Source organism: Panthera leo, chromosome E1 (assembly GCF_018350215.1).
Source record: "Panthera leo isolate Ple1 chromosome E1, P.leo_Ple1_pat1.1, whole genome shotgun sequence".
NCBI lineage: Eukaryota > Metazoa > Chordata > Mammalia > Carnivora > Felidae > Panthera > Panthera leo.
Genome location: NC_056692.1, coordinates 35,184,184 through 35,321,241, shown reverse-complemented (window position 1 = coordinate 35,321,241; position 137,058 = coordinate 35,184,184). Strand labels below are relative to the sequence as shown.

The 137,058-nt window shown below is 56.9% G+C and overlaps 5 protein-coding genes and 2 long non-coding RNA genes across 7 annotated transcripts; 3 read left to right on the top strand and 4 right to left on the bottom strand.

The window, feature by feature from the left end:
- Positions 1-20,830: 20,830 nt before the first annotated feature.
- LOC122206353 lies at positions 20,831-32,665 on the bottom strand. The gene is made up of 6 exons (XR_006196427.1): positions 32,536-32,665; positions 28,452-28,561; positions 22,198-22,392; positions 21,840-22,096; positions 21,507-21,664; positions 20,831-20,976 (listed from the first exon to the last, which is right to left on the bottom strand). It is a non-coding gene; the product is annotated as an uncharacterized LOC122206353 (long non-coding RNA).
- ITGA3 (integrin subunit alpha 3) lies at positions 26,328-56,456 on the top strand. Its single transcript, XM_042915432.1, has 27 exons — positions 26,328-26,499; positions 26,947-27,154; positions 34,458-34,585; positions 34,909-34,988; positions 36,531-36,780; positions 38,169-38,255; positions 38,646-38,853; positions 39,311-39,507; positions 41,867-41,955; positions 42,083-42,219; positions 42,391-42,477; positions 43,461-43,528; positions 43,602-43,738; positions 44,528-44,677; positions 44,775-44,872; positions 45,206-45,353; positions 45,594-45,662; positions 46,314-46,393; positions 46,502-46,579; positions 47,092-47,194; positions 47,345-47,527; positions 47,726-47,848; positions 48,460-48,573; positions 50,011-50,109; positions 53,674-53,799; positions 54,188-54,331; positions 55,054-56,456. The coding sequence occupies exons 1-26, from the start codon at positions 26,397-26,399 to the stop codon at positions 54,296-54,298; spliced, it is 3,261 nt and encodes a 1,086-aa protein (XP_042771366.1). The 5' UTR covers positions 26,328-26,396; the 3' UTR covers positions 54,299-54,331; positions 55,054-56,456.
- A 4,621-nt stretch (positions 56,457-61,077) lies between these two features.
- On the top strand, positions 61,078-77,123 carry PDK2 (pyruvate dehydrogenase kinase 2). Its single transcript, XM_042914545.1, has 11 exons — positions 61,078-61,303; positions 63,194-63,335; positions 70,240-70,311; positions 70,705-70,889; positions 71,410-71,499; positions 71,716-71,793; positions 74,180-74,256; positions 74,349-74,447; positions 74,612-74,719; positions 75,346-75,459; positions 76,039-77,123. The coding sequence occupies exons 1-11, from the start codon at positions 61,186-61,188 to the stop codon at positions 76,177-76,179; spliced, it is 1,224 nt and encodes a 407-aa protein (XP_042770479.1). The 5' UTR covers positions 61,078-61,185; the 3' UTR covers positions 76,180-77,123.
- A 234-nt stretch (positions 77,124-77,357) lies between these two features.
- On the bottom strand, positions 77,358-89,629 carry SAMD14 (sterile alpha motif domain containing 14). Its single transcript, XM_042914544.1, has 9 exons — positions 89,587-89,629; positions 83,627-83,793; positions 82,899-83,187; positions 82,028-82,115; positions 81,854-81,928; positions 81,589-81,748; positions 80,238-80,357; positions 79,997-80,152; positions 77,358-79,167 (listed from the first exon to the last, which is right to left on the bottom strand). The coding sequence occupies exons 1-9, from the start codon at positions 89,627-89,629 to the stop codon at positions 79,012-79,014; spliced, it is 1,254 nt and encodes a 417-aa protein (XP_042770478.1). The 3' UTR covers positions 77,358-79,011.
- Positions 89,630-97,248: 7,619 nt separating this feature from the next.
- On the bottom strand, positions 97,249-112,792 carry PPP1R9B (protein phosphatase 1 regulatory subunit 9B). The gene is made up of 10 exons (XM_042914543.1): positions 110,929-112,792; positions 107,022-107,154; positions 105,624-105,744; positions 103,607-103,711; positions 102,175-102,310; positions 101,397-101,549; positions 101,220-101,273; positions 99,514-99,743; positions 99,049-99,145; positions 97,249-98,861 (listed from the first exon to the last, which is right to left on the bottom strand). Exons 1-10 carry the CDS (start codon positions 112,309-112,311, stop codon positions 98,808-98,810), a joined length of 2,466 nt encoding a protein of 821 aa, XP_042770477.1. The 5' UTR covers positions 112,312-112,792; the 3' UTR covers positions 97,249-98,807.
- Positions 112,793-117,771: 4,979 nt separating this feature from the next.
- Positions 117,772-126,177, bottom strand: LOC122206751. The gene is made up of 3 exons (XR_006196570.1): positions 126,101-126,177; positions 125,063-125,238; positions 117,772-118,075 (listed from the first exon to the last, which is right to left on the bottom strand). It is a non-coding gene; the product is annotated as an uncharacterized LOC122206751 (long non-coding RNA).
- Positions 126,082-135,226, top strand: SGCA (sarcoglycan alpha). The gene is made up of 10 exons (XM_042916216.1): positions 126,082-126,162; positions 127,007-127,126; positions 127,224-127,378; positions 127,541-127,613; positions 127,955-128,153; positions 128,422-128,584; positions 129,489-129,697; positions 129,859-129,885; positions 134,575-134,767; positions 135,039-135,226. The coding sequence occupies exons 1-9, from the start codon at positions 126,126-126,128 to the stop codon at positions 134,753-134,755; spliced, it is 1,164 nt and encodes a 387-aa protein (XP_042772150.1). The 5' UTR covers positions 126,082-126,125; the 3' UTR covers positions 134,756-134,767; positions 135,039-135,226.
- The last annotated feature ends 1,832 nt before the right edge of the window (positions 135,227-137,058 follow it).

Genomic DNA, 137,058 nt, shown 5'->3' with positions numbered 1-137,058 from the left:
TTAAAGTAATTTTTTTTTAAGTAGACTCCACGTCCAGTGCAGGGAAGGGGCGGGGGGGGGGGCTTGAACTCACAACCCTGAGATTAAGAGTTGCATACTTCACTGGCTGAACCAGCCAGGCACCCCTGTAAAGTCTTTTTTAAAGGGTGAGAGAAGAGGAATGTCCTCCTCTAATTTGGACGTAGATGAAAGATAAAAATGGAGAAAGGGATCACAATAAACAGAAATTTATATGCTATTTCTCCAAAACTGTTTGGTGATCTTTGGAAAGGTCACAGGGAGCCGAGAGAAGAATAAACTGACTGCATTTGAGTTGTTCAGCATCACGTGTAGATTGTGAGAAAAGCTCACACAGGGGGGGAAAAAGACTCATATTTAGGAAATAAGACTGCCTCAGACTTAAAAAAAAAAAGGGGGGGGGGGAAGTCACCAGAAAATGGCAGTCAAGTTAAACAAGACTTTCTTAATTAAAAAAAAAGTTTATTTATTTTTTGGGGGGAAGGGGCAGAGAGAGAGAGAGGGAGAGAGAGAATCCCAAGCAGGCTTCATGCTGTCAGCACAGAGCCCCACACAGGGCTTGAACCCACACACCATAAGATTATGACCTGGGCTGAAATCAAGAGCCAGACACTGACCTGACTGAGCCACGCAGGTGCCCCAAAACTTTCTTAAAATTTTTTTAAAATAAAAATTGTAACTTATTGGAAATCTGCGTTAGTCTGGGTTCTCCGGAGAACAGAACCAATACGAGATATCTAGCTAGCGAGCTAACCTGTCTCTCTCTCATCTGTCATCTATTACAAGGAATTGGTTCATGTGGTTATGAAGGTTGGAGTCCCGAGATCTGCGGTTAGTAGGCTGAAAACCCATGAGAGCCGGTAGTACAGCTCCAGCCTGAGTTCCAAGGCCTGAGACTCGGGAGCACGGCTGATATAAGTTCCAGTGTGAAGGCAGACAAAGACTGGTGTCCCAGCATGAAGACAGCCAGAAGAGAATGTCTTCTCCCTTACTCGCCCTTTTATTCCATGTAGGACTTCAACAGATTGGATATCCACCCCACCCCACCCCCAAAACCACCACAATGGGGAGGGTGGTCTGCATTACTTAGTCTACTGATTCACACATTAGTCTCATTCAGAAACATCCTCAGGAACACACCAGAATAATGTTTAACCAAACACCTGAGCACCCCATGACCCAATTCAGCCGACATAAAATTAACCGTCACAGAATCCGACTTGGATTTCACAGTCTGGATCACCTCTGTGCCTTAAAACCATCTTTCCCGAGAAGGAAGTCAACCTTTTGCTGGCACCTGAGTATTTAAACACGATGGACGTTTTAGACACGGCTGGTCTGTGTGATAAATCCGTAGATGCGAAGGACCAACTGATGAACAATTGGTCTACCAAAACAAGCCTGTAAGATACAAAGCAAGGGACATTTTTGAGGAGCTGGGATGGGTTCCCAGAGGTCTAAAAACCTGCCGTGGCAAGGAGGTGAAATCCTAAGCATTCCGTGCCCACGGGTTTTGTTGAGGGGAGATTTAGTTGGATGTCGTCACACTGGACCGACACAGGGAACAGAGCTGTGGGGCCAAGTGAACTTGACATGTGACTCTCTGAAGTTTTGGCGCTGCATAAAAGAAGATGAAGCTCTCCTAAATAAAGGCTGCAGGCAGTTCAGAGAAGTATTATTGGAATAGAAAAACAAGACTCACATCATGCTACCATGTCACGGGTCAGACAGAAACATGCCATTGCTTTATTATTGTTATTATTATAACAATACGAGCAATATCGCCTCAATTTGTCCTATTATAGGTATCTTTTTCTTTTTGCCGTCTTACATTTATGTATCTTAAGAATACACAATCAGGGACACCTGGCTGGCTCAGTCGGAAGAGCATGTGGCTCTTGATCTTGGGGTTGTGAGTTCAAGCCCCACGTTGGGTGTAGATATTCTCTCTCTCTCTTTTTTTTTTTAACGTTTTATTTATTTTTGAGACAGAAAGTGACAGGGTGTGAGCAGGGGAGGGGCAGACAGAGAGGGAGACGCAGAATCCGAAGCAGGCTCCAGGCTCTGAGCTGTCAGCACAGAGCCCGACACGGGGCTCGAACTCACGGTCCGTGAGATCACGACCTGAGCCGAAGTCGGACGCTTCACCGACTGAACCACCCAGGCGCCCTGCGTGTAGAGATTCTTAAATACATAAATGAATAAACTTAAAAAATAAAAACAGAATATACAATCCTGTAGCTCACAGAATTTAAACGTCCAGCAAAGAGTTCTGAAGAGTTAAAATAAATTTTCCTACATCAGACGAAAAGAGATGACCTAAGAATATTGTTATATTTTTCTTACACATATTCCTTAATTGGCCCTGTTATCAATCAGTACTAATTACCTCTTTCAAGTAGTCTTGTTGTTTTGTTTAAATAACAGCACTTATGGACTAGGAAAGAAAATAATAAAAGAATCACACAATTTTGAGTAAATAACTACTTTCATGCTTTTATGTTAAGGTCATAAAACATGCTTAGGTTACAAATGGTATTATTGAGTTTTAATTTTTTGTCTGGTATGGCTGTGTCCCTCTAACAAGATTGGCTCTCTAAAAAGCTGGTCATTGGGGCGCCTGGGTGGCTCAGTCGGTTGGGCGTCCGGCTTTGGCTCGGGTCACGATCTCACGGTTTGTGAGTTCGAGCCCCGCATCAGGCTCTGTGCTGACAGCTCAGAGCCTGGAGCCTGCTTCGGATTCTGTATCTCCTTCTCTCTCTGCCCCCAACCCACTCGCATTCTGTCTCTGTCTCTCTCAAAAATAAATAAACATTAAAAAAATAATAATAATAAAAATAAAAAATAAAATAAAAATAAAAAGCTGGTCATTGTGGGTAAGGGACTTCTGAAAGCCTGGGCCCAGAGCTTCACAGACCTCAAAGGATGTCATCATGTCTACTTATCTATCTATCTGCTTTCCATGTGGCTGCCCTCCCTCCCCTCCCCAGCCTGTGCTTACATTACCTTCACCTAACGATCTTAGCCAGGAAAGCGCTTCCCCAGACACAGTCCTAGGATTGAGTCTCAGTGGGTGCCCTTAGTTCACACGCCTGTCCCCAAACCACTCACTGTGTCCAAAGGAAGCAGTGGAGCCTGGGTTATCAGCTCACCCCGGAGTGGGAGGGAAGCTGGAAGGAGCCAGTTCCCTCAAAAACAAATTGAGAGTGGAGAAGTGGTTCCCCTAAGGGAAGCCTGGGACTCTTCCCAGAAGAGGGAATAGATGCTGTGCCGGCGAAAGCGTCCTCAACCATCCATTACTCTGTCGGCGACCAGCCAAAGTGCTTTCCGCTAAGTCGTTTGGGGCCAGCTCCCTGGAGCCACACAAACATGCATCCATTTGATCACTTACCATATTATATTGAGATGATCTGTTGCTGTGTCTCTCTTACTGATCGGACAGCGTGTTTCTCGGGGACAGGGGCCATGACTGATTCCGGCTCCGTCCCCTGCACCTTGCGCTCGGCCAGGCACCTGAGAGATGCCCTGGGATTCTGTTCTTGCCTCTGTCCTCGGTTCACACGTTCCTTGCACACTCTCTTCCACTCCTATGACTTTCAACCACAGCTCTGGCACAGATCTCCCCCGAGTCCAGAGCCAGGCATCCCGTGGTCTTCCAGACGCTCTAACTTGGACGTTCCACAGGCAACTCGAACTATACTGGAAATTGAACTTGCTGTCTTCATCCCTAAACGCTCAAGATTCTCCTCCACTGCTCCCTTTCTCAGCGACCCCCCGTCATTCGATTTACTTTGCTCTCACCTGCCACCATCCGTCCATCCCCAAGTGTTATTGATTCTCCCTCCCAGATACCTCTCGGTGCCCCCGCTCTCCTCATCCCACTGGCGGGCGTCAGCACCCCTCCTTGATGATACAGCAGGCATCCGGTACCAGGCCTGCCTCAGGCTGTTCCTTGGTGTTTCCTGTCACTTTCACCTTCAAGCCTGCAGCTTGAAGCCTTCAACTCTGCAACCCCGGCCCTGCCCAAGCCTTTCGTGGTGTCCACTTCTCCTTGTCCTGGGAAACCAGCTTATCTCCAAGAAGAAGTTCTCCATGAGGACTCAGCCCTCATGTTTTTGCTCTTCCCTGCCTTCTAACACCTGTATTCATCCAGCCCCCTTTTCAGGGGTGCATTTAATTGTGCGACCGCTCTTGTACTTGAGGGTAATTTGGCTTCCTGTGGTAAAGCCTCTGCGGTTGACAGGTGGTCGCTTTACTTACTCATTTCTCCCTAGAGACTGCGAGTGACAAGGGAGCAGGCGCGATGTCCTTTATCTCTGTGACCCTGGCCAGAGGTCACCCCGGGGCTGGAATATAGTAGGTGCTCATCAATTGTTAAGTGAGCGAGTCAGCAGGGCAGCTACAACAGAGATTGGCAAACTTTGAAAAGGGCCGGATAGAGACTATTTTAGCTTTTGCAGGTAGCGTGGCCTCCGATAAAGAAAGCAACCACAGATGATATGTAAATAACACTGTAACTTACAAAATCAGGCTGACGCTCTCAGGCTGATCTTTCAGCCTGGGTGGGGGGTAGGGGGAGCCCTCTGATACTTTCTCTGCCTTGAGGACAAGAGGGAAAGGAGAAAAACATGAAGGTCAGACCATAGGTCGGATTTTCCAAGGAGAAGAGGTTAGGGAGGAATCTCTTTCCTTGGAGGTTTTAAAGATGAGAAACTGCCCAAGTGTGCCGGAACACAAGGTGGTGTGGCCTGGAGGTAGGAGGAGGGACAAGGCGGCCCCTGGATCAGTCATGATTGTTACAATCCGGGGTTCTTTCTGCCCTTTGGAGAGGGGCGCTGGGCACTGACCATGGGCTGCAGTTAGCTCAATCGCCACCAGGTGGCGGGCCTGCCCATTCCTAAATGCTGAGGACTCTGGCAGCTGGGGACTCAAATTGGTTGACAGATTTGTTTATTTATCCATCATTTATTCATTTATGATTTGTATTCCCCAAGCACTTTGGACTCCTCCTACAATGCCAGCAGGCATTGTGCTACGTGTGGGGAGGAAGCAAGTAGCCAAGACTAAGTCTGGGTTCTAGGCCCGTGGCCTACCTCCTCCCTACGCAGCAGCAGGGCAAACGCCCAGATAAGGGTCCACAGTGGTGACCAGGTGTCTGTGGGACAGGCCTGCTGCTTGGATCTGTTCCCACTGCAGCCTCGTGGAATGGTGCCCCTTGCCTTCTGTTCTCGTTCAGCGAGAGCCAACGGGCAGCGGGCCCTGAGCAAGGTTTGGATCGCCTCCCGCCCCGATCTCAGGTCGCCCACAACAGGTCTCAGGTGCAGCCGCACACTGGTCCCCAGGGCTGAGGTTTTCTCCATCTCTGATCCTCTTGCAACCAGGCCCAACCTCAAACCACCAGTCCCTCCCCTCCCCCGTTCCTCCCTTCCCTTTGCTCTGTTCTGATAGGTTTTCTCAGGCATGTCCATCCAGAATGTCCAGGAATGTCCACCCGCAGGAAGCAGGGGCCTGGAGCAGGACCAAGTCCTGCGGGTCTTGGGGCCACGGCACCCCTTCTGCCTTCCTCCACCCTTGCTCCTGCTTTCCGGGCCACACTCTCCCGCCCCCGCCCCCGGGGTTCCCAGTGCCAGTGTTAACACCAGTGCCTGTCTCCCATGGGCCGGAAGCACCCATGTCTTGGCTATTTACCCCAACCCCACCTGAAGTGTAGCCGCAGGAGGGCAGGGACCTCTTGTTCACTGTCAAAGCTCCAGGACCCACACAATGCCTGACACCTAGTAGGTTTGAACAAATGGCAGCTGAGTCACTCGGTGGAGGTGAGGGGATGCAGCTTTGCATAAGTTTTGAGGTCTTCAGAGGGAGACCCCGCAGATCCACAAAAAGGCAGGGTGGGCAGGGGTAAGCCTAGAGGCTAAGAACATGCCCGAGAGTAACTGCCCTGAATGGAATCAGAGGACCCCCTAGAACTGCTTCAATGAGGACCCAGGCTGCTCCTTATCCACGGTGACACCAGACCCAGCAGGGATGGGGCAGCACCTATTGGGGTCGCTCTTTGGACGGGGCCCCCAGATGGCTTCCTCAACCATCAGCCATAGGGCCCCATCCTGTGGAAGAGTGCCAGCCACTGTTCTGCCTTATTTCCTTCTCCTCTCTCCTCCTGCCCCGCTTCCCTGGCAACCGGGAACCCCCTCCCTCAACCCAGGCCCTGTGCCTTCTGACTCACTGTGCAGCTCAGCTGGAAAGCATCTGGCCATGCCCATGGCCTTGGCATCTGGCCCATTGGTCTTGCATGAGAGGCACCGTGTCCTCAGACCTTCCATGAAGTTCCTCCATCAGGATCATGTCCATTGATGTCCCACCCCATCCCTGGAAAAATCCCCTCGGAGAATTGGAGGTGGCAAAGCACCCCGCCCCCCGTGCCAGGTGGAGTGGGAGTCCCAATCTTAGCAGCTCATCACATTCCGGACATTCCCTGTGGGCGGGGGAGGGGGCGGCCAGAAGAGGAGAATGCTGCTTGACTTCAATATCCCAGGTCTTGGTTTGCTCCAGTTTCTGCCCCCTGCCCACCCCCCGCCGCGCCAGGGCTCAGGACCCCTCCCTGTGCCTCCCAGGCCCCTTGCATCTTGGTCACCATGTCTAACTTGGACAAAGTTGTCCAATTCCTAAAACCCTCACACACACATGCCTCTACCTTCTGGCCACCTCCCAACTCCTGACCACAGAGGTGGTTGAAACGGGGCTAGGATCTGGCAACCGTGGGTTCTAATTCTGGGTCTACCACTAACCTACCGTGAAGCCTTACTCTGAGCCCTAGGTTCCCTGAGAAATGACAAGACCAGACTGGTGGTCTCATGTTCTAAAGCCAAAGAGGAACAGTGAGAGACCTAGACTAGACTGAAGTTTCCATAGAGGACGGGAAGGGGAGTCATCATGGAGGTGTGTCCCTTTTGGAGACAACTCCTTTTTGGTTTTTGAGTGAGGAGCAGGCTATCCCTAGGGACTCCCCTCCTCGGTAGCTTTCCCTACCCCAAGCCCTTAGCCCATTCTCTTATCAGCAAAATGTCCAAAAGAGTAGTACTATGAAGAGTATCTCCAAACACACACAGCCACCGTCAAACTTCATGGTAAAATGTTGAAAGCCTTTCTACTGAAATGGATCTCACTATCCCCACTTCTGTCCAGCACTACACTTGGAAGTCCCAGACAGGACACTATGGCCAGAGAAAGAAGTTCTGAGAATTGTAAGGGAAAAATAAAACAGCCAATATTTAGATGACTTAATGGTATACAGAGAAAATCCAAAAAATGTACAGACTATTTGAATAAATAAGTGAATTTAGCAAGGTCACTGGATACAAGTTTGGGATAAGAAATCAAATGTTTTCCAATTTTTTAAAAATGTTTATTTATTTTTGAGAGAGCAAGCGAGACAGAGCGCAAGCAAGGGAGGGACAGCAAGAGAGGGACACACAAAATCCGAAGCAGGCTCCCAGCTCCGAGCTGTCAGCACAGAGCCTGACGTGGGGCTTGAACCCACAAACCATGAGATCATGACTTGAGCCAAAGTTGGATGCTTAACCGATTGAGCCACCCAGGCGCCCCCAAATTCTTTTCAATATACAATCAATGCACAATTAGCAAAAGGAATTCAAAAGACAACATCATTTTCATTCGTATATGGAACTTGAGAAACTTAACAGAAGACCATGGGGGAAGGGAAGGGGAAAAAATGGTTTCAAACAGAGGGGGAGGGAGGCAAACTATAAGAGACTCTTAAATACAGAGAACAAACTGAGGGTTGATGGGGTGGGGAGGGAAATGGGTGATGGGCACTAAAGAAGACACTTGTTGGGATGAGCACTGGGTGTTGTTTGTAAGTGATGAATCATGAGAATCTATCTCCCAAACCAAAAGCACACTGTATACACTGTATGTTAGCTAACTTGACAATAAATTATATTTGCAAATAAAAAATAAAATATATTAAAACAAAAATCAATCTAACAAACAAACAAAAACCCCAGAAGACAACATCATTGGGGCTCCTGGGTGTTTCAGTTGGTTAGCATCCGACTCTTGATTTAGGCTCAGGTCATGATCTCACAGTTCATGGGGTCAAGCCCCATGTCAGGCTCTGTACTGACAGTGTGGATCCTGCTTGGGATTCTTTCTTTCTTTCTTTCTTTCTTTCTTTCTTTCTTTCTCTCTCTCTCCCTCTGCCCCTTCCCCTGTTCACTTGCAAGTGCACTCTTTCAAAAAAAAAACTTAAAAAAAATCGCAACACCATTTATACACCTTAAAAACATCAATTTCTCATTGAGAAATAAATCTAACCAAAAAAGTACATGATTACTTAATACATAGAAAACCACAAAACATATTGCGAAATACCGTAAAATATCTACATTAACAGAGGGGTATACCATTTTCATGAATTGGAAGATTGTAAAGGTATTAATTCTCCACAAATCAATCTATAGAGTCAATGCAATCCCAATCAAAACCTAGCAGGAATGTGTGTGTGTGTGTGTGTGTGTGTGTGTGTGTGTGTATCAACAAGTTGACTCTAAAATTTATATGGAAATACAAAAGACGAAGAATAGCCAAGATACTCTTGAAGAAGAGAAAAGTTGGAGGACTTCTAGCACCAGATATTAAGACAGTGTTGTTTTAGTACAAGGGTGGACCAATAGAATAAAATAAAGATCCCTGAAACAGGTCCACACAAAAATGGCCACTTGATTTTTGACACAGATATAGCTGCTTTGCTCTAAGGAGAAAAGCATGGTCTTCTCAATAAATGATGCTGGGTTGATTGGATGTTCACATGGAAAAAAGGTATCTTGATCCCTACTTCACATCACACACAGAAATAAGTTTCAGCTAGAATATAAATCTAAAAAGAAAAAGGTATAACAACTAGAAGGAAACATTGAGATATCTTCATAAGTTTGGGGTAGGCAAATTTCCTTAAACAGGACACAAAAATCACTAACCATAATGGAACAAACTTGATAAATTATTCTCCATTAAAATAAAGAACTTCAGTTTATCAAAAGTCACCATCAGGAAAGGGAAAAGCAAAGCTACAGAGTTGGAGCAGATATTTGCAATACATAGGGATGGCATCCATAATATATAAAGAACTCTTACAGATCAATACAAAAAAGATGGACAGTCCAATAGAAAATGGGCAAGAGACTTGAACAGGCACTTCACAAATAAGGCTTTCCACATGGCTGTGAACGTACGGGAAGGTGTTCAATATCTTGTCACTAGGAAAATGCAAAAGCTACTAGAAGCTAAAATGAAAAGGCCAACTAAATATGGTAGGGATATGAAGCACATAGCACTTTCATACCCAGCTGGTAAGAGTGTCCATTGGCAGAATCACTTTGGAAAATTTTATGACAGGATCAGTTAAAGCTGAACATATTCAGCCCCTATGGCCCAGCATTTCCATCTCTGGGCACGTGTCCAACACGAAAAGCATACATTATGTTCCAAAAGACACACACAAGGATTTTCACCACGGCACTATAGTCAGCAGCCCCAAACTGAGAGCCTCAGATGCCCATCAGCAACAAACTAGATCAATAAGGGATGGTCTATTCATATGATAGCGTACTACACAATGCAAAGGAACAAACCAAACTACAACTGTAAGAGACAACACAGATGAATCTTGGGCAGTGGGAGTGGGAGGAGACAGAGACAGACAAAGCAGAGAACAGAGAACCAAGGTCACAAGGCGCTGGGCAACCAGGGGGAGAAGGAGAACAGCCATGGGAGGAGAGGCGGCTGGGTGCTTGGAGCAGTGTCAGGTAGGTGGTGATGGATGGAAACAGGCCACCTCCCTCTTCCATCACCCCCACCTCTCAGGAGGAGTGACACCCCACTCACTGCTCGGTGAGCAGTATTTAGGGAGGAATTAAAGCACAGAGCCAACAGCCCACAGGTGAGGGGCAAAGAGGACATGGAGAATTTGGCAAAAGGCAGAAAGCAGAGGTAGGGGGGAGCAGCCGGGACTCTTGGGGTGAGGGCTAAAGCTTAAAACCCCAGTATGGGGGCGCCTGGGTGGCTCAGTCGGTTAAGCGGCCGACTTCGGCTCAGGTCATGATCTCGCGGTCCGTGGGTTCGTGCCCCGCGTCGGGCTCTGTGTTGACAGCTCAGAGCCTGGAGCCTGTTTCAGATTCTGTGTCTCCCTCTTTGTCTGACCCTCCCCTGTTCATGATCTCTCTCTCTCTCTGTCTCAAAAATAAATAAATGTTAAAAAAAAAAAAAAAAAACAAACCCAGTATGGTTTTTCACGTGGGAGGGGAAGACGGAGTCTGGAAGTCGGGAGAGCTCAAGACCCCAGGTGATCACCCTGGGGTTTCATGTGAAGCGAGCAGGGGGAGATTAGATGTGGTGTAGGGCCATCTGCTCCGCGGACTCCCCTCACCCCTTCCTGCGCTGGTGCAGGGCTGCTGGGCTGCCGAAAATCAGCCTCTCTCAGCCGGACACGACACAGACACGTGGAGAAGGTCAGTGGCCCAATGTGGAGATGGCTGGAGGAGGCCAAGAAGAATCACCCCACTGATATCCAGAGGCTTGAAGGAGAGACACCCCCCCCCCCACCTCCCTCCCAAGTCTTTGGGTGGAAGGACTGTGACCTTCAAAGAGCCAAGGGGTTAGACGCAGGCCACAGGCTCCAAGGAGAGTCAGCAAGCCCTGGGGAGCGGGGAACGAGGGACCGGCTGCCTTGCAAATCAGGGGCCGGCTCTGGGGAAGCCGACACTAAAGAACAGGGGGCTTCTGCTCCCCACTCCCCAGGGCTGGTGGAGGACAAGGACGACAGTGGTTCCTTTTGCCTCGCACAATTTGGAAATCCCGATCCTCTTGCAGCCTTTGCTTATGCTGTTTCCCTGTAGGTCTGGCCTGTCTGGAGGCACATGGTGCAAGACCGGACCTTTCACGGAGCTGTCACCAGCACGGCCCCAGTTGGTCAGCAGCAAAACCACAGGAGACAACGTCCTATTGCCTCAAGTACACGGATGAGCCTCTATCACAGGCCCAAGGCACACGGCTGGGAAGCCATGGGAGTGGGCGGCCTTGGGAGGGGGGGACGGGGCGGGGGGGGGGGCGGGGGGAGCTGTAGGGAAGAGGCAGCGTCCTAGGTGAGAGTAGGCAGGAGGGCCCAAAGCACGCTCTGCCCCTGCGGTTAGGGGGGAATCAGTTCGGTGTGGGGGTGAGGGGGGCGGCAGGGGTGGGCGCAGCCCCGAAGAGAGCAAGCCTTCCTGGATGCCTTCATCAGGCTGTCCCTAGTCTCATCCCTATCCCCCCACCCTCCCCAAATCTAGACCACACCAGCCCTCCAACCCGAGCGAGCGAGAGCGGGGCGCCTGCTCTGCCTGTACCCCATGCAGCTGGCTGACAACTAAGCGGCAGGGGTGGGGGCTCCTCTGGGTCTCTCCCAAGGAGTCCTGTGTGGGCTTCGCACAGGGGAGGCGAGGCGCTCACTAGCACTTTGTGAGTCAGCCTGAGAAGACCCCAATTGTAGGGCTGACCTATCCTGGCTGCCCTGGCCGGGAACCCCCAAAAGGAGTGGAATGGACAAGCCCACTTCCCTGACCGGTCCCAGCCAGGGAAGCCGGGGACTGGGGAAGGAGAGGCGGTGGCGGGGCAGAGGGCCCGTCCTTTACGGGAGTCCTGGCCCCCACGGGACCTGAGCCTGTCAGGACTGAAGGCTGACGCCCCTCTCAGCACTGACCTGAGCAGACACGGGCTCCTCAGGGGGGAGGTAGGAAGCCTCCCCCCCGTCTTCAGGCGTGTTTGTGGGGAAAGCGTGGCCTTGTGGGAAAGGGGAGCAGGTGTTTACCTGGTCAGGAGAAGCTTGGGTGAAGTTCAGATTTAGCTACTTAACGCACACCACGAGGGAGAGACACGCTGTTTATTCCTGTGCTGCAGCCCCAAACCTCCCGGGCATGGCAGAGCGGGGGGGTGGGGGGTGGTGGGGGTGGTGGCAGGCAGGGACAGAGAAGGCCGAGGGTCTGGGTCTTCAACTCCCCTGGAGAATCCGCAACCCCTCCTGGCCTCGCCCCACTCCTCCCATCAAGCCTTTTTCAGTGGGAGGCCCCTGGGTTCCTGTCCCAGCCTGTCTGTGCAGACAGGAGAGATGAGGGTTCAGAGGACAGAGACACGGAGGGAGACAGAGACGGGACAAGAGGGCGGAAGTAGGGTGATGGAGCCAGAGGAGGGGGCGAGGGAGAAGCTTCCAGAAGGGGCTTGGGCGGGGGCCTTGGGAGGGGGGGCAGAGCTCCTGGCCCCTGCACACGGCCCAGAACCAGCTACGGTGTACTCTGGGAGGTGGGGGCTTGTCGGCTCTCCCCCCCACCCCCCCACTCCTGTCAAGCTCCTTGATTATTTTTTCCTGTCAGCTCTGCCTCCCGGGGCTGCCTCCCGCCCAGGATGTAAGGCAGGCAGCAGCTTATCTGACCCAGCCTAGCCCTGGGGGAGCCCCTGCTCTTGGGGGGGGGGGGCCTGGATGATGGGAGCCAGAGAGACCAAAGAGACAGCTCCCACCCCCCATCCTAGGAGCCTGAGAGGCCCCCTTCCCGCCCCCAGTTTCCCAGCCTCTCCTCTGAGAGCAGGCCTGAGCCTTCTGGGATGCAGCCAGATCCCCGCCGGAGGGTGGGCTGTGGGAGGGATCAGTAGGCCGTATTCACTGTTCTACAGGTCCCATCCCCCATGCAGGGTGAGCCAGGCTCCTGCCTCCTCCGGCTTCCCCTCCCTGCGTCCAGGGTCTGCCTGCCCGAGGGAGACAAGAGTAATGGACACAGCCAGGGCCTGACCCAAGAGCCTTGGCTCTGGGCCCAGCACTAAGAACACTGTCCGTAAATATTTGGGGAGTGAACGGTACCCGCCCCTCCGCACACAGCCAACTCTTTTCCTGCAGCCACAGAAGGCTTACGGGAGCGGGAGGCCACGGTGTCCATCCCTCTGCCTCAGATCTGCCATCAGGGATCTGCTAGGCCCTCGAGCGGGTCTGGCCACAGACAGGAACCCCATCTTCTTCGTCACCCACGGTGGTACCATTTCAGCCACGCCCCTGCCTCTATGCTCACCAGAGTCTGGCCCAGCCGGGAAACCCCAAGCCTTTACTCTCTCGACTTCCAAAATCCTTTGCTGATGGGTGTTCTTTCTGAAATCTAGCTTCTGCCCTTCTGGGAGCCCTTGACTTGGTGTTGGGATGGAAGTGACTCCTGTTCTGGCCTTTGGAGAATAAACTTCGGTCCTCGCCCTGCTCTACCGTGTCTCTTTCTGGAAGAGCTGTCTACCGGCCGTCACCCTGGCTAGAAGGGCTGAGTGCTGCTGGGAGGATGCCCTGAGACTCCGTGGGGGGTCCCCTTCCCTGCCCCACTGGGAGCGGGAGCCTGGAGGGGGACACACAGCCCTCAACCTTCCCTGTGACCTTTCCACCCTCCCGTGGCCTCTGTCTTTTGAAGGACATCTCTGGACAACCCCCACACCAGGCAGCTGTGAATTTACCTGCTGTAGGGGGATGGCTGAAGAGTCTCAGGGGTGCTCCCTGTCCCAATTCCTAGGACCTCAGGAGAGGCCGTGGATGCAGGGCTGCTCTGGGCTGGGCTGGGGGACCGGAGCGCTGGAGTCAGGGCTGGGAAGAAGGCCTCCACGTGCACTTTTCCAACCTTGCTCCCGTGTCTATGGCTCGATATCTAACCTCGTTCCATGAGCCTGCCTTGGCCCACTGTCGCGTTGTGTAATATCAGGCAAGTCATTGCAGGGCTCTAGAGCTCAGTTTCCTCATCTGTAAAATGGAGGCAATAATATCACCTGCTTCATACGATTGCTTTAAGGATCAGATGAGATCATGCAGGCGGGGCACTTAGCACGGGCTAGAGACTAAGGACACAATAAACATGAACCATTATGACTGAGGCTTTTAAGACTTAAAGGCCAAGTTCTCCAAGTTCTCTCGGCCCTGAGCTCTGGGTGTGCTTCTCACGGCCTGGGGGAGGGAGGCTCTGTGGGAAATAATGTGTTCTGAGGCCACACAGACTCCCGCTCCAGCCTGGCTCTGATCAGGTCAACTTGCTCCTACCCACTATTTTTCTCCGCCCGCCAGGCTCTTGTGTGTCTCTAGATCTGGTGCCTTCCCCGGACCCCCTCCAGCCTTGCCAGGCTGGTGCCCATCCCCCTTCCAGGAAAAGGGACGTAAGCACAGCTGGGATGAATGACAGTCCCTAGCATCCTCTCCGGAAGCACCAGGGTGGTGGGGAGCTCCTGTCTGGGTCAGGGAGGGTCTGGGAATTCCTAGGGCTCGGGTGGGGGAGCCCAGGGAGGAGGGAAGCACCCCTTCCAGGAGCCAAAGAGAGGTAAGGCAGGATGGTGTTCCCCACCCCTTCCACAGTGAAGGCCACGTTCAGACCCCTGCCACCCTGCCTGCACACTTAGCGGGTGAGAAGTGGTATCTCATTGTGGGTTTGATTTGCATCTCCCTGATGACTACATCTCCTTAAGTGCTCATCTGGCCTTTTGTGTATCTTCTTTGCAGAAAAGTTTATTCACATGCGTTTTAACCACTTCGTTGGCCCCAGGTCACTAGGCTGTCCTTCCTCCTTCCCTTCTCCCCCCCACCGCAGCCTGTTCTCCCTCTAAGCCCAGCTCTAGCCAGGCCCTCCCCCCTGCTTGAAGCTTCAATGGCTCCCCATTGCTTATGGCCAAACTTGCCATACAGTGTTCTGTGAAAAGCATTTTGGGAAAAGCAAAGAGACGTTCCTCTGGAAATGGTTCTGTGGTTAAACTATGGCCATCATTTTGGGAGATGCCACAACACTCAGACGTGGTCCAAGCTTGCCAATCAATGCGTGTTAGCTCAGAGAATTCCCAAAGCTAAACCAACAAACAAACATAAACAATCCCCTCCCGGACCCAGAATTTCCCCCAATGAATATGATGTTAGATTCACACCCTGCCTGTGTTTCCTTTTTCTTTACAATTTATTGAGATACAATTCGTGTATCATAAAGGTTCAGTCATACTGTAATGTGTATTAACGCTTCATTCCTTTTTGTGGCCAAGTAATAGTCCCCTGTGTGGATGTGATCCATTTTATTTGTTCATCAGTTGGCGGACATTTGGGTGAGTTTTACTTTGGGGCTGTTACGAATAATGCTGCCACGAACAGTCACGTACAAGTTTTTGTGCAGACATATGTGTTCATCTCTCCTGGGTATATACCAGGGAGTGGAATTGCTGGGTCAAATGGTGAGTCTATGTTTAGCTCTTTGAGAAAATGCCAGACTATTTTTTGAAGCAATCACATCATTTAACGTTCCCACCAGCCATGCCCAAGGGCTCCGAATTCTCTGCGCCTTCACCGACACTTATTTATTTGACTTTTTGGTTCAAGCCATCCTCGGGAGTATAAAGTGATATCTCATTGTGGGTTTTTTTTTTTTTAAGTGTCTATTTATTTTTGAGAGAGAGGCAGACAGAATGCGAGTGGGGGAGGGCAGAGAGGGAGAGAGGGAGACACAGAATCCGAAGCAGGCTCCAGGCTCTGAGCTGTCAGCGCAGAGCCCAACACGGGGCTCGATCTCATGAACTGTGAGATCATGGCCTGAGCCAAAGTCAGACGCTTAAATGACTGAGCCACCCAGGTGCCCCTCACTGTGGTTTTGATTTGCATTTCCCTAATGATTAGTGATGTTGAGCATCTTTTTATAGGCTTGTGGGCCATCTGTATGTCTTGTTTAGAAAAATTTCTATTCAGATCCTTTGCCCATTAAAAAAATTTTGTTAAGTTTATTTATTTATTTTGAGAGAGAGAGAGAAAGAGGGAGAGAGAACATCCATGCACAGAGAGAGAGAGGGAGAGAGAGAGAATCCCAAGCAGCCTCTGCACCATCAGCACGGAGCCCAATGCCAGGCTCGAACTCACAAACTGAGATCATGACTTGAGCCGTAATCAAGAGTTGGCCACTTAACCAATGAGCCACCCAGGCGCCCCAATCCTTTGCCCATTTTTAAGCTTGCCTTTTTATTATTGGGTTGTAAGAGTTCTTTATATATTCTAGAAACCAATCTCTTATCAGATTTATGATTTAGAAATATTTTATTCCATTCTATGGTTTATCTTTTTGCTTTCGTGAAGGGGTCCTTTGAAGCACAGAAGTTTTAAATTGTGATGAAGTTCAGTGTCTTAGTCCGTTCGGGCTCCTGCGACAAAATACCACAGAGTGGGTAGATTATAAACAACAGACGTTTATTCTGGAGGCTGGAAGTCAAAGATCAGGGCACAACAACAGTCAGGTGAGGATGCTCTTCAGGTTGCAGACTTTTCCCTGTATCCTCACATGAGGCTGGGGGTTCTGGGGAGCTTCTTTTTATAAGGGCACTGATCCCAATCCGGAAGCTCTGACCTCCCGACCTAATCACCCCTCAAAGGCCCCACCTCCACCTTGGAGATCAGCACTGTCACATACAGATGTGGTGGGGAGGGGGACGGGCCTAAACATTGAGACCACGGCATTGGGTTTGCCTATATTTTCTTTTGCTGCTTCCCTTGGTCACATCTGAGAATCCATTGCCAAATCCAAGATCACGAAGATTTACCCCTCTGCTTTCTCCTAAGAGTTTTTGGTTTAGCTCTTGTATTTAGATCGTTGATCCGTTTTGAGTTAATTTTTGTACCTGATCTGAAGTAGGGGTCCAGCTTTATTCTTTTGCAGGTGGACATCCAGTCATCCTGTCCTCTCCCCCATCCCCCACCCCTTAAATATTTATATATATATATATATTTTTTTAATTTTTATTTTTTTAACGTTTATTTATTTTTGAGACAGAGAGAGACAGAGCATGAACGGGGGAGGGGCAGAGAGAGAGGGAGACACAGAATCGGAAGCAGGCTCCAGGCTCTGAGCCGTCAGCCCAGAGCCCAACGTGGGGCTCGAACTCACAGACCGCGAGATCGTGACCTGAGTTGAAGTCGGACGCCTAACCGACTGAGCCACCCAGGCGCCCCTATTTTTAAATTTTTAAATTTTATTTATTTTTGAGGGAGGGGGAGAGAGAGAGAGAGTGTGTGTGTGAGCGGAGGAGGGGCAGAGAGAGAGAGGGAGACACAGAATCCGAAGCAGGTTCCAGGCTCTGGGCTGTCAGCCCAGAGCCCACCTCGGGGCTCGAACTCGCGTACCACAAGATCATGACCTGAGCCGGAGTCGGACGCTTAATTGACTGAGCCACCCGGGTGCCCTGAAATATTTATAAAACATCCAGTAGCGGCTCATGGAATTCTGGGGAGCAGCAGTTGGGAAATGCCAACCTACAGGATCAGATCCAAGTTTCTTAGCCTGACCAAAGCCGCTCACCATCTGCACCCAACTTACCTCTTCCCGCTTAGTCTGGACGGGTCTCTTGGTGCTCCTCGGCAGTACTGGATTTTCCCGCCTCTGTATCTAAGCACACGCTGTTCTGATGCTTCCCCCCACCCCTACCCCTGCACCCACACAGCAGCCCCCTTTGTCTGCTGGAGTTCGCTCGCCTTCTAAGGAACGGGAAGAGCTAAGACTCGTTGGGCGCCTGCTGTGAACTATTTCCCTAAGCAACTTATTTGTATTATCCCATTTAAGTTTTACAATAACCCTATGAAGTATATCCTCCTATCATCTCCATCTTACAGATGAGGAAGTTCCAAGTTCAACGTGAGTAAGTCTCTTGCCCAGGGTTACTCAGTGAGCAGGTCATGGAGGGAGAATCTGAACCCAGGCCATCTGACCCCAGAGTCCCTGCTCAAGAGGGGGACCGTCACTATCCCCCCACAAGCTTTGCCGATTGCCGCCACTCTGCCCCCGGCCTCATTAGTACCAAAGTATATTTCTCGGGATCTACGATGTATTTCGCTGAGATAACAAATTAGCGAGTGAGTAAAAGAATGAATAGAACTGCATTGTCAGAGCTGGAAGGGACCCAAGCGATGGTGCACATTCCAGGATAACAGCTTGATCTGACGGATAGGGACGTTCTGAGACTCGTCCAGGGTCACGAGGCGGGGCAGAAACCGTGTCCGGACCCGGCCTCTTCACCTCCAGCCTCGCAGTTTGGACGGCACACCTGCTGTACCTCCTTTCGACACACATTTATTGAGCGCCTTCTCTGTGCGAGGCCCCAGTCTGAGCTCCATCCGAGACAAACAGGATGAGACCCCTGGGATCTCTATCTCTCCTCCCAGGACAGGGGGGCTTAGGCCTGGCAGGGCTCCTCCTGGGCTTCAAGACCCTCCTGGTCCACCCACCCTCCCCCCATGTAGGGCCATCCCTGGGCTCCGGCCCAGCTTTCTCTGTTCTCTTGCAGGGAGAAGCCTCAAAGGGAGGCGGCAGTTGGCTAGGGGCACAGGGCGGGCCGGGAGGAAGGACCCTGGGTCCGGTTCATTTCCTGGCACCCTTGTTTGCCGCGTGCCCCTGGCTTCTGGTGGCTGTTTCCACCCCACCCACAGCCTCCCTGGATGCAGGGGCAGCTGGCCAGAGTCTGGAATTCTCCCACCATCCTCGGCCCGGCCCTCCCCTCAGAGCCCAGCAGATCAGGACTAGAATCCTGCTCCCCTCTGGAATGGTGCGACCTTGGGCATGTCGCTTTGTCAGTCCGGGCCTTAGCTTCCTTCTGGAAAAGCAGATTACAGGACTGACCTCACAGGCTCCTCATGAAAAATAAAGGTCGCAATCTACATAAAGAGCTTGGCGCAATGAGACTCCCCATGAAACCTGTCACCCCTTTTCTCAGCCTAGCTCTCCCCATTTTCCTCCTCCAGGAAGAATTCCAGGATGCCCACTCTCCACCGGTCCCCATCTCTGTGTTGGAGTCCCACTCTGAGCCCTGGGGAAGGCCAGCCAGGCTCCTCTGTGATGGGGGTTCCCCAGGGGCTGATACCTCCACTAGCTCTTGGGGGTCCATTTCCCAGGCACAGAAACATCCACGCACCGCAATGAATGGAGCCGAAGGGAACCCACAAAGGAGCACTGCGATTTGTTTGATGGACCAGAGAAGCTTCAATCTGAGGCATATCACTGACCTCCACTCCCAGCAGAGCAGTGTCGTAGGAGCTATGGGCAGGGTGGAGAGAGAGGGGGGCGGTCTGGGCTTGCCTTCTCTGAGAGTCAGGGCTGTTGGGAGCCCTGTCATCACCCCCCCCCCCAACCATCTCAATAAAAAAAAATAACATTTATTGGCCTGTTTACTCTGCGGCAGGCCCTGTGCACGTTCTTATCTACTCTCCGCAACGACTCTAGGGTTAGAGTGCAGTTATTAGCTCCAGTGCGGACAGAGAGACTGAGTCACAGAGAGCTTAAGCAGCTTCGCCCCAGCTAATAAGTGACATATGGCCCAATATGGCGAGCACTCTATCCGAGGGAAAAACAGGGCTGTGCCAGAGCAGAAAGCATCCGTTGAGGCCCGGGTTGCTGGGAGAGGGCCTCGATTGGCCTTGATGGAAGGGGAGCTGTCGATGGGCAGGAAGATGCTGGCATGTTGCTTTCAGGCACTCTGGGCAAAGGTCTCAAGAAAGGGGCGAGCAGGATTTGGGGGATGATCTCCCTCCCCCACGGGCTGGAGCCAGGGGGAAAGGATGGGAGTGGAGGGTGCAAGGACCAAAGGGAAGCAGGTGGTCGTGGAGGAACCTCAAGCCCCGGGCTGAGCAGCGAGTCGTCTAAGGTTAGTTTTGAATAGGGTCAGGGTAGTAAAGCCCGGGGGCCAGGTAATGATTGTCCAAGGGAAGAGAAGGGAAGGGCACAGGGGGTGGTCCCATGCCAGGCGCCTCAGGTATGATCTCAGTTATGTCCCAACTATTCCCAGAGTTGGGCATGACCGTCACCTCTTTGCAAAGAAATGAGGGTCAGAGATGACTAAAGGTGAGTCAGAGGCTGATGCGCGTTGGGGTAGGGGCTCCACTGCCCGGCACACTGGCAGCAAGGACAGCTGTGCATTGTTCGGACGTCTAAGGGTGTGTGTGGGGGCAGAGAAGAGGGTAGGCAGGGAATGAATGAAGCGGGGGCCTCTGGGGTGGTAACCAAGAGAGTTAGAACAAGAAGGGGGCCAGAGGGAAGAAAGGACAGAGCTGAGGCTTGGAGTCCAGGGTGCAGGTAGTGAGAGACCCTGGGAACTATCTCAGGGGAGCCTGCTGCGGGCCAAGCCTGACCCCAAGGAGCCCGGTTGACATCCAAGCTGAGGCTAGTGCTTCTGGGGAAAGGCCTCTAGGATCTTCCCTCTGCCGGAAGGTTTGGAGCGCGCCACTTTGGGGGGCTCTCCCGGACTCTGGCCTTGTGTGCCTCCACCCCTGTCCCGGGGCCTCTGGCAGATCGCCGAACATACCTCCACCTAGGAGGCCCCGGAGGTCCCGCGGACTCGCCAGCTACTGGCTACTGACCTCTCCCCGCATCCCCTGCACCGACACGCCACCAGCTCCTGCCCCCGCCCCCATCCACGTATCTCTCACGTCCATGTACATCTCTGAAGCAGGGCAGGTCCTCATCCTTTCTCGGGTCCATCCCTGCATCCGCCCCGGATCGGTCTTTTGAAGCCGCAAAGGCTCTCGGCTCACTCCCAGGGGTGAGTGAACCCAGCTGTTGCCTTCAGTTCCAAGGCCGGCAAGCCGAAGACTTTCCTGAGCGTGTCCCTTGCAGCCTCTGTGATTGCTGCCCGGCTGCCCCGCCCGTGGCCCCTCGCTGGGCCCGTGTCCCTGTGCACATCTGGTTGTCTCCCCCCACCCCACCCCCCACACCGTACCCCTGAGTTCCATCTCATTCGGCAGTCCAGATGGGCTGTGCCTGCGTTCCGCCTCCGAGCCACGGTCAGGAGTGCTGCCCAGAGCAGTTCTGCCACCGAGGAGTGGCCGTGACGTCCCCCAAGCCCTTACAACTCTTCTTCCCATCAGAGGAGCCCAGGACAAGGCAGGGAAGGGACCTGCAGAGGGAAAAGCCCAAGACTCGGAGGCACTGTTTTGCAGGAAAGTGAAATCCCTTCTTCACTGCCCATCATGCTAACTGGGAACCAGTAAGGACAGTGCCAGGGGCCTGCCTGCCACCCCCCTCCATTAAATCATTCTCTGTCCCAGCCCTGGCCTCTTCCCTCCCTCCCCCTACCTTCCTGCTGCCTGAATCATTTATAACCCAGGGCCCTGGGCTCTGTGGGAGATGCGGTAACATCCTGCCCCATCCCTGCCAGGGAGCCCACGTGCTACCCTGCCAGGTGAGCTCCCTGCCTTTTAATAAGAACGTTCGGGAGACAAGGCCTTAGGGCAACAGGAAGGTTGCCTCATGGTGAGAATTTCTGTGATCCTGGCAGGAAAGGAGAGCGCCCGTTATGAGGAGGGGAATTTCTGGTGCCTCCCAGGTCAAACTCCAGAGGGGTGCTCTGCCTTGCACATCAGGCTCGGGGTCCTGAGAGCAGAATTTGTTCCCGTCCCCACCCCCACCCCGTGCCCCCTAGCTCACCAAAACTTGCAAGCGCATTTCAGATCAGGGGCAGCTGGCGTCACTGCCCTTCCACTCACGGGTGAGGTCCGCAGTGAGGGCTGGGGGGTGGAGTGCTTGGATGAGGGGCACAGGCAGGGAGAAGGCTGCAACCTGTGTTACTCAGGGCCCGGCTGGGTCTGCAGTGGGTGGGGAGGAGGAAGTGAGTCAGTGGGCACAGCAATTCATGCTTCAGAATTCTGACTTTCCTTTTCAACCCACTGAGCCAAGACATTTGTCCCAACAGGATCCCAGGGTGGGGGAGGGGACAGGAGCAAGAGGATATTTACGAGACCGAGCTGGCCTCTCACTCACCTCTACTGTGTTCTCTGATTTAGGCCCATACGGAGCATGTGGCCAACTGATTTCAGCTGGACACACGGTGGCTGAAGACGCACTACCGCGTGTGAGTGACCGTCACGGGTGCTGGGAATACAAGCGTAATCAACAAGGCAGCACAACTATCTCGTAGTGAGCGACTTCTGGGCCTCAGCTCTACTGTTTTCCACCAAACCTGTGCGTCGGGTTTCTATAATCACACTGCAAGCCCAGACTGGAAGTCACCGTAAGGCCTGGAAGATTCAAGAGTGACTGCGTGGCACCCCCATTGCCCGTCCACTCCCCCCCCTCCCCAGCCCTAAAATACAATATGGTACAGACTTAGGCTGTTTACATTTGAGAGCTCTCTGAATGTGGGGTCAAGGTGAAAGCTCGAATAGGGGGTCAAGGTGAAGGCCTCCCTGGAAGATGTTCTGGTTCGTCTCTGACACCCCTGGAGGTTCTCAGCTCTGTGCCAGGCCATCGTAGGTTGTCAACGAATGTTTGAGGCTGACAGATTCTGAGCCGGGGACCAGGCGCCTGCCGGTATCTAGGTCACAGGAGAAAGGAAATCTGATAAACCCATTCATGCTTCACGGCTCCTCCCTCCCTCCTCAGTAATTTGCATTTCCAATTCAGATCAGAGATAGAGACCTGAGTCTTAATTCAATAGCAGAGATCTCATCCACTTAGTTCAACAAATATTAGGAGCCTTAGGACACACGGGATGCCGGCGAGGGAATAATGAGAGATCTCCTCCAGCCCTTTCGTTGCACAGATGGGGAAATCGAGGCTCGGAGGAGGAAAGTAACTTGCCCAAGGTGAGAAGGCCGAAAAGAGCCTGCACTCAACACACACATACGGCACCCCAGTTCTGCTCCACCTCTCTCCCCAGCTGCCTGTGCACACCCCATCTGCGTGCTGACCTTCCTGTGAGGACTGAGCAAGCCTGGGGCTCTGGGCGAGCGAGATGGGGTCGGGGGCGGTCACCCAGAGGAAGGCTAGCGCAAACCCAGCAAGCGCTAAATAAACCGAGGCGCCTTTATAGAATCTTGACGTTGTCATTGTTGCGACTGAGGAAATTTCACCCCAAACCAGGCCCCGGCTCTTCTGCCCTCTTCTGTCCTGAGGCCCCCATCTTGCTAGTCCTTCCCTTCTCCCTTGTCCAGATACTCCTCCTCCAAGAAGCCTCCCTGCCTTTACAGCACAACCCAGAGTTGGCTTGTTGCCAGGCTCCCCCAGAGGCAGACGGACCCCACCCAAGGTTTTGCTTGATCTCAAGACCGATGACGCCACACACACGCCAAGAGGGCATGAAAAGGTTTGTTATTTACATAATTGAGGTCTCTGGGGGAGAGCAGGGCTGGCGTGTGGAGCAAGGTCTGAACCAGCCAGGGAGAGCAAGGAAAGGAGATTGCCTTCTTGTGGTTGGGGAGTGAGATCAAAGTGAGCGTTTGAGCAGAGAAGGCCTGACGGAGTTCGAATCCTCCATGGATGCCAAAGGAGGGAACACAGCCCCCCAGTTTTATTATCAGCTTGTCCAGGTGTGGGGCAAAGGGGAAGAGGGAGAGGGGGTGCTTGCAAGCTGTCAGCAGCCAATCAAAAACAGGACTCCGAGGGGAGCCTGGGGGGGGGGGGGGGGAGGGCTCCGTCGGTTAAGCATCCCACTTTGACTCAGGTCATGATCTCACTGTTTGTGAGTGTGAGCCCTGCCTCGGGCTCACTGCTTGTCAGTACAGAGCCTACTTCCGATCCTCTGTCTCCCGTTCTCTCTCTGTCCCTCCCCTGCTTGCTCTCTCTCTCTCTGTCTCAAAAATAAATAAACATTTAAAAAAGTTTAAAAAATGGACTCTGGGTCCTCCTGAGGCATGTCATTCATGTGTCTCTGTTTTTCTCTACCTTTGTAGCTACTAGGGCCCCTTCTCCACAGAGCAGAGCCGACACGATAAAGTCAACTGACGAATGAGACGAAGCCGTGGATGACACATCACTGGAACCAGAGGACTTCAGAACTTTGTCATGAACTTACGGTTTCCCTTTCTGCATCTCTCTAGCCCAGAGACCCTTCCAGTGTCCACGTCTCCCTCCATCCCTGCTCTGTCTCCCCCAGACCTATCTGACACTCCCCCACATTCCTTAGCTGGAGTTCCCCCCCTCCCAGGCGCCCTGCTCTGGCTCCCACATTCCCTCAGGATACTCCCCTAGAGTGGAAACACCATCCCTCCTCCCTTTCCTGCTCCCAGCCCTGGGATCGGACATGCTGGTCATTCCTGTTTGGGATGGCCAAAGAGATAATGCCTGGCATAGAGCCCATCTGTCATCACAGGACGCTCAAAGCTGTGTCAGGTGGGACCCCTGCCCACACTAAGCGGCCACCCTGGCCCCTGCTCTCCTGGCCCTGGACGTCTCCCCTCCTCCAGGAATGCAGTGGAGGACCCAGTAGCCAGCCCAAAGGGGAACAAGGTAACTGGTCAACTTCCATCCCGGTCAGCTTCTTGTTCCTTGACCTTAGATGGCCCTGTGGATGCTAGACTAGAAGGCAGACTACGGGGAGAGGCTGGGTGGCTCTGGGAGTCACAGCCCGGGAACAGATGCTGTCCTAAGGGCAGACAGGGATGGATGTCGTCTCGCAGAACATCACAGAGAATGCTGTTACTGCAGCTGCTTTCATTTAGATGCATCTGGCTGTCTGACCAACATCTGCCTGGGACTCGTCTCTTAAAGACATAGGTGTGGTCAGGGGCTTCCGGTCCTAGCTCCGACTCAAATGAGCTGTGTGACCTTGGACATCCAGACTCCCTCATAAGTCAAGTGAAGATGATAATCCTGATTTCACAGAGAGGCCAGGAGGGTGAAATAAAAGTCTGCATGTGAAATGATTCATAAACTATAACGTGCAAGCCCCTTTCCAGCCTCTGAATCTAATTTTGTACTCCGAGCTCTTTATTCCTCTCCTTAAAGAGGGGTCCAAATTGTACAGGCTTCAGGCTCCCCCCCCCCCCGGCCAAACCTAGAGCTGCCCCAAGTATTGTACAAATGTTAATGATTAGCATAAGTGGTCAAGGAGGACTCTGAGGCCAGATAATATAGGATTAAAATCCGAGCTGTGTGGTCTTCACCAAGTTGCTTAACCTCTCTGAGCCTCGGTTGCCTCATCTTAAAACAGATAATCTTAAAACAACAATCGAAGATTGTTGCGAAGCTTTAATCTAATAATCTTTGTAGGGGCACCTGGGTGGCTCAGTCGGTTAAACGTCCGACTTCAGCTCAGGTCACGATCTCTCGGTTCGTGAGTTCGAGCCCCGCGTCGGGCTCTGGGCTGATGGCTCGGAGCTTGGAGCCTGCTTCCGATTCTGTGTCTCCCTCTCTGTCTGCCCCTCCCCCGTTCATGCTCTGTCTCTCTCTGTCCCAAAAATAAATAAATGTTAAAAAAAAATTTAATAATCTTTGTAAAGCACTTAGCATAGTTCCTGCTGCATGAGCATTTGCTACATAGTAGTTTTCTTCTTACTATTATAAACTCTCAGAGATAGGCCCTCTAAGTCAAATTTCAAGAGAGCGAGTGCTGAGGCCTGAATTTCTGGGCCAAAATAAGAACGTTCCTTCAGCCTGGAGAAAAGAATGCTCAGCGGAAGTGGGTCTTTGTGCTTCAATATGAGAAATCTGAGTCAGATTCAAGAAAGTAGATAGTGACCTCTTGAAGTTCCCTTTCGGTTAGATTCTTCTGAGGATAACGAGACCTTTGGGCCCCGCCCACCTACCTCCACCTGGCACCACCCATCACGCACCTATGGGGGCTCCGTCCCCGCCCAGTCTCCAAACACTCCGTCTGAGCCCGGGTAGGAGAAGGAGACCTTTGGGATTCTGCTGGGCTGGGCCCTGAAGGCAGGAGTGGATGAGATACGTGTACGGTCTGGGCCCAGCTCCCTGGCCACACAGTGCGTTCTAAGGAGAAGGGACTCATTTCTACCCCGACGAGCTTATAAGGGAGACGAGAAGGCTCAGCCCTTTGGAGGAACTGCTGTCTTGTGGCTTTACTACAACTAGCAATGCTTGGTTATTACCACTGCTAAATATCCGTCTGGCTTTGCTGAGGGACCACTCCCACCCGGATCAGGGTGGGCGAGGGCGGGTAGGCAAGAGAACTCAATCTCGACAAGGACAGCGAAGGGCCTGGGTGCGAGGAAGAACGCCCAGAGACCGCCAGCCGCCTCTCGGGGACTCACAGCGCCGCGGAGGCGAGCCGGGCGCATTCCAGCCAGCGCGCGCGGACGTCGGTTCCCAGATACGCCAACGCCGGGGCTCTCCAGCCGGGCCCGCAGAGGTGGCCGCGCCTGGAACTGCCTTTCCAGCAGCAGTAGCAACCCGAGCAAAGCGGCCGGACAAATCCCACCCCCGGCCCCGCCCGTCCAATCCATCTTGCTCGGGCTTAGGGGTGGGGGGGGGGGGTGGGTGACGCTTCTTGGGAGAAGCATGGGGCGGGGAAGGGAAATCCAAGCCTTTGGGGGCTCCCGACAGGTGTTTGGGGCAGAAGGCGGAGCCTGGTGAGGGAGGATGAGGAGGGAGGGGCGATGCTGCCCCTTTAAGAGGCGGTGGCGGAGCCGGGACCTTTTCTCTTTCCCCGGAAGGAAAGCGGAGCCCCGGCTGGGCGCGCAAGGTGGGGAGGTGCGGGCTTGGGCGTGGGGAGGCGGGGCGCGCGCGGAGGGAACCCCTCCCTCCGGTCTTCCTTGCGGTCCACCGGTCTGCGTGCCCAGAGCCGCCGCCGAGCCGGGATCGAGGGCCACAGTGCGGCCAAGGGGGCGCGGCCAGGACCAGCTGGGGGCAGGGTGCCCGGGGCGGTGGGGGGTGGGGGGGCGGTGACCCGGCGGCCGGGCAGGCGGGAGAACCGACCCGCGAACCTCGGAGAGGAATCTGAGAGCGCAGACCCTGAGAGGACGTGAGACTGACCGGGGCCGGGGGCCAGAAACTTAGCGCGGCGCTGCGGCGCTCAACGACGCGGCCCGCGCGACTGTTCTGCGGTGGCGCGGGCAGCAGGTGAACAGGTCCTCACTCCCAGCTCCGCACCCTCACGCGCTGTCGCCCCGGCCCCCGCTCCCGCTCGCAGCCATGGGCCTCGGCCCCCGCCGCGCCGCCTGCGTCCCGCGCCCGATGCTCTGCGCGCTCGCCTTGATGGTGGCCGCCGGGGGCCGTGTCGCCTCCGCCTTCAACCTGGACACCCGATTCCTGGTGGTGAAGGAGGCCAGGAACCCGGGCAGCCTCTTCGGCTACTCGGTCGCCCTCCATCGGCAGACGGAGCGGCAGCAGCGCTACCTGTAAGTGAGGCTGGCGGGGGTGGGGTGGGAGGGAGGGTGTGCGCAGGGTGCGCGGATCCTTAGCCGAGGCGCAGCCGGGCTTCCAGGCCCGCGGGGCCGCCGCCGGCTCTAGGGAGCCGGGATTAAGGGGGCGGGGACCCGGGCAGCCCTTCTGTTGCCAAGGTCTGGCGGGAAGTGGAGGGGTTGGGTAGGGGATGGGGTCGGTAATCACTGGCAAGTGCTGACCGGGCCAGAACCTGCCTAAACTCAGCCCCTGGGCTCTTCACACCTCTCTTGATTAGAAGTGGGATCCCCCTTTCCTGGGCACCCTCCCATTCTGTAAACCGAGGACCTCATGTACCGAATATTTCTCTCCAGGGCTGGGACCTGGGGAAAATAAACACCTAGTGGATCCCTCTTCCCCTGTTCCTGGGAAGAACCCATGGGCGTATGTATTTAAGCCCTCCCGGGCCTTTACACCTCGCATTTTAGTCGGCCGGCCATGCCAGCCACACCCTCCCTCTGCAGAGCCGGACTGGAGGGCCTCCTCAGCTGCTGGGCAGTTGCTGGGTGAAGTGATGGGCCAGTGTGGGCGTTCGGAGCTGTCCAGGAGCTCCCTCTGACCCCTTGAGGATGGGGAAGTCGAGGGAGCTGTCCCACCTCCTGCTTGGTCTCCCGCTCCCCAAGCCACCCCCAGCAGGGACGCCCTCCCACCAGACATCTTCCCTGCATTCCACAGATTCATGTTGAATCTTCAACCCTGAGTGTGTTTGTTTTGGTTTGAAGAGGGAAAGAGTGTTTTTCTCTTCTGCTCGCCTTCCCCAACAGCTGTAAGGAGAAGGAGGGGGAACAGCTAGCCACAGGGGAGAGGAGAGAGGGAGATTGCATCCAGCTGTTTGTGTTTCCTCCCCCCATCCCCCCTGCCGTGGTGCACGCTCGCGTCTAGAGGGGCGTGTGCAGGTTTCGGAGGGTTCTCTGCCATGGGCTCCGGTGCTGGGGTTGGCGTTTGGGAGAGAAAGGCAGCTGGGGCAGGGGAGGCCACCCCAGGAGGGAAAGAGTTATGACAGGTGGGCAGGCCCCCCCCCCACCTCTTTGGGCTGGGGGACCTGCCAGACATCTACCCCCACCTGGTGTCCAACTCCAGCTGAGCGAGAGGACATAGGCACATACAGGGTGTTATTGAAGCCTTTCCCAACGCTGGCTGGGGCCTGCTACATAGTAGTAGAAACTTGAGGAAGCTTGGAATATCCAAAGTCCAAACTCTGCCCCGGCCTCAGCCTCTGCCCCTGCTGGCCCAGCCCCAGCCCAGTCTACCTACCTCCTTGGCCTCCAGGTCGCTTCTGCAGGGGCCCAGTCCACCACACCCTTCCCAGCACAGCGCCAGCAACTTCGGGCTGCTCGTGGCAAGCGCTTCGTCTTTTGGAGACCCTAAGTGACCATCGGCACAAGTTTCCATATTGGTGCTCTTTCCGCCCCAGCCCCAAAAAAGATTTTCGGATTTTTCAATCCTGAATCTGCATGATATAAGACAGCATAGTGTAAAGAGAAGATCAGGAAGGCAAGGTTAAATAATGAAAAGCTGGAGTAAATAATGGAATCTGTAAGCCCCACCCCCCCCCCCACCCCCATGTGGCCTTGGGCAAGATATTTCCCTTCTCTGGGCCAGTTTTCCCCAAAGAGGGGTTGGACCTGGATCTATATGCTCCTTCCTGCTTCTGTTGGCCTATAAGAGGCAACTTGGCATGGAGGAGAGAGAAAAGGTGCCAGAGTCCCACTGCCAGTTTCCAGTCTTGGATCTGTCACTAATATCTGAGTCTTAATTTCTCTGCATGTCAGGGGGAGAACAACATGACTTCTAGTTTGGCTTTCGTGAGATAGTGTGTATATCTCTGTGCTCTGTGAATGCCTACATCTCCAAGGAGCAGTTTAGGGCTCTTGTGCCAGAGCCGGGCCCTCACTGACCAAGACGGCTGAGCAGAGGACCTCTACTTTTCTTCCTGGGCAGCTGGAGATGGCATTAGGCGTGCCAGGAGCCCAGAAAGTTCTAAAACGACTGCACCTTGGAGAGGCAGGTAGTTCTAGATAGAGTTCTGGGCCAGTCTCTCGGATGTCCTGTCTTTCCCGGGGGTGGCTCTGTATCTTGGCTCATCTCTCCTCCTCTCGCTGAATTCTGCCCCTTGGCCCTTGGGGAGAGCCAGCCGGGCCAGCTGGGTTTAGCTGCAGCCAGCTGTGGAGCCAGATGAGAACAGCTGCTTGAGGGGAACCGACAAGTCAAGTCTTATATTCTGTTAGCAAAGCCCCTCAGAAAGGGGAGAGGTTTCATGGTCCTGAAAAAAGTCTTGGCCTGGGGTTCCTAGAAGGTTTCTGGGAGATGCAGGGGCCCCTGAAAATATCATGTGTCTGTGCATTGTTCTGGGGGCAGAAGGAGGGGAGGAGTGTGGTTTTCATCATATTCTCAAAGAAGGCCTTATTCCAGAAGCGGTTAAAAACCCAGGTGTGGACCTCTTTGTTCACCTTTATCTCTGGACCGGATTTCCCCGCCTGCAACATCAGAGCTCTCTCCAACCCAGCTTCCCAGTCTCTGGAAGTGAGGGGTGTGGAGCAGGGCCAAGGACTAAGGACTTTGGGCTTCTTGGCGAGACGCATGAGGAGCCTGGGGGAAGCAGAGGGACTATTCCTCTGGGAGATGGCCCCTGCCCCCAGCCCCCTGCACCTGCTCTGTACTTCCCTCCTGGGAATCCAGTTGTCCTGGTCTGGCCTGACCTTGTGGGCTATGGAAGATACCTCTGGGGCTCTCTCTCCCCTTTGCCCTTGCCTGGAAGTGAGGAGCCTGGGGCAGCGGAGGTGGTTGTGGCTCCCGGCAAATGAGGTCATATCTGAGGTAGGTAGGTAGGAACCAGGCTTGCCTGCTGTGCTCTCCTAAAACATGTGTCCCGGGGCAGGGCAGACGCCTGGCAGCTTCCAAGCCTCGTGCCAGAGGAAATGGGCAGAGCAGCCGTGGCTGCGGGAGAATTCCTACACGCGTGGTACCCTCTTCCTCTGGCTCTCTCCAGTGACCAGTCCAGGCCAAGGAGGTTTAAAATTGGGCAGGAGGCAGGGGAAGACTGATCTGGTACAAAAAGAAGTAGAAGGGATTTGGCCGGAGCTAAACAAAGGAGGAAGGGGATGTCTGACGCAGTGCGGGGGACTGAGGTTAGATGGCACAAAGAACGCCCTAAGGAATCAAATACGGAAAAAATACTAAGGAGCCAGCAAGAAGGAGATGAAATGAGAAAGACTCCTTGTTTCAGGCCAAGGCCTCTTTCTCCTGTCCTCTCTCATTGTCTCGCTGCCTCCAGCTTATTGCTCTGGTTCTAGGGCTGAGTCACCAGAAGGGAGAGGGGGCAGCGTAAGGCAGACATAGGGGGAGGACGGAGAGGGCCACAGTTCAGCTGCCACAGGAGCGGCCTCCGGGGAGATGGCTAATTCGGGCCGCAGGATGGGCGCAGAGCTGGGATCCTGCGTCTGGGAGCTGCCCCCACCTGCACCTCGCGGGACTCAAAGGGGAGGGGGTGCCCTGCACGACCCGCTTCCCGGCCTGAGGAGTAAGGCACCGGGCCTGTGGTCTGAGTGCTGGCCCCTCTGGTTCCTCCAAGGTAACTGAAAGCTTCCCACTTGAGTCACCCCAGCGCCGCCCCCCCCCCCCCGAAGCCAGGGGCCTGGGAAGTTGAATCTTACAGGCGGTCTCTCTGAGCATCAGCCCACCCCAGGGCCCCCCAGGGGGCCAGCCTGGTGCCTTAACTGCTCCTGGATCCCATTCCCCAGCCTCCTCCCATTCTGCTGCTTTCTGCTTGGCTGTTGCATTAGCTTTGAACCGCTCTGGGAAGAGTGATGGGATGGGGGTGAGGAAGTGCTTTGATGGGACTTGGAGCTCGAGGGACTCCCCAGAGGCCAGGAGGGGGCTGTCTGGCTGGAGCCAAAGGAGAGGCTGAGGAGGCAGCTCTTTGAAAGCCCTTGAGAGGTCATTTCATCCAACCCCCTAGTTCCCAGAGGGCCCCAGCCCGGCTCCAGGAGAGGGGCTGTCCGATCTCCCTCCTTTCTTCTGTGCTCCCAGAGCTAGGTAAAGCATCCCACTAGCTTCCCTTCTCTTCTGACTGCTGCCCAGAGGGTGGGCTCGGGGGTGGTCTGGGAGGGGTCAGCTTTTGGACTCACTGATCTGGACCAGACCCAAAAGCAGGTAGCGGAGGTGCTCATTTGCATGGTATTTCACACTTCAGTTTACGTGCCAGTAAGGTCTCTCCCACACCTGGCTGTGGCTAGAGGAAGCTGGACCTGACCTTCAGCACAAGCCTTCCCCCATCCAACTCCCAGTCCTCTGGCTATAGACCCACTGGATCCCGGGCTGGGAGCCAGAGGGCCTTAAAGGGCCTCCGAGCAGGCCAAGTAGGAGCTAAAAATACTCGAAAGGGTTTGGGGGGGGGGCTCCCTGTGGAATCTCTGGGAAAGGAGGGGCCTAGGATGTGGGGCTGGAATTAGGGCACCAGCCCTGCCCCACTGCCCATGAGTGGGCACAAGGCTGGTGCAGGGTGAGGGCCGAACGGGTATAGATGGCAAAGGGATTTCTTTCCATCTAGTTGCCATTCGTGCCTGGCTCTGCCTGCTTGGTACCCCAGGAGGCTAAGAGGAGGGGCCCCTCCGCCCATGCCCTCTGAGATGAGCAAAGCTAGGAGGTCACGGTCACCCGGCTCCTCAGCCACCTCACTACCCACCCCCCCCACCCCAACAACTTGGTCAGGGCTCAGCGGGGGGCCAGCAACACCGCCACTGCATTTCGTGCCCTGGACTGCAACCGGGGCACCCCAGGGACTCCTCGCCCACCGAGGCCTGGACCTACCCCTTCAAGGTCACGGTAGCCATCCCTCAGCCTCTACCTCCAGCCAAACCTGAGTGACCGTGCTAGAATGCCCCACCCCCACCTTAGTGATTCCACCCCCGTGGAAGTGCCACTTGGGTCCCGACCTCTGCTCCCTCTAAACCGAACTAGTCTGCTATTTGCCCTTGGTTCCAGGTCCCCTAAACCCGGTGGGGCAAAGATTCCTGGGTGCTTGGGTGGAGGGGGGACACCTGGGAGTAAGTTAAGGCCAGTCCCTGATGCCACAAGGAGTCAGACGGACAGTGCTCACGTTGGCCATGACTTCATAGTCAGAAAGCCCTCTTGAAGAATGAACCCCTTTGTCCCCCCTCCAGGGTTGGTGGGACAGCTGCTGTCCCCATTTTACAGATGAGGCACTCACAGCTCAGAGAGGGAAAAGAAATTGCCGCACAAGGCGGAACAAACCCCGTGAGCAGGCCGTCAGGTTTTTTTTTCCCCATAGGCTGGCTGGAATGTTCCTTTCCCACGGGCTTTTGCTTCTGTTTCTCACCTGTCACTTGCTCCGGGGGCAGATGTCCATGGGTGGTCAGGCAGCGGACTCACCGGGCACCCTCTCCGGCCCAGACAGTGGATGACTAACCGGGCCTGGCTGCCACCCTGGTACCCTGCCAGCCTTCCTGCCCGCACCTCCTAGCACTGCTCTGCTTAAAGAAGCCACACCCCCGCCCCCAGCCACACTTCCCAGGGTGAGGTCTGAGGAGTGAGGTGCAGGCAGAAGTCCCGCCCCCTTGCCAGCACCCCCAGGCAGCGCATTCCTGACATCAGTGGGCGGAGGCACCCCAGTCCCGGCATGCCCGGGCCCTGCCCTGCCCCCTCCTTGCAGCCCTTGCTTACAGGTCCCAGGAAGGAGCTGCAGGTGGGGCCGTTGCTGTGCACCTCCAGACTCTGGCAGGAAGCCCAGAGCCCAAGTTCTGAGCCGGAAGCCTCAGGGTGATAGTGTTGCCGAGGCCAGATGGAGGGGTACCTAGGAGGTACCCCTCACCCAGAAGGCTGCGTCCATCAGGGTCTGGGAGGCGGGCCTGGCCGAATGTCCAGAGGCTGCCGGGAGATGATGCCCCAAGAGCAAGGGGGACGTAGAGCTGTCTTCTCAAACTGAGGTGCCCACGTTAGATATGCAGGTTCCAGGGCTTCACCCCCAGATGCAATTCGGACAGTCTGTGGTCGGCTGAGGGCTTTGCTGTTTTAACAAACATGCCAGAGATTTCTGATGCTGGTGGGCTAAGGACCGTCTTCTGAGATCCTGCTTCCAGGCTGATCTGCCTTCCTCTCCAATAGCCACCTCTCTGGGACGGGATGGGTGGCCAGGGCCCAAAGCACCCTTGGAGGAACCTGCGGTTAGCATCCCCAAAGACGGGTTCTAGGCAGGCTGGGGGCAACGTGATTGTTCTCTCCCATCCCCACGCTGGTGCCCACTGCCAAGAACTCTGCCCTGCGGCCCCATTGTCCAAAGTGTCAGGGACCCAGCCCCCCGCACCTTGTATGCCCGTCTCAAGGTGGTGGTGGTGCCGTGTGGGGGGAGAGTAGGTATCACCCAAGTCACTTCAGGGCCCTGCTGACCTCGGCTCATCTGGCTGTGGTTTAGGGGACACTCGCTGCATTCACTCGTTACCTCCTATTCTTTGGTGCCAGCCCCTGTACCGAAGTCCTCATCGGTCTCCATCCGAAGACCCTCATTTAGAGGGGAAGGACCCAGGCCTCCAGCAGCCCACCCCACCCTTCACACGGTTTCCCCTCAGGCCCCCCGGAAGTTGACCTGTGCCAGGATTCCTCCAGACTTTCTTCCGGTCTACCTTCGCCTCAGAAGCCAAAGCATTCCTTCCAGAAGCCAGATCCGACCGTGTCACTCAGATGCCAAACATTCCTCCCCAAACCCAGATCTGCTCCTGTCACTCCCTTGTTTAGAAAAATCCTTCTGTGGCTGCCCTTTCCACCCTGTCCTCCTGTGTGGCCCCACCCCGCCCCCTGCCCCCCGCTGTACTAGGAGCCTTGTGGATCCTGAGTCACCCTGCTTGCTCATACTTCCTGGCCTTTGCACATGTCACACCTTTGCCTGAAGTGCCTGCCCTCCCTCCCTTTCTTCCTGGCGACTCTTCATCGTCATCAGCACAGGCCGGGCTCCCCCTTCTGTGTGCCTCCCTGACTGCTCCCCACACTGGATCTGGGCAGATTTGCTCCCCGCTTTCGTCTCCTGAGGCACTTACTTCAGATGTCTGTTTTCTTGCCGGACTCCCCTGCACTGGCCACTCCTGGAGGGCGGGGGCCAGCATCCATTCATCTCCTGACCCCAGATCCTGGCACACAGCCTGGCACCTGGGACCCAGCAGATGCTCTGGAAACATGGTGAACAGGGAGTTGTTTGAAGCAGGCCTTGGGGAGTCTGAGCTCGGCTTCACCAACCTCCTTGCCCCCCAGGCTCCTGGCTGGTGCTCCCCGGGACCTCGCCGTGCCTGATGGCTATACCAACCGGACCGGTGCTGTGTACCTGTGCCCGCTCACTGCCTACAAGAATGACTGTGTGCGGATGAACATCTCTGAGAAAAGTGAGGGGAAGGCGCTGGGGATCAGCGCTGGGTCAGGGGTCTGGTGGAGGGGGGTAGCACAGAGAGAATGATCTGGAGGAGCTATCAGGCTTACCTGGGCAGTTTCTAGTCCCTTCTTGTCCAGCTGGGAGGAGGGAGCTCTTAGAGGAGAGTGGGACCACATGGGATTTGTGAAGCTGAAATTAATGGCGGGCTGGGGGTGGGGCAAGGGAGGGGATGCTGTCTGCAGGAGTAGAGGTCCAGAAAGACCAACCCCTGCCCTCGGAGGCTCCAGGCACAGGGAGGATGAGTGCCCCGGCTCATGATCCCTCCCATGCCGACAGGTGACCCTGATCATCACATTATTGAGGACATGTGGCTCGGGGTGACTGTGGCCAGCCAGGGCCCTGCGGGCAGAGTCCTGGTAAGTGGGTACTCACTGTCAGCTCCCCCCACCCCAGCCCTCTCCTTCATTTCCCAGCAGCTGGGGAGGGAAGCAGAGGGCAGGGGAGGGGTCTTGGGTAACTGAGCTGGGACCTTGCAGATGTCCATTTCTATGCCTGTATGTCTCCAGGGGCCTGAGTGTCCCTTCGATCCTACTCTTATGTGGCAGTGGGGTAGGGGGAGGGGTGCTGGCATGCGCCTAGGGCCTGGCATGGCTTGGGTCCTGTCTGAATCACCCACTTCCTCTCCCCCCATCCCCACCGCCACCCCTCCCCCCGGGGTGCTCACCCTTCATGGGAACGAGCTGAGGGAACTGTGAGGAGGAAAGGGCAGAGAAGGCCTGGGGCAGTGCGGCCTGGGCCCGCTCCTTCCTGACAGGCTGCTGGCGGAAGAGGCACAGCCCTGCTGACCCCAGCTCACCCGGCTGGGGTTTGGGGGCCACTCCCTGCTGTCACTTGCCAATTCCTGGCTGCATTCTTCAGTGTCGGTCCCTGGGGTGGGGTGGGGGGGTCTCAATTTCTGAATCCCAGATAGACCGTTCTTTTTTTCAAAAATATTGATGTGAAATTTACAGACAGTGAAATGTACAGATTTTACCTTTTAGTGAGTTTTGACACATTAAACACCTGTGTCAACAGATACCCATTAAAGAAATATTTACATCACTCCAGAGAGCATGTCCCCTTCCAATCAATCGCCACCCCCATAGTCATCCCTGTTGCAATTTCCGTTACCTTTGAACACTGTTTTAAACTCTGGGTTTGCATCAAATGTCGGAGCTTAAAACTGAGACGCCGTTTTAGAACCATGTTATGGATGGTGTGGTCTAGGATTCCATTTAAGGCAGTCCTAGATCCTGGGCCCTTCGACGATTGTCCGCTGACCTGTCTGTTCATGCCACAAATGTTTAGTGAGCACCTACTGTGTGCCGCGCAGTTTGCTGGCACTAGAGGCTTAGCAGTGACTCAGGCCCATGGCTGGAAGGAGACACAGAAAGCAAGCACACGAGACCCAGGCCTAGTTCTGGATTTCACCTGACCCCTGGCTGTTTTACAAACACCTTGTTCTCATCGATTTGCCCCACAACTCTTTGTCGAGCCCCTCTAGTGTGCTGGGAGAGGGTATGACAGGGGCAGAGCAGTCTAGCCCAGTACTGAGGAGCTCAGACGCAGGAGCCTGACAGCCTTGGTTGGAGTATTCTCTGCTTCTGTCTGGGACCCGAGAGCCTGGATCCCACATCCCCTCATCCTTTCCCCTTTTCCTTTTGCCAAGATCTGTAAGCCACTCTCCCGCCCAGGACCTCCCGGCCTTCCAAAACGTGTTCCCAACCTTCAGAGCAGATTTCCAAATCCCGGAAAGGAGACGCAGGTCCAGGTGTCACTGTGGGAAGAAAAACAAGCCAGGAGACCTCTTCCAAGTCCTCCCTAGCAAAGCCAGAGGTGCACAGGGCCAAGGAGACAGCCGGTCTTCGGTCCCTGCTACGGGCTCAGGCTGTGTGTGTTGCGGGGGGGTGTGTCCCCAGGTCTGCGCCCACCGCTACACCCAGGTGCTATGGTCAGGGTCCGAGGACCAGCGACGCATGGTGGGCAAGTGCTATGTGCGGGGCAATGACCTCCAGCTGGACCCCACTGATGACTGGCAGACGTACCACAATGAGATGTGTAACAGCAACACGGACTACCTGGAGACGGGCATGTGCCAGCTGGGCACCAGCGGTGGCTTCACCCAGAACACTGTGTACTTCGGCGCTCCGGGTGCCTATAACTGGAAAGGTGGGGACCAAGGGGGACGGGAGGAGGAGCACCCACTCCCAGCCAGCCCCCCACCCCCCGGGACAGCCAGCCCAGACCCTCCCCACCAGAGGGCAGAAGAGATCTCTCTGCCCATATCGGCAATCGCCAGCACCTCTACTATTTTAAAGCGCCTACTATGTGCCAGAGGCTTTACACGTATTATGTTAAGTAATCCTAAAATACTCTTATGAGGCAGGTATCATTATACCCATTTCATGGAAAGCGGAGCCTCCGAGAAGTAAGGTAAATTGCCCAAGGCCAACAGTAAGTTACGAAACCTGGACTGGGGCGCGGGTCCATCTGACTCCACTTCAAGAATTTGAAACCTTATTAAAACCATAAAACACGCTCCTGGTACGACTGCTGACTGGGGCGGAAGGATTTGGTAAAACAAAGAGTTTAAGTGCCCCTCTTCTCCCACCCACTTCCCTCGTCCTGTTTCCCTGGGCAGATTACTAAGTGTCTCACAGAACCGCCAACTTATTTTAGGATATATAGATCTCTCTCTTTTTTTTTAATTTTTTAATGTTTATTTATTTTGAGAGACTGCGCGTGCGCGTGTGAACAGGGGCAGGGACAGAGACACAGGAGAGAGAGAATCCCAAGAATCCGCCTGACAGCACAGAGCCCGACGTGGGGCTCGATCTCACAACTGTGGGATCATGACCTGAGCCCCAACAGCCACAACCAAGAGTCAGATGCTTAACCGCCTGAGCCACCCAGGCACCCCCAGGATATGCAGATGTCTTTTCTACCACACACATTGTAGCCTCAGTGAGGCTTCTGTCCTTACTGCGTCCTTGTTATGGTAGAATCAACCGGCAGAGAGAGGCCTTCCTCTTGACCAACAGGTAGCCCAGGGCATGGTTGTAGCTCGACTCACCTGAGACTGAGGCCTCTGCTCAGTCCTCTGGTCCTGCCTCCCCTGCCCCCTGGTCCTTTAGAACCTCAGCAGGGCAGTGGCTACGCTCCAGCAGCAGACCCATGGAGCAGGGGACAGGGAGGCAGCCTGAGTTTGGGGGCAGAACCAGGAGATAATAGCCTGGCATCTGGCCTCAGGGTCTAGAATGAGGGAAGAGTCATCTAGCATCCAGGAGCCTGGATGACCAGATTCTAGCCGTGTCTCTTGCAACTGCTTCCCATCCCCGAGCCTTGCTTTTCTCATCTGTAAAACGGGCATCATCATTCTACTTCACAGAATTATTAAAATAAAGGGGACGGGTTTTGCCAATGGCAAAGTGCTCACAAATAGAAGGGGTTATTATTGTCCTTATTGGGGTGGGGGTGGCAGGGGGACCTAGATAGGGAGGATGAAGACAGTGGTGATCTAAACTCCTCTCCTCCCCCTCCCGGAAATTCTTGTGAAGGAAACAGCTACATGATTCAGCGGAAGGACTGGGATTTATCCGAATATAGTTACAAGGAGCCAGAGGACCAAGGAAACCTCTATATTGGTGAGTCCAGCTGTGGTGGCTCATTGGGTAGTAGAGGAAGAAGGGGGCTCAGTTCCTAGCCTGCTGGCCCCTCACCTTCAGTGCCTGGTACGACAGCAAGGCCACGGTGCAGGTGTGAGGAGGGCCATTGAGTTCAACTAGCACACGCCCGTTGAGCACCGCCTGTATGCCGGGCCTGTTCTGAGCACCCGAGATGCAAGGTCTCTACCTTCACGGAAGTCACAGTCCAGTGTGCGGGCAGGATTGGAGGCTGGGCGTCCACGGTCCACTTTCTTTACCAACTTGGGATAGAGGAATAGAAGATATTTGGGGGATTTGGGGGGACTGGGTCCAGAGTGGAAGGGGACAAAGTGTACTGAGCCTTGATTGACCACCCTCCCCTCGTCCCAGGGTACACAGTACAGGTGGGCAGCGCCATCCTGCACCCCACGGACATCACGATTGTGACGGGTGCCCCACGGCACCGACATATGGGCGCTGTCTTCTTGCTGAGCCAGGAGGCAGGCGGAGACCTACGGCGGAGGCAGGTGCTGGAGGGCACGCAGGTGGGCGCCTATTTTGGGAGCGCCATTGCCCTGGCAGACCTGAACAATGATGGGTGAGAATCCAGGGACATTCTCGGGGGCCAGGGGGAATGGTGAGGGGGGCAGGCTCGTGCAAGCCACAGGGCAGAGAAATGGAGGGTTGTGGTTGTTCATTTGTTTGCATGCTGTTTACAGGGATTTGCAAGTCAAATTTGCGCGCTGAGTTGCAATTAGACACTAGGCGATTCCGGGTATTTACATGTCAATTGCACGACACCTGCATCTCCGTTTGTCAGTTTATGGTTCTAGTGGATGTGGGTTGTTTGGGTGTGATCTGCGGCTCCATGGCTTCTCCAGGACACACGGTTCCTCTTAAAGGGTCACGCTGGCCTTCCCATGCCCTTCACGTGACCAGAAATGCCATTTGTATAGCCGTGTGTTCTGGCACAATTGTACCTGCTAAACAAGAGTTCTGTTGTATATTGGAGGCTGACCCCACACTCCCATTTCCCCTCCTTCTCTCCTGTGCAGGTGGCAGGACCTCCTGGTGGGCGCCCCGTACTACTTTGAGCGGAAAGAAGAGGTGGGGGGTGCCGTCTATGTCTTCATGAACCAGGCAGGCACCTCCTTCCCTGCCCACTCCTCCCTCCTTCTTCACGGCCCCAGCCGCTCTGCCTTTGGCTTCTCTGTGGCCAGCATTGGTGACATCAACCAGGACGGATTCCAGGGTATGAGCCAGCACTCCTGCCCCAGCACACCCACTGACTGAGTGCCAGCCGCATACCAGCCTTGGCAGGGCCTGAAGAGGAGACTGGGGCCCAGGGCCAGGGAGCTCACAGCAGTCATAGAGAGAGGCCGTGCGGAGGGAGCCACCAGAGGCAAGCTCGGTGGACCTCCTGGAGGAGTGGATGTACCACTCACTGGGCATCGGAGTCTGGGCTGAGTGTGCACAATGGAGGGGAATAGAAGGGGCACAACATGAGCATGGGGTACTTGCCCTCATCTGCCCAAATTGAGCGGATGTGGGGTGTTCACGTCAGAGATGAGACCGGAATGGCCTTGTGGAGACTGGGTAGACGCTGTGAAAGCCGGGCGGAGGAACTGGGGCTTTACGTGTGGGTAATGGCAGAGGGGTGTCCAGATAAGGTTTTGGGGCAGGGATGTGATCTGATAGCTTGGAACCGTGAAAGATGATTCTGGAGGGTGATATGGAATGATTGGGGGAGAGCAAGGCTGGGGTATTAAGATCAAGAATGTATTCTTTTTTTTAAAATATTTTTTATGTTTATGTTTGAGAGAGAGACAGAGAGACAGAGTGCAAGTGGTTGGGGGGGTGGTGGGCAGAAGGAGAAGGAGACACAGAATCCAAAGCAGGCTCCAGGCTCTGAGCTGTCAGCACAGAGCTTGACGCGGGGCTCGAACCCACAAACCGTGAGATCATGACCTGAGCGAAAGTCAGATGCTTAGCCGACTGAGCTACCCAAGTGCCCCAGGAACGTATTATGTCAAATGTGGGGTGTTAAGGGCTGGGACAAAATGGGAGCCCAGATATAGAGGGTATCCAGTGCTCTACGGGACTTGGGTACCAATTAGACCTGGGGTGTCAAGGAAAGGGGACGGATTAAGGAAGAGCCTGGTTGCCATGAGAGCACCTGGCTTATCTGGAAACCACTTTTTCTGACAACCTTGATTTCCCAGAACATACCTGAGAACTGAAAGGAAGGCAGAGGAGCCTCTAAAGAGCCAAAATAGGTGCTAGAAAGTTCGGTTAGCAAAGCCTAAGTGTTTACTGATAGAAGAGTTGTCTGGTTTCTACTCAGGACCTACTTACTTTTCCTTTACATACTTTTCTAACAAGCTTCGCTTTCTGGGTACCTAGGCCTTGTCAGATCAAAAACGGCAAACTAGAAAGAGTGTAGTAAAATTTAAGAAGATAGTAAAACATTCGGGGCTTATTTGTGGAAATACTGGTTAGAATTAAAAATTTTTTTTTCATGTGTATTTATTTCTGAGACAGAGACAGAGCATGAGTGGGGGAGGGGCAGAGAGAGAGAGAGACACAGAATCAGAAGCAGGCTCCAGGCTCTGAGCCATCAGCACAGAGCCTGACTCGGGGCTGGAACTCACAAACTGTGAGATCATGACCTAAGCCAAAGTTGGTCGGTCAACTGCCTGAGCCACCCAGGCACCCCAATACCGGTTAGAATTTTAAAAGTCTAAAGTCTAACGAATCTTAACAAGAAAAGTTATCGTGTGATTAAAATTCCAGGGGCGCCTGGGTGGCTCAGTCGGTTAAGCGGCCGACTTCGGCTCAGGTCATGATCTCACGGTCCATGAGTTCAAGCCCCGCGTCGGGCTCTGTGCTGACAGCTCGGAGCCTGGAGCCTGTTTCAGATTCTGTGTCTCCCTCTCTCTGACCCTCCCCCGTTCATGCTTTGTCTCTTTCTGTCTCAAAAATAAATAAACGTTAAAAAAAATAAAATTAAAAAAAAAATAAAATTCCAGCCCCCAGTGGTAGACAGACAGGGACTCAAACTGTCCTCTTTTCTACTCATTAGTTATGTGATTCGGGGTTTTCTGAGTCTGCTTCCTCACCTGTGAGATGGGATGGGAGTACCTACCCCCCTAGGACTCTTGTCAGGATTAAATGAGGTCAGTGCTTGATAACTACATGGCAAAGTCACCAATGGGGAACCCTTCTTTTTGTGGCCCTGCTGGTAAATGCGATTAGAAGAACCGGCTATCTGAAGGGGAGGCTGGTAGAGGAGATGGAAAATACTATAACAAGGAAAAACAAACCCTAGGCCAGGAATCTGGAGTTTAGGCCTGCCCGTTGGCGTTAACTTGGCGGTATGGCTTTAGGTAAGTCATTTGCCTCTCCTAGACCTACTTTAAAAGGAAGCAACTGGGCTCACGATGGTCCTGGTTTTAATCCCCAGCCATCGAGCTCTGTTCCCTGATGTTCTGAAGCACCGCCTGGCAGGGTGAGGTCAGTTTCATGCTGGCCCCTGTGGCCTTGGAGCGCAAGGCTGGAGGGACAGGGGGCCCACGGTACCCAGAGTCAACCGTCCTGCCTCTCTTCCCCAGACGTTGCTGTGGGAGCCCCATTCGAGGGCTTGGGCAAAGTGTACATCTATCACAGCAGCTCCAGGGGGCTCCTCAGAGAGCCGCAGCAGGTATGGATGGACAGGGACAAAGGGGGCTTGCCTTCCTTCCCCGCAGACACCTTCTCCCTCTTCCCCCTCTGCCCCACTCCCCAGAGCTCACCCTGAGCCTGTCCCCACCGCTTCCCCCTGCCCCCAGGTGATCCCTGGGGAGGAGCTGGGACTGCCTGGCTTGGCCACCTTTGGCTACTCACTGAGTGGACGGATGGACGTGGATGAGAACTTCTACCCGGACCTCCTAGTGGGGAGCCTGTCAGACCACGTTGTGCTGCTGCGGTAAGCCAGGGCAATGGTAGATGGGGGCCTTTCTCTCCTCCAGCCCTGTCTGTGTGGAGCCCCATCTCTGTCCACCATCTCTGGGCACCGGGTCCATGCAAGCGTGAGCCCCAGGCCTGGCCTGACAGGGGGCAGGCAGGAGGCACTGGTGTCTGTGTGTTTTCCCTGCAGGGCGCGACCGGTCATCAACATCCTCCACAAGACCTTGGTAGCCAGGCCATCCGTGCTGGACCCTGCGCTCTGCACAGCTACCTCCTGGTAAGACTCTCGGCCCCTGCTCTGTCCACCCACTTCTCTATATATGAGCACGCCAGGAAGGACCCTGGCTCCCAAACCCCTCCCCTGGCAACTCCTGATATCCCACCGTTAGAGGGTTGGTTCTTGGGGTAAGCATTGCCCCTCCTATCCAACCTCATTAAAAAGCCGACTTCTTTGCAGGAGGTAATAGGCAAATTACCCACTTTGGTCGGGGCAGGGGGGAGGTAGTCGAGCATGGGTTTGGAGTGGGAGCTCTGGACTGCAGTGTTTGAATAAATCCCAGCTATGCCCACTGCAGTGGTATACAGGGGTGGGCTCTGGGGAGTGGGTTCCTAGAGGAGGAGGGGAGAGGGAGACACTTAGGGGGACAGGACAGAGAGCCACCTTGGGCAAACTGTTAATCCCCCTGAGTCTCAGAGTCGTTGCCTATAAAACAAAGTTAACAATAATAACCAACTTGCAGGATTGTTGTGATAATTCAATGAGATAACGTACACAAAGCCCTTCACACGGCACCTTGTACACCCTACGTGCTCAGAACGTGTTAGTTGCTAAGATGGTGACAGTAATAACAATGGTGATGACCCCGGGGTCTGTGCGTGAATGAGGCCTGGATCAGAAGGCAAAGGGCCACAGAGCAGAGAGCAGGGGTGAGTGGGAGAAAGAGATCTGGACAGCAGGTCCTATACAAGACTGGGCAGGGCACCAACCAGCGGGTGACTTTAGGCAACTCTTTCTGCTCTCAGGGCCTCAGTTTCCCAACTGGTGACCTCTAACCCTGTGTTCTATGGCTTTAATGGGAGTGGGGAGGGAAGAAACCAGGGACACCCCAAACCAGCTGTGTGGACTCCCCAGTTTTGTCCCTGCCTTTCCTTCTAAGGGCCCTGGTTTCCCCTTGCCCAGTACAGGGGTGAGAGCCAGGGCCTGGATAACTGGGTCCCGCTGTGAGCAGGCCCTCCTATGTGTCTCCCGCCTCCCAACAGCGTGCAGGTGGAGCTGTGCTTTGCTTACAACCAGAGTGCCGGGAACCCCAACTACAGGAGAAACATCAGTGAGTGTGGGGGTGCGGGGCGGGGAGGAGCGTGGTTACCTGGCCGCTTGCTAACCACCCCATCCACCTCCAGCCCTGGCCTACACCCTGGAGGCCGACCGGGACCGCCGGCCGCCTAGGCTTCGCTTTGCACGCAGCCAGTCAGCGGTCTTCCATGGCTTCTTCTCCATGCCAGACACGCGTTGCCAGAAGCTGGAACTGCTCCTGATGGTGAGGGAGGGGCGAGGGGTGGGACACTGATCCAGGATCTCTGCAGGAGGTGGCTAGAGTCCCACCAGGTCAGGGGGGAGGGATTGGAATCTCCCCAGAGGCAGAGGAGGGGGAGGGTGGCCTGGAAGGCCATTGGTCTGCAGGGGGTACAGGGAGCAGCATATGATAGGGAGAGAGACCCTCGGAGGGAGCATGGGCGCCAAAGGGCTCATCGCCCCTGAGAAAAGTGAGGGGTGTGAGACTCTTGGCTTAGTTTGTGTCTGGGAGAAAAAGAGGCCTGTGAGCGGGGGACCAGCTCAGCCCTTCTCTAGGATATCGTGGTTGAAAGAGAGAGCACGGGGGCACCTGGGTGGCTCAGTCGGTTAAGCTTAAGCGTCTGACTTCGGCTCAGGTCATGATCTCACGGCTTGTGAGTTCGAGCCCGGCGTAGGGCTCTGTGCTGACAGCTCAGAGCCTGGAGCCTCTTCAGATTCTGTGTCCTTCTCTCTCTCTCTCTTTCTGCCCCTCCCCTACTCACACTCTGTCTCTCTCTGTCTCTCAAAAATAAATAAACATTAAAAAAAAAAAAAAAAAAACAGAGAGCACAACCTGGGGACCTCGGGGATGAAGGGAGGCTCAACAACTCCCCCACCCCCCAATCTCTGGGGAGGAGGAGTCCCATCGGGGTTTTTCAGTGCGGAGGGGCCTCAGTTTCCCCTTGAGGGTTCAGTGTGGTGTGAGGGTTCAACCCGGGGGGTGGGGCGGGGAAGGGGAGTGCAGACCTAGGCTCAACCCACCCGCCTTCCCCAGGACAACGTCCGCGACAAACTCCGTCCCATCATCATTTCCATGAACTACTCTTTACCTTTACGGATGCCTGAGCGCCCCCGGCTGGGGCTGCGGTCCCTGGACGCGTACCCGGTCCTAAACCAGGCACAGGCCCTGGAGAACCACACCGAGGTGGGTGGGGCCAGGGTCGGAAGGGCGGGGCCCGGGAAGGCTGTGGAGCGAGAAAGCGCTATGGGTGGTGGGCCCTTACGCCTCCGGCCTCCTCCAGGTTCACTTCCAGAAGGAGTGCGGCCAGGACAACATATGCGACAGCAACTTGCAGATGCAGGCGGCCTTCGTGTCGGAGCTGGGGCAGCCTCTGAGCAGGTGCGGTCCAGGCCGCGCTGAATGGCCAAGGGCGGGGCGGGGCTTCATTGGGTAACTGAAGATGAGGGGCGGGGCCCTTTAGGTCAGAGATCAGAGGGACCCCAGAAGATCTGAGGGGAGGGGCCTCAGGGAAAGGCGGGGCTTTAATTGACCTTGGGGGTGCTCAGGCTGGCCTTCACCGGCCAGGAAAGGGGCTTTCTTCTCCGGGGGAGGCTAGAGGGCCGGGCCTTGCCGTCCCGAGAAGGGGCTTTCCTCACCAGCGGGCCTGGGGGGCGGGGCCTAGTTGGCCTGGGGCGGGGCTCTGGGCTCACCCTGGTCTCCTTCCCGCCTCAGGCTGCACTACAGCAGAGACGTCCCGAAACTACACCTGAGCATCAACGTGACCAACACCCGGAGCAGGGAGCGGGCTGGGGAAGACGCCCACGAGGCGCTACTCACCCTGGAGGTGCCTCCCGCCCTGCTGCTGTCTTCAGTGCGCCCCGTGAGTGCCCTCCGCGGAGCAAAGAGCCCCACTGGGGCTCCGCCGAGCATTTGCATGCTTATATGCATGTCGTTTACATGTGTTCTTAGTTGTCGTGTGTCCACCCTCTTTCCTCTGGGCTGGGCTTCCTCAGGTGCTTGCAGCGTCCCTAATGCTATGGGAACCCGGTGCTCAAGCCTCTCCGGCATCAGACCCAGTGTCACAGGGAAGGGGCTGACCTGATTTGTCATCTTTCCTCAGTCTGGGACGTGCCAGGCCAATGAGACCATCATCTGTGAGCTGGGGAACCCCTTCAAACGGAACCAGAGGGTGAGTGCTAGCCAGACCTTCCCAGCCCTGTGGGTCCCAGGCTGCTACTCTGATGAGCACCTTAACCTTGCTTGTGCCTGCCTGCTTCCCAGGCCTCCTTGAAGCAAAGAGCCAGGGTAGGACACAGGGAGATACAGGGGGGCAAGAGGAGAGACCCAGAGACTAAGAAAAATGGGGCCACTAGGGAGCTACACACAAAGCTAGAGCAGGTGGAGGTGAGGCAACTGGATTTTGCTGAGCACCTACTATGTGCCGGGCCCTGAGTCCAACACTTGGCACTTTTTTTATGTTGTAATAAAACCTTTTTAGGTTTTTTTTTTAGGTTGTAATTCTCACAACCTTCTGAGGAGGTAGGTACTGTTTTATAGAAAGAAAATACAGGCTTAGAAAGTACAGTAACTTGCTGAAAGTCTTGTAGCTTGAAAGCATCGGAGATGTCATTGACAGAGAAGAAGGGGAAAGGGAAGCAGGATGAGGCTAGCAAGGCGGAAGAGTGGACACAGGTGGCCAGGTGGAGACCCCTTGCTCACAACGGGGGGGAGGCGGCCAGAGAACAACTCCCTAGGGTAGGGTTCAGTCCCTCTGTCCCCCGTGGCATTGCTCCTGCCCGGCCCCAAATGCCCCTCTTTGCCTTCCCGGCCCTCGTGGCAGATGGAGCTGCTCATCACGTTCGAGGTCATCGGAGTGACTCTGCACACGAGGGAACTCCAGGCGCAGCTACAGCTCTCCACGTGAGTGACCTTGAGACCAGTCTGTGTCAGGAGTGAGGCGCCCTGGGGCCTCCTCCTCCCCCAGCCTCAGCCGACACATCTCCCCTACCCACTGCGTTCCCTCCCCAGGTCAAGTCACCAGGACAACCTGTGGCCCATGACCCTGACCCTGCTGGTGGACTACACGCTCCAGGCCTCACTCAGCATGTGGGTACCACGCCTGCCCCAGCCTGCTGTGCCTGTGCTGGGGCTTCTGTGTCCTGAATGTGGCTCCCAAGCTCTTCGGACACACCTCTCCCCACCTGGTGTCCTCAGGCCTCTACTTCCCCTGGGTCATCCCTTACTTTAACAACAACAATCGCTATTATTATTATTATTATTGTTATTATTAGTCTCCTTGCAAGGCAGGTAGCAGTGGAGGAATCAGCAACCCTGGGGCTAAGGTGTTGGTGTGGCCCTACCATTTCATGAGAGCTCATTGTGCTAGGAATTTTATATACATCAGCTCACTGACTTCCCACAACAGCCCCGTGATACAGCAAGTGTTATTAACTCCATTTTACAGATGAGGAAACTAGCAGACAGCTAGTAAATGCCAAGCAGGGATTTTTCTCAGGTCTGCCTGATGTTGGAGGAGCTGTGGTTCACCTTCCTCGGTGCCCAGCCCCTCTGCCAGGGCCCCTCCCACCCCCTCACTCCAGCGTCTTTCTTACCCTTAGGGTGAGTCACCGGCTACAAAGCTTCTTTGGGGGAACAGTGATGGGCGAGTCTGGCATGAAAACTGTGGAGGATGTGGGAAGCCCCCTCAAGTATGAGTTCCAGGTAAGGGGGCCACTGGGACCCTGGGCGGGGACTGCTGGGAAGTGTTGGGGGTGGGGGTGGGTCTGGGGTCTGAGGGTGTGAGGGTTGGGATGGGTGAGATGGAGGTGGTCTTCCAGGAGGCGGTGGCCATGACACCCCTTGTGCCCACAGGTGGGCCCAATGGGGGAAGGGCTGGCAGCCCTGGGGACCCTGGTCCTAGGGCTGGAGTGGCCCTACGAAGTCATCAATGGCAAGTGGCTGCTGTACCCTACAGAGATCACCGTCCACGGCAATGGGTCCTGGCCCTGCCGACCACCTGGAGACCTTGTCAACCCTCTGAATCTCACTCTCTCAGTAAGGACACCGTCTCTCTCGGGGATCTTTCATTTACATCTCATTTGCATTACACCTCATTTGCATGCTGCAGGGAGGAAGGGCGGCATCTTGCCCTCCCTCTCCTCATACCCCTTTAGGAGCCTACCTCTCCCCCTTCCCTCCCCCATACTCTGCTCCCACCCCTTTCTCCTAGCCGACCCCTTCTTCCCTCTTCAGGTCCCTGGGGACAGGCCGCCATCTCCACAGCGCAGGCGACGACAGCTGGACCCAGGGGGAGGCCAGGGTCCCCCGCCAGTCACTCTGGCTGCTGCCAAGAAAGCCAAGTCTGAGACCCAACTGGTGAGTGGCCAGGGCAAGGTTGGAAGGGACCATCCCCACCCATCACAGCCTATGTGGGCACGAGGGGGCACTGAAGCAAGGCTGATGGGTGCTAGTCACCAGGAGCCCCCAGTCTGATGAGGTGATGTGACCCCGTGGCTTGAGGAGCCCCTAGTCGGAGGGAGGAGACTCATCTCCTGCCTCAGTGGTTATCCTACTCTCCTTGCCGCCAATTCAGCGGGCCAAAGGAAGAGACACTGGCCGTATTCCTGAGAGCCCCATCCTGTTGAGGGTGACATAGCGGCTTAAAGCCTTGGACATGAGGACTGGGGAATGGGGAGAGACAGGATGAATGGCAAGGGGGCGGGGGCGGTCCGGCAGGGAGATGTGGGTGGTGCGGGGCGCCCTCTGCTGGAAGGGAGAGAGGAACAGGCCTGGGAAGCACGTTGAGGACTAGCTGGGGGACGTAGGGGGTGGTGTCCCAGGTGGCAGGAGCTGGCGTGAACAAAGGCTCAGTGTGGGAGGGGCTGAGAAGGGGGTGTTGGGTGTTGGGCCCCATTTGTATACAAAGGGATCGGAGTTCAGGTGGAGGCCCAGACCGTCTCATGTCCTGTATTCCCTGCCCACCTCAGAGCTGTGGCAGTGACCGCACCCGCTGTGTGTGGCTGGAGTGCCTCATTCCCGATAGCCCCGTCATCACCAATGTGACGGTGCAGGCACGAGTGTGGAACAGCACCTTCATTGAGGTCAGTGCCTGGATCTGGAGGTCACTGCCCCCTACCAGGGTGGGGAGAGCATCAGGGAGAGGGTGAGGCCAGGGTCCCAGCAAGGCCTTAGGTGCACATGCGTGCCTGTGCGTGCGTGCGTGCGTGCGTCAGTGACAGCATCGTATTTAACATGCGGCGAATGGGACACCTGTCACTGTATGCCTGTCAGCGTTAGTTCGTGTGTCTGCCTGTGGACATGACCTAATGTCCGTCTCCAGCCAAAACGACCTTCTCTCGTGTGTCCGTCATTCTGTTTGGTGTGTGTGTGTGTTCCTTTCCCACGTCCACGCCTTTGCTGTGCTGGTCCTTCCCCCTCTGTTGTCGCTGCATGAAAACTCCTCTTCGGCCCTCAGGCTCTCCCCAGATGCTTCACCACCAGTGAGGTCTTCTCTGACTTTTCCAGCTGCAAACGCTCTCCCTGGACACCCACAGAACTTTTTTTTCTTTTATGTTTATTTATTTATTTTGAGAGCGAGGGAGCGTGGGGGAGGGGCGGGGGGGCGGGGACAGAAATCCCAAGCAGGCTCTGCGCTGTCAGGCTGTCAGCGCAGAACCTGAGTCAGGGCTCCAACTCACAAGCCGTGAGATCGTGACCCGAGCCGAAATCGGTAACCGACCGAGCCACCCGGACACCCCCTACCCACAGAACTTTCTCAGAAGCTGCACATGCCACTGGTCACGTTCTACTCTAGGTTACAGTTACTCCGGTACCGGCCTGCTCAGGCCACCTAGACCATATTTTTCTGTAAACGACTAGATTATGAATCTTTTCAGCTTTTGTGGGGCAGACGGTTTCTGCGGTAACTATTCAATTCTGCCATTGTAGCACAAGCTGCCATAAACAATATCTAAACGGATGGGCATGGCTGTGTCTCAAAAATATTTTATTTACAAAAGCAAGTGACGGGCCAGATTTAGCCCAGAGACCTGACCTGGACTGTGACCTTCCTTGTCTCTGCTGTCTGCAGCATCCGGCATGGGACCTGAGGCAGAAATGAATGGGTGAGGGGCGCCTGAGTGGCTGAGTCAGTTAAGCGTCTGACTTCAGCGCACAGTCTGTGGGTTCGAGCCCCGTGTCAGGCTTGTGCTTACAGCTCAGAGCCTGGAGGCTGCTTCCGATTCTGTGTCTCCCTCTCTCTCTGTTCTTCCCCTGCTTGTGCTCTGTCTCTCTCTGCCTCTCAAAACTAAATAAAAAAAACCTTTAAAAAATTAAAAAAAAAAAAAAAAAAGAAATGAATGGGTGATGTGCATTTGTGTGGAGACGCCTGGCTCTCAGGTCCCTTGGGTGCCTCTTAAAGATGCTGTGTCGGGGGAGGGTACCCTGGTGGGGGGGGGGGTGCTCGGGGTCAAGAGGGAGGCTCAGAGGGGCTTCAGCTGCTTCTTTTAATGCATCCCTCCCCCTCCTCCTGCTTCCAGGATTACAGAGACTTTGACAGGGTCAGGGTAAGCAGCTGGGCTACCCTGTTCCTCCGAACCAGCATCCCGGCCATCAGCATGGAGAACAAGACCGTGTGGGTGAGTGAGCGTTTTGGGGAGCAGGGGTACCTGGCTGGGGCAGGGGAGCACAGCGCGTCTTTAGCTGTGTGGTTCTGAGTCGTGGCAGCACCTGGGAATCCTCTGGAGGGCCCCTGGGGTCTGGACTGCATCCCTAAGCAATGAAATCGGAGTCTGTGGGGGTGGGGCCCCCGTTTGGGTATGTTTAAAAGGCCCCTTGGGGATTCTAATGCAAAACCAGGGTTGAGAACCCCTGCCTGAGCTTACTGGACCTGCACAGCTTCTCTGGGGAGACCTGCCATCCCCGTGGAGACTTGAGAACAAAGTTCTCCAGCTTGGTTCCAAGCTACATCGGGGAGGGGAAAAAAAAAAAAGGCAAAATTGTTAACAATTTGTTGTGAAAAGGATTTAGTGGAGGACATACACACGGGAGCTGAAGGGAGGGTTGGCTAAATATATTATGGTGTATTTCCTAAAATAAATTAAGGTAGTGGGGGAAGGGCCAGAAAGACCGATGGAACAGAACAGAAATTTATGTTATTACGCAGACGGCACTTTTAAGCAGCGGAAGAAGTTAAGTTATTAAACTGGGTTGGAAGAACCCATTTGGGAAGTAAAGACAAACCCTTACCTCACATGATAACCAACTATACAGTTGAGTTAGAGTAGATATTTAAATATAGGAAATAAAACTTAATATGCCAGAAGAAAACTCAGAAAACAATTTAACAGTAATCTTTAGTTATGGGGGGAGGGAGTCATTTTACTACACCCAGAAGTAGCAAAGGAAGTATTTGACAAGTTAGACCATGTGAAGTTTTAAAAAAATTTGATGATAAAAAAACTAAAAGGGCGAATGATAGATTGCTTTTAAAAATGTTTCTAGCACATATGGTGAAGTGTTGGTATAGATGTATTTAAAATTTTTTTTTAATGTTTTTATTTATTTTAGAGAGAGAAAGGCAGAACGTGAGCAGGGGGAGGGCAGAGAGAGGGGGAGACACAGAATCCGAAGCAGGCTCCAGGCTCCGAGCTGTCAGCACAGAGCCCGACGCGGGGCTCGAACTCACAAACCGTGAGATCATGACCTGAGCGGAAGTCGGACGCTTAACCGACTGAGCCGCCCAGGAGCCCAATTTTTAATATGTAAAGGTAAATAGGGCAGCATAAAGATAAATGGACAGTGTACACAGGGTGAACTAGAAATAGTCACCTCAATAGTGAGGTCATAAAAATAACAGCAGCAAGATTTTTTTTTCTTCCTATCAGATTGGCAAAGATTAAAAAGAATAACGCTGTCCGTGCTGATGAGGTAGAAGGAAATGCTGTTGGTCAGGGTATAAATTGATGGATTCTTTTTGGAAATGCATTTGTCAATATCTATTAGAGTGTAAAATGCACACTGCTTTTGAGGCAGCACATGATAATACATCTTAAAGAGCTAACAGGATGAATAGGCGAATATAAATATACGAGGATATTTTAAAGCGTTGTTTATAATGGCATGAGATTGGAAACAGTCTGCATGTCTTTCGCTAGGATGTTGGTTCAATAAATTGTGGTACATTTTCTAGAATGACTATGCAGTCCTCAGAAGAGGTGAGGTTGATCTTTATTAATTGACATCACAAAATGATGATAATAAAACAAAGAGGAAGCAGGTCGCAGAAGAGTGTGCAGCACACAGAGACCCCATTTCTGTGGGAGAAAAAAGTGTGTATGTTCAACATATGTATTAAAAAATATGGAAAGAGGTTCACTGAAATGTTGAGGAGAGTTATTTCTAGGAAGTAAAATTACTGGGAACCTTTCGTTTTCTTTATATCATCTGTATTTAAGTTTCTTTAATGTTTATTTATTTTTGAGAGAGAGAGACAGAGACAGAGAGAGTGCAAGTGAGGGAGGGGCAGAGAGAGAGGGAGACATAGAGTCTGAAGCAGGCTCCAGGTTCCAGCTGTCAGCACAGAGCCTGATACAGGTTTCGAACCCATTAACTGTGAGATCATGACCTGAGCCGAAGTCGACGCGTAACTGCCATAAGTTGCCCCATGATTATTTCTTTAAAAATTATTTTGATTATTTTTTGTTTAAATACAGATGATGGGTGCCTAGGTGGCTCAGTCGGTTAAGCGTCCAACTTCAGCTCAGGTCATAATCTCATGGTTCCTGGGTTCGAGCCGCGTTGGGCTCTGTGCTGACAGCTGGAGCCTGGAGCCTGCTTCGGATTCTGCCTCTCCCTCTCTCTCTGTCCCTCCGCCGTCTGCACTCTGTCTCTGTCTTTTTCTCTCTTTCTCTCAAAAATAAATAAACGTTTAAAGAAATACGTATTTTAATTTTTTTTAACGTTTATTCATTTTTGAGAGACAGAGACAGAGCTCAAGCAGGGGAGGGGCAGAGAGAGAAGGAGACACAGAATCAGAGGCAGGCTCCAGGCTCTGAGCTGTCAGCACAGAGCGTGATGCGGGACTCGAACCCACCAGCTGCAATATCATGACCTGAGCCAAAGTCAGACCCTTAACCGACTGAGCCACTCAGGTGTCCCAAGAAATATATTGAAAAAAAAAAAAAAAAAGAAAGAATGATATATAGTCATAGTCAGAAAAAAATTTCCTCTATTTAAATATATATACATTATGTATATAAATAAGTAATGTAATATAAATATATAAATATAAATATATAAAAATATATATACATTATGTAATAAAATTTTATACTATAATACCATATATAACATTTATATGCTATGTATGGTATATTATATTACAATGTTATGTATTATATATCATATTATATATAATGTTATATATAATTATAACAATATTATATATAATGTTATATATAATTATAACAATATTGTATAATATATTTTATAATATATACTTTACATTGTATATAATATATATTATAATGTATGATTATATAACATGTTGTAATATATGTAATATAATTTTATATTATAATATACATATACATTGTAGGGGAAGAAATATGGTGCTATAAACTCTTCATTCTTTATTTTTTTGTAAATATTTGTGGAGTGCTGGTTATGTATCCGGCAAACACATTTAATCTTTCCCAGTAACCTTTGAAGTAGGTATCATTCTCAGAGTCTCCATTTTACAGAGAGAGGTTAAGTAACTCTCCCAAGGTCACACAGCTAAGGAATAGCACACGTGGGACTTGAACCCAGGTAGTCTAGTTCCAGAACCCATGCCCTTGGCCGCTCTGCCGTCCTGTGAGGTAGGCATGATGATCTCCCTATTAGAGAGCATGAAATGTACATTCCAAGGGGAGGGATTACTTGTCCAAGGCCACACACACAGCTCATCCAGGATGGGTAGGTTACAAACCCAGATTCCAGGCTGCCTCCCAGATCTGACGCTGGTCCTTTGCTGCCGGTCTGCACCTAGGGAAAACCAGAGAGAATGGAGGCCTCTGCCGCCGTCAGTGGGCGGGCAGGGGCTTTCTCTGGTCCCGGAGTGCCCCCTGCTGGTAGCAGGTCAAACAGCAGGGTCCTGGGCCCAGCGTGGGGCCCCAGGGGGCAGACACAGGGCTGAGCCTCTTCCCACGCTCGCTCGCCAGTTCTCCGTGGACATTGACTCTGAGCTGGTGGAGGACCTGCCAGCGGAGATCGAGCTATGGCTGGTGCTTGTGGCCGTGAGTGCCGGGCTGCTGCTTCTGGGGCTGATCATCCTCTTGCTCTGGAAGGTGAGGACCCCAGACCACCACTGGGACTTCCACTCTGGGACCTCCCACCAGCAGACCCTCGCCAGCCCTCCCTTCACCCCATTCCTCACGTCTCCCCCACCCTTTCCCCATGTCATCCCCACCTTTCTCCCCAGCTGCCAGTTGCACCCCCTGTCCCATCCTGACCTCACTCACCAGGATATTCCTGCCTGGCTAATGGGGGGGGGACCTGCAAGCTGGAAAGGAGAAGCCAGGAAGCTCTGGCTTCCGGCCACACCACCAAGCTGGGGCTGGGGCCGGGGGCCTAGGCATCCGGGCTCCGCAGCCCTAAGCCCCCGCCCATGAGTGCTGCTGGCAAGGACCCCCCAGCTCCCCCTGATGGCCCATCCCCACCTCCTCCCCTCCGCAGTGCGGCTTCTTCAAGCGAGCCCGCACTCGCGCCCTGTATGAAGCTAAGAGGCAGAAGGCGGAAATGAAGAGCCAGCCGTCAGAGACAGAGAGGCTGACCGACGACTACTGAGGGGGGCAGTCCCCCGCCCCCCGGCCCACCCGGGTAACGCGGCCTCCGGGCCCTCTTCCCTGAGCCTTGCAGCTGGCCGGGGCCTCTGACTCTGTCCTATCCGCTCCTCCTCCCCATGGGCCCTCTCTGCACTTCACTCTGTCCCCAGCACCACCCCTAAATGCAGGCCACTGGTCTCCCTCCACTCCCTGGGAGAGCTCATCGTGTCTTCTCACTGCCTCCCCTGAAGACTTGGGGTCCCAAGAGGGGGCCGTAAAATGCTCCCCGTGCCCCTTGGCTTTCTGGGAAAGCTTTCTTGGAAAAGGAGCAAGGCCAAGGCGAGGCCCCATCTCTAGGCCACACAGCAAACTTCCGGAGTGAGTCTACACCTCCTGAGAAGGATGGGACTAGTAGAGTCCTTCTCCTGGGAACTAGTACTTTTCCTCCTTGGAGCCCCCCCGCCCCAACGGCATGGTCAGGGGAGACCACCACCCATCCTGGCCCTCTCATCAACAATCTCAGTGCCCCACCTCTCTGTCTCCATCTGCCTCCCTTCTCCTCTCTGCCCTCCTCAGCTCCTCCTTCCTCCGGGGCGTGGGGTGGGCAACCTCGCCCTCCCTGTCACGGTGCAGGGAGATGGCATGTGTTTGGGTCAGGGGGTCCCGGCTTTGAGGGCCTCTGGGTGGGGGGAGGAAGCGGCTGGGCACAACTTCCTGCGGCCCGGATTGCTGGTTCGCTGATACCCTTCGTCTTCTCCACCCCCCACCCCAATGCAGTGCGACTTCTTTAAGCGGACCCGCTATTACCGGATCATGCCCAAGTACCACGCTGTGCGGATCCGGGAGGAGGAGCGCTATCCGCCTCCAGGGAGCACCGTGCCTACCAAGAAGCACTGGGTCACCAGCTGGCAGAGTCGGGACCGATACTACTGATGTCCTCCCCGATCCCACCCCTGCTCCCCCTGGTGCCCCCTTCTGTTTATCATAAGTTATGCCCCGGACGGTCCACAGGGGCCACTGCCTTTGGCTGGCAGCAGCAGACTCAGGCACACACGCCTCTTCGAGCACGCGCGTGGGCTATCTGGCCACGGGCTCCCCGCAGGAGGGCCGGGGTCGCGGGCCCTGCAGCGCCAAGCTCACCGCAGCCCTGGGCCCTGGACACACGCGGGCCCCCCTGCTTGTGGCCTGTGCTTGTGCACCACGGCTGGCGCGTGGACATGCGTGGCCCTGCCTCTGCCTGTGCCAAAACGAAGCCAAAGGGCCTCCACCAGAGCCAGGAGGAAAATGCCCCCGCTGTGGTGACACCTCCCCCATGCACACTGGACCCATCTTGAGCCATAGTCACTGGATTGACTCTGCTATTAAGTCTAAAACTACTGACAGGGAGCGGCGCGCCGGGCCCCCAGCAGCAGCTCCCGGCACCCATGCCAGAGGGCGCGGGGGCCTGCCTCAGGTTGCCCACCGTGGCGTTTGCAGGACTGGGCGTGCTCAGACCCAAGAGCAGAGTGAGCTAGAAGGAAGGTCCCCGAGATGGCTTTCCTTCACGGACCTCTGTGAAGCCTCTCTCCTCGGCCACGGCCCGCACTGGCGAGGAGAGCAGTCTGGAGGAACAAAGACGGACAAAAGCCGCTGGCCAGCTCGACACGTGGCGGCGGGACTGCCCTGGGAACTCAGTGGAATGCTCAGCAGAGGAGGGGACCAGTCCTGGGCCAAGGAGATGTTGGACGTAGAGAGGAGATCCCACTTCTTACCCACCACTACCGCGCAGGCCTCTGAAGGCCTGGAGAGACCATCTCCCCCCACCGCAACACACGCAAGGTCACAGAGGGAGCGACACTTGAATGTAGAACAGGGAGGGAGCCCTGGCCCTGCCCCCTGGGCAGAACTTATTCTGCCCTCACTGACCATGGGGAGGGGACCTAGAAGGAGAGTTCTTGGCTGTCCTTGGCTTTCTCAGAGCCAACCTAGCTCTGCCTCCTCCCCCGTGGGTAGGTCCTGAGGCCCAGTCTAGAAGTTGAGGCCGGTTCCAGGGAACCTCTCCTGACCCCTGCCTCTTGGCGGTTCCCTTTTCCAGTCCCTGTCCCCTTCCATGGTACTGTAGCGGGAGGCTCCCTCCCCCTCCTTGTGCCTTCTTTGTATATAGGCTTCTCAGGCGACCAATAAACAGCTCCCAGTTTTTATGCACTGCATCGGCCTCCATTCACCCCCACCCTGTACCAACCCCAGTTCGGTCTGTTGGATAGTGATGTCATCTAGCTGACCCCTGGGCGGACAAAGCCAGGTGCGGGGAGGGATCTTGGAGGTGGGGAGGGGGACATACCAGCCCCTGCTCTCAGTGATGTCCTGGTCTAAGGGATGGTCGTGGACATATAACTGAGATCCAGAACCTGAAGTCAGGGAGAGGACCTGAGTAGACTGAAGAGAATCCCAAACGGCTTCTTGGTGCACAGTGTGCCGGCCCTGGGGGAGGAGGAGGGAGGGAGAGGTGGTGATGTGCAGGGTCCGGAAGAGGCAGAAAGCTACTCTGCTGTATAGAAACAGGTAGTCCTGGATACTGGTGCAGGGAGGCTGAGTGCAAGGGCGGAGAGCCAAGAACCTTCATCCAGTGGCTGGATTCAGATAAGAACCTGCTTTTCTGCTGCAATTGCACCCAAACCCCCGCCCCTAGGCACCATGTTGAGTAGATCAGAGGGCGAGCCAGGGACCCAAGACTGGAAAGATGGAAAGGTCCTAGTATCTATTGCGCAGACTCTGGGCAGGGGTACCTGCAGTCCTAGTCTGTGGCCACTGCTCCAGGGCTGCTTCGGTACTGAGCCCCCTTGGCCCACGTTATTGGGCCAAGCCCTCCCTAAGGCCCCCTTTCCATACGAGCCTGGGAGGACTGGGAGGACGGAGCTTTCCCCATGACTTCTTTGTCCTAAATTGTGGTTTGGGTCCTTCCGTCCATCGTCCTCAAAGCTATGGCCTTTGGAAGACTTCCCCGGAGGCTGAAAATTACTACTCAGTGAAGCCTAGAGGCAGATCCTCTACTCAGCCGCTCTGAGAGCCCACAAACCCAGGCTTTTCTCCCAGGACCCCCTGCTGATGTCTGCCTGGGTGTCTCTCAGCCTGCCTCACTGACTGCCCCTCACTTTCTGGGCTGGGATTGCCCCTTTCCGGGATGACTGACAGTGGAAGCTCCACTTCCTCCAGGAAAACCCAAGCCACTACCCAAAGCTCTCAGAACCAATAATAATCGGAACCCCCAGTTCATTTTCCAAAACCTGGGTTATTCGCTCAGTCGGGAGTAACACCACGCGTGGGGTGGCAAAGTCCAGCTGCAGAGCTCAGTCCGGCTCGCTCCTGTCTTTTGCAGACACTTTCTACTTTATGAAAAAAGATCTAGGGATCTACACTTTCCTCTGGCCACCTTCACAGGCTCAGCCCCCAGTCTCATATATGTGTGTGTGTGTGTGTGTGTGTGTGTGTGTGTGTGTGTGTGTATGACAGACTGTTTATGCTTGGATGAGAACACAGTCTCTCCCTCTGTCTCTGTCTCTCTCTGTCTCTCTCTCTCACACACACACACACACACACACACCACAGTGTAAGTAGTCATTTTGAGGACTGGTGCTACACTTTTATGAAAGAAACATCATGGTAGAGAGGCGGCAATACCCACTTTATATAAAAGGGTCCTCGATCATGTCAAGCTTCGGGAGCTCCTTGGAGTTGTAGCACCTCCAAACTGTTCCCCAAGAGGGTCTCAGCTTTTGTGTCACTAAAAGGACCCATAAGGTGATTCTCCCCCTCTGGGCACAAGGTTGGATGGCACTTCCTGGGCCTTCCTGGTTGGATGAGGTCATGTGACTAATATTGGCCAGTGAGTTGTGAGCAGAAGGGAAGCGGATTGATTCTGGGCTGAGAGAGTTAATTGCTGGGCGAGGCCCTCCCCGGCTTTCCCTCCTCTGCTGCTGCTGCTGCTGCTGTAGAAGCCTGGATTGAGAGCCCCCCTCCCCGCCCCCCACCAACCTGCATTGTATATATAGTGGGAAATCTGGGCATGGTGTGGGTGGAGGTTACCTCAGCATCACCTAAACCTAGCTTGACCACACCATGCCACTCCCGTTATCACCCTGCAGCAAGCTTTGCAGATCTAAGCACAGAGGCCACATTACACAAGTCCAGCACTTTGGGGCGCCTGGGTGGCTCAGTCGGTTAAGCGTCCGACTTCGGCTCAGGTCATGATCTCGCGGTCCGTGAGTTCGAGCCCCGCGTCGGGCTCTGTGCTGACAGCTCAGAGCCTGGAGCCTGTTTCAGATTCTGTGTCTCCCTCTCTCTCTGACCCTCCCCCATTCATGCTCTGTCTCTCTCTGTCTCAAAAATAAACAAACGTCAAAAAAAAAATTCAGAAGTCCAGCACTAACGAGAGGATCACGGGAAATCTCTCTCCTACACCTAGCCTCAGGGCTTATGGCCTTCTCATTATTACTTAAATTTTGACAGTAATAGCTGCTATTTACCGATTATTTACTATGTGCCAGGCCCAGGGCCGGGCTTTTTTTTTTTTTTAATTTTTTTTAACGTTTATTTATTTTTGAGACAGAGAGAGACAGAGCATGAACGGGGGAGGGTCAGAGAGAGAGGGAGACACAGAATCAGAAGCAGGCTCCAGGCTCTGGGCCATCAGCCCAGAGCCCGACGCGGGGCTTGAACTCATGGACCGCGAGATCGTGACCTGAGCTGAAGTCGGACGTTTAACTGACTGAGCCATCCAGGCGCCCCCAGGGCCGGGCTTTTTACATGTAGTATGCCATATACTCTTCCTGGCATCTTGAGGACTGCACTCACCAACATCATCAATGATGTAATTGCCAGCTGGAAGGATGTTTCGTTGTTCCTCCCTGGTGCCTCTGTGGCATGTCTCCGTGGTGACCCCAGTTCTATTTTCACATTCTTTTCCCTTCTGTGTGCCAGGTGCTATACCTGGGGCTGGAGATCGAGCAGTGAATTACACAGACACAGACATCCCTGCCCTCCTGAAGCTTCAAGTCTAGTGGCGGAGACAGAGGAGTCAGCCGACGATTTCCACTCAGTGTGATAAGACCCAAATAGTGCTAAGGTTGGGAGGTCCAAGGAGCCCTTGGAGGGAACCCATAACCCAGCCTGGTAGGGTCAGAGACTTGAAGAAGGAGCAGGTGGTGAGAAAAAAGAATGATCTCGGCAGAAGAGACAGCCTTTGTAACGTCTTGGAGATTGGAGGCTGGTTCAAGGCAGTAGATGATTATGGCTGGGAGTGGAGCAGGGGAATATGGAGAGATGAACCTGGAGAGTTAAGCCAAAGCACATCATGCAGCAGCGGGAAAGGCGCCAGTAAGAAGTGGAGTGCCACTGAAAGGCCGTGAGCAAGGGAGGTAACAAGTTCATGGCCAGCTCAGTTGGAAGAGCATGGGACTCTTGATCTCTGGGCGGTGAGTTTGAGCCCCGTGTTGGGTGCAGAGGTGACTTCAATAAATAAAACTAAAAAAACAAACAAAAACAACAACAGAAAACAAGTTCAGATTTGCATTTGAGAAGGATCCCTGAGCCTCAGTTTCCTCATTTATATAATGGGGATAATAATAGCACAATCGAGCCATCTGGAGAATTAAATAAAATAACGCATGCAAACCGTGCCCAGCACATAGGTTATTATTCGTTCAGCTAAGAGTCCCTGCCATTGTGAAGCCTTCCACATAGCTCGGTGGTGACTGTAATACATTGTTATATAGCAACTACTTACTTCTTAAGCAGGTACCTCCCAAACTGAGAAATGAAACCATCAAGGGGAAAGACTACGTCTTTATTCTTTCTGTGTTTCCTGTTCCCAGCACAAAGCCCAGAGTCTATTGGGCACTTGGTCAGTGGGGCCCAAGAACACAGTGAAAGAGTGAAAACATCAAAGGGGCAAGGCGGGGTCAGGACGTACCACCACGAGAGGGGGCGCCAAGTTCTTATGAGAGCTCAGGGCTACTGGGGAAGGGAGGGCTCCCCAATCCCCAGCACAGATCACCTGCCAGGACCTTTCTCTAAGGAAGCCCAGTGCGAAGATGGTCGCTTTCTCAAGTCAAATGAGTAGAGAATAATAAAATAAGTGTTTTGTAAACTGCACTCATAGCGCAGATGCTAGCGGCTGCCTCTGCTGCCGCCAGTCGTTAGGGTTTTGACTCTGGGTGTCGCCTTTTCCCGAGCCGCTTGGATCTTTGTGGAAGCGGGTGGGGGCAAATCTGTACGAGGGGTGAGCATGGGCTTGCATCTTGATCCCGAAGTTTGCAAACATTTCCAGTCTAAGTCACTGTCATCCGGCCTGGGAACCCACCAGACCGTCCCCCTCGGGGAGCGCAGATGCGGATCCGGGCGGGTGAAACAGGTCCCTTTGGGAGGGAAGGGATTCGTTGAAAACTATCCGGATAATTTCAGGGGAGGCGAGCGAAGGAGATTCGGGGAGAGCGCGGGAAGGGAAGTGGAAAGGAGGAATAACGGACCTCTGGGGAGGCAGGGGTTAAGCGGGGCTTGGCCCGGAGGAGGAAAGGGCGGAACCAACGCTCGGGGGGCGGGCCCTCGGTGCGACCCAAGAAAACAACGGGCCTCGCCGAGCAGAGACGGGTTAAAGGGGCGGGTCCAGGGGAAGCCACGTGCCGGGGCAAGAGGCGATTGGCTCTGCCGGGGTTGTTTGTGAGCGGCCATTGGCGACGTCAGGGCACCTCGACGAGCCGATTGGCCGGGGCTTGGAGGACTGCCGGGACCGGGGCGGGGAGGAGACCGCGGGCCCCAGTCCCTGGGCCGGGCTGGGCCGCCGCTAGAGCCAGCGCTGCCCGCGGAGGGACTGGAGCCCGAGCCCGAGCAGCGGCAGCTGCCGCCGCAGCCGCCGCCGCCGCCGCCGCCGCCGCCATGCGCTGGGTCCGCGCGCTGCTGAAAAATGCGTCCCTGGCAGGGGCGCCCAAGTACATCGAACACTTCAGCAAGTTCTCCCCGTCCCCGCTGTCCATGAAGCAGTTTCTGGACTTCGGTACGGAGTGCGCGGGGGGCGGCTGGCCGCGGGGGCCCGCGGGGCGCCGGGGGGCGGTAAGTGAAGAAGCCCTGGTCTTGAAGGATCAATGCGGAGGAGAAGAAAGGCCCTCCTTCGCGTGACAGCGAAGTTGCTTGGAAGGGTACCAGGCAGGAAAGGGTTAAAGGGGGGGGGGGGGGCGTGATGGCCCTGAAAGGGTTAAGGTGCCCTGGGGAAGAGCTCTGGACTAGGTCGTTAATGGGAAGTGGGAGCACTGACAAGGAGGGGTCCAGTGTCTTGCTGGGCTTTGCCATAGGTCTTGGAGTAAGAGGCAATGAGGCGATGATGTTAGGGCAGGAAGGGAGTGGCATATATCCAGACAGAAAGGGTTAACGGTGGTTGCCCTAGTGGCTCAAAGGGTAGGAGTTGGAGAGGAAATAGGGCGGGGATGCTGGTGGCAGTAACAAGGCAGGATTGGGAGGTGCAACCATCTGGAAGAAGACCTGGGCTGGGCTGGGCACCCTGGGGTCAGGTGGGACCCAGGCTCTTTCAGAAAGTGTCAACAGGAGGGAGGTCGCTGGTCCCTATACCTCTACCCGCTGAAGGAGCTGGCCCCCAGCTGTCCCAGTGGGCAAGGACACTTGAAGAGCAAATCTGTTTGGGCCTGGCTCCCTGTCCCCAACCGGGCCAAGGCCTGGGGCACCATGAGGTGGAGTCAGGAGGCTTGCAGCCTTGGCTGTCCCTAGGTTTCTGGGCCAGGATCACCCACCAGCAGCGCCCTGGGGGTGCCTCTGGAGCAGAAGCAAAGCTGTGCCAGTGTGGCGACTGAAACAGGCATTGTGTGGGCCCTGTCTGTCTACATGTATTTCCGTGGTGCCAGCTGGGGATTAGGAGGGGATGCCCAGGTCTCTCAAGAGTTGAAGAGACAGTGCCTGGCTCAAGTTACAGCTGCGTCACCGATGGGAGGGGGTGGGGAGGTGGCAGCCAGGACACAGGGCCCCTGTTCCCCAGGACTTGTCTGCCTGTCCCCCTGCCCTGTTCGAGCTGTCCCCGTGTAGGAAAGCCTCCTGGGCCCATTCCCAGCCACAGCAGTTGTCCGGTCCAAACTGGACCCCAGTTATAGAAATGGGCTAGGTGGGGCTCATAGTAGGGTTGGGTCCACTTGTAGTACAGTGGGGGAAACAGATCTTCAGAAGGACGGTGACATGCCCTTGGTGGCAGAGTTGGGAGCAGAACTTAGACTCAAGTCTAGGTCTTCTGACCCTAGGCCATGGCCTTAGTCTATCACTTGGTCTTCATCTTGAAGCCAGACCAAGGACCAAGGTATTTGGGTTCCCAAGCCTGGGCCCTGTTTGCCCCACAGGCAGGCATTAATGCAGGAGCAACTCTACAGTGGTCATCAAGACCAGCCTAGGTGAGGACAGACTGGGCCCACAATGACGCTGGGCCCCTGCAGCTGCGATGGACCAGGCTTAGCTCCCCTCGGCCATTTCCAGCCCCGGGAAGGGGTGGTTTTCCCGGGCTCCTCTGCCCACCTGGATCAGCCCCAGCCCACCCCCTCCACTCTGCAGTTGGAGCTTCTGCTAAGTGAGACAGAAAGACACAAAGTGAGGTCGCTTAGGCCAGAGGCGGCTCCAAGAGTGCCTGGGAGTGGCCCTGTCCCCTGTGGTAGAAGGCAAGCAGGGGTCAGTGGGGGCTGGGGAGAGGACGCAAGCTTGAAGAGGGTTCGGAGGGGTGGTATGGAGGTGAGAACAGTGCAGGGGCTTAGGAGAGCTGCTTTGCTTTGTGCCCCTGGTCACTTCTCTGCACTCTCAGGAAATGAAGGATTTTTTTCCACCTGACCCTGAGATGATCAGTGGCTCCAGTGGTTTGCAGCTGGGTGGGCTCCCCTCTCTCTCTCTCTCCCTCTAGGGTCCAGCAATGCCTGTGAGAAAACCTCATTCACCTTCCTGAGGCAGGAGCTGCCCGTGCGCCTGGCCAACATCATGAAAGAGATTAACCTGCTTCCCGACCGGGTGCTGAGCACGCCCTCGGTACAGCTGGTCCAGAGCTGGTGAGACCCCTGGCCACTCCCACTCCACTGCCCATGCCGCTGCCAGATGCCCCTGGGCTCAGAGATGGAGTCTTTGTGCTTCCAGCAGCCTTGAGGGAGGTGGGGACAGTGGGGAAGCACAGAGACTCCAAGAGGCTAGAGAGTTGCCCAAGGTCAAGTGGAATGCGAGGCCAAGATAAAGCTCCTAGCCTCCATGCCTGTGGGCCATCCCTATACTTAACCACTCTCCTTCCTCTGGAAACCCAGGATCCCCCTGGGAAATCGTTTTCGCAGCCAAAACCCAAACCAAGCTCATGTCGCCATTCGCCACTGGCCCTGGTTCTGAAAAGCCAGCACCTACCGGGTAACATTTATCTGGGGCAACATTGTAGGGCCAGGGCAACAGAAAGAAACGAATTTTCAGATTATGTAATCCAAGCTACAAGCCAGACTGTTTTGGATGTTGGGAAACGCTCAGACCCAGGCATAGTACCTACCCCCAAGAACTTTGGAGGGGCAAGGACCAAAAGTTGTAGCAGTAGCAGAGGGAAATCCTCAGCAAAGGTCCCTCTAGAACTCTGTCCCAGGTTAAGTAACTGGATGGCATCAATCAATGGCCAGTCACATGAAGAACAAATAGGAGTTTGTAAGGGGCACGAAAGTGGTTAATCATTGTTGGTCTTTGGTGGTACCTGTGCAGAAGCCCTTTGCTAGCTCTTCTGGCAATGGTGTGATGTGGCTGTGGACCCCTGTTGGATTCAGGAGCATGGGTCCACACCTGCGGTGAGCCCAGGGCCATGCTGGGTACGGGAAAACAGCAGCAGCAACTGCCCTCAGGGAGCCTGTGATCTGGTAGGGAGCAGAGTGGGTAAATTAAGAGCTCCACAGGTAGCGGTGGGAGCAATGAGCTGCTGAAGAGTTACTTTTACTTAAGAACCAAAATATTAAAAAAAAAATTTTAACGTTGGTTCATTTTTGAGAGACCGAGAGAAGGGGCAGAGAGAGGGAGGCACAGAATCCCAAGCAGGCTCCAGGCTCCGAGCCGTCAGCACGGAACCCGACGCGGGGCTCGAACTCACACACCGCGAGATCATGACCTGAGCCGAAGTCGGACGCTCAACCGACTGAGCCACCCAGGCGCCCCCAAGAACCAAAATATTATTCAAAAGTAACATCGGTTAGGTTTTTCTCCTCATTGTAGAAGTATAACATGTCCACTTTGACATTTGGAAAACACGAAAAAGCAGCTAGAAGAGAATGCCAGCCCACCCCGTACCCAAATACCCTCCACCCCGTAACCAAACACTGGTAGCGTTTCATAAGGTTTTATTGGTGCCTTTCCAGCATTTTTGCTACGCATGGATAGGCATACGCAGGACTTTCTCCAATTTAATGAGACGCAGTAAGGAAAGCGTTTTGTGCACAAGGCCAGGCACATCGAAGGTGCACACTGAGTCAGAAAGTTGTGGGAAAGGGGCACCTGCCTGGGTGGCTCAGCGTATTGGGCGACTCTTGATTTCGGCTCAGGTCATGATCTCGGTTCAGGGGTTTCGGCCCCACACATGCCTCTGCGCTGGTGGCACAGAGCCTACTTGGGATTCTCGCTTTCCCTCTCTCTTTCTGCCCCTCTCCCTCGCATGCACATGCTCTCTCTCTCTCTCAAAATTAACAAACGTTTAGAAAAAGAAGGAGAAAGTTGTGGGGAAGTTGAAATGGACGCGTAACGGAGGCAATACATCCCTGGGCCTTATAGGGTGCCTCCGTGAGCCTAGAACTAGAAGGAAGGGAAGGGCATTCCAGGCCTTGGAACTGCCGGTGCCAAGGTGTAGAGGCAGGCCTCTGAGACCTCACTCTGTGCCTGTAGTGCTTTGGATACAAGCTGTGAAGGGGGGTTGGGGGGGAGGGCGGAAACTGGTCTTCCTATAGCCCCACCAGGTCACCCCTCGCTGGGCCCTGTCCCTCTGAGGTGCAGGACATCTGAGCCAGCCGGCATTTCCCACCATGGGGCGTGTGAAAGTCGCAGGGAGGAGACAGAAGGTGCCATCTGGTCCCCCGCTCCTCCTCCGGCTCTGCCCGGCTGACTGGCTGACTGCCTCTCCAGCAGGTCCCTGACTCCACGACAGGCCCTCTCGTGCCCCTCCCGGGACGCCGTGTTCCTAGGAGAGCCGGAGGATGTATGTCAGGGTGTAGGGGAGCAGGGAGCTGCTGAACTGCCCGTGACGCCCCCAGGCTCCTGCCCAGGCCATTCCTGAAAATGAATTGCACATGGGCGGGCTTGGCCTGGCTTTTCTTCCCCGAAAGCTTGGAAGTGGCGTCCAGCAACAGAAGGTGGGAGCGGAGTTAGACAAGAGAGAACCCCTCCCGGTGGATGATTTAACTCTCAGGAGAGCAGGCGACGGGATTGCTAGAGTGAGTGTCCCGGTGCACTGAAGAGAAGCCTGCTGAGGTTTTTTTTCCAGAGAACGGGCATCGGCCGCAGCAAGAGAAGCTGAAGTCTGAGGGGAGGAAGGACTTTCCGATGGGGACGAGGTGGCTGCCTGTGAGAGAGTGCATACCTCCTCCAGGAGCTTGGATGCAGAGGTGGAGGTGGGCAGGGTTCGCACGACAGCAGGGGGACAACATACCAAGGAGCCTGGCAGGAGGGCCACTGTCCTCAGAGTCTGATGGGTAGGGAGGAAATGCCGTCCCTTGGGAAATGGGAGAGGCCTGTACAAATGCGATCAGAGGCAGTGGTGCTAAGATGTGGCGATAGCTAGCGAGTTTCTCAGCTGCCGAGAGAGTCTAGGCAAGGGCGGAGGGTCAATGTGGACAAGCTGAGCATTCCTGGTTTTAAATAAGCCTGATAAATTGTTTCAACCAGACAGACCTGGTGCAGAGGGCGCCTGTTTTGGAAGCGACTGGAAGAGAGTAGAAAGCCCTGGTCGTTGGTGTCGGTGTCAGCACACTTGACTTTGAGGCTTGGCTTTGCTGCTTGCTGGACCCTTCACCCTTGGCAAGCCTCTGGCCTCCCTGAGCCTCGGCTTCCTCCCCCGTAAAATGGGGATCCATCCCGCTTCTAAGGGCAGATGCCACCGTTAGATGCCCCGAGCTCCGGGGCGGCAGTCCCTCTAGGCCAAAGATCTGTGACTGTGGCCGAGGTTGTCTTAGACAATGTGGTAATAATAGTGATGGCAATGACCAAAGCAAACAGACCCAGAGGGCCTGCTGTGCATCAGGAACTAGGCATGTCCGTGTGTTCCCGCACTTAGCGCTCCCGACCGCCTGAGGAAGGAGGCCTTGTTTTTATCTCCATTTCATAGATGAGCAGGCTGAGGTTCAGAGAGGTGAAGACACAGGTGTGAGATCACTCAGGCTGCTGGTGAGAGAGCCGGGAGTCCAGCGGCGGCCGTGTGACCTGGTGGCTGCGTTCATGAGGGGAGGGGAAGAGTGCTGTGTTTGGCCGGTGGGGGGGGGGGGGGGCAGCGACGTGGATCAGAGGTTTCCACACTCACGAAGCGAGTCCTCCACAGACAGTAGGGCTCCCCTTATCGGAACGTGTGCCGCCTAGGGATGCTGAGCACGGAGCAGGAGAGAAAGCCAGCCCAAGGAGGAGGGTGTGGCACTGGTAGGCGTGTGCTTCCAGAAGGTAGGGGACTCTCGGGAGGGGAGAGGAGAGGATGGGAAGGATTTTCCCAGAGGACCCCGGCCCCCGCCTGAAGCCTTGCAAGGTCTGCTGCACCGGATGTCACGATCGGGTCCTAAAGGGAGAGGCACCGGGGAAGGAGTGAGGCTCGCTGGCTCCCGTGCTGCCCCCCGCTCCGAGGGCCGGAGAAAAGAACTGGGCTCGGACCCGGGAGGCCCGAAAGCGGTAGTGCAATGACAGGCACGCCACTGAAGTGAGGTTAAGAATCTCCTGCCACCAAGGGGTGGCAGGGAAAGGGGCCGGGGGCCGTATGGCCAGCACCTTCTCATGAACCTCCCTTGCCCGTCAGTGAGGTGTAGACCCTGCACCCCAACCCTACAGGAACCACGGCCCTTGAGAACCCAGGGCCCGCCGTACCCCAGGCATGGGGCTGGGGCTGGGGCCAAATCGTCACCGACCCCCTCACCCACTCCTTCCAGGATCAGAGTTGAGACTGAGAACCTCGGAGTGCTATTGCCGTGAACCCCACTTTATAGCCGGGGACCTGAGCGGCTTAGCGGCTTCTGTAGCCCCAGGACCCGAATCTGCCCGGCTCAGGGACTGCACCCAGCACCCCTCCACAGAGCAGCTTCCATCTGGACGATGCAGGACAGGTCTGTCACCTCCCCCTCCTCAAATGGCCACGGCCTCGTTCACACTTCTTATTCCCAGCGGCTGTGGACGTTACTGCATGGTGTGCGCTCGCCCCCTCCACCTCGCCACACATTCCGCCACCCCCACCCCTCCCCCGCCTCCCAAATCCAGGGCTCTGGGCAGGCTAGAAGGCCCCAGAAGGCAGGCGCCCCGGGGCCTGATTTGCTGAGGTCGGCAGGCCCAGGCCTTCCCTAGGGCAGCTGTGTCGGGCCCCCGCTGCCGGCTGGGCCTGCTCTGTCCGGCCATGGGTTTGGGGGGGCGGATAAACCTGGAAGTGAAGTGGCGTGCCTGTCGTTGCACCACCGCTTTCGGGCCTCCCGGGTCCGAGCCCAGTTCTTTTCTCCAGCCCTCGGAGCGGGGGGCAGCACGGGAGCCAGCGAGCCTCACTCCTTCCCCGGTGCCTCTCCCTTTAGGACCCGATCGTGACATCCGGTGCAGCAGACCTTGCAAGGCTTCAGGCGGGGGCCGGGGTCCTCTGGGAAAATCCTTCCCATCCTCTCCTCTCCCCTCCCGAGAGTCCACCGGGGAGGACTACTCCCCGGAAGGAAAGGCCCTGCGAGGCAGGCCGGCAGGGGTTCTAACCCAGGGGTTCTGGGCTCCACTCCCCAGCTGGTTTCCTCCCCCTCCTCTCTTCTACCTACCCCAGCCTTGCACCCTTGCAGGTGTTCTCCCCAGATCCCCTTGCCCTCCCAGAATCCTGAGCGTGAAGCTTATCCTGGGCATGGCGGTGAGGGGACGGAACAGGGATCTGGCGGCACACAGCCTGCGAGAGAGAGAGAGGCCCTGCTCTGCACGGTAGCCCCCTCATCTGTGGAATGGGTGCAGCAGGAGCACCTAGCTACCAGGTTAACGCGGAGGCTAACGTAGGGGAGCAGGCAAGCACAGGGCCGAGCCCTGTCCGAGCCTGGCCCCCTGGAAATGCCGGCCGCCATCACATCGGCCCCAGCACTGTGAGGACCCGTGTAGGTGGTGGGCAGCTGGCCACACGGTGTGGACTTGGAGTCAGACAGACGTGGATTTGAAGCCCAGCGCGACATTTAAACCTCCACTCGTGACAAGGATGCACATCTAGAGAGTGCTCACCGTGTGCTAGGCGCTGGGCCAATGGTCACGTTCGACCCTCACTGAAAGGTAGCAATGGCCATAGGTACAAGACCCTCCGTTTTCCTGAGGCGGAAACTCAGGCCCAGAGAGGCTGCACGACTTACACAGGCCACACAGCCACGAAGTGGGAAAGCCGGGACGGCGACTCAGTAGAGCCAGCCCCCAAGCCAGCTCTCCCACTCTCTCTTCCGCTGTCTGAAGCAAGAGAGGGAAGACAGCGGTTGGTAGGTGAAGGGGGAAGGGTATTCTGCACAGAGGGACCCGCGGGGACACGGAGGTGAGCATTTTGAGCAGACGGCCCTACGGGGTGACAAGAGTACCCGAGGCTTGAGTCTTCTCTTACACCACCTCCCAGCTGTACGGCTGCTTCAGGCCTCAGTTGAGGAACCTGTGAAACGGGGCTAATTCCTGCTCGTCATACCTGTCAAGGTCAAAGCACTGTGAACAAAGGAATGCTCCTGCTGCGGAGGGGCCTCTCCTAGAGACTGTTGGGCCCCACTGCCCTCTGCCCCAGGCAGCCCCTTCCTGCTGGCTAGAAGCGTTTCTCCCGCAGAGAGGCTCCGCTTGGTGGCCTTCCCCAGGAGAACAGCCTGTGGACTGCGCATGTCAGCTGGGGCACAGCGGGGGTCCCGGCTCACAGGGGCTCTAGGTTGACTCAGGCTCTGGGTTGATACCCTCTGCTGCCACGGGTGGGCCTGACTCCCTTTCACCGGCCGGTCCCCTGCTGCCCCGAGTTCAGGACTTCCTAACACTCCCCCGGTTACCTAGCTCTTTTGTAGATCCTGAGGAAATTGGCCTCCCAACGAGGCCTGCGGATGGGAGCAGCAGGCGGCCACGTACCCCTGTCGGGCCTGTGGAGTGGAGTGAGCTTTCCTGGCTCGCTGGGGGCTCCAGCCCCACCCATGGCCAGGGCCGGGCCTGCCTGCCCCACTCCTGTGTCCTTCCCACCTGCCCTTCAAAATCCACTCCCCTGGGCAGACTGCACGGCTCCTGTGCCCAGCCCAGAGTGTTAGGCTATAATCCTCACTGAGCCTGGGCTCCGACATGCCCCGGGCTGGCCAGCCGTGCCCCGTGGGATGAAACAGCAACCCGACGGGTCAGATGTTACAGTCGGTTTCCGTGAAGGGGCGCTCAGGGAGGTTAAGTGACTTGCTCCAGCCTCCTCTCACTGCAGAATCTTGGTCCGTAATCCATGAGGCCCCGGGCGTGGGATGATCTCCAGTGCCCTCCTGAGACTGCCATTCTTAGATCCCAAAGCAAAGGTGCTATATGGGGGACCAGCAAATGAGAGATGTTCTTGCATAACTTACTGTGTTGTCAGGGAGACTCGCATACAGATGAAACGCATTGGGAAAAAGTGTGGTGCGGCCTGTCGACCAGTGCCGTCCGGGTGCCGCCCGCCGTAGGGGCGGGGCAGGCATGGGGCCAGCTGTCAGGTGGGAAGGGGGGCCGGGCCAGGCCTGGCCTGGAGCTGAGGCCATGTCCCCCCTCCCCCACTGCACACAGGTATGTCCAAAGTCTCCTGGACATCATGGAGTTCCTGGACAAAGACCCCGAGGACCATTGTACCCTGAGCCAGTGAGTGAGGGCCTCCACGGGGGCAGGAGGGCAGGTGCAGGTGAGGGGGCTCGGGGTCACAACCCAGATGCAGAAATGCCAAGAGGATAGAAGAAATGACCTCTGTCCTCAAGGATATCTAGTCTGAGGGGGGAGTTGGCCCCTGGCCTCGGTGTCCCTGAGTCTGGTTGGGGGATCCGAGCCCCTGCCCGTGAAGAGTTCCCAGCTGTCAGACAGGCGGTGGGAGATTCAGGGCAGGCTTGGGAAGCAGTGGGGAAGGCACCGTGTGTCCGTCAGGTTGGGAAGCGTCGAGTGAATGAAGACTCGGGGAGAGGAGGTCAGAGGTGGGGAGGAGCCCGAGGGGGCCCCAGGGTCGGGACAGGGCGGGGGGCCGACAGCCGCCGTGCCCTGCAGGTTCACCGATGCCCTGATCACCATCCGGAACCGCCACAACGACGTGGTGCCCACCATGGCGCAGGGCGTGCTGGAGTACAAGGACACCTACGGCGACGACCCGGTCTCCAACCAGAACATCCAGTACTTCCTGGACCGCTTCTACCTCAGCCGCATCTCCATCCGCATGCTCATCAACCAGCACAGTGAGCAGGGGGGGGGCTGGGGGAGGTGGCTCAGGACCCGAAAGAGGGATCCTGGCTCCACGGCGGAGAAGGAACACGGCAGCAATGAGGCGTGTTGTTCTCCGTGTTTGTAGGATGCAAAATCATGTTCCCTCCCTACACACTGTCCCGTGTGGTATCCGTCAAAACCCTCTCTAGTACTTCCGGCAACAGTTTGCTGTTCCGAGTCTCCCAGTCCCAAAGTATTCACTGTGACTGTTGAGAGATTGTAACCAGTTGAAAATCAAATGAGTTCCTCATGCTCAGAGCATTTCTGATGCGGGACGGGGAAAATCACTTTTGTAAGTGGTGTAGCAGGAGGAGGAAGAAATGTAATGTGGGCTGTGTGGGGGAGGAGGCTCTCTGAGCAGACTTCAGGTCTGCAAACAGTCCAGACGGGGAGGAGGTGGGGGGGAGAGGTGTTAAGCGTAGGGGTGGAGTCAGAGAGCCCTGGGGGCAGGAGGGGAGCCCCACGGACAGCAGCCTTCCTTCCTGCCTACAGCCCTGATTTTTGACGGCAGCACCAACCCGGCCCACCCCAAACACATTGGCAGCATCGACCCCAACTGCAACGTTTCAGAGGTGGTGAAGGGTAAGCTGTCCCCACCGTGCTGGCCCACACAGAGGAGCCCCAGAGACCCCCTTCAGGCCACCTGGCCAGAGGCTGAGCCATTCCCTGGCGGGTGGGGGCCTCGTCCCCTTGGATGTAATGTTAGCGATGCCCACCCACCCCCCCAAGCCAGTGCCAAGAGGGCTGGCTGCCTGCTGGCACCGCCCCATTCCCTAAATGGCCCTTCTCTTCTCTCAGATGCCTATGATATGGCCAAGCTCCTGTGTGACAAGTACTACATGGCCTCCCCTGACTTGGAGATCCAAGAGATCAATAGTGAGTGAACAAGGCCGTGTGTGTGTGTGTGTGTGTGTGTGTGTGTGTGTGTGTTTGTCTAAGGGCTCCAGAGTAGAAGGTGATATGAGAGAGTCAGGAAAAGACCTGGGGGGGGGGGGGGGGGGAAGGAAAAGCACTGGATGGGGCAGAAGCAGAGCTAGTATTGACTTATTATTAGCAGTATAATTACTAATTTATATTAAGCACTTATTAGGCCGTAAACACGCCAGACGAGGCACTCTGTTCTCGTGGAGGCTATGTTCTTGGTGCTGGGTGTTAGCCAGTGAACAAATAATAAACAAGCTAATTTCAGATGGTGACAAGTGATGGGGAGGAAGCAAGATGAGGTCACATGACAGCGATGGCGAGGAGCGGTGTATTTGATAGGGTATCAATTTGGCTGCCCTTCCAGAATCCAGACAACAGTGGCTTAATTAAAAGAGAGGCTTCCCCCTCTCCAGCCCCTGGGGCAGAGCAGTCAGAGCTGGCCACCCACCCTGAGGTCTCAGTTCCAGCTGGAGAAGGGGAAGAAGATGTCGAAGGCAGGGCTCAGGGGGTGGACAGTCACTCCCCTAAGTCACCTGGCCATGCCCGGCTGCCAGGGAGCCTGGGAATTCAGTCTAGCTGGGCAGCCATGTGCCCGTTAAAACTTTGGGGGAGGGGGTGTCTATTACCAAAAGAGGAAGGCAAGAGGGGATACGAGAAGGTGGCTGCAAGGGTCCTACTTTGGATGGGGTGGTCAGGGACCAGCAGGACCAGTGAGTGGGCTGGGAGATGGGCGGGAAGGGGTTGGAGACAGAGGCCAGGGCACGCAGGGCCCATGGCCACAGACAGGAGCTGGGATTTTGGGTGCAGCTTCCCGGGAAGCCCATCGGAGGATTTGAAACACAGCGATGCCAGGGTCTCACTTACGTTGTGAAGATATTTAGAGGTTGGAGGGGGTGAGTGAGACCTCAGGAAGACCGGTTAGGAGGTCACTGCAGGAATCCACGGGAGGGCAAGGCAGCAGAGACGAAAAAAAGAGGGTAGATTTGATAAAAAGAAATAGAGAGGCCAGGACCTGCTGATGAATCAGGGGCATAGGAGAAAGGGCGATCAGGGATCTGGAAGTTTCTCTACCCTTCCCCTCCCCCACCTGCTCCTTAGCCGCCCCCTACCTGGGTTCCAGAAACCTAGGTAGGTATTTCATGCCTGGAAGTCATGCTGCCCACATCCTTAAGGCCCAGTTCAAGTTCAGGTCCTTGGAAAAGCCTTCCTGCACCTCCTAGAAAACATGGTTAGGCACCCACCTACCTCTGTTTGAATTCCTTGGGGACAAAGATAGAAGGGCAGAGACAGGCTACTTTAGTTCAGTATCCCTGGGGTCAAGTTCAGGGCCTGGCACATAGCTCTGGGTACCACACCCAATGTGAAAGTCAGTTGTGTGTTTGTCCAGACTTGAATTTCCAAGATGGTAGGGCTGAATTTTATTCAACTTTATGCCCCACTGCCCAGCGCAGGGCCTGGGATTCCTTCATTCCTTAATCCACCGCACACTTTTTGAGTTCCTGCTACAAAGCTCTGTGCCAGGTACCTGGAAAAGACACCGGTCCCTACCACCAAGAAACTCTCCAGGCCAGAGCGATTCTTGAGGGGCAGAGTGCTGCTCTAAGAGTCATGCGCAGCACCTCTCCCCTCCCCCCACTGGATTAAAAAATCTCTCCAGGGGGCGCCGCTGGGTGGCTCAGTCAGTTAAACATCCAACTTCGGCCCAGGTCATGATCTGGTGGTTTGTGGGTTCGAGCCCCGCGTCGGGCTCTGTGCTGACAGCTCGGAGCCTGGAGCCTGCTTCGGATTCTGTTGTCTCCCTCTCTCTCTGCCCCTCCCCCACTTGTGCTCTGTCTCTCTCTCAAAAATAAATAAACATTAAAAAAAAAAAAAAAACTCCCAGGGATTCCGGTGTCCGGGTGAATGCTAGGAGGCTGGATATAGGATGGATAGATACTTCTTGAATGGATGGGTGGCTCGATAAACAGTGGATCAAGAGCAGGATGGATCTGTACCCTCTGAATGCATGGATAACTGAGAAGGATAGATGTTTGAATAGATGCGTAGTTGAGGGACAGTTGGACGGTTGAATGGACACTGGATGGGTAGTTGGAGGAATTCATAAATGTTGACCGTTAAACATCAGTGGTTGGATGGATGGATGAACAGATGGATGGACGGACATCTTATAATGGATGGATACCGTATGAATAGATGAACAATTGCCGGATGGGTGGCCCAGCAGATGGTTGGACGATAGATGGGTGGTTGAGTGCTGGGTCCTAGGTGCTGAGTGAATGAATGCAGAATGGTGACCTCTCGACAGTTTTCTGATCCTTGGTCTTGACTTTCCCCGCAGCCTCCAACTCCAAACAGCCAATTCACATGGTCTATGTCCCCTCCCACCTCTACCACATGCTTTTTGAACTCTTCAAGGTAAGGGGGCGGGGGATGGCCCTCCCTCTGTGGGGTTGGGGGTGGTTGGGCCAGGCTGCTCCCACTCATCACTTCCCCCTTTCCCGTCACAGAATGCCATGCGCGCAACTGTGGAAAGCCACGAGTCCAGCCTTGTCCTCCCACCTATCAAGGTCATGGTGGCCTTGGGTGAGGAAGATCTGTCCATCAAAGTATGTGGCTCTTGGTTTGGGGCCGGAGGACAGCGGGGTGGGAACTTCCCTCCCACCATGAGATGGGCTCAGAGAAGACCCTGGGGATGGGGACGACCAAGAGAGGGTCAGGGGTGTCAGGGTGTGGGCGGCGTGAGCACTGACGACATATCCGTCTCCCCCAGATGAGTGACCGGGGTGGAGGAGTCCCCCTGAGGAAGATCGAGCGACTCTTCAGCTACATGTACTCCACAGCCCCCACCCCCCAGCCAGGCACTGGAGGGACCCCGCTGGTGAGACGGCTTCTCTCCAGTCCCCCCCCCCCGCCCCGACTTCCTAAAGAGTGCCTGTCTTTTCACCTCATCAAACAGTCACTGTCCCCATCACTTGCCTCCTCGATTCCCGTGGTCTTTGTTCTTGTATGGCTGTGTGTGGTGTCAGTCACCTTTCCCAGTCTGGGGGGTTGGGGTGCGGGGGAGGGCACCTCTCCCACTCCCTCCCCCCTACCCCCAGCCTGTGGCTGCCTTCTGACCTGACCTGCAGGTATCTGTCTGTCACCTTTCCTCAATTCTCCCTCTCACACTAGGGCCCCACGAAGTTACTGCCTCTCTCTCTGCTCTGTTCACTCTCCAGCACCGCCCTGCCTTCCCAGCAGAGCAGGAGGTGTGGGAACGGGAGGGAGCCCTGGACCTGTCCAGACCCACTGGCTCCCAGGGCCGAGCTCCTCTGCCTCCCCTGCTTCCTACCAACCCCAGCTGAGACGGCTCAGCCTCTCTGGCTCCACCAGACCCATTTCCCTCACCCCTGGGGGCTCCTGGGAATCCCCTGGCCCTAACCCCAGCTCGGCACATGGGTCCCTGCAGCTCCAGGAGGCCCAGCACCAGCCCCCGCATCACGCTCCCTTGCTGCCCCCTTGTAGGCTGGCTTCGGGTACGGGCTCCCCATTTCCCGCCTCTATGCCAAGTACTTCCAGGGAGACCTGCAGCTCTTCTCCATGGAGGGCTTTGGGACCGATGCTGTCATCTACCTCAAGGTGAGTCTCCTAGACCGCAGGGCCCGGCTTGTGGGGTTTCCTGGCGTGTCGGCCTGCTGTTGGGTTTCTTCTCCATCCCCCCTGTCCTCTCCCCATTCCAGACCGAGAATCAGAGCAAAGCTATAGTTCCCCAACCCCCAGGCATTCCCAACCCGGCAGGCAATTTAAGGAAGTCCACGGTCTATGACCAAGACCCCTGTTCTGGGGGCCTTTGACTTCTTACACCCAGGAGGAAGGGGCGTACCATAGAGAACTTGTCATTCAGCTCAGGAAGAGACTGAGGCCCAGCGTCCGTGACCCTGTTCAAGGTCACAGCCTACCCTCCCTCTGCCTCCCTGACCCTTTCAGTGAGCAGCCACCCTGAATGGGCAGGAGCAAGGCACAGAAGGGACAGGTCCTTTCGTGGGTCTTTGTGGGCCAGGGTCAGTTGTCTCAGCCAGTGTCTGGCACCTGGCTGGGCTGACTCAGACATGGTCACGTTCAGAGGCCACCACAACCCACCCGGGGGGGAAAGGGCGATCTCCTGAGGAGTGGGTGAGGCGCTGGGAAGCGGGACGAGCTGACCCTAGTGCTCTCCAGGCCCTGTCCACGGACTCCGTGGAACGCCTGCCCGTCTACAACAAGTCAGCCTGGCGTCACTACCAGACCATCCAGGAGGCGGGCGACTGGTGTGTGCCCAGCACGGAGCCCAAGAACACGTCCACCTACCGTGTCAGCTAGGGGCCGCCTCGCTCCCCTGCACCTGAGACTGCTGTCTCTGGGACTGGCCACCACGGTGACCCTCCCCAGCCCCCCCCCAGGTGGGGGGGAGGCTCTCCCTGATGACCAGCTTCTGTCTCTGTGGAAATCATGGTGACCAGTCCATGGGGGGCCCCTAAGTGCCAATCCCTGTCTCCACGGAGACCCCTAAGTAGTCTCCCTGGTGTTCAGGCTCGGTGGGCGATGCCTGAGGACGGGGAACCGTCTCCATCCTGATGGGGTGTCCCAGAGCTATTTCCATGGCAGTCCTCCTTCTGAGACCAGGGCTGCCACTTTGCTGCCAGGGGTCCTGGGTCCCCCTCACTGCCCTCCACGGCCCTGACCTTCCAAGTGGACACCCTGCTTGCCTTCTCCTCCTCCCCCAGCCCGTGCAGGCACCCTGGCCCTCGTCCAGCGTCAGCATTAGGAAGGAGCCGGGCGTCCCCGGGTGGAGAAAGGGGGTTGCACCCTTGGGCCCCTGGCTGGGGACCTGGTCCGACAGCGCCTCCCTCCACCCGGAGCTTTGAAGGTCAAGGTTAGGAGGCGGGAGTTCTCACCCAGGGCTCACCCTTAAAGTGGGAGACCCTGGGAGGCCCCAGAGATCAGGTGCCCTCAGCCAAGCTTCTCAGAGCCCCTCAGGCACCTCCCAAGCCCTCCCCTGGCATGTCCTCACATGCACACACCCACCTGCCGGCCCCACACCCACACGGTTCCACCTGAGCTCCAGACCCCACCTCCCACTGTGCCTGGACACGCAGGTGCTTGGGGTGGCTTTCTCCCTAGAATGCTCTATGTGCATAGCTAGTTTTATAGCCCCGAAAGCCCCCACCCTTCCCCTTAGCACACAGGGGGTTAAAGTTGTGTGTCCCTCCTAGTGGCTGTGATGATGACCGTGACATCCACAGTAAAGAGGAGATTGAATGAGACCGTGTCCTGGCTGCTTTCCTGGGCTGGGGGGGAAGGAGATCCACATGCATAAACAACACACACAGACACTGCGGTCCCTGTGACTACCGTATGACGCGCTCAGGACACCCGGCCCAGGGCATGACTCAGTGTCTACCACGAGCACAGCACCAGGCAAAGCCATCCGTTCAGAACGCCCGACAGTACAACGCCTGCTGACACCCCACCACACTCAGGGCCCAGCGCAGCCTCCCGACCCAGCCTGGGGCAGACAAAGGTCACTGGCACATCATAAGTGTTTATTGAAATAAATTGAGTACCACCCCCCCCTTCACATGCAGGTGGGCACCCACATAGCTCCTGATAGCTTCAAAGGCCTGGGTGCCTTCCACCCTCCCCACCAGCCCCTCCAACAGGCGCAGATGGTGCCGGTGCCCCCGTACCTCAGTTTCCTCTGAAGCCCCTCTCCCAGCACAGACAGCAGAGAGGACCAAAGGGCTGAGTCCCAGGGACAGGACCCTGGCCATAGCAGGGGTGGCCTTGAAGCCAGAGCCCCTGAGCAGGAATGAGGGGTGTTGGCATGCATTGGGTCCTGTCCGCCACTCCAGGCAGGGGGAGGTGGAGGCGGACTTCTAATCAGAGCCCCCTCCCCCCCGCCCCACTGATAACTAGCCAATCCTCCAGAAGCTGGGCCAGCTGCCGGCCAGTGCTGCTGAGGACAGGGGATCGTCTGAAAGCCCCCTCCTTCCAAGGACAGATAGAGGTCATCCCTGGGCCTCCGGGATAGATCCCGCCCCTACCCAGGGGGCTGGCCCCACCCTTCCTTGTGGCCCAGCGACCCAGAGCCTGCACTGCCTGCCGGTTTCTGGAACCCACTGAGGCCCAGATAGGAACCAGAGCAGATGGGGGAGAGTTGATGAACCCTTCCAAGAGATTGCGGGGGGACTCCCAGATGGTGCCTCTCTACCCAGCTGGCGTGAGGGTTCACCTGTTCAGTACCACCTAGGCACTGGTTGGGGGTATCCTGTCCCCCCCCCCCCCCCCCAGCTCCCAAGTTTGCTCTGTCCCCAGAGAGGTCTCAGGTGTCCTCTGAGGGAGCAACAGACGTGTGCCCTGTGTTAGAGAGCAGGTCAAAGACCAGGCCTTGAATGGGCCCCAGAGGGACAGATCTGTATGGCTGTCATCTCACCACTGGGACCCACAGGACAGGGAAGGGGAAGGGGAGGTTTTCATCCTCCCTTCCTGCCCCTAAGGTCCTTGCAAAGATCGCGTGGGATGACCATGCCGCTTTCTCCGCGCTCCCGTTCAGGAGTGTAGACCGGGAGTCTACCCTGAGTGCATCTTGCTGCAGCACCTCCCGGCCTCCTTGGGGAGCACGGAGCTCTCCCAGCACACCGCCACCTCGGAGAGCTGGAGAGGGACAGCTCTAGCCACCCGCTCCTGCTGAGGTGCTTCCTACCTCCCTCAGCCCTGGGACCCTGGCCCCATCTCAGGGCCTCTAGAAGGCAGGCAGGCAGGCCAGGCAGGTGTCCCAGCTCACTGCCGGCCAGCACCGCCGTGGCCTGAGGGCAGAGGGTCAGACTTGACCCAGGTGCCTCAGGGCTCCCAGACCTGTTCAGCCCTGGCCTCTCTGCCCTCTGCCCGTAACCTGCCAGCTCCCCTAGGGACTCCGTGCCAAACGTCCTTAAAATTGGATTTCTCACCGGGCCCTCTCCTGGGGTCTCCCTTTCTGGGGGATCTGGGTCCAGACCGAGTGACAGGGTGGGAGAGGGCACGTACCCCCCTGAGAGTGTGGGGCCAGGCCAGCCCAAGCTTGGCGCCCAGGCCCCGCCTTCTCGCTGAGGCCTGTGCCCACCGAGCCCGGCGGCCGCCAGCGCCTGGGTGCCGGTGCCTGCCCCTCGCCCTCCCCTAGCTTTTCTTGGCCTCCTGCTCCCTGCGCCGGAGTTTCTCGCGCTGCCGTGCGGCCTTCTCCTGGGCCTTGCGCTCCTTCTCAGCGGCCGCTGCCAGCTCCTTCACCTTCCGCTTCACTAGCGCCCGGTCATGCGAGTTGCTGAGCCCCAGGCTCTGGGGGAGGAATTCAAGGGTGAGGGAACGAGCCCCAGAACCGCCCGGAACCCTGGCCAACCCGAGCCCCAGGTTCTCTGTGCCCCAGGCGTAAGCTCTCTTCCACCCCCCAGACTTGCCTGTGGACCAGACCCCGCAGGGCAAGAATTCGGAAGGGGAGCCTTCGGAAAAGATGCCAGTGGAGGATCTTTCCAGACCCTTAGCCCCTGCCCCCACCCCTGGCAATCCTCAGCCCCGGTTCCGCCACTCTGGATTTCAGCCGTGGCACGACCCCAGCACCCCCGGGGCCCACAGAGAGCAGGTGATGTGCCCAAGGTCACACAGCTAGTAAGTAGCCGAGGCCCCTCCCCACTCAGACTCCCTGGGGACTCTCCTCACCACCCCTTCCCCAAGCAGTGTAACAGAGGGTGGGGAACAGGCCAGAAACCTCCCAGCACAAAGATCCGAGGTGCGCCCCCTGACCTCCCCTGATTACCAGCACCCTCCAAGACTGAGAATCAGTCAAGGTGATCAGGGAGAGGCCTGGTTTCTTAGGACACCAGGAGACTCGGAATCAAGAGTCAGGTGATACGACAGTAGTGGAGGTCAAGGTCAACCTGGAGACTGGGGCTGGAGCTTGAAGGTCAAACTGAAGACCTGGGCTTGAGTTTCGAGGCAGACTGGGGACCCATGCTAGAGTCCAGAGATCAGGCCATGGACCTTGCCCAGAGGTCAGAGGTCAGGGAATGGCCTCGAAGGAAGTGAAAGGAAAGGTCAGGGTGAGGGGATCCTGATCCCGGAAGGTTGCCTCGGGCTCCAGCTGGATCACGGCTCTTCTCCTCTGACCCACCTTCAGTTTGCTTCCATCCAGCTGCAGGAGCTGGGGCCCATCCACCTGCCGCGCGGCGAACTCAGCGGCATACTGCTCCAGGTTGAGGCTGTGCAGCCACTGGCCCACCTGCTGACTGGTCCAGTGGTGGACAGTGGGGAGAGGTTCGTCCAGGAACTGGGGTGGAGACCAAGGACAGTGAGGAGGGGTGACCTGGCCTGTGTCCCGAACACCCGACTCTCCGAGGTCAGGGCTTACTCACCTCATCCGAAGATTGGGACAGCGTGTGGTAGGGGTAGGAACACTTGGTCTCCTGCCGGGGACCACTGGGGATCTTGGGGCTGCTGCTGGGCGGTGTAGAGTCATCACTCAGGGTGGATTCCTAGACAGGGGGGGTGCGTGCTAAAGACAGCTCACCTGCAAGCCCAAGGGAGCCCCCCCCCACTGCCCTGCGCTCCCAACCCCCTGCCCCCTGTCTGCATGGAGCTGAATCTGGGGACGGGGCACCAGTGCCTCCTATGCATGAACCAGGAGCTGGGCAGGCACATATGACACGGTGACTCACGGGAGGCATCAGGACGTAAGGCTTCTGGGAGCACGTGGGGCTAGAACTGAGGCAGAATAGTTAGCAGGAATGGAGGAGGTGTCACTTCTTACAGGCAGCCAACCAGGATTCCCTCAGGCTAGGTCAGGGGTCCCCCTTTGTGCCTCCCCACCCCAGCCTCTAGCACCCTGGCTGCTAAGTGCCTGAGTAGAGACCACAAGCTCTCTGAGGCCCTGGGCTGTCTGTTCACTATGTTATCCCAGGGCTCAGCACAAGGGAAGGAAGAGATGGAAGGAGTCCGTGGAGGGAAAGAGGCAACAAGGAAGCGCCAGGTCAGAAGGAACTCTTTCTCCCCCGAATTCCCAGCTTTCTGATCTCCTCTGCCCCGGGAGCACATAAGGCACAGCCACGGAACAGGCTTGGAGCCTGGCAAGCAACCCACGCGGTAAGTCCTTCTCTCTTCGTCTTATTCTTTCATCTATTCGACTGGGGTAGCGTGCCTGCGCTTTGGGACAGCAAAGCAAAAGCATGCCCTTGGAGCCTTGCAAACCGTGGAGGGCGGCACGAGCATGAGCATAAGCAGAGACTGTTGCTTCTGTCCCCCGGTGTCACTTCTCCCAGAGGGCGGCGAGCTTCCTAAGCACTGGCTAGTCTGGGTCCCACTCATCTCTGTCGCCTCCAGGCCTCACCCCACCACACGGGTAGCCCGGCTCCTAAGACAGGACGTGGGGCTAGAGCCGAGCCAGGCAGGAGACTTAGCCCGAGGGGAGGAGGCCTCAGGCTGGGGGTGGGGGTGGGGGATACACCAGGGGAAGCCCAGTGTTCACTGACGCGCGTTGAATTCAGTAAATGAAACGACGAAGGAACGGCTCAGAGCGTGAGTGAGCGAACAAGTGAATGAATGAACTCAGAGAACGAGAACGGACGAACTAATGAGTCACCGGATGGCTCCGTGGGTAGACAAATGGACTCGAGGAAGGCCTGGATCCCAGCCCGAGCCAGGGTGAAGCGTGCCCTCGTGTCACCTGAGTCTGGGGCCGGCACGAGGGCAGGAAGGCCACGGGCTCACCTGAGAAGCCGACTTCTTCGGGCTGAAGCCCTCGTGTTTAGGGGAGCAGGCGGGGGAGGTGGTGTTGCCAGAGGACGCCGAGCCCTTGACGCTGTCTGTGAACCAGGAAAAGGGCAGGAACGGGGAGCCCCCTGACCTGCCGGACCCCTCCACTGACTCCCTGCGGAGAGAGCACCCTGCATGGGTGGGGGCACCGAGCCGAGGGCCGGGCCCACAGGGAACGAGGGGCGGAAACCGTGGCCAAGGGGCTGTGGGCACCACTCACCTGCTGCCCATGGACAAGCGGTTGCTGCTCTTGTCTTTCCGGCTCTTGCTAGTGGATGCTCTGCGTAAGGTGACCCTGTGGGGAGGGCAGGCGGGGAGTGGGGCAGGGCGGCCCGCCGTGCTACCCTGTACCCCACAGCCCCAAGCCTTTGCTGCTGGCCCGTTCTCCACTCACCCCAGGTCCAAGAACTTGCGGCGAGTCTTCTTATCCAGGCCGATGGTGGGGCTGGCAGGCTCAGGGGGGCTGGCGTCCCGGCTGTCATCTTTTGGAGAGGAGAGGGAAGGACATTGCCTGTGGGGTGGCTTACCCGCCTCCTTGAGCTGCCAGGGTGAGGTGATGGAAACCCTTCTGACTTAGGATCAGGTAACTTGGCTCTGGTGCCCTTCGCTAGCTGTGCGACTGAGGACAAATCGCCCTACCTCGCTGAGCTGCCTTTATCTCAGACAGGGGGATGATCACACCTGATCTACAATAACACCTATGTCACGGGACCCGTGATGACACCTGTCTGTTTCAAGGAATATGCGCAAAAAGCCTTATGCAACCCACGAACGCGTAGGGGCCGCTGCTAGTCAGGGTTCAGTTTATCCTGACCAACTTCTAACCAGCCTTCCGATCTTGGCTCCCATGTCACGCCCTCAGAGAAGCCTTACAGGATGCTCCCCGCTGGGTCCTTCCGCCCTGCTCGGTGTCGCCCCCGCCACCGCGCACGTTTCTCCCATAGCGCTGATTACAGCTTGTAACCCGCACGTTTAGTTGAGAGATGATTTGATCGCTTCCCCTTAACCTATAAGGAATTACTAGATGGCCTCTCCCCCAAACTGCAAGCTTCGCGAGGGAAAAGGCTGCATCTGTTTCCCCACCTGTGTGTCCCCAGTGCGCAACAGAGTCTGGTACACAGGAAGCGAATGCGTGAGCCGTAATGTGTCCTCCCCCCCTCCCCCCTCCCTCCTCCCCCCTCGCCAAGGTGCTCGGCCCTGCTTGGTCCGCCCGCTGCAGTCCCGGCGCCCGCCAGCAGGGGGCGCCGCCACCGGCCACCGCTCACCTTCGCTGTGCGGCTCCGCGCGCGGGTGGCGGCGCACGAAGCTGGGCGAGCTGTCCGAGGAGGGCGCGGAGCGCGGCGGCGAGCAGGAGGCGGCGGCCAGGCCCTCGTGCGAGGTGGCGTTGTGCAGGGGCCGGTAGCGTGTGAGCGGCGAGGGCGGCGGCTCGTCTTCGTCCAGGCTGCGCCGCAACCCCGGAGGCTCCAGGCAGAAAGAGCCCCCCGCCGGGGACCCCGGGCCCGAGTGCAGAGGCGAGCGCAGCCGGTGCAGGGGGCTCCCGCAGCCGTCCGTCACCTGGGGGAGGGGGCAGCCGCTCACTGCCAACCCTCCCCGCCTCTTCCCCGAGGGGCTGGGAATTGGTTTCACCCCGCAAACTGCGAGGGGGCCCCCTGAAGGGGCTGGCTGGGCCGTGAGATGTGGGAGATGGGCGGGGGGGGGGGGGGGGGGGGGAGGGGGCTTCGGTCATGCAGGCTGGGGTTGAATCCCGCCCTCCTCACTTCCTAACTGCGTGCATTTGTTACTGAACCTCTCAGAGCCTCAGTTCCCTCACACGCATGATGGGAATGATCACACCTTGCGTAAAATTTGACGTGAGCCAGATGTGAATGTTGGTGCTACTACGTCAGAAGTCTGGGAGTGGGGTTTCCCTGGAAAGGGGTTTGGAGGGATGGGGGGGTGGGGCGGGCCAGAGGGGGGTGGGTAGGGTACGTGTGATTGGGTGGGCTGCCCCGACCTTGCCTCCGGGCCCATCGGAGCCTTCGCCATCCTCTGCAGAGCTGGCACTGTCCCGAAGCCTGGAGCGGGAAGGTCGGTGTCTCCGGCCCTTGGCCAGTAGCTGGGCTCGGGCCTTATGTAAACTGCTGTCCAGTCTGACGGTCTCTGGCACAGCCAAGTCCAGGTCTGTGAACCAGGTGGGGGGGGGGGGGGGACACAGACCAGACACGTGAGGACAGCAAGCCCAGAGGCCCACCCACCTCAGGCAGCCGCCTGCACTCACACCCCAGACATTCAACCACTGTTTGTGAGTGCCGGGCCCCGGGAGTACGAATGAGACGGAGAACAGGGTCCCAGACGGTCGCCGGGCAAGCCAGACGCGTCAGCACCTGAATGCGGCCGTGTGGGGCAAACGCTCACGGACACCGAGGAGGACAGGAGCGTCCTGTCTGGATGGGTCAGGGGAGGAAGCACCAAAGTGGTCTAAGGTCTGGGTGGGAGTTTACAAGAGAGGAGGTTTGGCAACCTGCTCTCCGCACGGCGGGAGCACCTCCGGGGCACTTGCGGGGCCGCTCTGTGGAGAGGAGGGCTGGGGATGAGGCCGGACAGATCATGGTAATAACAGCTCCCCTTTAAGAAGCCCCAACGACGTGCCAGAAGGTTCACACCTCGCCCCGTCCGCTCAAAACACCCCAGTGAGCGAGGGACAACTATTACGCGCGTCGTACAGCCTTGCAAACTGAGGCTCAGGGAGGTCAAGTTCTTGAGGGCAGCCACCAGCTGGTAGTGGTCCGGGATCCGAGCCTGACTCATCTGGCTCCAGAGACGGGCTCGCTGGGCCACGCCTGGGGTTGGCGCTCAGACACAGCACTGCCGAGAAGGCTCGCAGCTGAGCTGGGACATAGCAGCGGCGTCAGGGGGAAACCCAGGCCCCGGGAGGCCTGTCTCCACCATCCTGGGGGCGGCGGTGCCGGGCTGGGTCCCGGATGAAGACGTGGAGGAAGACAGGCAAACCCAGCGGATCATGCAAAATCCCAACTGCTCCTCGTTTTCCTTCTCATCTGTTCCACCTGGGAACGAAGCCCCCGCTCCGCAGCATCTCCAGGCTCGGCACTGGGGTCTCCGGGCAGAAGATGTCCTTCCCAGACCTCAGGATGGGTTAAGACCTTTTCTTCCCCCCCCCCCCCCACGATCTCAGGGTCCCCCATCCCATCACTCATGCCTGCCCTGCCTTCCCTGCTCCTCTTTGTCCTGTCTGCAGACACCCCCTAAGCCACCCCAGTTGCTGGCCTGACTTAACTACCACCTCCTGGTTCACCCCCGAAGCCCGGGGCACCTCGGCACCGGCCAGGGGACTTGCCACGTCAAAGGCACCCAGGCTCCTCAAGGAATCCACCCAAATGAACCCACCGCCTTGCCTCAAACCGGCTTCCCTTTTGCTCCTCGGCTCAGCAGAAGGCCCCGTCATCCACCCAGCCCCCCAACTCAGCCCCAAGCTACCCTTTGCCCTCGGCTGTTAGCTCCACTTTCGACATACCTCTAGACACACTGAAATATTTATGGTGAAACGATGCAATGTTTTGGATTAGGTTCAAAATAATCCAGGGGAATAGGAGTGGAGCCTGGCATACACACGGAGAGAAAGGGGAGGGACAGCAGAGGAAGAAGGGGGAAGAGGTGAGGCAGGGAGAGGATGGGAAGGCAGGGAGGAGAGGGGGACACACAGCCTCCCTGGTCTAGGTCACTATCACCTCCTGCCTCAATTATCGCAAAAGCCTCCAAGCTGATCTTCCCTTGTCCTCCCTTTCCCATTTACGGTCTATTTTCAACACAGCGGTGGCCAGAGTGATCCTGATAGAACATGTCAGCCCTTGTCACTGCTCTGCTCAGAACCCTCTGGGGACTTCCACCTCGCACAGAGTAAGCGCCAAGTCGTCCCAGTGGCTTTTCCAGACTCAGTCCGTGCTCCCCTTACCTCTCTGAGCTTCTCCTTCTCCCCTCGTGCTCCCTCCACTCCTGGCCATCCCAGCCTCCTGGCTCTTCCTCACACAAGCCTCGCCTGCACCTCAGGGCCTTTGCACTTCCTCTTTCCCTTTCCTGCAAGGCTCTCACCACGGGTTTCTGCGTGGTTCTCTCCTTCACCTCCTTCAGGTCTTTGCTTTAAATGCTTTCTGTCACCGAGGACTTGACTGACCACTCAACTTATAATTCCCCCCCCCCCGCCCCAGAACCCCAATCTCTGTTTTTCCCTATATCATGTATCATTCTCTGGCATGCTGTGTATTTTGCTTAGTTTATGGTCTCTCCAGTCATTAGAATGCCAGCTCCATGAGGGCTGACGTTCCTCTTTTTTTCACTGCTCTAACTCAGGATGGATGCCGGCACATAGTAGGGTCTTGGTAAATATTCTAATGGAAAAGCCGTGGTTCTGTCCATCTGCCTTCACACCTCTGCAACCCGGTCTCTTCTCTCCCTTGGGACTGAACCGCCTGAGCTCAGGCCTTCAGCAGCCACTTCCCCGAAGACCCAGCCAGCTGAGCACGGCCTCAGCGTCCTTCCATCCTGAGCTCCTTGCCAACGGTCCGCCTCCCTCCCCACTTGTCACGAGCCAGAAGAAACTTCCTAAAGCGCATTTCTGACTGTGTCCCATAATTGCTTGCTTTTGAAACCCAGGGCGGGGCAGGGGATGGGGGAGGGTTCCAAAGCCAACACCATAAAGCCCATGCCCCTCAGCCCTCCAGGCAAGGCCGGAGGGGTCCCAGCTCCCCCTTTCTGTGTTTCCCACATTTCCTCTGCACGGCGGGCTCTTATAGGGACCATGGTTAAGAGCCGGCTGGCCGGGGCTGAATCCAATTTTGCCATTTGCTGGCTGGGTGACTCTGGACAAGTCACTTACATTTAGATATTGGCTTCCGCGTCAGCAAGACGGGGTCATGGCAGGAGTATGTTCCTCGCGGGGTTGTGTGAGCGTTAAATCAGATCACTATATAAAGCTGTGCCAGAATGCCCGTGGCTAAGGGCTCAGAGAGCACGAGCTGTGGGTGGCCTTGGCGGGAGCGGTACTAACCTGCCGGCCGCACCTGGGTCCCTGTCTCCACCTGCCTCTGCCTGGGCCGCTCCTGCAGCCCTCCTCTGCCCCACCCCTCCTTTGTCCGGCTGTCAACTCAAATCCATCATCCTGCCGGCCCCGCAGGACCGCTGCCCCTCTGCAGGCCTGGCCCTACGGTCTGGTCGGAAGTGACCGTCCCGTGCCAGTCCGCACGCGGCAGAGGGTCGAGCCCTGCGCCGTCCGCCGTGTTCCGTGAGAGCTGGCGCGGGGCCCGGCAGAGAGGAGGTGGTCAGTCGGTGTTTGCTGTATTCAAGCTAAGTCACCCTTTGGGGACCAGCGCAGAGCCGGGCAGAGACGGGCTCAAGACACGCGAAGGTGGTGACGTGCACGCTCCACACTTAAGTCCTCTGCGGAGCGCTCTGCCCCATGACATGTTTCTTGTCTCGTCTCGTCGTGTGGGTGCTTCCGTGTGGGTCCCCCGCTTGCCCCCGCACTAGAACGCAAGCTCCTCGAGGGCAGTGACCTTGTCTGGCTTGTTCGGTGCTGTCTCCCTGCGGCCTGGAACAGAGCCTGGCACATGATAGGGGCCCAGTGGTATTTGCGGAAGGGACGAAGGCAGGGGCTGGGGGCTATAGGTTAGGTAGCCGGGCTGAGGTCTGGGAGACAGTGAAGAGCTAAGGTGGTAGAGAGAACAGGGAAGAACTTTCCAAGGAGAAGGGATGGTGTGGGCCAGTGGAGGCTGCAAGGAGAGGGGACCGGCCCGGACACCGGGGAGGGTGGACCCACGGGGACGGTCACAGTTGTCCAGACGCAGTGGCGGAGGCTTGGCGAGGGGAGAGGTCCTGCCAGAGGACTGCTATTTGGGACCCCAGCCTTGACGCTGCGCCCCTAGTTCCTTAGCTGCCCCTGCTTCGCTTCTGGGGTTTTCCAGAGGGAGCCCTCTGCCCCCCGATCCCTGACACAGACTCTCCAAGCGTTATCTGCAAGCAGCAAGGACTGAACCACAGAATAAGACTGGCTACCACTCACGGGGCTCTCGCTGTGCCAGGCACCGGTTCTAAGTGCTTTCCGATCACTAGCTCATTTAAACTCCCCACAACCCTAGGAGGAAGAGACTCCGGGAATCCCCAGGGCAGCCTTAATTTGCCTGAAGGCCCACGGCTGCCGAAGAGAGGGGCCAAGGTTACAGGCAGTCTGGCTCTGGAGGCTCAGTGTGTAAGTACTCAGCCCGCTCTACCTCCCCTGAGGCGGAGATGGGAGCACCTTGTGAGTCCAACCTCTCATTTTATAGGTGGGGAAACTGAGGCTCAGACAGGCAAGGTTTGGCCAAAGGTGCAGGGGGAGTTCAGGACAGCATCCAGGCCTCCTGGCTCCCAGACTAGTGTTCTCGCTGTTCTGGGACGCCTGGACAGCTGGTGCCCAGCTGCCCTGGCCCAGGGAGAAGGGCCCTTTGCTCCTGACTCTGGGCCACATCAGGACTGCAGGCAGCTTACCTCGGAGGGTCAGAGGGTTGAGGGAGCAAAGGAACTTCTAGGGGGGCTTAAGTGTTTTTGAGACAAGGTGGGGCCTGTCTCTCCTCTGGTCCCTGTTCTACCTGGCTCCCTGGCTTCCCTCCATCTCTGTGTCTGTCTCTCTGTCTCTCTCTTTCTCTCCCCAGCAGGGAGTTAGCCCAGCCCTGGGCACTGGGGAGTCATGAATATTTAATTGCCTTTCGAATCAGGAAGCAGGCAAGGCAGCCAGCTACCTCAGCAGGTCTGGGAGCAGGAAAACAGGCAGAGTTGGGGTTAGGGGGTGTTGGGAGGCCCAGAAGCCGAGGTAAGGGGGCGCTCACTTCTGTCAGGCCAGGCCTGGGTGCAGATGGTGAGACCCGAGTCTGAGGCCCAGAGGCAGCTGGAGGCTGGAGGAGTCCAGGAGGCAAACCCTTCATTCCACGGGCCCCAGGGAGGCCAGGAAAGCAGTTTCCCAGGAACCAGGAGGCAGGAGTTCCTGGCATTGCCAGGGCATGTGGCCACACAGGGGAGAACCGGGTGAGCAGGAGAGGGCGGGGAGAGGAGGGGAGGGCAGGTAGAGATGAGAAGGCAGGGGAGGAGAAGCCGGGAGCCCCTTGAGGCTTGTGCACACAAATGTGAGTGTCCTGGGCTCCACACCTGCCATCGGCTTCAGGCAACCGCTTCTGTCTCCACCTCTCCCTCCATGTTCCTTCACCTTCCCTGCTCCCTGACTCCTCCACCAAATCCAGCAAGGAAACAGCCTTTCCACCCCAGTGCATGCTGGGGACTCAGCCCTGTCAGGGTGGTCTCTCCCCATATCACACAATAGAAAGACTGCAGGGGGTAAATGATGGAAGGAGCAGGTGCGCGCATGCACCCCAGTGTGTAAAGAGGGGGCCAGCCTGGGGGTACAGAGGCTCTATGTCCTATGCATTTGATTTCCACGCACATCCTGCAGGCTAAGGTCCCTCACTATGCGATGTGGAGGTAACGTGTATCACCTGTGCTGGGGACATGGGGACACGGCCCGGTGACTGAGAGCAGGGAGTCAGGCGGTCTGGAGTTCTAGTCTCAGCTCTGCCACTAACCTGCCATGTGATCTTTAAAGCAAGTCACTGCAGCACTCTGTGCTCTCGGCACCTTGTCTGGACAAAGGGCACACCTCTTAGCATGACTGTGGGGAGTAAATGATATAGCGCATGGGAGACTGGGGTGTTAGCCTAGTACCTGGCATGAGACAGTACTTGATAAATGAAGACCCTTATTGTTGTAATTGGCATAGATAGTAATGACAAAGACCCAGGTTGAAAGGCCACAAAGCGCACGCGCGCTCACACACACACACACACACACACACACACACTGACACACACTGAAGTCCCAGAGGGAATCCCCCCAATGCTGATGGCCTTGGATAGAGTTAGAGCAAACAGAACTTACCAAAAACCTCGTCCGCAGGTTCTCGTAGCTTTGAAGAAGCCATGACTCAAGGAAGCTGGGGAGGATCGGGTGGGAGAGAGAGAGAGAGAGAGGAAAAAAAATGACTATGGATAAGAGGTTCAGGTTGGTGGAGACCAGGGAGCTGCCGCTGGCTACCTGCTCCTGGTCTTATGGCCCCTCACCTTCCCTTAGAACCTTCCTCCAGCTCCTTGGAAAAGAAGTCGCCTGAACCATACTCTGGACTGTGAGAGCTAGGGCAGGAGGCAGAAATAGAAGAGTGGACAGGGGCAGGAGCAAATCCGGGGTGTAGACACAGGCTGAGTCTTATGGTTTGTGGCCACGCTGATTTGCTGCGTGCCTTCACACGGCTCACTGAACTGCCCCCCTTCACTGTGCTGGGCCTTTCTATCATCACCATTCCCTAAAAACTTTTGATCGTCATAAATTGTCCAACATCAAATCTGGGAGAAATCTTGGGGATTATTAAACCTAATCCTCTCGTTTTACAAATAAAGAAACAGAGGGGAGAGTGACTGTTAAGGTCACTGTTAATTTAAGGTCACATGGCAAGCCAATGGCAAAATCAGGAGCAGAACCCAGGTTCTTCCATCCATCCATCCATCCATCCATCCATCCATCCACCTGCCCACCTACATAGCCATCTATCTACTTGCCCATCCATCCAACCGTTCACTCACCTATCCACTATCCAACCATTCATTCATCCATCCACCAACCAACCATTCACTCACCCATCCATCCATCTATCCATCCATCCATCCATCCATTCATTTGCCCATCCACCATCCATCCATTCACTCACCCATCCACCATCCATCCATTCACCCATCCACCAAGCATCCATTCATTCGCCCATCCACCATCCAACCATTCATTCGCCCATCCACCATCCAACCATTCATTTGCCCATCCACCATCCATCCATCCATTCATCCAGCCATGCACCAACCATCCATTCATTCACCCATCCACCATCCATCCATTCATTCGCCCATCCACCATCTATCCACTCATTCATTCACCCATCCACCATCCATCCATCCATCCATCCATCCATCCATCCATCCCTGCATCCATTTGCTCATACTATCTCTGCACCCATTAGTTCATACTATCCATCCATCTGTCTTCCCATCTATCACCCAGTCCTACTTCACCCCCCGTCCCCCACCCCTGGTGTGCTCACCACCTGCCTTCCTGAACATGAGCTGTTCAGGAAGCTGGCACCATCAGCAGGGCCACTGTTCTTGACAAACTCACAGTTCTCACAGTTCCAGACAGACTCACAGATGCAGAAGGGTATGGGGAGTACTCACAGCAGAACAGTGGACAGCCAAATCTCTGTGATACATCAAGTATGTTCCGGGAGGAAGCGTGATGGGTAGGGGTTTGGTTTTGTTTTGCTTTGTGGGGGGTGGGGGAAGCAAGAAGGGAGGCAGGTGGGGAAGCAGGATGTACAATGCATCTGAAACTATGTGGGCAGGCTCCTGAGCAGACGCAGGATAGCAGCAGCCCTAAACCAAGGCCTGGGTGTTAGAGGGGAAGGGGAATACCAGACAGGGTGAGAGAGAGAGGACGCTCAGGGGCAGGGGCACACTGCAGGGCTGGAAAACGATCTCCAGTTACTGCTAACACTCAGGTCCCGTGAGCAGTGCAGGGCATTGGGCTAGAAATGCATTTGACAGGTATGGGGAAGCTTGGCCTCATGCTTGCTGGAGTCTTTTCCAACTTTCCTCTTCTGTTACTACATAGACACCATCTCGCTGGGAGCTGTCCAGGCTTGAGATTCTTAGTATCCCCACTATACACACGGCAAAACTCAGATGCAGGGGATAAGAGGCAGAATTCAACCTCAACCTGTCTCCTGCTCCTCAGCCCCATCCTGGGTGACGATTTGCAGTTTGGGAGGGTGCGATTGAGGAAAGGCCCCTGCTGGAAGAAGGGAGAGACGTCGTGGAAGGGAAGCTGGTCCACACTGTCTAGGATGGGAGAAACTTCTAAACCACCTCCACCCCTAGCTCCCCTGCTTGGGGCTGAAAGCAGGAAGTGAGGTATGAGAAGGGGTCCTGCAAGAACTCTCGTGCCATTCTTGACCTCTGGGTGCCAATAGCAAAGAAATTCTAGAACCCCTCTTCCTGCCTGAAGGGCCGTCTTGGAAGCAAGGCTGCCCCTAAGAATGAGCACAATTCCCTCATTCAATCACAAAGCCTCATCTGCCCAAGACCCGGCCGACCCCTCCTTCAGAAAGCTGTCTTAGACAGCCCTCCTTCCTCCCATTTGTCCACATAATTTCTAAATCCGCCCTTCCCCAACCACTGGGAAATGGGGGATTTTTCATACTTCACTGATTCCCTAAATAGGTCATGGCTCCCCTGCATCAGATGGGAGCTCCCTGAGGAGAGGGGAGGGTATTCCCCATCCCATTAGGGACTCTCTGAAGAGAAGAACTGCCTCTCCCATCAGAATGGAGGCCCTCTGAGGTCAGCAGCGGTGCCTCCTCTCTTAGACGAGCTGAGAATGGAGATGACCCGTGTTCTGCACTACAAGTCCCAGTCCTGGGTGGAGACCCTCTTGTGGATGGAGCCCTCTTTCAGGCACCCTCTGGGGTAGGCCGGGCCTTCCAGTTCACCCTGTGCCTCGTCCATCCTGATTCAGCACAAACGGCTTTCCTTCCCTCCCCTCAACAACTAACTCCCTGGGGTGTGTATGGGGCGACCCGTGGGGAACTCTGGGAAGCAGGCCATCCAAGAGGTCACCAGACCCCTCTCACCAGAACTGAGCTTTGGAAAACCACCCCCCCTTCACACTCCTACACACACACACACACACACACACACACACACACTCTCATATGCGCAATTTCAACCAGCAACTGCCACAAGGTGGAAATGAAACGGGGCACAGGCTGGGGACTGGTGCTACGAGGCCACTCCTTCTTCCCAAAGCTTCCAGTTCCCAGGGGAGCAGCACCCATGACCTTTGACTCTTCTCTGGGAGTAAGGGAGGCTTTCTGGGAGCCCGGGAAGGAGAAAGAGAAAGGGGCACGAGCCCAGGAGGGAAGTGGGAAGTAGGAACAGGGGCAGACAGGTTGATGGAGAGTCAGTCCACAGAGCTGCAGAGCGGAGGAAGAAAGAGCTGGGAAGAGAGGAGTGGGGCCGGGGAAGCAGTGGTGGAGACGGGCTCCCTGGGCCGGGAGTGAGGCCCCAGGAAGGGCTGCAAGGAGAGACCCAAGGGGTGGCTGTCGGGAGAGGGGCGGGCCCCAGCGGGAAAGGGGCCCGGGAAGAGGAGAAAGACTAAGGCAGAAGTGCGACTGGGAACGGCTGGGAAGGAAAGGCCGGGAGGGGAGGTTGGAGGTGGGGGTGCGGGCAATGGGGAGCCGGAGAAAGCGGCGCCCCCTCCCCTAGGCCCCGGCTGCGGCGGCGGGCGGCGGGCGAGTCGGAGCGCGCTCCCAGCACCGCGGAGGCCAGGGCACCTACCGCACTCCCGGTCGGGGCCGGGCGGCTAGTTTCTCTCCGGTCCAGCCGTCCCACTCCACGCCGAGCAGGAAGGAGTTAAGCCCTCTCCCCCTCCCCCCCCACCAGTTTTTTAAAATTAATTTCTCCGGGAGGGAGAGGATTAGGGACACAAATCCCATCTCCGCCCCCTCCCCCCCCGACAGCCCCAGCACCCCAGCTCCGCGCGGCCCCCCAGGGCTGGGGAAGAAAGGCCCTATCCGACCCCACTCGGGGTCCCGCCGCGATCCCCAGTGACCCCCGCTCTGCTTCCCGGTCCGCGTCGGGGTCCTCACCTCCAGCATCAGTCATCTTCAGCGTCCGGCGCCGCGGGAGCCCCTCGGGCCCATGGTCCTCCGGGCGCGGGCCAGGCGGGGAGGGGCGGGGGACCGTCACCCCGGCCGCGGGGGGCTGCGGGCGGGCTCGAGCCGCTCCATCCCGGGAGAGGGGCGGGCGCGGAGAGTCCCGGAGCCGGAGGCGATGGGGGGAGCGGGAGACGAGGAGAGGGTTTGCGGGGAGCGGGAGGCGCGGGCGGGGCTGGACCGGAGCCCTGACGGGAGGATGCTCCGTGCGCGCGCGCGTGTATGCGTGTGCGCGTGTGTGCGCGCGTGTGTGTGTGCGTGTGTGTGTGTGTGTGAGAGAGAGAGAGCGAGAGAGAGAGAGAGAGAGAGAGAGAGAGAGAGAGAGAAGGGAGGGACGGAGGGAACCACCTCCCCGCCCGCCGCCCGCCGGGCCCCGCCGGATGCAGGCCCCCCGCCGGGCAGGCCGACACGCGTCGCGTCGCGTCCGCGGGGGTCCGCTGGGGTCTCCCGGGAAGGGGCGGTGCGGGGGGCGTGTGGCGGGGAGGCGGACGCCCGGAGACAAAGAGCAGGAGGGAGGGAGGGAGGGAGGGAGCGAGAGGGGGCGGAGGCGGCAGGACGGGAGGGAGGCGGAGGCCCCGCGCGGTGGTCGGGCGAGGGGATTCCGAGTTGCAGCTACTCGTGGGGCCTCGGAAGTCCGGCGGGGAGGGGAGGGCGGGTGGGAGAGCGGCCCCGCCTCTAGACCCACGGGGCTTCCGCCTCCTCGGCGAGGTCTGTGAGGGCTCCCGATTCATCCATTCAACCGACGTCCACCGAGCAACTTTGGGCGCCAAGGGAACGGAACCACCAGGGCCCCGGCCCGTCGGGGCTCGCGGCGTTGTCAGGGGGACAGACGAGCCCGGGTGCCGTGAGCCCCGGTTCATAGAGGACACTTCAGCGCCGCGAGTGCGCACTGGAGGACGCAGGCCAGGCCCGGGGGTGGGTGAGGGTGGAGGTGGTGGCGATCCGGCAGGCTTCCAGGTGGAGGTGTTGTGTTGGCTACCCCTGCCGGGCAGCACAGGGTAGGAGTGCTAGTGGGGCTAGGGGGTGGCGGGCTAAAAAAGGAAGAGGAGTGAGGCTGCAAAGGTGCAGAGGGAGTGCTTGAAGTTTAAACGGGGAGCCATGGGGGGGGGCAGTAACAGAGGAATGAGGGGCTCAGATTTGCCTTTTAGGAAGCACCCTTTGGCTCCCCTGTGCAGAGCGGATTGGAGAAGCCAGCTGGAGGCAGGGAGAGCCCTGGTGAGGCCGAGAGGTGAGGGCAGGAGGCCTGAAGATCACAGGTCAAGCTGAGAACTGTTCGGGATAGAGAATGAAAGAAATTGGCCAGCTTTGGGGGACCACTGGCCACTGAAGGAGAAGGAGGCCTGGTTTGAGGTTCGAGTCCCGGAGTCAGGGGTGGGGGGTGGGGGCAGGGATGAGATCACACTTGGAGCAGTGAGCTGGAGTTGGTGGCAGGCCAGCCCCGGGGGGAAATAGCGTAATAGTCAACAGCTAGCTACCATACTGTGATGGCGTAGGAGCCGGGCGCTGTACTAAGCACGTTTTTCCCTGCTAGTTAATGTCACCCTTACAATAAACCCATGAGGTAGTTGTTTCTATTACCCCCGTTTTAAGAGGGGGGAAACAGAGACTTTGAAGAATGAAAGTGGCTTCTTCCAGAGCAAATAGGGGGTCCGGAGCTCAAGGGGGAACTGTGCAGCCTGTAGGGATAGAGTTCTCCAATGGCCGGCTGGAGTATCTGTAGTCACAGGTCTCTGAGGGGCTGTGGGAAATGGCATGTTGAGCTCGGATGGCCTGAGGGTTGTGGGTGAGGACAGAATTAATAAGCCTTAAGGCTGAAGTTGTCCTAGGAAATCTGTGGGCATTTTAGGGATCTCTGGGTCTGTCTTTGGAATCTGCTGGCAGGCATGGAGTGTTGGCTAGACTGTGGGGAGCGGAGGAGGGGGCTGGAGACTCTGGGTGACACCCTACAGGGCTGAGTCTGGGATCTTTAAAGAGGACATGACTTTCAGGCATCTGGTGAGGTCTGGGTGATAGGGTGGAGTGAGGAGCTGATTACATAGGCCCTGTAGGGAGTGGGGACATCATGGGTGTGGAACACCAGTGTTGAGGGGTGCGGGTTCTGCGGGAGAGGGTGTCTGCTAGGCCATAGGACCTGGAAGGAGCCCTGTTTCTAGTGATGCCTAACCTTCTGGGAGTTCAGAAAACGCCCTTCGTTTGATTTCCCTCCACTATGGCAAGTGTTGGGGTTGTGGCATCCTGCTCAAGCAGGCGATAGAGCAGGGCCGTGGTAACAAGCCTCACATAGACCTGCCCATAGCCACTTGACATAGCCCCAAACATGGACATACGTCATGGTTATGTCACACCTTAGGGCTGAGAGACTCAAAGCAAAGCCACACATAACATCCCCAGCCATACGACACACTCAAGGCTTAGACATGGGGAACCACTTGGCCCACCTTTTGGAACATGCAGTGTGCAGGACCCTCACACAATGCACAGGACAGATGGGGGCACCGGGAGCCCACCATATACACGTAGCCCCAGTCAGACCAGCAGAAGGTGTCACAACCCCATGTCTGCCTTCCCACCCGTGTTGGTCCGGCCACTTCACTTCTTGGGATTTCTTGGCTAGGTTCCCTGAGCAGGGCCTCAGTGACCTCTATCTCTGGAGCCATGACCTGTGGCCTTGTGGTCTGGTGGTCTCTGATCTTGGGATTTGGGCACCTGGATCTTTCTTCCCGGAAGTATTCTAAGGATCCTCCAAGGATGATCTACCTGGAGAAGATGACTTGAGAGGCATGGTCACCATCCCCAGGTTTCTAAGTACCCTCCAGGTGGGTGGCAGGCTGGATGGGTGCTCTATGGTCCTGAAGTGTAGAACTAGGATTTTTGAGAGGAAGGAGTGGGAAGCCAGAATTTGGCTTGACATGAGACTTGTGTGACAAAACCCTCCACAAGGGAGTGCCTGCCTCAGGTGCTGACTGCCACCAGGGGTTCTGGTAGAGGTCAGTCATCTTGGGTGTTGTCAGGGACCCATCAAAGTGACCTTAAAGGGCCCTGATGTTGGGACTTCATTCCTTCAGGCAAAGGGGAACATGAGAATCCCCTTGGGGGCCAGGCCACTGAGCACAACAAGTGCCTCGTGCTTCTGTTCTCTCACATATACACGCACCAGCGCCCACACCAAGGCTAAGGCTGGTGTTGGGGACTACCCCAGCCTTGGCCCTACTCCCCCCTGCTCTCTCCACTCTCTGGGACTTCACCAAATCTCATCCTAGAACCCTGGTATCTGGACTGCCAGACCCATTCTATAGCAATCAGACACGTTGGCACAGAGCTGGGGGCTAGAACGACTTAAATTTTCTAGCACCCGGGGGGACAAAACTGCTCTGCCATGTCCCCTCCCACCTCTAGGAAACCTTTGATCCTTCAGGTACCTCAGGTAAGGTGCCTTGTGAGAGTAGGGACTGGGTATCCCCAGCAGGTTAGACTTCTCAGGGGAGGGACCTGCGCCTCGCCTGACCATATCATATCTAACCCATTCTCTGAACTCAGAAGGCTCCTAAAAAGAGGAAATGCGATAGGCCTAAGGAACTCTCTGGAAACCCCAGGCCTGACCAGGAGAAATGGGTAAAAATGTATGGGTGCCGATGGAGGAAATGGTGACAAGGAATTTGCTGGAAGCGGGAATATATGGGATCTCTGTAGAAGGAGCCTCACGGTCAGAGGCAGCACGGGTAGGAGGGGACCACGGGGCACAGACCGACAACCCTGTCCCTCCCCCACGAAACAAGATACCAGTCAGCGAGGCTCTGGGGGCTGCTTTTATGGGGGCGACTTGACAGAGGGCATGGTCCGTACAAAACCGGGAACAATACATACATATATATATTATATACAGAGACGCAGTCCTGCGGGGGGGCGGGGCGGGGGCGGTGCCGGTTGGAGAAACCGGAAGCGCCCCGCGGCCCCGCCCACTCCATCTGCCGGGGCGAAGGAGAAGTGCGTAGGTCTGGGCACTGAGACAGCCAGCTCTTTCAGGGGGTAGGGGCACGTCTGGGGGCAAGGGGTGGGGGGTGGGGGGCGAGAAATACTGATCGATGGCGTGGTCTATTTACAGGGGTCGAGAAGCCCAAACGGATGTGATGGGGGTTGTCTGTTTTTAAAAAATGAACAAAAATCCAGTCTGGGGCAGGGGCATGAGGAAGAGGCAGAATGAGAGGTGGATCCTGAAAAGGGGAGGGGACCTGGGGGTGGGGGTGGGGGTGGGTCTCACCTCCCTTGGTCCAATCCCCAATTTGGGGTTAGAGTGGGGAAACGGAGTGGATTTCACTTAGAAAGCAGGCTGCCAGCAGGGCAGCCCTGGTCTCCAAAAAGATGAGTAGTAGTAAAATTTTGCCCTCCGGTCAAAACATTGGAAAACTGTGGGCGTGGGTGGAGCGAGGCGGAATTTGCGATGTTAGTACAAGGCTTCCAGGTGTGGCCCTGGGCAGGGCAGGGCCTGGCTCTCTGGTGGGTGGGTGGGAAATGTTTGCCTTGCCTAAGCTGCAGCCAGGCCCCCTAAACTGACCTCTCCTCCCCGGCATTCCCAGGCTCGGCCAGGAAACTCGGAGCCCAGAGAGGCCACAGAACAGTTCCAGGAGGAGGTTATGGCTATTTGGCACCTGGGGGTCGGGAGGCACAAGGAAAAATTGAGGGCTGCTGCCCCAGGGAAGGGGGAGCTGGGGACCAGGTGTCCTGGACTCTCCCCTTTTCCCGAAGGATGCATGAGAAATCAGTGCAGGCCCAATCCCAGCCTCCAGGCTCCAGGGTGGACTCTGTCCCTCCTGGGAGGAGGGACCAGGATGGGAGGAGGAGGCGTGGAGGCAACCCCTCCCAGCAGGAGGGTCAGAATGCAACAGAGACAGCACAATGATGGGGGATGGGGAAAGGGGCCAAGAAGGTAGAATCTCAAGTCAAGAGGCCCAGGGGCCACGTAGGAGCCCCGTGGGCAGGGAGCAGCCTCCAGGTGGTGAGATGCTGGGAGAGCCCCCAGCCCCATTCCAGTCCAGAGACAAAGGCTGGAGGTTGTAAAGTCTGGCAGTATGGTCTGCAGGTCCTTGTGTCCATCCACCACCCAGGCCAAACCCTCGGCATCCCTGGGCCTCCGTGCCTCAGCCCCGCAGGGCGAGCAGGAGGCCGTTCTTCCAGCCACCTCTGTCTGCCCAGGCCCTCTGGTCCCTGAAGCTGGGGGAGGTGGGGCGGAGGGTGGGGGAGTCGGGGCACCTGTCCCCAGGCTGGTAGGGGGCGGGGTGAAGTATTGAGGACAGGGGAGGGAGGACAATGGGAGGGGATTAATTATTGTCCCGTCAAGGAGTGATTCCTGTTAAGTAGAGTTGGAATTCCTCAGTGATTGCAGGTTCCCTTCCAGTTCTGAGATCTGGCAAACAAAAGGGAGAGGGGTCAGGCCTGATACCAGGCACAGGCCCTGCCCCTCTGCCCACCCTGGTGGTGGCAGGACCCCGAGCCAGCAACACGACTCTCTCTGTCTCCCTCCAGGATCTACAGGGAGCCTGAGAGGAGGGGTCTACCTGCTGTCCCCTCCCCCAGCGCACCCCTGGGCCTACCTTGTCCAGGAGCTTGTCCATTTCCTCCTTCCTAGCCAGCTCTGACTCTTCCAGAACCCGGCGCTGTGCGGTCTCCTTTTTCAGGAACTCGATCTCCCTAGGGGTCAGCAGGGGGCAGCCCATGGGTGAGGGTGTGTGGTCTGACTGCCATCCAAGGAGTCTCAGGGCCCTCAGCCCTGTCCTTAGCCCCACCTGAGCAGCTCTCGCTCTCTCTCTCTCTCCCCCTGTTCTTAGGTCGGGAGGCCCCAGGTCTTTCCAAAGCTTCTGGGGCCTGTGCTGGCCCCGGTGGCCAGTCATCCTGGGCTCAGGCACCCTCACCAGGGCGCCCTCCAACTTCTGTGCTCTTTGCCTCTCTACTCAGGTGGCGGTGGGGAGGTTCTACCACCAGAGGCCTCTCTCAGTCCACCCTGGGCCAGGACCCGCCCCCCACCCCCACCCCCTGCTCCTAGTGCCCCGGCCACGTACTTCTGCTGGTAGTCTTTGATGAGGCGTTTGGCCTTGCTGTACTTGCGCTCCAGGGCCTGGTACTGGGCCTGGGTCTCCCGCAGGTGCTCGTCCACAGCCTGGCACAGGCTCTGGGCCTCCCCCCAGTAGCCCTCCAGCTTCTCCATGCGCTCCTTGTTCTCCTCCACGCTCTGCTCCAGCTGGGCCTTCTCCACCCGCCACCGCCCCTTCTCCTGCTCCAGGCTCTGTAGCTGAGGAAGGAGCAGCCATGGATTGGCGCGGGCCAGAGGCAGCCGAGGAGCGCCCCCATCCTGGCCCCGGGGCCAGTCTCTGGAGGATGCCTGCAGGTGTGGAGCCCGCTGCCCCCCAACTAGTAACTCTCCTTGGCCCAGCCTGAGAACCAGAGCCTGGAGTGGGGAGAGGCGGGAGCTCAGCCTCAGAGCCCCCAACCAGGGCCCCTGCGCCGTGCATGCACCTCGCGGGCCAGAGGCCCGGGTCAGTCACTGACCAGCTCTATGACCTGCGGCAAGGCAACTTCTGTCTTAAGCCTCCGGCCTCCCATCTGTGAAATGGGACTGCTTCCTGCCTTGCCAAGCTCACAGGGCCACAGGAAGAGGGTAGGTGTAAAAGAGCAGGGCAGGTGAGGGTCGCCATTGCCCTCTGTCCCCTCCACAGCTCTGGCCCTGATGACCAGTCCCTGCTTCAGTGGCTTCCTGAACAATCCCGGCTCCTCTGCCACCTTGTCTCCTGCTTCTCACAGTCACCCCACCCGCACAAATCTAGTCCTCCTTTCCGCGGTCTCACTGCCACTCCAGCGCTCAGCCTCAAGCCCCTGCCTCCCCCTCCAGCCTTGCTGGTGGCAAACGCCACCTGCTGTCCGTACCCCAGCCGCATGGGCCTTCTTGGAGATCCTCAGACTTGCCACATTCCCTCTTGCCACAGGGCCCTCGCCAGTGCCGTTCCCTGTGCCTAGAATGCCCCCCCCCACCTCCTCTCCCCCTTGCCCCATTATCTCCCCCTAGCTTACTCGTCGGCTCTCTGCTCAATGTGTCACTTCCCCAGAGAAGTCTCCTGTGATTCCCTCCAACAGCTCTGCCCCCCGCACCCACCCCCCCCTACACACACTCGGGCTGGATCAGGTTCCCCTGCTCTAGGTGCTCGGCACCCCTGTACTCTCCTCCTACAGAGCCCCGTGTCAGTTGGTAAGGACACAGACGTCACTGTGCACAAGGGCAGGCATCAAATCTGCTTCTGCCCACCACGGGGACCGGAACAGTGCTGGGCACTTAGAAGGTGCCTTATAGGCTTTTACAGATTGAAAGCACGAACAGACCTTTGACTCGCTTTCATGCTCTGCATGGGGTGTGGCCCATCATCTCCACCTCAGAAATGCAGCCCCAACCCGTCCTTCCTATCCATATCCTCTGCTGGCACTCTGGGCAGCCCTGGTCACCACGCCCCCAAGGACACCACCAGGGCCTCTAATTGGCTTGCCAGCCTCCAACATCAGCCCCTCTGCGAGAATGCACGCGTCCTGTGACCCTCTTCCCGAGGGAGGGTCGTGCCTCTGTGTCTCGGCAGACGGATGCCGAGGGTGTACCTATGCAGGCTGACGCACCTGCGTATACGGTCACGTGAAGCCCGAGTCCAGTGTCTCGATGTCCACACCGAGTGGGCGTCCCTAGAGATCTCGGTGAGTGACCCCACTCCCCCTGCCATGCTCTTACCTTCCTTTTTAGCTGCTGGATCTCTGCCTCAGTCACAGCGTGCTTGATCTGGAGCTGTGGGGGCAGAGAGGCAGACGCTCAGCTCCGGCTGGAGTTGGCCGTGCTGTTGGGAGGGATAATGGCCTGCCTTTGCCCGCCACCAGCCCAGGGACCGCCCCCCCCCCCTCCTCTTCCCACCTCCTTGAACTTGTGCACCAGCTTCTCGGGCTCCATGTCCACGGGGGACAAGGCGTCCTCGTTTTCCGCCAGCTCGAACACCTCGATGGCCATCTCGCCCCCTGGGAACGTGGGGCTCAGCTCCTCATCCTCGTCGGTGGCATATTCTCCTGTCTGCGAAGGGAGAGAGGCGACTGCACACCCTGTCCACCCCGGCTTCCCTCAGCTCTGATGAGCGGGGCTTAGACTGGCAACGGTCTGCCCAAGTCAGACTGGGGGGCTACCCGGGGGTGTGGTTCATGCCTCCCCCATCAGACTGGGGCTACGCCAGTGGGCGTGGTTTGCATCTGCCCCCAGCAGCCTGGGGAGTCCCCTGAAGGCCCAGGTAGTTCCCCTGTAAGACTGGGACCCCTGAAGAAACAGCCTGTGCTTTTCCCTTCACGCCACGGGTCCCCTGAGGTCTGGAGCCCCTTCTCCTTCCTTAGATTAGGTCCCCTGAGGGTAGAGGCTATGTATGCCTTCCCCTCAGAGTAGGGACTCTTTGAGGGAACTGTGTTTTCCTTGTAGGAGCAGGAAGGGTCTCTGAAGACAGAAAGTGTGACCCCTTCCAGAAGACTAAGTGTTCTTTGAAGGAAGGGTCTGCATGTCCTCCCTCAGTGTGGGGACTCCCCCAGGATAGGGACTGGTGTGCACCCGCCTTCTTCACAAGGCCTGGGAAAGCAGGGACAGAGGATGGTTGTAATGCTCCATCCAGCCACCAGGGGGCGATGATGCCACCGGCCGGGCCGGCAGTCCCTACCTCCTCATCGTCCTCCCCGTACTGGGCGTATCTCTGCTCCATCATCTCCCGCTGCCATCGCTCCTGTTCCAGGGTCTGCTGAATTAGCTGGGCCACCTCACTCTGCTCGCCTGGTCGCTCCCGGCCAATCATAAATCTGCAGGGGCACTAGCGTCATGCCTTCGCCTCTGTCTTTGACTGGGTGATGCCACCATCCTCCCCGCTGGCGCACCACCTCCGCCCCCGGACCCTCCCAAGGGAGGTGAAATGAGAGGGTTGAGTCCAGAGGCCGTGGAGTGTTAATAATGAATGGGGGAGCTGGGGGCCCTTCTTGGGTTTCCTTCCCCAGAGAGGCAGAAGGCCCGCTAACCCTCACGGCCAGTTTTGGGGGAGGGGTGATGTCAGCCAAACCCCCTGCTGGGCTGCAGGGGACAGGAGTTCAGAAGCCGCCTGGGCAGGGCGCTCTTCCTCCACCACTGGGGGAGAAATCGGGGCCCTGACCCATCCCAGCAGCCGGCTTCCCCACTCCCCTGCCCTGGGGCTGTGGGGGTGTGCCTTGTGTGAGCTCCAAGCCCCCAAGCTTCAGGAAGGGGCGGGACGATGGTGAGTGGAGACTGGGATGGAGAGGAAGTAGTGGAACTTCCAGGCACCAGCCCCTCCTCTCCGTGGCCACCCACATCCTGTTTCTGTCCACCACCCTTTCCTGGGGGCAGTGCCCCTCTTGGAGGGGGCAGGGAGTGGTCCCCGAATGTTATGCCAGAGAGGGACGTAAGGAGCTCCTAGCCCAGCTCCCTTCACCGACAGGCCCGGGGAGGAGAGTCGGCCAGGATTACACAGTGGGTGAGAGAGAAGGATGCGGTAGGTGGGTGCCCGGTGGGGGAGACTCCCAATTTGGATGGCATTCTCCCTGCACATCTTGGTTCTTTGGTGAGTTAGTCACGGACAAGCAGGGGAAGAATAAGTCCAAGAGGCCAGTTTGGAGGTGCAGCGGGCCATGGGCCTTGAAGCCTGTGCGGGTGGCCAGCAGTACTCAGGGGCTTGGGAGAGGACGGCAGGCGTAGGGTAGGGATACGGGCACAGCAATTCCTCCGGGGAGGGAGGCCATGAAAGCTCCTCTGTGTGGTGAGCCGCCCAGTGGCTCGGTCGGTCGGTTAATCATCTGACTCTTGGAGTCGGCTCAGGTCACGATCTCAGGGTCCGTGAGTTCGAGCCCTACGTCGGGCTCTGCACGGACAGGGCAGAGCCTGCTTGGGATTCTTTCTCTCTGTCCCTCCCCCGCTTGCTCTCTCGCTCTCAAAATAAATAAAAATAAACTTTAATTCAAAAAAAAAAAAAATAAGGGGGGCTGCCCAGACCTTACCTGGGTACGGCCAGGTGGGCTGAGTGCCGGGATGAGGGCCAAACCTCCTGTCCGCTCCCACCCCACCCAGCCCCCCCTGCTCCGGGCCCTTACCGCACTCGACCCTTGGTGTTCCGGAGCACGGAGGCTGCAAAGCTCTGGGTCACTCCCACCAGACTCGTGCCATCCACCTCCACAAGGAGATCATTCACTTGGATCCTGGGAGAGGCCACACTGGTCAGCGGGGGTCACCGGGGAACCGGAGCTGAGGTAGAGGCGGTCCCCCTCCCATCCGAAACTCGAGGCTCAGTCCCCGCTGGGCCCTGGTACTTTGTCTACTTGGATAAAACGCATGAGGCCAGAGCATCCCGTATCGCCCCAGACTCACCAGCGGGCAGGGAGACCCGGGCAGGCAAAGCAGACACGGGCACGCAGGACCAGGAGTGGTGGCAGGCACACGTCCTGCGACAATCACACCCCTGTCCCTCCTCCGTCACACCCGACAGAGTGGGTATAGAGCATCCAGAGTTCGTTACCACCATGGACGCCGGCGGGGGCCCGAAGCACAGGCGACACACGGTCCGCTTCTAAGTCCACGTCTACAGACCCGGGTCTGCCGAGTGGCTCCCAAATGCCCGGGACCCACGTAGCGGAGCAAACTGCGGCGCTCACGTGCTGGCCCGTAGGCTCACGGCACCCTCATACAGGGACACAGCCCCCACCACGTCCTCAGTGTGGCACGAGGGGCCCTGCTTCTCGGCACAAGGAGAGAGACCGGGGTGTCCGGCCCAGCCTGCCGAGGGGGACGAAGGGACTGGCGGGACCCTTGGCCACCTCCTTCCTCCACTCCCACCTCCCTGCAAGCTCCAGGCCTTCTCCCCGGCCTCCTATGCGGAAATGGAGGAAATGGCCTATTGTGAAGAGCTCACCCCCGCACGCCCCAGGTGTGGCCACACTCTCAACATGGGCGCACACTTCCCACATCACCACCACCAGGGAAGGCTCTGGAAATTCAAATGAGGGGGTAAGGGAAAGGGCGGAGGCCGTCACCTTCCTTTTGTCTGCCCCCCGAGCCCCCAGGGCCACAGCAGGCAGCAGCACCCTGAATGAGGCAACCCAAGCTCCAGCAACATGACCCCAAGTCACCCGGCCCTCACAGGGACACCCATTCACCTCTGTCACACCGAGGGGGTCCGGGTTGGGAGGTACCACCACAAGGCACCCCTGATTATCAACCTCCAGCTTCCGACAACCCCGGGGACGCCCTAAAGCCCGTCCCACTTCCCCCCTGCGATACACACACACAGTGGAGGGGCCCACAGTGGGGTCACTGGGCCGCCTGGGGCTCCAGGAGGCCCTCCCTGAACCTTCTGACCCCTCCAGCCTCAGACGCCAAGCAGAGCACCCATGCGCACACATGCACACGCACGCACACAAGGAGCGCCTCCCCTCCAGGCACGGCCCACCAGTCTTTCTAGCCACACCATGCACCTGGATCCCCCTTGCTTGCTATGCTCCCGCCACACCCGCCTGCTTTCAGTCCCCTTCCTGGAACCTGCCGCACATTCTACTCCCTCAGCCTGGCTAACTCCTGCTCATCCTTCAGGTCTCAGCTCCAACGTCACTTCCTCCAGGAAGCCTTCCCTGCGAGCCAGAGAGAACAAGTCCTCCTTTTGATGCCTTCGTGGCACCCCTGTGCTACTTTTCCCGTGGTTTCTGTGCGTCCACTTGGATGCCCGTCTGCCTCAACATACCACATGCTTCTTGAGGGCAAGGCCCTCATCACTGACTCCCCAGGGCTGGCTCCAGCCCCGCCCACAGAGCCAGAGACTCGGTATTTGCTAAGTGAAAATCAAAAAGCTCAGAGGTCTCCGCCAGGAACACAACCTCCACGCCTGTGCTCTCCCTACCGCAGCCCAACACACACCGAAAGCCAGGACGTGCGATGCCTCCGCGCAGCCCCCCTCCAAAGAATGTAAGTGCCTTGAGGGCAGGGGTCCCATCAGTTGTGTTCGGCGCTGTACCCCCTGGACCAGCACCAAGCACGATAAGGCTCCAGGAATACCTGAGCCCCACACAGACAGTGGCCCGCCCCGCGGCTGGCAGCCAGTGGGGGAGGGGGAGGCGGTACCTGCCGTCCCGATGGGCTGCACCACCCTCGGTCACGGTCTTCACGAAGATGCCCAGCTTCTCCAGGCCCATGTCCGCCCCGGCCCCCATACCGATGATGCTGATGCCCAGGCCCTCAGAGTCTGTGGAGCAAAAAGTCGTGAGAGGCTGGTGTTGGGAGGTGGGGGTGGGGTGAGGCGTTCCAGCCAGGGCTTGCAGGGGGACAGAGAGAGAGAGATGTCCCCCCCACCCCAATCTCCAACCTCACCCCAGGGCACAGCCCGACCTCGAGCAGCAGGCCCCGCACTCAGGGGATGTCCGCAACTGGGGAAGGGACACCGTTCTCTCCCCTCTCTTTGTCAAGCCAACCAGGAGGCTCGTGGGTCACTCCCTGCTCTGTGCTCTCCACCCCCAAGAACCACTGGGCAGCAGGGCAGGCCGAGGGTGGCCCGGGGGGGTGGGCCAGAGACGACTCTGCACGCAGATGAGGGGTGCAGAGGGATGGGCGCAGCTGCCCCCCTCCTGTCTCACGGGCCTCTGACATCCAAACTCTTATCTTCCCCCACAAACAGGCTCTTCCCGTCTGCCACTCCCTCCTGGGGCCTGGGAGTCACCTGGATTCCTCCCTCCCCCATCACGGCCTCAGCCCGGGCCAAATAGCCTCCAGATCCTGCAGATTCTGCCTCGCAAGGATCTCTCCAGTGCACCCACTTCCCACACAGCCATCGTCTGGTCCACACCACTGTGGTCTCTCCCCATCCACTTATGACCCTTCTCCCCACAGCACAGCCTGCGGTGGTCTTTCTAAAATACCTTTCCCATGCCCTGCCACGGTTTCCCGGTCCATCCACGGGGACCACCTGTCCTCCACGTGGTCTACGAGGCCCCACATACCCCCCTTGCCCTCGTGATCAAAATCTAGCCGAGTCTCTCTTTTCTCTTTCCCGCAACCTCTCCTGAGTTCCACCCCCCCCCCCCAACCTCCACCTTCAGAACTCAATGCAAGCATTCCTTCCTCGGGGACCCCACTGACCTGAGCCTACATGCTGTTACGGCAGCCCCTCCCATCCCTGCCCAGCACCCATGACAGCCTGTGAGGACACAGTTGGCTGGGAGTGTCCCATCAGTGCTGGCTTCCCACCAGCGCGAGGCCCACACAGAGCCCAGAGCCCAGCCCCCAGCGCCCCCCGGGGACCTGGCAGCTGGGCTGAGTGAGCACAGAGTGGGGCAGGACAGGGTCGGTGGTGGGAGCTCTGGCCGCAATGGAGTCCGTGTGGCTGGGGGCGCTGGCAGGGGCCCAGGCAGGGTAGACACCAAAGTCCCCAAGGAAGCACCCCCCCCCCCACCCCACGCCAGGGCCCAGGGCAGAGCTGGCGCCAGAGGAGAGACCCCCCACCCCCACCCCGCGGCCGTGTCTCACCCTTCTCCAGCTCCACAGGGAACAGCTCCAGCCTCTCTACCCGCTTCTCTAGCTCGTACTCAGCGGAGGCGGCCATGGGATCCACGTCCTCGTTGCGCCGGTCGTAGTCCTCGTTGGAGTAGGTACTGAACACCTGCAGAGAGGCCGCTCGTCAGAGGGCAAGGGCAGAGCTGGTGCGGAGAGGCCGCCAGGGCCGGCTGAGGCCACCCGTTGGCCTGCTCCAGGCCTCCCCCAGCCCCAAGATGACCCCAGCTCGGAGGGAAGGGCCTGCTAGCGCTTCAGTCCACAGGGCGAGAGACAAAGGGATGTCGTCGCCCCATCCGCACCGTCACTCTCTCCTGCAGCCCCAGCTGGGCATGAGCATGGCTGCTGTGGAAGGAAAGGAAGGGCAACCCTGGAGAAACCGTCAGACTCAGGAAGCCAGGTGTCCAGGTCAGAGGCAGACCAACAGACTGGGGCAGAAAGAGACATAGGAGGACCCAGAGAGCCAGACAGGGGCAGACACAGACGGCGGCGGGAGAGTCCGGGAGAGTCGAAAGAACAGGCTGAGCAGGAGCAGAGGGGAAGCGGAGGAGGGGAGTAAGAATGGAGAAGATCCGGGAGGATGCCAGATGGGGAGAGAGGGGGGAGCGGGTGTGAGACGCAGGGAGAGGGGAGGGAGGAGGAGAGAATGGGACAGAGAGGCACCCAGGACCCTAGGCCCCAGCTGACCTGAACTTGAAGTTGAGGCTGGGGTGGGGGAGAGAGGCAGGCAGGATCACCCCAGCCCCATGGAGAAAGGCCAGCACTCTACTTGAGGTGCCCCTCAGGTGACGGGAGGTAGGGAGGGTGAGGGGAAGAACGCCAGGCCCACGTGGCCTTGCCTGCATGGCCAGGCCTCAGTTTCCCTCCAGAGAAGCAGCTCTGAGGCGTCCCCCTTATCCCCAGTGCACTAGGAGGCCCAGGCCAGAGGCTCGGGGTCCTGGTGACAGCAAGGAGCCCGGGCAGGCAGCAGCCCCTCTGACGTGGTCCACAGTGAGCCCAGCCTGCAGGGAGGCCCCAAGGCCAGCCCTACCTTGTCGGCCCCTGTACCCTCTGCTGTCTCCTTCCTGTGGCTCTCTGTGAGAAGGAGAATTCCGACCCTCCCCCAGAGAACAGAGAAGCTAGGGCAGGGGCTCTGTGGGAGTGCCTAATTCTGGGTCCAGGCGGGGGTACCCCCAGTGGGAGGTTAATGAGCACCATTTGGGGTACCATGACGCGTTCATGCTTCGTTGCCTGCAGCGACAGGTTGGCACCACTTGGAGCTAAGCGGGGGCGAGGAAGGGTGGGAGCAGCTCTATCTGACGGCTGGGCCTGAGGCCTGAGCAGCTGGAGTGGAGCACCGTGTCCCCCGAGGCCCCTGCCGGGGCCCTCTCTCCTCCAGGAGCAGGCCCAGGGGCACCCTGGCGGGCAGTAGACTTGTGTCCCAGCCTTTGTTCGGGCTCGCTCGGTGTCATCCTCCACTCCCCACCGGAGCCTCGCTCCCACGGTGGGGTTTCATAGGATTAGAAGTGCAGCTGGGAGGGGCCTATGTGGTCACTTAACTCACTCCCCTCGATTTCGCTGCATCAGAGAAACTCGAGCTCAGGCCCTTAAAGCTCATCGTCAATTGTGCAGTGGCCCCCTGACATCTGGCCGCTGGCCTCCAAGCCCCCTGGAGGGAGGGGCCACCCAGTCTGCAGATAGAATAAGATGCCAGGTCTGCCGCTAAGGTCACTCGGGTTGGCCAGTGGCCGGGCAGGATGAGACTCCTCCCGGTGGGCCCTGGCAGGTGGGTCACCTGTGACTTTGTCCCCGTTGCACTCATGCCCCCGGGGCCTCGCAAATCGGCTTTGGCCCACTTTTGCACGAGTCCCTTGACCCTCACCCCAGGCCCCAGGCCCCCTCTCACATTGCCCACCAAGATGTGCCGAGCCTATCAGAAGGCCCAGTCCCCCGCCCCCAACCGAGCATGTGGAATCGGGCTCTCTGTCCTCAGCAGAAGCCTCCGTAGAGGCAACAACCGGGTCATCGGTAGGACACAAGACCCTCCAATCAGTGTCAATGCAGAGTGGGGGCAGGGAAAGGGGAAAAACAGGGACCCACTGCCCAGGGTGGGGAGGAGGAAATCCCCAGCAAGGTCAAAAGTCACACATACCAAGGCAGCACCACAGACCACTGGCTCCCACACTCCTGCGAGCGACGGTCACCAGGGAGTCGGGAAACACTGCTCCAAATCATGCGCTATTTTTTACCCAAAAATCAGGGTAAGGTGTCAAATATAGACAGTCAGAGGCCCAGGACTGAAAAACCAAACTCCACCTCTGAAGGGATCAGGCCACTCAGAGAACTGGTTGGGGATGGGAGGGTCCTGACTCCCTCCGTGGTCCCCACCTCCTCCTCGGGTCCCAAGAAACACCATAATCTTCCTTCCAGACCATCCAGGATCCTGTCGCCCTCAGGAGGGGGAGGGCTGGGAAAGGACACGTAAGGTCGCAGCCCCAGATGGGGGAGGGATGGCGTGGCTGGAGTGGCACCTTTCAGGCCTCCGCTGGGGTGGGAGCGGGGAGGTGGGAGAGGGGCAGCCGTCGTTAGGAGGGGTGGGAGGGAACCTGGGCAGCTTCAGTGTCCAAGAGCAGTTATGGAAACTTCAAGCAAACAGATGAGGGTTTGGCAGGGGAGGGGTAAAGGCAGGGTCCAGGCCTAGGAGAGTCCAGGGGCCCGGACACTCCCCTGCAGCAGACCTGGTGCTGGGCACAGCTGAGCCTGGGGTGGTGAGAAAGGGCCATCTAGACTGGATGTGCTAGCCAAGATTGGAGGGTGGCAGGAAGTGGGGGGTGGTGACCTGGGACTCTTAATTCTTCCCAGGGATGTCCCCCTACCCAGACCCCGTCGGCACTGTTCTGAGGAGCTCAGGGCACTGGCACAAGCCACAAATCAATCACCAAGAGCGATGGTGGGGAAGTGGGGGGGGGTGGACTGAGACCCCCAAAAGGGGCAGCTCCCATCCCTCTTTTAGGGCACCCAAAGAATGTGGCAAGAGCACTGGGAGTTTGCCAAGGCCATGAGAGTCTGTCCTACTGAGCAGCCAAGAGCAAAGGCATGTGGGCAGCTGCCAGGCATCCTGGGGGCTTTCCCAGCCCCACCCCCTCTCTTCGTGCCCAGTCCAAGGCCCAGCCCCCTCATGGGCCAGGCAAGGTGCCTGCTCCCTGTGGAGCCCAACACCTCCACCTCCCCAGATGGCCCAGCACCGACCCCAGGAAACAGGGCCCCAGCGCCAGGCCTTTCCCCCACCCCCAGTCACATGGGCCCGGCCCAGCTCACCCTCATAGACCTGCTTCCCTCTTTCACTTCTGCAAACTTGGGGTGGGGGCTACAGACAGGATGAAGGGCTGCGGTCCCCTACACCTTCGTTTTAGGAAGTTCTTGGCTCCTCCCTCCTCTATAGGGGAAAAGTGGGGGTGGGGGGGGGTGTTTCTAAGCTCCCCCCACCTCTCCCGCCCAGAGTGGAGTAAGGACCGATGTGGGGAGGGTCTCCTGAGGACACACACACAGACGCACACCTCCCCACCACCCAAGTCCCAGCCTCAGGCAGCCTCCGGAGGAAGCGTGTCTGGGAGAGGAAGGGAAAGCAGGTGTCCCAGGATGCGGGTGCGGCGGAGCCTGGGCGAGGTAGCAGGCAGAGGAACCTGAGGGCAGGTCGGGGCAGGCCGCCCTGTCTCAGGCCTGAAAATCGTGCCCCTCTGACAAACAGCTGGAACTCCCCCACGCCCCCCTCAGGGTGGTAACTTCTGGGAAGGGGGCTGGGTGGCAGGGGCTGACTCAGCCTGCCAAACCCGGCTTGGCGAGGCGGGGGCGACGGCGTGCACGTGGCAGGGGCGGCGCGGGGGCGGGAGGGGGGCTCACTTACTTGGATGGGCGCCGTGCTGAAATGGATCTTCCGGCTCGGGGCCGGGTCCTCTTCTTCCGAGAGCCCCGGGATCTCCACGCACCCCGACTCGGGCTCGTAAGGGGGCTCCCCATCCTCCTCGTCTTCTTCGTCGTCCTCCTCCAGGGCACTGCCCCCAGAGTCCTCCCCCAGCCCACTGTAGGCGCTCACGTCCACCAAGTCTGCCTCCGAGAAGTCCTCCTTCTTGGACTCATCCGCCTCCTCGGGGGCCACGTCCGGGGCCCGGCCGTTGCCCACCCCTCTTTCAGGCGCAGCCACGGTCGCCGCGGCCTCCTCCGGGGCCGCCTGGGCCTTCTTCTGCTCCTCGGGCGCGGGGCTGGCTGTGGTTGCCAAGGTGCTGCCATTCTCCAGGGCCGCGTGGACCGTCACCTCCGCCTGAATCACCTCCCCGGGCGCCGCCTCGGCCTCCGACTCCCCGCTCTCCTCCACCTCCACGGGCTTAATCTTGCGCACCTCCCGGGGCTTGGGGGGCGGCCGGGCAGGGGCCACTCGGTGCTGCGGAGGCTGCTGCCCTCCAGGGCCGCGTTCCTTCTCGGCCGGTGCATCCCCCGACGGGGCGGGCGGCGGCGGCGGCGGCGGCTGCTGGAACACCCGGGACCGCTTACTGACCAGCTTCGAGTTGACCTGGGGAACCCCGGCGGCCGCGGCCCTGGGGAGCCCGGGCCCACGGTGGAGGCCGGTCCTCGAGTCGGCCTTCTCGAAAACGGCGCTGAGCTGGCTGACCGTCGGCGACACGGCGTCGGCGTCCAGCTTGTCCAGCGCCTCGGTGCTGCCGTTGAAGCGCACCACGACGTCCAGCTTCCGGTCCTGCAGGCCGGCGCGCTCCTGCCTCAGCAGCCGCCGCGCCACGGCCTCCTTGTCGCCGCCCGCGGCCGCCGGGACGCTCCGTTCGAACAGCTTCCGCGTCTCCTGCAGCCGGGACGGCGGGTGCGGCGGCGGCGCGGGCTGCGCCGAGGGCGCGGGCTTGGAGTCGAAGCGGCTCACGCGCTCCGACACGCTGGTGCCCAGCTTGAGCAGGGCGCTGTGGTCCACGTTCTCGTTCAGGCTGCTGGCCCGCGGCAGCGACAGGCGCACGCCGCGCTCGGGCGCCCGCGGGGCCTCGGTGGGGCCCGCGCCGCCGCCCGCCTCGCCCGGCGGCCCCGCCGTCGTGCCCATCTGCAGGAACATACTTTTGATGCGGTGGACGTTGGAGCCATATTTCTTGTGGTGGGCCGCCTTGGGTGCCTCGTCGGGCCCGGGCGCGTCCGGCGGCTTCAGCGCCTGGATGCCCGCCTCGTAGGCGCTGCGGTGCGGGGAGGCGCTCCGGAGGGGACCCCCGGGCCCCCGCGGCTCCGTCTTCATCATGGTGGGGGGAGACGGGGGCGCATCCCCTCGCTTCCCGCTCCCCCCCTCCAACAGGCGGCTGGCCAAGTCGGGACCACCGCCCCCCTCCCCCCCGAGAAAAGAAACCCCGGAAGGCCTTTTTTAGGCTCCCCCCAAACCAAGCTGCCAAAAACAGTTAACCCCGCTTGAAGAAAAAAAAAAAAAGGAAAAAAAAAATCTCCGAGCACCCTGTGTGGGTCGCCTCCCCCAATCCAGCTGCCACAGACAGCCAGCCCCTCTTTCAAAGCCCGAGAGAGCGGCCTGCTACGGTCGCCTCCACCCAAATTAGAAAAGCGGCGGCCGGGGCCGGTGGGACCGCGCGCCCTGCCCGCGAAGCAGCGGCGGAGGCGCCGGCTCACATCGTCCGAGGCGGTGTCAGCGGGGCTGGCAGCCCGGGCGTCCCCCACCCCGGCCGGGGGCCTCGGCTCTCGGGGGGCCCGGCACCCCGGCGCCCATGGCTGCTCGGCCGGCCCGGGCCGCTCCGCCGCCGCGCCACCCTCCCTCCCTCCCTCCCCCCCGCGCCCCGAGCCTCGGTCTTTCTCTGGCTCTGCCCGAGCGGCGGCTGCCCGAGACCGAGCGGCTGCCCTTCTCGCCGCCGCCGCTGGGGGACTGGCACCTCTGGGTCCTAAAGGGATCGGATTTCCGGGGCCGGAGTCTGTGAGCCCTCCCCTTCCCCTCCTCCCGAACGTATCCCCTCCCCTGCCGGTCCCTCGCCGACCGCCTGACGCTGACCCCAGTTCTCGGCCTGTCCTCTCCGGCCCTTCCATCCCAGCCTCTGATTGCGGCTTAGCACGACCCTCAGAAGCACAACCCCACCAAATATTGGGTGCGGGGAGGCAATCCAGCCCCAGTGGTCTCTGTGCGGTCCCCTCTCCATTCCAAACGTGAGGGGAGATTAGTGGGGCGGGGCAAAGGATCCTTCATGGTCCTTGGAGTTCCCCAGTATGGTTCAAGACCATCAGCATCAAAATCTATGGGCACTTAAATTTTTTCTTTTTTTTTAATTCAGATTTTTGGGCCCTCCTCCAAACTTTGTGAAACAGAATCTCAGAGGCCGGCGCAGGAATCTGCATTTTCACAAATTCTCGTGTAGAACCGTTTGCGCTCTCTCAGGTGTGAAAGCTGGGTCCAGTGTTGCTGGCTTTGTGGTGGAGGAGGAAAGGAGAAAGGAAATGGTCCTCATGGCCCAGGTGGCAGCCCAAAGCTGGCCTTTGCCCTTTGGAAGTCTGAAAGGGGTGTCAGCCTGCCCAGCACCCAGGCTGCAAGAGAGGGGGCGGAATCCGTGTCTTCAAGCCCCTGCTAGGGCACTCTTGCCTCTCAAACAAGAAGGAGTTTGGGAGGAGGAATTCTGGAGGCCTGGGGCCAAAGTTTCAGCAGTGAGAGGTCTAGCTTGGGTCTCTGATCTAAAGGATCCTGGCCACTGTGTGCAAGTGTGTGTTAGGGAGGCAGGGAGAAATATGGTAGTGATCTGCACATCCCCTGTCCCGGCAACCCAGAAAGTTGTTCTGATGCTCTCCCCAACCCCACATATACAACAAGGAGCCTGGGTTGCCCTTTACGCATCCCCAGCTGCCAGGGCTGGGAGTAAATGTCCACCCAATAGACCATGACAGGTCCAGATGCGCTGCCTCACTCCACAGATCCCAGAAAATGCTGAACAGTGTGGACCCTAGGACCCAGGGAACGACTCAGGCACAAAGCCTCCCCCCACTCCCAGCTGCTTCCTGCATCTAAGGCCTTCCTGCGGTCTCTGCCTCCTCCCCCGCCCTCTTCTCTTCCATCCTCTTCCTCTTCTTCCCAATCTCCCACTCTCTCTCCAGCTCGCCTAGAAGGGCTGTTGTAGGGGATCCTCCCACCCCTCCACTGTAGGGGTGTGTGTGGGTTTTGCGGGGATATAAGCCGGTTAACACGTGCAAAGGAGCATGGGGGATGGGGTGTGGGAAGCTGCCTGGGAATCCTGAATATTGGGACAGGGAGGGGCCAGGAACCACAGGACTGGATCCAGAGGCTAAGGGAGAGGGAAGATTTGGGCTCCAAGCAGGAACCGGAAATGAACCCAGACCTCAGGCTTTCCAGGGACACCTGCCTCCTTTGCCCAGCTGCCCGGGGTTGCTTTCTGCCCTTTCCCCCCCTCCTCCCCTTCCCCTGCCCCCCCCCCCCCCCGCCGGCAATTTTACACTTTGGGATGGGACAGGCTGAAGAAACCATCCTCAATCTCCCCTCCCTCCTAGCCCTTTTTAGAAGACCTCTTTAAAGAACAAGCTTTGGGACTTGGGTTTCCAAGTTCCAGTCTGGAGCTGGAATCCCGCCTCCCCTCGAAGGTCCCCCGACCCCTCTGTAGAAGTTGGGTGAGACAGAAATCTCACCTAGCTGAGGGGATGGAAGTTTGGACAGTGTCCCCAGAAACTCTTGTGTGGACTGGAGGAGGGCGCAGGCCCCTGGGTGTTCTGCCCAGAATCTCCCACACCCTTTGGTGAGTCATCTTAACTGGTCCCAGCCCAAGGGGTCTGGGCCCACGCTTCTGGCCAGGTGGGGAAGTTGGCTTCTAAGGGTGGGAGGAGGAGCTGAGAACCAGCAGTCAGGACCAGTGACCCTGGGACCCCCAACACCTCCAGCAGCAGCAGCATGGGGGGCAAACTGGATTACCGAGGTGCTTGGATCTCCCTCGTCCTGAGACTTCCAAGGGTGAAACCCTTTTAAGTGCTTTGGGATGCAGGCGGGTGGAGTCAGCCCAGAGCTTGGAAGGCTGAGGCTAATGAGCGGGATTATTATTTCATGGGCTCCTGGTTAGCTCAGCGACACCCCCAGCCAGAATTCCCGAAGAAGCTTTTAAGGAGCAGTAAATGCTTTACCATCACTCCTTCCCTGGGGTCAGGCACCAAGCCGGCTGGCCTGTGAGATTAGGCTAGACCAGTGGGGAATGGGGTATAATCTCTTCCATCCCCCTCCCTGCCTGTCTGGAGCAGTAATCCCCCCTGCAGTGAGGGTACTTTTGGAAGGGTTACCATCCAAATGGAAAGATTTAAACCTAATTTCCATCCTGTCACCGTGAATCCTCACCTCTCTCCTTCGGATCAGCACCCCACACCCCAGGGTAATTTAATCATTCTTTCTGTAGTCCTGTGTGGAGAAGGCCTTGATGGCCAAGTTGTCTTGTGGTCTTTAAGTGGAAGTTCGGCTCAGGTCATGATCTCGCTGGTTCATGAGCTCGAGCCCCACGTCGGGCTCTGTGCTGACACCTCAGAGACTGGAGCCTGCTTCGTTGTCTGTGTCTCCCACTCTCTGCCTCTGCCCCCCCCCAAAATAAATAAACATTACCAAAAAAATGTTTATAAATGGAAGTTCCTTCTTCACCTTGCGCTGGAAGAGAGGGTGAGGCGGTTCCCAAAGCTGACCCAGGAGCTAGGCTGTCAGAGATCAAATCGGGGCTCTTTCACTTGCTAACTGTGTGACCTTGGGAAAGTCACTCGGTGTCTCTGCTCTGAGAAGATAAACAGAATAAAGTAGCTGGAACACAGAAAGTAGGGTATGTGGGGAAGGAGATGCCTTTCCGGGTTCTTGATCAAAAGCCTGGGGGCTTCTACAGGGAGAGATCATCTGCCCTTGACCCTTCTGAGAGAGCCCCTCCCCATTTTCCACCTAGCCCCAGATCTGATGAGGGCCTCCTGAGACTGTTCCTCGAGGCTGGCCAGTTTTAAACACCAGGTGTCACGGGTGATGAAGGCAAGGAGATCTGTGATAAGTCCCAAGCCCTCAGTGCCCTGGGCTCAGGCCTGGGCTGGGCGCCAAGGCTGACTTCTCTTCCCAGCCCTGGGGCCTTGAGACTCATCCTGTGAACGTTGTGTTTCTGTGGCCACAGTCATCTGAGCAGAGGCCGACCTAGACCCTGCCCTTCAACCATTTTGTGGGGAGCCAGTAGTCCCCGCCCCAATCACTCCCGTTCATTTGTCCTCCTCTGCCAGGGGCTTCAGCAGATAGGAAGATGCTGGGAAAGGCGTGTGTGTTCTCACATAACATAAATCCAGGATGTCGGTGCTGCTGGGGGGGGAGGGGGGGGCTTTAGTGGCCCTTGGTTGACCGCTTCCCAGGGGAGTGAGAAGGACTGAGACACAGGCAGAGGGAAGTGACTTACCCGGTTTTAGAGGAAAGACTAGGCTGTGGTTCAAAAGGTCTGAACTGAATCATAGCTTCGTGCACTTGCTGGGTGACCCGGGGTTAGTCATTTTCCCTCCCTAAGCCTAATTTCCTCAGAAAGCTCAATTTGTATGTCTGAGTGAGTCTCCTGAGCACAGGGGACCCTGGGGCTCCCCCACTCTCTGTGGAGCCAGGCAGAACAGGGGCTCTGAAGCCAGACTGTCTTTGTTCCCAACCTGCCACTTGCCAGTTAAGGGATTTTAGCAAATTTCTTTATCTGTAAACTGGAGAAAACATAGCAACCTCAGAGTGTTAACGATTAAATGAGTTCTGTGAGTGCTTTATGCATTTAGAACAGCTCCTGGCACAGAGTAGGAGCTTGGTAAGTCTCCTGTTGTTGCCTGCGTGTGCATCTGAACATGTATGGAGGTGTGTGCACATGTGTGAGCAGGTGTGGCCAAAATTGGGCGTCCACGTTGGCATCTCCGTGTGGGTCTTTTTTTTTTTTTTTTTTTTAACATTTTATTTATTTTTGAGACAGGGAGAGACAGAGCATGAACAGGGGAGGGTCAGAGAGAGGGAGACACAGAATCTGAAACAGGCTCCGGGCTCTGAGCTGTCAGCACAGAGCCCGACGTGGGGCTCGAACTCACGGACCGAGAGATCATGACCTGAGCTGAAGTCGGCCGCTTAACCGACTGAGCCACCCAGGCGCCCCATCCGTGCGGGTCTTTATGAAGCTTCCAGCCTCTTGTTTCCTTCTAAGCTGTATTTTTTTTAATTAATTTTTGTAATGTCCATTTATTTTTGAGAGAGCGAGAGAGAGGGAGACAGAGAAAGCAGAGAAGGGGGAAAGGGAGAGAGAGAACCCCCAGCAGACTCCACGCTCAGCCCAGCGCCTGATGCAAGGCTTGATGCTGAAACCGTGAGTTCATGACCTGAGCCAAAATTAAGAGTCGGACGCTCAACCTACTGAGCCACCAGGGCGCCCCTCCTTCTGAGGTCTATTGTGTGGACTTCTGAAATATAAACGCCCCCTGCCTGAAGGTCCTCCGGATCTTTTGGGGTCATCCCTGAAGTGAAAGTGACCTCCCTTCTCCACTTCCCAAAGGGTTTTTCATTCCTGCTGTTGATGCCTCAAGAGTCCCCCATTGCCTAAGCAAGGACAGGGGTCCTTTGGGGCCCACCGGTGGAAGGAGAGTCAGTGTGTGTGTGTGTGTGTGTGTGTGTGTGTTGGGGAGTGGGGAAGGGATGGGACAGAAGAAAGATTTCTCCAACTCATCAGTTGCTTTAAAAGAAAGCCTATATTTAGCCAGGCTTAGAGGGCCTGTAAATATGTATTTTGCAACGCAGACAGCCATAGCTGTGGGAGCTCGAGAGACATGCAGGGAGGTCAAAGAAAAAAATTAACCGGAAGGATTGGGCAATATAGTTGGTCGGCAGCGGATTCGAAGGACTCCAGTGCCTGCTCCAACTGCTAATAATATACATTCCTGTGTTTGGATGGTGCCTTCTGTTTTTCATCTGCTCTCTGGATCTTGTGCAGTGGGTGCCTGAGGAGGAGACCGGCTCTCAGAGTTCCCTTCCTCCATCCGCCTTTGCCTCACCTGCTCTGGGTCAGGGAAGAGAAAATGTTGCCCATGCCGGCCCCTTTCCCACCTGGCTCTGCCAGGCTCAGCCTGGTGTGGCACCTGGCATAGGTACAACCTCCATAGGCCAGCTCTCCCGCCTCTCACTTTCGACCCCTTGTGCTTCGGGTGACCTCGAGGGGACAAATCCTGCCACTTCAGAGCAGTTCTATTTCAGAAAACTCTTCTTTCTTAAAAAAAGTGTGAAGATATATGTGATATCTATGATATATGAGATATATCATATATGATATGTATGATCTCATACATATCATATATGATACGTATGATCTCATATCATATATATGATACATGACGTATATAATTTCAGTTTGAAAAGTTTCTTTAGAAATAAGAAAAGTTCAGAGAATCACATAACAAACAGAATTTACAAATGCTAGCCTTGCATCATTTTTGCTTCGGGTTCCTTCATAGAAGAGAACAGAACACGGAAGCTGGTGCTTTCTCTTTCTCCCGGGTCCCCTTGCCCACCCTACCCACCGTCATAAATTTGGGATGCATCCTTTATAGCCCACAAGTTCATTATTTTTCTAAATTGTGAAATATGGAAAATAACATAAAATTGGTTCTTTCAACCCTTTGAAGTGTTCGGTTCAGTAGCGTTGACGACATTCACACTGTCCTGCAACCAACCAACACCACCGTCCATGTCTAGAACTTTCTAGTCCTCCCAGTTGAAACCCTGTACTCCTTAAACACCAACTCCCCGTGTCTTCCTCCCCTCGGCCCCTGGCAACCACTGCTCTACTTCCTGTCTGTCTCTATGAATGTGACAACTATCGGTACCCCATGCAAGCGGAATCATATACAGCATATGTTCTTTTGTGCCTGGCTTATTTCGCTTGGCACAACATCTTCGAGGCTCCTCCGTGTTGTAGCATGTGATCAGAATTTCCTCGCTTTATTAAGTCTAGCCCGTAATTTGATATTTCCCCTACACATTGATGTCTTCCTAAAGCAGGAGACAGTAACGCTTTTTCCACTATTGGGATGTATATAACCACCCTCCTGTCGTGCGGATCATTTTGTGTCTTTTTCTCATTTGGCGGGACTTTCACAGCGGAGCCACACCGACACGTGTGGCTTCGATTCCTTCACTTTAACTTCTGGTTGTCATGTCGGCAGGGGAATAAGCCACAATTTATTTATCAGTTCCTCTCTACTGAAGGGCGTTTGAGGTGTTTCTGTGTTTCGTCATTATAAACAGGGCTGCAGTGAACACCTCGGTACTCGTGTGAGCCCGTCCGGAGAACGTACACCTCGGAGCAGAGAGCCGGAGGCGTGGGCAGGCACACTTTCAACTTGTCTGGTTCCGCCCCACTGCTCTCCCCAGCGACGGCTCCACTTTGTGCCCTCGCCACCAACGTTTGTACAAGATGTCCTGTCTGACCACATCCTTGCCAACAGCTGCTCTTGGGAGACTTTTTATTTTTGTCGGTCTGATGGGTGTGAAGCAGTATCTCATCTGAGCCTGCGTCCCCTGCCTACGAAGTCGAGCACTCTCTCATCCTTGTTGGCCACCTGGGTTCCCTCTGGTCGAATTGCTTCTGACCGTCTCCTTTGCTATCCATTGCACCTTTTTTTTTTTCTTTTAACGTGTTATTTTATTTTTGAGAGAGAGAGAGTGCACGTGCAAGCGGGGGAGGTGCAGAGAGGTGGGGGAGGGGGGCAGGGGGGACAGAGGATCTGAAGCAGGCTCCATGCCAACAGCAGAGAGCCCGACGCGGGGCTTGAACTCCTGAACCGTGAGGTCGTGACCTGAGCCAAAGGCAGACGCCCAACTGACTGAGCCACCCAGGCGCCCCTGTTGTACCTTTTGATACAAGTTATAGAAAGCCCAACTAGATGTGCTTTAAGCAAAAAAGGAATTTTGTTGTCTCCTTATAGCAAGAAGTCCCAGGGTTGGTTAATTCAGAATCTCAGCTGTGACAGTCAAGGACCAGGTTCTTTCCATCTTTCCACAATATCCTCCTCATCACGGTGGCTTGCCTCTTAGACCAGCCCCTCCTGGTCCCCAAAAGTGGCCTCTGCTCCAGGTGTCGTGTGCAGACAAATGTCCAGAAGGTAGAAGGAAGTGGACATTTTCTTCCAGAAGCCCCACAGGAGATCTCCCTTCTGGTCTTGGCGGCCAGAATCGCATACACGTCCACCCCTAAGCCAGCCACGGACCGGAGGAACTGAATTATGCTATATGTAGACCGATCGCCGTTCACCTGACGCAGCTGGGGAAGGCCCAGCCTTCTCAAAAGCCTAGACTCCTGATTCCTGAATCAGACCAGGGTTCCATGAGCAGCGAGGAAGGGAAAGAATGCCATTTGGGGTGGCACTCGAAACGTCTGTGCTTTCCTTATTGGCTTGCAGGAGTTCTTTCTTGGACGCTAACCTTAGCTTGGACGCTAACCTTTTGTTTATTATTATTTAAAAAATTCCAGACCCTTTTTATTGCATAGCCTATTCCCTCTCACTGAGTCGCAATGCTGCTGACATCATAAATCACGTTCCCACATATGCTTGGATCTGTTTCTGGGCAGTCTCTTCTATTGATCTCTTTGTCTAGCCCGGCACTGATACCACATTGTTTTCATTAATATCGCTTTCAAAGAAGTCTTGGTATCTGTCAGGGGCTTATTCTTTTTCAGAACTGTCTGGCCTCTTGGTCCCCAGCTCTTCCGTATGAATTTTAGAAGAGCCTTGCCTGACTCTGCAAAGTCCTATTGGCGTATTTATTGGACTCGCATCGAATCAGAAGATTAATACGGAGAGAGCTGTTTTCAGGACACTGAGGCTTCTCACCCCTAAATTCAATACATCTCTCCACTTACTCCTCTGATAGCCTAGAGTTTTTATAGTTTTATGGCTCACAGTTTTTCTTCATAAGGATCCGCGCGGTTTTTTCAGGGTTCTGCCCAATCTTAATAGTATTGTTAATAATTTATTTTTAAAAAAATATATTACAGTTTCCAGTAACATTGCGAGTGTCCAGGAACACCGTGGCATTTGGTATTTTAATTGCATCTGGATGTTAATTTTGGTCCAGCAACCTTGTTGATCTCCCTTAATAGCCCTCATGACATGCCTGTTATCTCTTGGATTTTCTATATAAATAATCATACCATCCGCGAAAAATGTCAGAGAGTTCCTTTCTTTTATTTTCCCAAATCCTTCTATCACTGAGCAGTAGCTTCTAAATCTGACTTCTTCCAGCTCTCGGGCTGTGCCAGTGGGCTGGCCCTGGGCAGCTATTGTCTTGCACCGTCAGCTATAAATAAATAAAAGACCCCTTCCTTTCTCCAGAGCTTTATACAATTTACAAAGCACTTTCACTTCCATTATCTCATTGGTTCTTATTACCCCCGCTTTCCAGGGAAGGAGTGTCTCCCCTCCGCTCCGTGTCCGTGTCCGGAGAGCTAGCTGGGCAGAATGCTGTGCTGTGAGACTTCTGACTGTCCCTCCCCTTCTCTGTTTCTCCTGTAAGCTAAAAAGTTTGGTCAGGGATGGTCTCTGGGATTCTCAGACTCAGGATTGATTGCCCTGGGCGGTCACAAGGCTTCAAGAAACCTCTTTGAGGGCTGAAGTTCAAGGATAAAGGGCGGATTCTGGGTACCCTTAGGTCCTCAGAATGGTGTCCCCCAATGCCGTGGGCAAAGATAGACGTGCTTGGAAGTCAGAGGGTTGATAACCAATGATGAGGATGGTGGGGAAGAGGGCATTGTGTCCAGTTCCCTGCCTCCATGCGGATTCTCCTCCCCACTTGGAAGAACATCCTCTGGACCCGGAAGGGGAGGACGAGGTAAGGCTCGAGGCCGTCGGCCTCCTCCTGCGTCGCCTCCTCTAGCGTCGCCTCCTCTAGCTGCGGTTCTCTGCCAACACTAGTGACGTGCATCCCCAACCCGGGGCGGGGCGCTCCCGCCCCTCCCCCCGCCCCCCTACCCGACCCCTCCCCCCGCCCCCACCAGGCCGGGCTCTGTCCCAACATTGCGCAGGCGCAGGTCCGGGTCGCAGCCGCGAACGCGCCCTCTCGTGGCAGACTGACAGATCACATCCTTTGTTGTGGGACGGGGGCGGCGAAGAGGAGGGGAGGAAAGATGTGGGTGGAGTCTGGGAGGCAGATGCGACAATCAGATCACAATGATGAGAATCCCTTTCCTTTGTCCCTCGTGACAACAAATAATCCCCGGTTGCAGATACAGAGGAAGAAAATATGGCCTTCAGAAATCAAGAGGCTCACAGAGACAGAGTAGATTGAGAGAGTTGGGGAGATGATGCATTGATTCATTCAATCATTCATTCATTCAGGAAATATTCACTGAGATGGGCAGAGCCAGGGACAAAGGACCAGAGGACTTAAACTGAGACATTGACAGGCGAAGGTCGGGTGGAAGGCTGGGGAGACAGGTGCGGGTGGCACAGGTGGAGACTAGGCTGAGACACTGAGATGCAGAGATGACCCAGAAGGATGCAGTCGCCCCAGAAGGATGCTCCAGCGGGAGGGGGCCACAGCGGGAGCTCATGAAGGGACAGTATGAAGGTCAGGAGCGATACCAGTCACGGTGGATTGAAGATCAAATATGTTTAAAGCCATAAAGTCATAATTATGCTACTAACGTTTTTAAAAAAAAGCTAACCGGCCAAAGTTCGAGGGATGCTAGAGAATCAATTCATTATCTCAAAATTGGTAAATACAAGAACAGAATCAAGTATTTATCCCACCTTGCCTTCATACCACTCAGTAACCAAACAGTAAGCGAGGGGCAGTTGCTGGGTCTAGAATTATTCCAGCCAATAAAGGAAGGAGTGATTGAATGGGAATATCACCATTTTGGGAAGGGGGGCGGGGAAAGGCTGATAGATGAGGCACAGAGCATCAGTGGTTGCCCGTGCTTCGGGATGGAAGAAGCAATACCACCATCTGTGAAGCGGTCTTGCTAAAGAAAATAGAACCTACGCCTGATCAGGACTCTCAATCCAACTACAATTTGCAGGAAATAACAATGTACAGGAAATACAATTTACAGGAAGTACAGAGGCCAGAGAGACATGTTAAAGAACACCCTAGAGATGCAAATCAGCAAAACCCAGACTGGAAAACTGCACGACAAATGACCTGGTTCCCTCAAGGAAAAAGATAGGGAGAGAGAGAGAGAGAGAGGATTGGATAGGGAACCAATGGATTTAAAGAAATATAAAGGAGACACATTAATCGGTTGCAGTGTGTGTACTTATTCGGATCCTGATTCAAACAAATGCATTTAAAAAAAAAAGGCATTTTTGAGGGATGGAAATCTGAACACTATCTGATTTAAGGAATTATTATTAACTTTAAGGAATACTAAGGCACTAGGTGTAACGATTGTGCTTGTTTAAAAAAGAGTCATTATCTTTCAAAGATACATGCCAAAGTATTGACAGAGGAAATTAGGAGGGAAAGTCGGGTGTCGTATATGTGACGGGAGATTGGCCACGAGCTGCTAACTATTGAAGCTGGGGGATGGGTACGTGGCAGTTCGTTCTTTTATTAGAACTGTAGACTTCGGCTTTGTTTTTGGTTTTGCTTTAGTTTTTTGGGTTTTTTTTTTTTTAATGTTTATTTTTGAGAGAGACACAGAATCTGAAGCAGGCTCCAGGCTCTGAGCTGTCAGCACAGAGCCCGACGCGGGGCTCGAACTCACGAACCGATCACGATCGGTCATGACCTGAGCCGAAGTCAGTGGCCCAGCCGACTGAGCCACCCGGGGCGGGGGGGCTGTGGACTTCGGTTTCAGGTAAAATTTGCAAAGTAAGAAGTTGAAGGATGTGTGACCCCACTCTCTGTCCGCACCCCCCATCCCCCGCCCAGGCTCCCAAGGAACACAGGTGTTGAGAGTTACAGAGGCAGGTTACCATCCAGATAGCTCTGAGTGGGTGAGGTCCTCTGGTGGGCCACAGGGGACTTCCAGCTGACCCCTGGCACAGTCCCCGGGTCCCCTGGTTTGGAGGCGGAGGGGAGAAGGATCCGTAAGGAAGCTGGCCTCTGTGGGCCTGGCAGCACTGGGTTCGGGCCCTGCTTCCTGAAAACAGCGGAGGGTGTGAGTGGGTCGCTCCAAATATAGCAGAGGAGTCACATGGAGCCACGGAGGGGCTGAGGCCTGGGCCGCCAGCCAGTCTCTGGCACCTCTGCCTCCCCCCTCCCCCGCCCAGAGCCCTCTGACTTTTGTGCTTTCTCCAGAACCTTTCTCCCTCATGCCCTCCATCTCTGAGAAGGCGGACAGGTGCCCAGGTGATTCTGGGACAAAGCCTGCCCTGCCTGAGAGCCTGAGTGGACGCTGACTCTGGAATTTGGTGGCTCTCCAGGGACGGGTGGGACGGTCAGGTGGAGAGACAGCAAAAAAGACGAGGACTAAGTAAGCTGCCCACGTGCTAGTCGTTCCCGCCGGCAGGCCGACACCCTGTCCCTCGGGCCCCGCCACCCTTGCTTGGGGTGTTGGGTATGGCGGTGAGATGCCAGGGCCCTTCATCTCAGGGCCCGGGAGGGGTGCTCACTGAAACACAGAGCATTTTGGAACCCTGGCACCTGTGGGTCTCTGCCTCCTCCTCAGGGCAGCTGGGGAGAGTCCCCTCTGTCTCCTCCAAGAAGCCCCCAAAGAGAAGGGCACCCCACCCCCTTCGCGCCTGGACCAAGATCCTTGGGCAGAGGCAAGAAGGAGGGGGAAGGGTGCCCCACCAGCAAGAGCAGCCGCCGCCACGGGGGTTGAGTAGGGCACTGGGCTGAGTGGTTCACATGTGTTCAGCTGGTCAGGAGTATGGCCTTGGGGAAGCCCAAGCGGCCCTCATGCCTCCCTTTTCGCACCTGAAAATGGGGATGAAAGTAACGCCTCACGGAACTGCTGGGGGAATGGAACGAGTTACTGCCCGGAAATGTCCGTAAAGCCTGGAGCAGAGTGGCAGGCAGGGGATTACCTGTCATTACCCACCGGTGGTGTGCAAGCTCCGTGGGGGGCAGGGTGCTGCCCGTGGAGGCTTCCTCTGTGCCTGGCACGCGGTAGGTGCCCTGTACGCATGCGCCAGAGTTCATGATGTTGAGGCTTCCTCACAAGGGCGTCGAGAGGTAAGCAGTGTCCTGGCCAAGTTGTAGTTGCCGGAACAGAGCCTAGAGAGGGCAATTGAGTTTTTCACGCCCCCCGTCTCCAGCTGAGTGGTCAAGGGGGGGATGTGCGTCCAGGCCTGCAGGCCGCAGTCTGTCTTCCCAGACCTGGGGTACACGCTGGGAGTACTTGGGTCTGGAGACACGGGCTGGGTGAACAGGCACCCGGCTGTTCAGCGTACTCGGAAGGAGGCCGTCACCTAGTCCCCTACACCTGCCTGCACCAGATCCAGGGATACAAAGATAATAAGACTCTGGTCCGCCCCGCGATGCTGTGGACAGGGGCCAAGGGGCCACCCAGCTCAGCCTAGCGGAAGGAGGGGGCAAAGGGAGACTTCAGGGAGGAGAGGAGGCCTGTGCCGAGTCCTTGCGAGGTGATGGAGTGTGCCGGCCGGAGGAGGGCAGGAAGGGAACTCTAAGCTTGTGCAAGGCACTTGGGAGGCTTAGGGGAGTGTGTCAGGGGTGGGGCGAGGCTGTGCAGAAGCCCTGGGGTAGTGTGTGTGTGGTCGGTAGTGGGGAGAGGAGGGGATTCTGGACAGGAGGGCCAGGTACAGGCAGGGTCTGAAAGCCATCGACAGCCGGACACTCAGGGCAAGGGGGAGCCCTTAGTGTTTTTAGGGGGGAATCAGGTTAGTGGCTTAGAAAACATTCTCTGACCACCTGGAGGGGATCGTTGGAGGGACCTTGTCATGTGAAGAGAGTGTCCACCCCAGGGTCAGTGCCTGCTCTGGGTGGGAATGGGGAGTCCCCCGCCGGCAGAAGCTGGGGCCAGCTGCTCTGGGACACCTCCCCATTGTCCCTCCCTCTCTCCTCCCCTCCCTCCTCCACTCCCTCTCTCCTCCCCACCGCTCCTGTCTCTGTCACTCACAGGGGCCGGGCAGGCTGGGGCAGCCATGGCAGCAGCAGTAATCTGGATTCTTCTCCTTGTGGGCAAGTTGGGGCCTTCTTCTGGGAGGAGGCCCAGGATGAAGGGACAGGATTTAGGGGTGGAGAGGCGAAAGTACAGAGGTCCCTCAGGGGAGGAGTCTGGGGGCAGGAGCCAGAAGGACTTTGGGGTGTTAATGCTGTGTCCGGTGGGAGGTCCAGGGAAATGGGGCTGGGAGCAGGGCTCCGGGAAGTGGGGGGCCGGGAGCTCTGAAGGGTGGGGTGCCCTAGGCCGAGGTGGGCCTGACGGCACAAGCCCGGAGCGTCGTGGGCCCTTTAATGGGCTGGCTGGTCTGCCTTCTTTCTAGGCCCAGGCTAAATTTGGCCGTGAGGGTGGGGGGGCCCGCTGGGGCAAATACTCTCCCTGGGGCACAGGATCCTACTGGCTCAGCTTTTCCTGGCCTCTCCTGTGGGTCTCTCTCCCGTGTATGCGGGGAAAGGGGAGAGGGTTCCAGAATGGCTACCCACCTCCTCCACAATTTCCTTCCCTCTCCCCCTCCCCTCCAGCCTCCCAGACACCCAGCATTCTTAAGGGTTCTTTTCCAAGTGCCTTTAACACACATACACCACCCCCCCATCTCACACCCCTCTCAGGCCGACAGCAGTCCCCGCCCACTGTGACTCCTCCAAGGAAGCCTAAAATGAGTGGGGGAGGGGGCTCCCACGAACCCAAACCGACAAAGGTCTAGGACTTGTCACAGCCAGGCCCCACCCTGTCCTTTCCTGAGAGCCCCCCCCCCCCCCCACCGCCCCGCCACCACCACTTCTGTCTCTTAGGGGCACCAGGAGCTTATCCCCTGCCTGGTACTAAGGCTGATGCATGTGTTTGGGGGTTCTGGGGTCCCCACAGGTCCCTTGGCAGGGCTGGGGGACACGGAGGCCCAGCAGACCACCTTGCAGCCTCTTGTGGGCCGCGTCTTTGTCCACACCTTGGACCAGGAAACCTTCCCCAGTCTTTCTGAGCACGTTGGTGAGAGGGGCCCCAAGGGCGTTGGGCGGAAGGCTGGGGACTGGCCAGGGGCTGGCGAAGGCTCCGGTCATTTCTCCAATCTCCTCCCTTTCACCAGATGTCCCACCCACCGTCCCTATCACCTACCACGCCCACCTCCAGGGACACCCAGACCTGCCTCGGTGGCTCCGTTACACCCAGCGCAGCCCCCACCACCCTGGCTTCCTCTACGGCACCCCCACCCCAGAAGATCGTGGGCGCCAGGTCATCGAGGTACCAGCAGGGACCCCAGTGGCTGGGTCCCATGTGGGCATTCGTTCATGTCCATTTACATAATTTAGATGCCTCTTAGGTGAGGGCGTCTCTGTCCTCTCCACATGTCTTGTCCCCTAACCCCATCCCTCAGCCCTCTTCCCCATCCCCTCCCCCTGCCAGGTCATAGCGTACAATCGGGACAGCTTTGACACCACCTGGCAGAGGCTGGTGCTGTTGATTGGAGACCCAGAAGGTACCACCAGCCATACCCCTGCCCCACTCCCACCCACCAAGCCTGTCTCGGGGGATTTCCCTTGGAAGGGAGGGAGGGGGTGTGAAGGGGACACTTGGGCGTAGTGGGAGCTGGGCATCATGGGAGGGCTCTAGAGTTGTAGAAACTGGCTGTTCTGCTGACAGTGTGTGGGGCCTTGGGCAAGTCGTTGAGGCCACGGGGAGGGCATTTGGGGCCTGTGATGCATGGGGATTTAGGGAGGAAGGGAGGAGTCAGGGGGCATGGGGAGGGGCTTGAGTGTGGGTAGGGGGAAGGCTCAGGAAGGATCCATGCAGAACTGGGTGCCAACCTGGCATTTCCAGGCCCCCTGCTGCCTTACCAGGCTGAGTTCCTGGTTCGAAGCCACGATGTGGAGGAAGTGCTGCCCTCGACGCCCGCCAGTCGCTTCCTCACAGCCTTGGGAGGGCTCTGGGAGTCAGGGGAGCTCCAGCTACTCAACGTTACCTCTGCCTTGGACCGTGGGGGTCGCGTCCCCCTTCCCATTGAGGGTCGCAAGGAAGGGTAAGCGTGCAGTCCGGGAGGGCCACCTGGAGGAGGAGCCCAAACCTTAGTTACCCCAAACGGCGCACTCCCTGGTACCCTACGAGGACGTAAACGATCCAGCTATCCAAAGACATTCGTGGGAGTGTAAGGCCCCCTAGAAGGATGTGGAGCTATGTACTCTCACCCATAACCCAGGTCTCAAGGTGGCCCCGCAACCCTCAAACCTCCAATGCCCAGTGTACATCCCCTCCCCAATTTGTTAACCGTGGCTTCTATCTGGGCCCAGGGTTTACATCAAGGTAGGCTCGGCCTCACCCTTCTCCACCTGCCTGAAGATGGTGGCATCTCCCGACAGCCATGCTCGTTGCGCCCAGGGCCAGCCTCCGCTTCTGTCCTGCTACGACACCTTGGCACCTCACTTTCGTGTGGACTGGTGCAATGTGTCCTTGGTGAGGAGGGACCCTGGCTCTGGGGATGGGGATGGGGCATGCGCCCCATCACAGTCTCCCCCCTACCCTTCTTCCCCACCCCATCTCTCTGTTCCTGTTTCTTTCTCTGAGTAGACACTGCGCGCAACAGCCTCCCCCCCCGCCCCCTCCCCCACCCCGCCGTGCTCGAATGCGCGCGCTCCGAAGTTCCACCTCATCCCACGAGAGGGCGACAGAGTCCATAATCCAGGAAAGGCATCTCCTGGCTCCAGTAGTCCCAATAGTTGGAACCTTCACTCCCGTAGAGCAATTCCAGCACCCTTTCCCCACAAGGGTACTCTTTGGGACAGCTCTGTCTGCTTCCTTCCAAGGTGTCCAAATCTGCCTGGGATAGTTTCCAGATAGTTTCCACCTCCAAGTTATAAACCAAAGATGCTCGCTACTGCCCTTTGGGATATTGAACAGAATTATCTAGGGTTCCTAGGGACCCCGGCTCCCCGGGCTGGGAACCCCTGGAATACTCTGTCCCTGTGAATTGACCGACAGTGCGGCCAAAGACTGATAATCAACAACTCTGAGCACTTGCAGTGTGCTAGGCACTATCCAATCAACATGTCTTACCCTCCCCACCACCCCAGAGACAGGTACCACTATTAGCATTCTGACTTTGCAGGGGAAGAAACTGAGGCAGCTGGAGGTAAGTCATCCAGCATAGCATTTGTCTGAATCAGGATCCGAACCCAGGCGGGAGGACCCTAGAGGTGTGCTCTAACCACTGTATAGACCTGCCTCTCCTAGATTTTCTGTCTTGGTTCTTATTCCAGTGCTTGTCCTGCTAGGTCAAGCTGGGGGAGGCAGGCATGGGGGCACCCCTGCCCTGTCCCCGTGGGGTCTCTGTGTCTAGCCAACTGGGTTCTCTGAGCAGGTGGATAAGTCAGTGCCAGAGCCTGCAGATGACGCGCCCACCCCAGGCGATGGGATTCTGGAATATGACCCGTTCTTCTGCCCACCCACTGAGGCCACGGCCCGAGACTTCATCACTGATGCTCTGGTCACCCTCCTGGTGCCACTGTTGGTGGCTTTGCTACTCACCCTGCTGCTGGCCTACATCATGTGCTGCCGGCGGGAGGGACGGTGAGTGTGGGGGACAGAGGGCAGGGAGGGCACTGTGGCTGCCCAGGCACGCAGACCTCTCAGGGAGCCTCATCCAGGAAAGGAGTGGGGACCTCTTGCCTGGCCTGGAACCAGGAGAGGCTTATGGGTAATAACTAATCCCTTCCCTTGCTTTCCCACAGGCTGAAGAGAGACCTGGCCACCTCTGAGTGAGTAGGGGAAAACAGGGGGCTGGGTGGGAGCCCCCCTAGACTGTTGGGGTGGACCCTCTAACCTCCATGAGCAGCACAGACAAGCCAGATTGCTCTGGGATGGTGGGGTCCGCCCCTGGCCTCTGAGCTCCAGTTCTGGGCTGACTGGTTGCTGGGCTTGACCTTTCCTGACCCAGCCTTCTCATTTCCTGGTCTCCACGGAAGACTTTAACCTGGGATGGGCAAGGGTGGGGAGCCAGCCAGGTCTGGGGGCTCGCTGCCACCCTGGGGGGGTTGAGAAGCAACCTAAGAGGCTGCACGTGCGCACACACACACACACACACACACACACACACAGACACTCTCACACCATATATGGTTCCAGGCTGGGTTCTGTCACACAATTACCATGACACTCTCTGGCCCTGGTTTCTCCACCTTCAACATCACTGATGTTGTCATTGAAATAGCTAATGTCTGTGGATGCTTTCAATTCCCCCAGCCCTTCCCAAATCCGTCTCACCCTTATTTTGCCCAGGTGCCCGCTCCCCACGGCCTTACCCTCCTCTGTTCCTAGCCTTCTTCCCCTCCCACCCCCTTGAGCCCCAAAGATTCCAGGAGGCAGATGTGAAATAAGTTAGGCTCCTTTTATTTCCACTGCACTGAGCCTTTGGCGGGCCTGGCACCCCTGCCTGCTTGCCTGGCTTGCCTCGTTAATTGCGGCGACATCTGGCCACCCTGCGGACCCCCTTGTTTAGTCGCTTGTGCCCCTTCTGGGAGCCTGCTTGCAACCTGCGCTGCCCAGGCCGGCGTTGCCCGGATCGGCGCTGCCCAGACCTGCGCTGCCCAGACCGGCGCTGCCCAGACCGGCGCTGCCTAGACTGGCGCCGGCTCTGGGACCTGCCCTTGACCTTGGAGGCATACTTGTTGCCAATGCGGAAGGAGCCCAGGGCCCCCTTGCCGGTCACCTGCTTGAGCATGCCTTTGTCCACCAGCCCCTTGACCGCTCGCTTGAAGCGCCAGGCGTTTCGGGTCATGTTGTAGCCTGCGGTGGCGACGGCCTTCTTCAGCGTGGCCAGCGTCACGTGTCTGTGCGCCCCCTTGTGGGCCACAACCCCCAGGATCACCTTGGATATGCTGGGCTTCTGGCGGACTTTGGGGCTGGCTGGGCACCCAGTCTCACTCTCGCTAGGAGTTCCGGATGGGCTGGCCTGCCGGCCTGCACCCTGCAGAGCGTTCGAGGCCAAGGGTGGAGATGCGGGCGGCAGCGAAGTGTTTTTCTGCATCTCTCCCTGGGGCGGGTGAAGGGAACTAGGCGCAAGGACCTCCAGGGTGGTGGCCGGAAGTCTCCCCTCGGTCTCTCCTCGGTGGGTGAGGTGAGTCTCTGCTCCTGGTTCCCTCAGAGGCTTCCGCCCGCAGAGGGCTCCGGCCCAAGCCTTCCCCTGGGTGGCCAGAAGGAGGACAAAGGATGATCACCCACGGCTGGCCTCACAGACTTGTGCCTCAGGTGCAGGAGGCGGCAAGGTTATCTCTGTGGTGACCTCAGGGGGACATTGTGAGGTCACCAGAATCCTGTGAGGGTCACAATAGTCCCATCGTTCCCTCCTGGGAGGTGCAGACGGGAACTGCCAGATAGTGTGGGCATCTGACAAGCCAGGTACCCCGGGAAGAAGGGCTGAGGTGTGGGGCCTCCCATCCGCATGCGTGTTTTGAAACGAATGTGCCAGCTGATTTCAGGGTGTTCTGAGACCCTGGTTTCCAACCCACCATTTTGACCCCACCATCGCAACCCATTGGGTTGAGGAATAGAAACAGTTTTAGAATCAGAATTATACCAACATTTGTGAATTTTCTTTAAGTTTATTTATTTATTTTGAGAGGAGGGGAGGGGCAGGGAGAGAGGGAGAGAGAATCCCCAGCAGGCTCTGTGCTGTCAGCGCAGAGCCCTACGCGGGGTTCAAACTCACAAACCATGAGATCATGACCTGAGTTGAAATCGAGAGTCAGACGCTTAACCAGCTGAGCCACCCAGGTGCCCCATCAACCGTTGTGAATTCTTATGGGGAAAATATTTTCCAGAGTGAACAGAAATGTACTTCTTCAACTTACTTAGGTCGATTTGATTCCTTGGTCATCTTTGACCACAAAGCAATGGAAAGCCTCTGCTTTTTTTTTTTTTTTTTCTTATTCTCATTTTTATTTGATAGAATTTTTTCCCATAGAGGTGGAGGATTTTCCATGTACGTTTTTCAAGGAAGATTTCATTCTTCCATTTTTTTGGCCATGCCCAATTTGATCACTCACATCTTCTGCCATTGTGGAAATTCTCTTCTGACCAGATATTTCCACCAGCGGCCAGCTTTCCTGGGTCAGTGTTGTAGCTCCGAAGGTATCAGAAAATCTTCATCAAGTTTGAATCAATCCCCAGGTTTACCAGGTGCCATATTAGCCCTTGTTGGTTTGGATCTTGCGTCGATTTATTTCCACAAATTCAATTCTTGTTTTTGCTTGTTCAATGTCTACCGTTTTTTCAAAAGTTTTTTGAAACTACCTTTTTTTTTTTTTCAAACCGCAAATTGTGATTCTGCGGTCCGTATCAGATTTTGCTGGCCAGAAAGCCGTCCAGCCTGACCCTCTCGTGTGGTCTGTGTGCCACAGACAGGGCTCGAGCATTGTGTGTTGGTAGTGGGCCGTGTGTGTGTGTGTGTGTGTGCATGTGTAGGAATGCCTGCCCCTTCGTTCGTCTGTCCAAGTGCTGATGTGGAAGGACTGTGGGAGAAGGCGGTGCGGGTCTGGCTTCTCCTCCTGCTCTGGAAAAACATCCCCCAGAACATTTTCCACCTGTGTGTGTTGCCAGAGTAATGAGACGCAGATGTGGGGCTGGGGGCAGGGAGGGGGCCCGTTAACTCAGGCCCTTCTCCTACCCAGGGCATTACCTGCCCAGCTGCCTCCAGCCCTAAGCATCCACATGTTTCTCACTTCCTTTCTCCCTCAGCCTCCCCTTGCCTGGGAATGGAAAATTGTGTTTTGGACAACTCTGCTTGCCAAATTCCAGACTCAAGAGCTCATCTGGATCCTACCCTGGCCTTCTAGGGTGACCCCACCCCCTCCCGCCAACCAGACAGGACTTGGTCCTACTCCCCCACCCCGAGGAGGAGTGTGGCCCGTTCGGCGTGAAGCTAGAGAGTCTGATCTGTCGTCTCATCTGTCAGGTTCTAGCCGGAGTCTAGCTGGAGTCTAGCTCAGTCCACTAACTGAGACTTGGACAGGGGTGGGGGTCATTGCCCCTTCCCCATTTGATCAGTAGCCCAGAGGCAAGTAGGGTAGCTTCCGCCCTGCCTAGGGCCCCAGCCCTTTATTGTTTGTGATGAAAGGTTCGTGCTGTCTCACCTGGCAACCAGTAGTCTGGGAAAATATCTCCAAGCTGGACTCACAAATGTGGGTGGGTTCGCGGAAAGGGGCTTGGAAACATCCCTTTACTGGAGGCTAAGCACAGCAGTGGGCCCGCTATAACAAAACAACATTGATAATTATGATAGCAACAGCAAGCTCCCTGTAATATTAGCTGCCGCTTGCCGTGATGCTGACCAGGAGAGATTTGTTTTCCCTGCATTAACTCATTTAATTTGTACAGCAACCGCATTACAGTCGGGGAAATCGTGGCACAGAGAAGTTAAGTGACGTGCATAAGGTCACACAGCCAGTAAGGAGTAGAACTCACATTCGAACCCAAAGCAAGTCTTCGTGCTAGGTTACATTGTGCGACCCTCCTTCTCAGAGTGAACTCAAGCTTGCCCCAGACAGCGGAAAGCAAGCTCATGAGACTTGTCAGATGAGAACGAGGCTGAGCCTTCTGGGAAGAAACTGAGTTCAGGAAGGACGCGGGGATTCCAGGCCCATTGAGCCCGGGGCTTGGTGCAGGCCTCAAGGAGCCTTGGTCTGAAATAAAGACAGAAAGAAGAGATTCGGTGTCCAGAGCTAGTTGGTGCTGGGGGCAGACTGGAGCAGGTTGGGAGGGGTCAAGGTACAAAGGCAGGGGAGGCTAGACGGGAGGAGCCAGAAGATGAGACTGTCAAGGCCAGGCAGGAGAGAGCGTGAGCAAAAGTGGGAGGTGGGAAGAGAGAGGGGGTAGGTTTGTCAGACTAAGACAGGGATGAGGCGGGGAGGGCTGGACGGTCAGTGGTAGGAGAGAGTATTAGGGGAGTATTAGGGGAGGGAGCTGAGTGCTGGAAGGGTCCTACAGGGTCATCAGTATATAAAGCCCAGCAGACACCGGCCTCTGGAAATAATATATCCACCGTGGGTGTCTCTTCATGTCTTAGCATCCCGGAAGCTCTTACCATGCTCCAGGCGCTTTTCTAAAAACACTTTTCTCCCCTAATTCCTGCTACAGCGCTAGAAGGTAGTCCTATTATTATCCCCATTTTACAGCTGGGGAAACTGAGGTGCAGAGTGGTTAAGCAACTTGCCAGGGACACAGGGCTTTGAATCCAGGCCGTCTGCAGCCACGGCTTCTGCTCCCATTACCGGCCACTGAGCTGTCACCGAAGACCTTCCAGTTTGTCCTCCCCTCACCTGTCGTGTGTGCGAGCTTCCCCCTACATACCAGGTGGGGGAGGCGGCAGGGGGGCTCGCAGCCAGCGGCGCGCTGCACCTCACCGGGGTTGACTCCCGGGGCTGATGACTCTGCCGGCTCTGTGCCCCCAGCATCCAGATGGTCCACCACTGCACGATCCGCGGGAACACCGAGGAGCTGCGACAGATGGCCTCCAGCCGTGAGGTGCCCCGGCCGCTTTCCACGCTGCCCATGTTCAACGTGCGCACGGGCGAGCGGCTGCCCCCCCGGGTGGACAGCGCCCAGGTGCCCCTCATCCTGGACCAGCACTGAGGGCACAGCCAGGTGGGTCTGGGTGGGCGGTGCCAGCCTCATTTTGGGGAACAAGGTGGCTTCTGTCTCAAGGCTGGGGCAGACGGTGGGGAGGGTGAGGTCCAGGGAAGGGGCACACAGACCTGCCCGCTCCTCTGAGGTACCGGTGGGGGTTGCTCGGCAGGGCCAGGGCTGTGCCCCCCGGGGCCAAACACTCGGGGTCAGAGGTCTGCGGTGGCCAGGAGGGCAGGAGGACCAGGGCCTGGGCCTCACGGCCCCTCATCCCTTCCCTCTGCTGTTCCAGGTCCAGAGCCTCATCCTCCTTTCTCCCTCACCGTGCACAGAGCAGCCGACTCACAGCCACATCCTTCCTCCTGATTCCGGCTCCCGGCCTCATGGCCCCCAGGCTTGGAACAAGCAGAGAGACGGCAGTGGGGGAGGTGAGGGTGTCTGGGGTCAGGACCCCCAGAATAAATAGCTGCCGCTCTCCTCGCCTATTGCCACCAGCACCTTCTTCTCAGCAGCCTCTCGCCAGCACTCGCTGCCTCAGTTTCCCTTTCTGCCTCCTGGGAGCCCTCAGAGTCAGCCAGGGGCTGCCAGCCTGCCCTTTGGACTCTTGGCGTTTTGCTGTTTTCTCACCTTCTCTGGAAGAAAGAGGGAGGGACCTGCTACCTGTGGCCCTGGTCTGAGTCCTCACGTGAACCTGATAGTGATGCATCATTATCCCCATTATATAGATGAGGAAACTGAGGCCCAGGGAGAGTAAGCAACTTGCCCAAGGTCACAGAGCAAGCACGTGGCAGAGTTTGGATTAGAACCTGGTATGTCCATCTCTACCCTGCCTTCTGGAGGGCTGAAGGGTTCTGGAAGCAAGAGGCTCTTACCTGTCAAGATCCCCTAAGGGAAGAGCCCCTTTGTACCGCATGCTGCCAGGGAACCCAGTCTGTATGTGGAGAGAAGGGGTTGAGCTACAGGACCCCGAATGCCCGGGCTCAACGACCCCCTTCCTAGTGGGCTTTTCCAGGGACCGAGGTCCAGAGGACACTGCACGACCTGGAACCCTTGAGCTGAGCGTCACCAGCTTGGCCCTGCAGAGCTCGGCTGGCTAGGAAGAGGCTCGAGCTGGTTTTTCCCAGGTGGCTACAACCTTGCCGGGCCACCGTGCCCCTGCCCACTGCCATCGTGAGCCTACATCCAGGCTCATGTCTGACCGCTCCCTTTCGAGGATGAGCCAGAGACTAGACCCGAGGGGGGACCCAGATAAAGGAGGGATGGCAGAGGGGCAAGGACTTGTGACCTAGGTCCCAGGCCCCTGGCTCCAGGTGGCATATCCCAGAAAATCCAAACAAGGGCAAGACATCGGCCACGGTGGCCTCTAAATCCCACCAGGCCTGGGATCTACCCATTATCCTGGAGCGGACTCTTAATCATCCCTCTCGCTCCCTGAAGGGGGCTGCCATGGGGCGGTGGAGGCGGGGGCGCTGCACTTGGGGTTTTCCCTTCCCTGGAGGCAGGGGCCCGGGCTTGGGGGCCGATGGGGAGGGGCCCCAGTCTGATGGTGGTGCCTCCTGGGCCAAGGACCCCTGGGTTTGTGAATACTGCATCCGGGTGTCCCGAAATGTACAGGCAAAGGGGTGGTGAGGGTGCCCTTGGACCCCCTGCCCTTTCTCTCATTCCCTGGAATCCCCACCTTCAAGCGTGTCCTGAATCGGCTTCTCTCGGCCTCCACTCTGACCTTCCCGGTGCAGCAGGATCTGGCTCCCGGGGCCCCTGCACAGCGCCCCCCTGGCTCCCTGCCCCTCGAGCCCCTCAGCTCCAGCAGGAGCCAGGCCGTCCTTTCAGGAGAAAGATCAGATCGGGAACCTCGCCCCCTGCTTTTGACTCTCCAACGTCTTCCGGTCACACTAAGAGTGAGATCCACGCTCTTGACCAGCCGTGCTGGCCCTGCCCAGCCCTCTGACCTCATCCCTGCTCTTCCCACGCCCACCGCAGCCCTACTGCCTCATAACATGCTCCTGTTCAAGATCTCTGCTGGGAACTCCCAGTGCCCTCCCCCCCCCCCCCCCCGCCGCCCCCATCCACGGAACTGCGCTCTCACTGTGCTTGTTTTGGTCTTTGCCCAAATAGCAGCTCCTCAGAGAGCCCCCCTTCCTCAGAGAGCCCCCTCGGCCCCCCTGCCTCCAGCGCACCCCGCACCCTCCCTGTGCTCCGAGAGGGTGTGCTGTGTCTGGGTCCCTTGTTCCAGGCCGGCTTCCCACCCTAGACCTACGCTCCAGGAGGGCAGGATTCTGGTGCCCACTGGGGACGGGGGAAGTGCTGCACAC

What these genes read in the sequence shown, in the direction of transcription:
- ITGA3 (XM_042915432.1), top strand. Translation starts at nt 26,397, where the DNA reads ATGAGGAGGGAGGGGCGATGCTGCCCCTTTAAGAGGCGGTGGCGGAGC. An exon ending in AGCTGGAACTGCTCCTGATG is followed by an intron (nt 43,739 to 44,527) that starts GTGAGGGAGGGG and finishes CGCCTTCCCCAG; the next exon opens with GACAACGTCCGCGACAAACT. An exon ending in CCAAGTCTGAGACCCAACTG is followed by an intron (nt 47,849 to 48,459) that starts GTGAGTGGCCAG and finishes TGCCCACCTCAG; the next exon opens with AGCTGTGGCAGTGACCGCAC.
- PDK2 (XM_042914545.1), top strand. Translation starts at nt 61,186, where the DNA reads ATGCGCTGGGTCCGCGCGCTGCTGAAAAATGCGTCCCTGGCAGGGGCG. An exon ending in CGTTTCAGAGGTGGTGAAGG is followed by an intron (nt 71,500 to 71,715) that starts GTAAGCTGTCCC and finishes CTCTTCTCTCAG; the next exon opens with ATGCCTATGATATGGCCAAG. An exon ending in TGCTTTTTGAACTCTTCAAG is followed by an intron (nt 74,257 to 74,348) that starts GTAAGGGGGCGG and finishes TTCCCGTCACAG; the next exon opens with AATGCCATGCGCGCAACTGT.
- SAMD14 (XM_042914544.1), bottom strand. Translation starts at nt 89,629, where the DNA reads ATGGCTTCTTCAAAGCTACGAGAACCTGCGGACGAGGTTTTTG. An exon ending in CGCGGAGCCGCACAGCGAAG is followed by an intron (nt 82,116 to 82,898) that starts GTGAGCGGTGGC and finishes CCTCTCCAAAAG; the next exon opens with ATGACAGCCGGGACGCCAGC. An exon ending in CGCAAGTTCTTGGACCTGGG is followed by an intron (nt 81,929 to 82,027) that starts GTGAGTGGAGAA and finishes CCCTCCCCACAG; the next exon opens with GGTCACCTTACGCAGAGCAT.
- PPP1R9B (XM_042914543.1), bottom strand. Translation starts at nt 112,311, where the DNA reads ATGATGAAGACGGAGCCGCGGGGGCCCGGGGGTCCCCTCCGGAGCGCC. An exon ending in GCAGCCCATCGGGACGGCAG is followed by an intron (nt 103,712 to 105,623) that starts GTACCGCCTCCC and finishes GGCCTCTCCCAG; the next exon opens with GATCCAAGTGAATGATCTCC. An exon ending in TGGTGCACAAGTTCAAGGAG is followed by an intron (nt 101,274 to 101,396) that starts GTGGGAAGAGGA and finishes CTGCCCCCACAG; the next exon opens with CTCCAGATCAAGCACGCTGT.
- SGCA (XM_042916216.1), top strand. Translation starts at nt 126,126, where the DNA reads ATGGCAGCAGCAGTAATCTGGATTCTTCTCCTTGTGG. An exon ending in CTGGATTCTTCTCCTTGTGG is followed by an intron (nt 126,163 to 127,006) that starts GCAAGTTGGGGC and finishes GGGTCCCCACAG; the next exon opens with GTCCCTTGGCAGGGCTGGGG. An exon ending in GTGGGCGCCAGGTCATCGAG is followed by an intron (nt 127,379 to 127,540) that starts GTACCAGCAGGG and finishes TCCCCCTGCCAG; the next exon opens with GTCATAGCGTACAATCGGGA.